At 38.5% G+C, this 144179-nt stretch overlaps 6 protein-coding genes across 12 annotated transcripts in view; 2 read left to right on the top strand and 4 right to left on the bottom strand.

The window, feature by feature from the left end:
* Positions 1 to 7548, bottom strand: part of cep89 (centrosomal protein 89) — a 33861-nt gene extending 26313 nt beyond the window's left edge. For all 3 annotated transcript variants that reach the window (XM_042340517.1, XM_042340518.1, XM_042340519.1), the window contains exons 1-8: positions 7466 to 7548; positions 5519 to 5625; positions 4466 to 4639; positions 3973 to 4177; positions 2818 to 2920; positions 1885 to 1910; positions 1324 to 1381; positions 669 to 773 (exon numbers count right to left, since the gene is read on the bottom strand). In XM_042340517.1, the coding sequence (XP_042196451.1) occupies positions 669 to 773; positions 1324 to 1381; positions 1885 to 1910; positions 2818 to 2920; positions 3973 to 4177; positions 4466 to 4639; positions 5519 to 5625; positions 7466 to 7504 (817 nt within the window). In that variant the 5' untranslated portion in view covers positions 7505 to 7548. The remainder of the gene's footprint in view (positions 1 to 668; positions 774 to 1323; positions 1382 to 1884; positions 1911 to 2817; positions 2921 to 3972; positions 4178 to 4465; positions 4640 to 5518; positions 5626 to 7465) is intronic.
* Positions 7549 to 9604: 2056 nt separating this feature from the next.
* Positions 9605 to 17374, top strand: LOC103176030 (MARVEL domain-containing protein 3). 2 transcript variants are annotated; one of them, XM_042340520.1, is made up of 4 exons: positions 9605 to 9871; positions 11312 to 11829; positions 12465 to 12601; positions 16733 to 17374. In XM_042340520.1, the coding sequence occupies exons 2-4, from the start codon at positions 11360 to 11362 to the stop codon at positions 17329 to 17331; spliced, it is 1206 nt and encodes a 401-aa protein (XP_042196454.1). In that variant the 5' UTR covers positions 9605 to 9871; positions 11312 to 11359; the 3' UTR covers positions 17332 to 17374. The 2 variants fall into 2 exon arrangements, with proteins under 2 accessions (XP_042196454.1, XP_007887563.2); XM_007889372.2 differs by lacking the exon at positions 16733 to 17374 and adding an exon at positions 14444 to 15651.
* An 8450-nt stretch (positions 17375 to 25824) lies between these two features.
* On the bottom strand, positions 25825 to 64248 carry LOC103176029 (PH domain leucine-rich repeat-containing protein phosphatase 2). The gene is made up of 19 exons (XM_007889371.2): positions 64157 to 64248; positions 61119 to 61420; positions 56695 to 56828; positions 38801 to 38991; positions 37937 to 38062; positions 37245 to 37393; positions 36540 to 36686; positions 35453 to 35683; positions 34367 to 34569; positions 33978 to 34038; positions 33477 to 33572; positions 33175 to 33330; positions 31979 to 32179; positions 30539 to 30701; positions 29622 to 29752; positions 28369 to 28482; positions 27745 to 27939; positions 27429 to 27660; positions 25825 to 27125 (listed from the first exon to the last, which is right to left on the bottom strand). Exons 2-19 carry the CDS (start codon positions 61412 to 61414, stop codon positions 25950 to 25952), a joined length of 4002 nt encoding a protein of 1333 aa, XP_007887562.2. The 5' UTR covers positions 61415 to 61420; positions 64157 to 64248; the 3' UTR covers positions 25825 to 25949.
* Positions 64249 to 75614: 11366 nt separating this feature from the next.
* ap1g1 (adaptor related protein complex 1 subunit gamma 1) lies at positions 75615 to 100269 on the bottom strand. Of its 3 annotated transcripts, none has more exons than XM_007889366.2 (24): positions 100149 to 100269; positions 95482 to 95685; positions 95080 to 95204; positions 93851 to 93992; positions 93155 to 93251; positions 92763 to 92839; positions 92340 to 92348; positions 91779 to 91874; positions 89131 to 89211; positions 88253 to 88351; positions 87675 to 87730; positions 87073 to 87186; positions 86471 to 86611; positions 85968 to 86022; positions 85683 to 85805; positions 84511 to 84600; positions 84083 to 84210; positions 83728 to 83832; positions 83315 to 83456; positions 82686 to 82812; positions 82450 to 82542; positions 81797 to 81957; positions 79564 to 79662; positions 75615 to 78191 (listed from the first exon to the last, which is right to left on the bottom strand). In XM_007889366.2, the coding sequence occupies exons 2-24, from the start codon at positions 95680 to 95682 to the stop codon at positions 78090 to 78092; spliced, it is 2463 nt and encodes an 820-aa protein (XP_007887557.1). In that variant the 5' UTR covers positions 95683 to 95685; positions 100149 to 100269; the 3' UTR covers positions 75615 to 78089. The 3 variants fall into 3 exon arrangements, with proteins under 3 accessions (XP_007887557.1, XP_007887558.1, XP_007887561.1); XM_007889367.2 differs by lacking the exon at positions 100149 to 100269 and adding an exon at positions 97008 to 97164; XM_007889370.2 differs by lacking the exon at positions 92340 to 92348.
* A 9572-nt stretch (positions 100270 to 109841) lies between these two features.
* On the bottom strand, positions 109842 to 129764 carry zcchc14 (zinc finger, CCHC domain containing 14). Of its 2 annotated transcripts, XR_487555.2 has the most exons (14): positions 129171 to 129764; positions 125812 to 125923; positions 121537 to 121610; positions 120995 to 121066; positions 120340 to 120452; positions 119947 to 120041; positions 119640 to 119700; positions 118403 to 118628; positions 117849 to 117940; positions 116416 to 116543; positions 114592 to 114735; positions 112682 to 114148; positions 112176 to 112282; positions 109842 to 110784 (listed from the first exon to the last, which is right to left on the bottom strand). XR_487555.2 is itself a non-coding variant. In XM_007889364.2 (13 exons), the coding sequence occupies exons 1-13, from the start codon at positions 129756 to 129758 to the stop codon at positions 112227 to 112229; spliced, it is 3228 nt and encodes a 1075-aa protein (XP_007887555.1). In that variant the 5' UTR covers positions 129759 to 129764; the 3' UTR covers positions 109842 to 112226. The 2 variants fall into 2 exon arrangements, 1 of the variants encoding a protein (XP_007887555.1); XM_007889364.2 differs by having other exon boundaries at positions 109842 to 112282.
* A 6617-nt stretch (positions 129765 to 136381) lies between these two features.
* On the top strand, positions 136382 to 143314 carry zgc:77439 (uncharacterized protein LOC378987 homolog). Its single transcript, XM_007889361.2, has 4 exons — positions 136382 to 136639; positions 139269 to 139407; positions 140451 to 140590; positions 141319 to 143314. The coding sequence occupies exons 1-4, from the start codon at positions 136428 to 136430 to the stop codon at positions 142130 to 142132; spliced, it is 1305 nt and encodes a 434-aa protein (XP_007887552.1). The 5' UTR covers positions 136382 to 136427; the 3' UTR covers positions 142133 to 143314.
* Positions 143315 to 144179: the final 865 nt, after the last annotated feature.

The following is a 144179-nucleotide window of genomic DNA, read 5'->3' as shown; positions in this document are numbered from 1 at the left end:
AACTTAAATATGTTCATTAGATCCAGGTGACCAGTTTTATGGAAACAGTTCAGGTAAGTTTGATGTTACAATTGATTAAAGGTACAGTTAATTTCATTCCACTTTTCCCCTGAGAATGGAAACTTATTTTTCCAGCAACTCTTGCCCTGAATTAGAGGGAGATGGAAAGAACTTCTAATGAAATTGGATTTCTCTCCTGTCATTTGTTTCTTCTTTCATATAGAATTTTATTTTAAGAAAGTGTGTTGTTTGCATATTAGAGTAGATTAACAAGAAGGTATTTGACTTGCTGAATATCAGATTAATAGTGCCACAAAATGTATTTGAAATTTCAACCATTCTTTACAGCACCAGCTTTAGGTGAAAAAGTGAAATGGTATCATTTATGAAAAAGTATACATAATTAAACAGAAACACAAATTTAGAATCAATTTGGCTGAAATTTGCCCATCAAAAATTGATCAGAGTATTTTGTATCTAAAAGCATTATTCATCACCGCATCCCACCAGAGATCATTCACCAAAGCAAAAAGATACAAAAATATTCCATTGATTCAATACTGGAAAGGCTTTTACTAACATTTTTTAGATTTACTGTAAGCAAGAGATTGCAGGCTCCCGAGTTTACGCTGTAATGAACAAAACACTTATTGAAATTATTCCCCAACCTGATTTACTTTCCGCTGTATTAACCTTCTTCCTCGCTTTTATCTTTTTCTGGGTCAAAGCAGATGATGTTCTGGGAGTTTCAACGCTCGCATTGTCGTTCACGTCTGGAGAGAAACACTCAAGTCTCATCAACAAATACAGTAATCCACTCACTGTTGTTCATTATTACATATGTTTTTAAGATGCAACATTGGACCTTCTCTTGCCAGAGTACACAAGACACACATATGCCAGGCAGCCATCAATTATGTCCTTCAGTAAATAGTAGCACTTGTTTTCCCATTAATTTTTCTATTGCAATTGAACTGTAGAGTTTTTAAAAAAATGCAGATAGCATGTTACATCTGTGATTTTACAGAAATATTTTAGTGCACATCAAGCAGAGCAAGCGGGGGGGTGGGGGGAAGAAATTATCATCGATCCAGTGTTTAATCACACTTCACTGTGGCAGTTGTTTTTTTTCAACCATTCATCCATTAAATGAAGAGACTATTATAATCTGTGCATCGACCATTTCAATCAGAGAATGGGTTCCTTTTGACACCCTTTCAGGGTACAAGAAAGGGAAGTACACCAGTACCTAGTCTAGCAATTTTTAAGAAATTATGCAGAAACATAACTGTAAGATACAAAAGCATCTCCTAATAATATTACCTGTAATTGGGCTATTCTCTGGGCTAGAGTGTACTTTTCCAACTTTCTCTTTTTGCACCTGGAACCAAAAGTAATAACATATTGGAACTAATATACGGTCAATTCACTTTACGGTCTCTTCTGTGAAGCGCTTTGAGACATCGAGAAGACGTGAAAAGCACTATATCAAATGCAAGGATTATTATTATTATTATACATGCTGAACACAGGTACATTACAATTTCTGCTTGTTCATGACCTTCTGAAGACCAGATTTCTAAACTGAAATATAGTAGAACCACATTACAAGGCACCCACTTATAACACTGGGTTGCTTATAAGGGTGTCCTTAATCGGTCACTGACATAACTTTAGCAGGCTTTCTGTACAGTACAACTGGCCTCATTATACAATGGGTTGGGACTTTATAGACCCCCAAATACCACTTTGTAATGATGTTCCAATGTTTATAATTCAAGAATGAAAAAGGTTTTGAATTTCTTTTCCCAAGTCATCTTTCCCTCTCCCATTTTGTAAATAAGTGTAAAAGTAATAAGTATTGGAACGATGCTGTTTTCTTACCTTACAAGTTTGAACTGGAGGTTTTTCTGTAAGAGGAAAAAGTGTTTAATACAGAAAAAAGTGTATGCTAAGAAACAATCCATGAGAACAATTTTATTCAGACACATTTCCAGTTTCTCTCAATTAAAGACCGAGCTACACGATCACCATCTTAACAAAGGGAATCATGTGGATTGCAAAGAGGACCAAAATCATCCTTAAGAGGATTCCAAATGGCAGCTTTATGGTTGCATAGCCAGAGAGAATAGAAGAGCACATAAAACATGAGCTAATGAAATATAAAGCATATTTGAGGTAAAATCAATGGGATTAAAATCTTCTCAAGGTCAATTTGCCTTGAGCTATTAAACTCAACTCACTAAAATTCATTTCACTGTAAAAGCCATTTGCAAGCAGCGTTGAAGTATAGCATCCTAAAATATACGGTTAACGAGCACAAGCCAGAGCACCGGTCACAAATGAATGAAATAAATGTTTATTCCTTAACAGATAGCCTCATCGATATTAATGTATATAAGTTAACGAGTAAATAATTGAGCAGTGTCAAGTTGATTTTTGAATATCATTTTTAGGGCTTTTAGTTTCCTGTATACTCAACAAGAAGGGCACTATATTTGTACTGTAATTTTGTGTTCAATTGTTAATAGGGGACGATGACATCTTAGGTGGTGAGGGTATTTCTTTTGGTATGGGAGAATCCCATTATAACACACTTTGTTATAATACGGGTTCGCTTGTAGTGTGGATGGGGTAGGGGCCCCAACATTCACTGTACCAGAAAATCCCAAACGCTACACAAATAGCTTCTGTTGCATTCCTTAACTAAGATAAGAATGCACTGGAATATTGCAATTTGTTTATCTCAGTGATCATACAATTACAATACAATATACAATATGATCATACATATTATAAGAAATGATTGTCATTCACCTGTAACATGCCCATGTTCTGGTTCGTCCAGCAGAATTGCAGATACCACATCACAGGAAGAAATCTCAGTCATTTCACTGCTCACAGACACTGGGATTTCCTCCTTAATACAAACAGAGGTTAAATATTTTACATTTCTTAAGTCTCAACTGTTTTAATAAAAATCCTTCTCAACTAATTGCTGTACCGTCTGATTGAGAAGTCGTCGTTTAAATGGATTATCTGTACATTTAATCAGGATGAACTGAGCCATTAACCCTCAATCTGCTACAAACAAGTTACGGTATCTCGACCTCACACAACCAGGCTACAGGAGCAACTAAGGAAATAACTTGCAAATAGGTATCAAGATTTCACATCCCAATCTTTATATTTTGGTTGGCTGAAAACAAAATGTTTGCAAGTTTCTTTGTTCCCATCTTCTCCATCCTCAGAGACGGAAGCCAGGAGGAAGAGAGCAGCTAAGTATGTTTTTAAGAAAAAAAGGTTAGAACTGATAAGTTAGAGTGGTAGATTAGAGAACAAATTAAGCAAATAACAAGGGAAAAGAATGGGGCAAGAGAAAGATGACCAAGTAGAGTTTAAAATCAATTTCTTTAACTCATTTCAAGATAAATTTTAGAGTTTAATCATCTGGATGTGAGAGTATAGCACCACCCAATGGCTATTAAACTTCATGTTCATAAATTTTTAGTTCTTCAATCAGATTTTACTAAAGTTTCAAAAATTACAAAAGGATAATGCTTTTAAATAAGTTGATGTTTGACATGTGGCTCTTAACTCTCTGATGAGCGGTTTGTGTTTCAGGTGTAGCTTTTCACCCCCTCAAAGGATAATGCTTTTAAATAAAATAAATTCAAGGTAGTATCCATTGATCACTTTTCCCTAATTCTGGCCTAACGTAGTAGGGGACTATGCAGAACTAAAGACAAAACTGAGTGGCAATAAGTAACTATTAAAAACAAGATTGTAGGTTTTCTCAAGTATGAAACATTATATTTCTACTGCAATCAAAATAGCTGTAAGTATGGCCTTGTAGGATAACTCCATTTCTGAGCTCAAAGCAGATTTATAATGCCCAATTGTAGCAGATTTATTTTCTAATCTCAAAAATATAAAATGTGGCCTCAGCTGAGATCCTATTCAGAAATTCACCTTTTTCTCCTTATGAGGAACAGCATACACAGGTTCCTGTTTGGGGGCTTCTTGATCTTTTTCTAGAACGTAGTAAAAGTGTTGGTCTTTATCAGATGATTGCTGTTCCAAATCTTGGTCTTCTTCTTCATCATCGTATTCTTCATCAGAATCAGAAGGCAGTGGGAACTGGGGCCTGCCTTTAACCGTACCTTGCCATTCATTCCTGTCCATGAAGAAAATCACTCATTGAAACGATTTGCATGAACTTGCACACGGTTTACTATTTATTGCAGGGTACTACATTTTTTTCAGGACCTCTTTTAGGATTAAACAAAAACCAGTGACGAACAATTAAATTAGTGTCTATAACGGCAAATGGAAAAAAAAATGCAACAAATGCAAGAGTACAAGTGTATTTTTTTTGAGGAGAAATTAAACTTCACAAAAGGTCAAATTAAAAAAGCAATTGCAACAACCACAGGCCAGAGCTGTGAGTTTTCTGTACGATTACCTTAATCCAAGTTCAGTCACACTGGCGTAAGGTTCCACAAGGCTTCTCTGTTCTGAACGGGCGCTGTCACTTTCTGAGTTTGACCTCGGACGCGGCCACGCCAAATTGGGTTGAGGAATAGCGACTGTACGACCAGTCAAACATGACGTTAATATGATTGCGGAAAGGGCCGACCTAAAACGGCAAATAAATGCTATTTGCAACAACAACAAGTTACACTCCTTTCACGTCGGGAGGACAACAGAGGCAACACACAATATAAAACAAAACAAATGCTGGAGGTGAAGAGCAGGTGAAATCAAATGACAGTTGATGTTTGACATGTGGCTCTTAACCCTCTGATGAGCAGTTTGTGTTTCAGGCGTAGCTTTTCACCCCCTCAAACAGTTATAATATCCTGGACTGTCAATCTCAGATTCCAAACGTGACCCACTGTGCATTTCCACCATTGTGATTTAGCAAACTTCTCTCACAATATTGTGGAAACCACGCGAGCACAATGCAGTCATTTTAAATTCAACCATTAGTCGAGACTCTTCAAATTGGTACAACATCTGCATTGCAGTAACAGTGTGCTCTGGTTAATCCTTAGTCGGCAAAGAGGCACCTTAGGCTTACAATTCTGCTCAATTTGGCTACTCTTAAACACGTCTGCTTCCATGTGTGTTAGAATCCCAGCTGACCCCCCAAAAAAAGACCTGTAAAATAGTTTTGTGAAAAGTTGCTTCATTTGTACAGATACGAAAAGTGCCAAAGGAACACATTGTTGAATTAGTTAATAATGTGTTGCTTTTTTTAAATCCCTTGTAACTAAACTTGGTAAGCATCAGGCAAAAACAAGGCAGGATAAATTGTGGTCCACACATTTGCTTGCAATACTACAAAATCAAACAACACGTCAAAGCATAATAGATTTTAGAAGTCATCGAAATGATTAATTAACTTACCTGAGATGAGATTGTGATATGGACAGAGCACATCAGATCAATATTGCTCTAACAACGAGGTAAACAAGCATGCACAAAATGACATGAAGATGGACATACAATATACCTTGGTCTTTCTGGAGAAGGATTGGGGCTGCGAGGGGGAGGGGTGCGGGGAACAGCAGGTCTAGGAGCTATTGTGGCAGCAGGGACCAAGCCATGAGCTATATGTTTCTGGACAAATGATGGAAAATGTTATTAGTCAAAATTAATTGGTGGGAAGGTATTCAAAGAAAAATCACACACAAGCTTCGTTAGGATGAAGAAGATCCCTCAGGTTGTTGGATCTTATTCCCCCTTCCAGAATACCCAACTTCATTAAATCATTAAATTAACATTTCCAAAATGCCTCTTCACAGACTTTCATACAATGAAGTTTGTAAAACAAATTAAAATCCAACATATCAGCTTAATCTCATCCACCAACACTGAAAATTTCAGTGTTGGTGGATGAGACGTGAAAAGCGCTATATCAAATGCAAGGATTATTATTATTATTACTTTACAGTATCCACTTCTGCAGCTTTTGGAAAAACAATCAGGTTGGACCAGGCATGAATAATAATAATAATAATAATCCTTGCATTTGATATAGCGCTTTTCACGTCGGGACGACGTCCCAAAGCGCTTCACAGAACACACTGTAAAGTGAATTGACGTATCCAGCAAAGCAAATGTTTTGGGGAATGAAAGTTTTGCAAGTTGTACTTCCACTTGTGGTTACACTTGGGCTATGTTTGCCACTCCACTATAATTGATTTTGGCAATAAAATTCATATTGAAGATTCACCAAACCATTCGCCTGGTTTGTTACGGTCATGAACCCTATAATGCAGAGCGAGTGCTCTGACCGCTGAGCTACAGGACTCCGGGCTCATTCAAAACATTTGTTCTTTGTATTCTTTCGGATAAACGGTGGTACATTTCAATTTGACGATGTCCACGTTTCTGCTTTGGTGTGTGACCCGAAGCTCGCAGTCAACTGCAAGGCTGGTGGGAGTCCTGTAGCTCAGTGGTTAGAGCACTCGCTTTGCAAGCGAGAGACCCGAGTTCAATTCCAGGCAGAGGGTGAAACCTTGGGCAAGTTTCCTTACTCCACACAGAGCCTAATAATAATCCCTCCAAAAAAAAACAATAATAAATTGGTCATTTTCAATCCACGACTGTTTGTGGGACATTGCTGCGCGCAATCGGCCGCCGCGTTCGCCCACAAATATATATACAGTCAAATTCACTTTACAGTGTGTTCTGTGAAGCGCTTTGGGACGTTCCTCCCGACGTGAAAAGCGCTGTATCAAACGCGATTATTATTATTATTATTATTATTATTATTATTATTATAACTCCATGTTTTACAGCAGAGGACAACCAAGTTGACACCGCACTCCCAAGTCATTCCTCGAGACTGATTTGGTTGGATTTCCAAGTAGCAATTCACAGTAATAATAATAATAATAATTCACAGTAATAATAATAATAATAATTCACAGTAATAATAATAATAATCAGTGATGTCAGTCCAGAGGGTGAGATCTGCAGCTCCACCTCTGGAGATTAATTAACACTCACACAACCTCAACTCAACTCAAAGGCCATTTTTTACAAGAAATACCCACAAACAGCCCCAAAACTTCTTCTTCTTATTATTATTATTATTTTTATCTTCACCCTCTTGTTGTTTCGGGAAACTTCCTGAGTGTTGCGAGAGTGAGTGTGTGAGTGCGTGAGAGAGAGAGAGAGAGAGTGAGTGAGAGAGAGAGAGAGAGTGAGTGAGAGAGAGAGTGAGTGAGTGAGAGAGAGAGAGAGAGAGTGAGAGATTGGAAACCCTCTTATAACTCGTTGGGGGGAAAAAAAAAGACAACTCAATCCCTCTCTGGGCCTAAGGCGAGAGGGAGGGAGAGAGAGAGAGAGAAAGAGGGAGAGAGAGAAAGAAAGAGGGAGAGAAAGGGAGAGAGAGAAAGAGGGAGAGAGAGAGAGAGAGAGAGACAGAGAGAGAGTCAGTGGTCTCACTTACAAAGGGCATCTTATCCTTTCTTCTAAATCGGAAAGACATCTCCAACCGCAGCTCTGACTAATGGCGATCCTAAAGCCGAGGGGTTGGTGACAGCTAAACCCCCCCCTCCCCCTCTCTCCTCCTCTCCGCCCCCTCTCTCTCCTCTCCCCCTCTGCGCCCCCTCTCTCTCTCCCCCCACTCCTCCCCCTCTCCCTCTCTCTCTCCCCCTCTCCCTCTCTCCTCCTCTCCGCCCTCTCTCTCCGACACGTTTCCGTTAGTAACAGACAAACAACAACAGCCCTGAGCCCCAAACCACCGACAGCCGCACAACCGCCACTGCTCCGACTGCCACCGGGAATGGTCCACAGCACTTAGTGTCCCCCCCACCCCCCTACATACCCCCCCCCACCCCCCCTACATACCCCCCACCCCTACACCACCCCCCACCCCCCTACATACCACCCCCTACATACGCCCCCACACAACCTCCACACCCCCCTACATACCCCCCCACACAACCTCCACCCCCCCACACCCCCCCTACATACCCCCCCCACACAACCTCCACCCCCCCACCCCTACACCCCCCCTACATACCCTACACCCCTCCCACCCCCCCTACACCCCCCCCACCCCCCCTACATACCCTACACCCCCCCACCCCCCCTACACCCCCCCACACCCTACACCACCCCCACACCCCCCTCCCCACCACATACACCCCCACTCCCCTCCACCCCCTCCCCCCACACACTCCCCCCTCCCCCCATACACCCCCACTCCCCTCCCCCCCACACCCCCTCCGCCTCCTACACATCCCCCCACCACATACACCCCACTCCCCCTACACCCTCACTCCCCTACACCCCTCCGCCCCCCCCACACACACACTTCTACACCCCCTCCCCCCTACACCCCCTCCGCCCACACACCCCCACTCCCCCCTACACCACCTCCCCCCCCACAGCCCCCTCCGCCCACACACCCCCTATACCCCCACATGCACCCCCACTCCCCCCTACACGCCTCCCATACACCCCCTCCCCACCACATACACCCCCTCTCACCCCTACACCCCCCCCATACACCCCCTCCCCACCACATACACCCCCTCCCACCCCCACTCCCCCCATTTACCTAACCCTAGTGTGGGCCGGTGGGGGGGGGGGGAGATGGAGGTGATGGGTGAAGGCACGGTCAAAGAGCAAGGTCTTCAAGCGGACCTTCGAGGAGACCTTCGAGGAGGCGAAGGGACTCGGTCTGGGATGGAATTCCAGGGGGGAGTGTGGGGGGGGACTTGTCGTAAACCCAACCACTGCTGGGGTGGAGGGGGGCGGGGTGGGTGGGAGTGTGTACCGGGCAGCCTGCTGAGCGGAGGGAGCTGCCAGGTAGAGATGGAGGAGGTCGCAGGGACAGGAATGGGGGCAAGACCTTGGCTTGAAAAGGTTTAAACACCTGCACCCACTTTGCCGGTTGTGCTGTCGGAGTAACCCCCGGACTTTGGATCAGAAGTTAAACCAAGGTCCTGTCTCCCTGTTCAGGTGGTTCTCAAAGATCCCATTCAAAGGGAAAAGGGAGTTTCTCCCCAGTGACGAGGCTCGCCATCCTCATTCGCATCACGGCCGCTTGTAGGACATTGCTGGGTGAAATGTACCTACAACGCTTACCAGCAAAATACACAGTCACTCAACTTTTCAGAAACTTCGGGAAGCACTTTTGAGACAGAAAAAAAATATGCGCCTGCGCCCTCGTGTTAATCGTGAGAACGTAAAACAGGTTTGCGCTTTATAATTGTTCCGAGGTCTTTTCTGCACATCACCGTTCACCAGGAAGAGCCCAATATAAGGTCACTTAAGTGGATCCAAGAGCGACCCATCAATCAACACAGTCAATCCATTTGACAGTATATTTCTGTGAAGCGCTTTGAGACGTCTCAACGACGCGATAGGGCGCTACATCAAATGCAAGCAGTCTGATTATTATTATTATTATTGCACACTAAGCCTCATAGACCAGAAGTTTACAGACTTTTACCAACCCACCTGGAGTGATGCCATGAGTTGCAGAATGAACCACTTTGAAACCTGCACCAACAAAAGTCCCACCAAACAGCAATGAGATGAATTGCCATTGCTGCTCCTTTTTTTGGGAGGGGGGTGGGTGTGGTTTGCTGTCTCTACGCCTAGATTTTTCTTTGGAGGCTGGGTTCAAAGAGAACATTCCCTTTTGCTGGCCTCTCTGCTCGCTGGTTGCGTTGTGTGAATGAACCACTAGACCTGACCCACGACGCAGTGATGTGCTCTGGAGAGGAGGAGCGACTGGGGACAAGGTTAAGCTGCCAGACAGGAGCCAAACAGCGGCCACTGGAGACACAAGGGGATCAGAAAAACACATCAGGAACAAAACTCCCAGCCTCCACTCTCACAGGTACTGCAAAATCTAGTCAATCCCAGGTGTCCACTTTAGGAAAGAGATACAGGTATACACACACACACACAAGAGTTGTCCAAAACACTGGTGAAGTTTAGAAACTAATAGCAGGTGGTTTGGGACATGTTTTTTTTTCTTTGTTTCGGGTGTTTCTCCTCTGTTCTTTTGGGGGCGGTAGGTTTTTTTTCTTAAAAGAAAGCCGTACTGTTCCAGTGTTGTAAGGTGTTGCTCACCTGCCCTGGACCCACAATAACAGGGTCCTGGGGGTCAGGGAAATGTGTGTGTGGGGGGTGGGAGGGGGAGTGGGTGGTCTCTCTTGCAGTCACTGGGTTTGAGGAGTTTCGGCTGAGCGCTGGATTTCTCCAAAGTAAGTTTCGGTCAGGTGCTGAGGTGTCGGGTTTCCAAGGGTTTGATCATTCTGTGCGATCAACATGTCGTTGGAGACGATAGTAAGTGAGGTAGACCACTGTTGAGAAGTTGTTTCGATTAGGAGGACAGCCATAGATTGATTGATTGATTGCACGAAATCATCGGATAAATGTTATATCCTATTCAAGAGGATGATAGTAAATTTTAACTACTATTTCAGTACAACACCCAAAAGCACTTGACTGATCGCTTCCTGTGTATCTGTTCATTTTGTTTTGCTCCTGGTAGAAATCTTGAGTTGGAACGAACAGGTATCTCACTTTTCAACCTGGTTCAAACACCTCCCTCCCTCCCCCCCACCACCAAAAAAGAAAACCTTAGTTGATGTATGTAAATCAACTAATGTTCATTTCAATATTGTAAATCGATCACTTTCCAACGGTCTTAATCCGAGGAAAAACACTAGAGACAGCAGGAAGCCTTCAATCTTTCAAACAATGCTAAATAATATATGCACCGAACAGCAATGGATTTTTTGAACTTAAGCCTTTTAGGGACAGAAATTCAAATATAGGGTTAAACATAGAACCGTAGAAATATATCTCTCCCTGGACTAAAGTAAATGACAACAAATGGATTTGTAGTTAGAATCTAACGACTGGCCTGAGACCTTCTATGTGTGTACTTCTCAGCTCCTTGCTGGATAAACTCTGAACCATCATGTGGGGTGGGGGGGGGGGTGTTGTGGGGTGGGTGGAAGAGGCAATTGCGAGCATTCCTAAATGTAAATATTATTAAGTTGCGAATGACTAATATTCCCAGTTATTCTACAGTTTTCCCGATAATGACCTATCTGTCGTCAATTGCACATGAGAGGACAGATCACAACTATTTCCTGTGCTGGTACATCTCTCTCAAATTGGCTGGAACATGCACTGAGGTCAACCATTGGCCTCATCTCTACAATCATAATATCAAAGCCTTGTAAATCATTAAAAATATTTACATGAAGTCAATTCCAACTGTGATCCTTGCTGCTTGTATTCTAACACTTGGGTCTCTTTTAAGGAACCTCTGCATCTCCAAGTCCCTCTTTGGTTGAAATTCCAATAGAAGATGGCTCAATCAACAAGACACCCAGAACACAGCAGTGATAAGTATTCAGTAAAAGATGAAAAAGATCATTATCCCAAAGAGCGGCACCGTGATCACCGTCATCGTGATGATCGTTCCCGTCCCAGTAGGGAACACAGAAAGTATCCGGATCATGACAGCAGAAGCACTCAAGATGGGGATCATTCTAAACCAAAACATAATAGAGACCGCGAGAAGAGGAGAGAGCGAGAGAAAAGACATGATGATAGAAACGCTCATCCAAGGGAAGACCGACATAGGAGTGAGAGGGATTATCGTGAGAGGGAACATCGTGAGCGGGAACACCATAGAAGGGATGATCACTACAACAAACCAGAGAGAGAGCATCATTCTCAAACTTACAGTCGTTCAGCAGATGATAATCATCAGCATTACAAAAATGAAAAAAGAGTTCCTTTCCCAGATGATCATGTTTCTCATAGAAATGACAGGTAAGACCACATAAAATTATCAGCCGTCTATTCAAATGTCAAATTATCTCGTCCATAAACCAGTTATTATGGAACGTTAATAATAATCCTTGCATTTGATATAGCGTTTTTCACGTCGGGAGGACTTCCCAAAGCGCTTCACAGAATAGACTGTGAAGTGAATTGACTGTATATTTGTGGGCAAAATGCGGCAGCCAATTGCGCATAGCAGTGTCCCACAAGCAGTCGTGGATTGAAATGACCGATTTATTATTTTTTTTGAGGGATCATTATATTATCAGGCGTGTGGAGTAAGGAAACTTGCCCAAGGTTTCACCCTGCCGGGAATCAAACTCTTTTACAGTACTTAAATCCATTTAATTGGAGATTTTTGAACATAGAATTAATTTTGCAGGTAAGATTCCATTCAAAACGTTTTTATTTTAATTGGCATTCCAATGGGTAAAGGCAGCAGACGGTCAAACAGAACAGAATGGTATAGTTTTCAATCAACATTTACCATCGAATCATCAGGAACCCNTTTTGCATTAAGTCAATATCTGACAACCTCTCCTGAACTGGAATGGGGGCTAAAATGTTTTCCAAAAATGTTTGCATGGAATATACATTCTAATTGTGTAGCCACTCTTTTATAGATCTATTGCAACTGTACCAGTGGAATACATAGAGGCTGAAGACCACACGACACCATCTGAAATGCACTACTTTGAGCCTGACTATTCAGAAGGGATCTTGAATTTCTTCAAATGTCGATACCTTTGCACAAGTCGAGGTAAGATGGCAGCATCAGATTTATGTTCGGGTCAGCAAAAGTTTGTAGATTCATATAGGACTTGTCTGGCTGGTTTTTCTGTCCCTTACTCTTATTTGGAAGGTAGCTGAAGCTCCTGAAATCTCTTGCCTCCTGTGCTGCAGAGCAGTTTTGGCATTGGGATGCAAAATAAGAGTGAAAGCAACAAGAAAACATAATCTCTGCTTCAGTTCCACTTGCCTGTCACGAGCGCTCTGTCAAATGGTTACAAAAGGAGCAGACTAAAACTGTAGACTGGGTAAAGGAAGACAATCATTCGTAAGTTTGCTGCATGTAGTAAGATGAAAACAGTTGTGCAATTGGCAGCTTTTCGTTTGAACAGAGAAGGCTCCCTAAATAGCCTGTTGAGTAAAAGTGATCATAGAGAATCAGAAAAGCCCTCGTGTTCAATTCCTGCTCTGTGCAGTTTGCTGGGCTGGGGCAACAGTTAGGCACTACAATTAGCCTGAGGAAGGAACAAGGGGAGAGGGGAAGAAACTAATTAGACAGGATTTTTGGTCATGATTGCTATGCAGAGTGAACATTGGAATGAGAATGTAATCAGACAGGACGATGTTGCCCCCTCCACAATGAGCCAACACTCATTGATTTCAACTTGAGCCACTATCAATTGGATTCAAGTGCTATATCTATAAAGCTGTGTCTCAGCAAGATTCTGTGCCTTAAAGTCTTCCGAAAGATGGAAAATTGTTTCTTAAAAAAGTTTGTTTTTGTTTAATGGCTCCTGGGGGCAGGCGGACTGCCAATTATTAACGCACTACACCGATCAATATGCAGGGCATACCACTTAAATGACAGGAACTCCACACAGTCAGAACAATCTCAGAGTTAACAATGAATCACTTCACCATCATCCTTGCATTTGATATAGCGCTTTTCATGTCTTCTAGAAATCTCAAAGCACTTCACAGAATATACTGTAGAGTGAATTGACCGCATATTTGTGGGCGAAATGCAGCAGCCAATTGCGCACAGCGGTGTCCCACAAACAGTCGTGGATTGAAAATGACCAATTTATTATTGTTTTGTTTTGGAGGGATTATTATTAGGCTCTGTGTGGAGTAAGGAAACTTGCCCAAGTTTTCACCCTGCCTGGAATTGAACCCAGGTGTCTCGCTTGCAAGGCGAGTGCTCTAACCACTGAGCTACAGGACACTTATTTCACTCATCGATTTTGAGTTCTGCTCCGTGACAAACAAGGTGTTGGCACTGCATTTTTCACATACTGCAAATCGCAGCTTGTGATGAGTTACATTGATAATACCAGGTAATGTTTAAGATGTAAGCATCATGTCAAACAGCACAAAAAATGTTGTATTGTACGTTTAGACGGGAAAGTCAGCTTTTCACATCAGCAGTATAGTATAAATGTAGTTCCTTATTGTTTAGGATTGGAAATATCAAGCGCGGGGTATGCAAAGCTATGGATAATGTGCATTGGGATTAGTGAAATTGATTTGTTTGCCAGCAGTCCATAGAAACTATCCTGAGTTTAGTCAGAGCAAAGCAAGAGGAGTGGACAGAATGTAGCATTTCTGGTTTAACAGGTTGGTGCAAGTCATATGACTTCATGTTCCAGTATGATTCCTTTCACTAGTTATTCTTAAACTGCCAAAGATCAGGAACAGTGCGACAGCATGGTGATGCAATCATAGCAACGAAGTCACTGGCTTGATTTCTCCCCACATCTCACTCACTTTCCTGATCTCCACTCTGCTACTATGCGATGAATGGCTGAGTGAATGCCATTAACATATTTGAATATTCAGGTGTCAATGGTTGGTTGTGTTTTGGTTGTTGCAGGTCTTTGTCAGTTGGTGGAGGTGCTGCTGAATCTCTTAATTCTGGTGTGTGGGGCAATCTCCTACGCTGGCACTGGGGGCTACACGGACCTGTCCAGTCTGGGAAGCCTTTACTACTACTCTTTTGGATCAGCGTATAGTGGATTTCAAGGAGCAGAGGCTGAAAAAGTAAACCAACTGGATGCTGAATTTTACCGGCTGAAGTTGCCGACAGTCACGGCCACAATGGCATACAGTGGAGCCCTGATGACTTTTGCGTGCCTTCTATTGGTTCTAGGTGTGGCACGGATACCTTGGCGATTTCCAATCTTACTGATTATTGAATGTGGACTGGACATCGTGATAGGTTTTGCCTACATACCTGCGCTGTATTTTTATTTCCAACACCTAATAGAAGGCTACAATTCAGCAGTGTGCAAGGAAAGGATGAGCATGTACAAAAGCAAAGGATACGATGGATTTAACTGTAGTCTGCATGGTGCTGACATTGCTGCTGGTTTGTGTGCTGCCCTAGCAGTTATAGTATATGAACTCAATGCATTTGCGGATATTTTAGCATTTAGGACAGTTAAAAAGCTAAAGGGGGAAAATAAGGAAAATTATGGTGTGTAGATAATTTAAAGATCATGTTTTGGTAAACCTATTACAGTTTTTGAAGAATACGCAGCAGTCTTTCAGTCAAGTTTTAGGTAACAAGTCCTATTTTAAGTAAGGAATCATTTTAACAATATAAATGCGCTCATGTGTCACTTTGGGACAGTGTGTAAAATGTTAAGCATTTATGTCAAAACCAGTTTATCTAAAAGAAACACTCAGTGAAAGTGTACCAATTACTCAACCATAACATCATCCATCAAAATTCTAAACAGCAAATGCAAAGTTCACGAGTCAAGATCCAAAACACTGCATTGTTCTATTTATTCCATTGAATGCAACTGGGAAAATAACTTAACAATTATTTTCTGGGTGTATAATCAACATCTTTGTATGTTTAAATTTTTCTATTGACAATTGGTGTTCTCTTTGTGTCCCGTAAATTGTACGGTGCTATAGTTCTGAAAGAAATGTAACCTGTTGATTGTTTCAGTTTGGAAACTTTTAACATTGTATAAAGTTTCAATTACATTAAAAGATACAATGTCCAATTTGTAATTTTTCCTCCCCAAATCAGTATTATCAATCATCAATTAGAGTAAAAATGTAGCAACTGCTTACAGAATAAAAACATGCCTTTTTCAATAAACAATTCCAAAGTATGATCACTCATTCAATTTCTCCCTCCTCTAAATAATAATATTTATAATGCCTGCGTTTGATATAGAATTTGGCATTTGGCTCCTTTTCCCAGCTTCTCCCGCATCCTCCCAACCTACCCCACGTACACACACACACACCTCCTCTGCTCAGAGTCCAACCCCCTCATTGTAAAGTGCTCTGAAATGTTATTCTACATGAAGAGTCTTATATAAATCCAAGTTGTTGTTGATTTCACAGATACACTGCAACCGTGTGCCACTTCACCTTTTGCAACTCAGTATGCACTGTATTTGAGCACCAACCTGTGTCACAAGCACTTTGTACTAGTTTTATTGCCTAAAAACAAGGTTGAGAACCAGTTCCCTTAAGCTTCATTTGAAAATGACAGACGATGACAAGTGAAGAAAAATCCTACAACCAACACAGAAATACTAATTTCTTTGCTTTATGGGTGTTTACTTACCAGCACACTTTTTATATCAATGCTACTTCAGGTTTACAAGCATAATAGAACCACAGTGTTATTTTATTTCCTTCAGTCAGTGTTAATAAATGTGCTCTTAACACAACTGGGCCACTTTTGGAACTCATCAGAACACAGCATAGTAATGGGATTGGGGATGTATGGAGAAGTATATTTGGTATATCACATTTGAATGCAATCCTTGCATTGGTTGATTTCTGATAAAATTAGACAGAAATTATGACAAAAGGTTAACTTGACTCAAAGAGGTTTTGATCCAACTATTCCCCCCTCGTTTCTATTCGCATTTTCACTCCTCCAATAAAGCATTTAGTAACTCACAAAGAAATGGTAATGTAGATAACTGCATCTGAATATCAGTTAATGCTGGCTTTTAAATTTAGGATTAAATGTTTATTCTCATAAATGCTACTGGGATAAATGGTAAATCAAAAAGATCAAATACAAGTTGTGCTATGAAGACATTAGGTAATTGAAAATGACAGGGTGAATGAAGAGTATAGTACAAAATTCCTAAACCATCACTTACCCACTATTCCTGTCTTGCAGGCATAATTCAGTTGGTGGAGGTTTTATTGAATCTCCTGGTGTTGGTGTGTGTGGTGGCATCATACGTTGTAATCTCAGGATACAGCAGTAACTCGGGCCTGGCAACTAGCTTTTTCAGCATCAACAGCGACTTTTCTCCGATTGAAGGGGAGGAACTGAAGGAAATACAGAAACTTGACCAACAGTTTGCATTTCTCCGAGCACCCGTACTATACGGTGGCATTGCAGTGTCCATAGGCATGTTTGTAATCACCACTGGTGTCATGATTAGAGGAGCCCGACTTTTAAGGATTAGATCTTTAAAGTGGTTGATTTTTGAATTCCTATTCAATGTGTTAGCATCTGTGGGTTATGGAGTATCAGTTGGACTTTACTTGTATTTTGTCCTTCAAATTAACAGTACAGATCTCTGTAAGACCAGAGAACGTATATATGCAAGGCATGGCCTCAGCTGGATGAACTGCGATGTATCTGGGACGGACGGTGCAGTAGTATTCTTTGGAATACTGATTTCTGTATTTTATTGCGTTAGTGTAGTACTGGCGGTACTTTGCTACCGCAAGGCACGCCTACACAAAAACACTCAAACAGGCACTTAGAACAATTTGCTCCATACTCAGGTTGAAAAATTGTAATAAGTACAAAATACAATAGAGCTCAGTGGGTAAATGCTAAACATAGTGGGTACCAACTTTGACCATTGGTAAGTGTGTTAAATTTAGTTCAACCAATAACGGGGACGTCAGAATTAGCTTGAATCCCCTCCAAAAGACAGTATTTTTTAAAAATAAAATACTAAAATGCAATGGTTATCAAAAAAATATGGAATCTTAGCTCTCCTTCCTCCTCTTCGATTACTATAATTTTTTGGGTGGGGGAAGAGTTAGCAAGGGAGAAGATCCAGTGGCATGTTCCAGACCTCAGTAAGACGTGCTCTTGACCAAGCTACTGGAAGGTATAAAGAGGCACAGGTTTACTTCCAATTTGTTCTTGTGCGCATTGGCTCCCGTGATTCGTCCACAAAATATAGTCAGTATATTCTGTAAAGCGCTTTGAGACGTCTAGAAGATGTGATAAGGCGCCATATCAATGCAAGGATTATTATTATTATTGATGGTATGTTAATTAATATGTAAACTATAAATAAAAATCAGCAAGTAACTGATTTTTATAGTACCCCAATCGAATTTTCCATATGAAAAGCAACAAACCAGGAGCAGTGCACATTTCATCAGTCGGTGTGCAGAATATACTATAAATTTTGCAATTTCTATGGGAAAAAAGGTATCTGAATATCATAATCCATTTGATCTATGTATAAATCAATCACTTGTCACACAAAACTGCCCAAAAATGAAATATTTAAATTGGCCATCCAGGTTTTACACTGGGCAGTTTGAGTAAAATTAACCTTGTATATCTCAAAAACACTCAGAATAGTGGCTGCTCTACGGTTCTAATAAGCTACTTTACAATTTAATATGCATCTGAACATTTTACATACGGTATATAAACAGAAAATGCTGTACTCCACTGTATTTTTAAATGAATTAATTCCTGGGTGTAAAACACAAAGGCCTGGAGATGTGTAAGAATGAGGGATGACATGCAGGGCGGGTTGCGCTCAGTGAGTTCCAGATTGTAGCTGCCAATGGTGTAAGGAACAAAATGGCAGCAATTCTCATTGTTGTACATCGTCCCTGTCTAAAGTGTTGCAATGCAAGGTCTTGCAACAACGCACTTGGCCTCTAATTTGCCCCATGAAACTTGTACAAGGAGGAAAATGGAGCAATTTTGCTTAGGGACAAAAGTCGTCAACTGGGTTTAATATCAGGTGGCAACAAGGGAAAATGTATATGAATCAGTTCTAATTGACACGTCCATGTTTGAAGAAAGTATCTTATCCACATGTTGTATGCAGTATAAATCTTTATTGCTACTTTGGCTTGAACAGATAATCAAAAATACACATGGATCTTCCAGAATCTATAGCAGCATCTTTAAGAAACTTATTCTGGTAACAAAGGAAATCATTGATCCTCATAAACCCAGGCTTCGGTTCTCCAAAGTGCCCCAGACCTGTACAATTATGTGCACGGAGAAACAAAATACATTAAGTAATAACAGATCTTATTATTACATTTTATGCACAGTTTTGCATGCTAAAATACATATACATTAAAATATTTTATATCCTTCAGTCCTGATTAAACCATGTGCAATATAACCACTGCATGAAATAAAATTACACAAATTATAAGTTCACATTGTGATTAATTTCTTAACATTAAATACATGCCTCATTTGTGTAAGTTTCCAAGATATTATTCATGTCAAGGCAAGTTGTACTGAAGACATAATGAATGAAAGAAAATATTTGTCCTGAATTATACAGTGTTAGCTGTCTCCTGCAAAAAATCCTCCGCACAAACAAATACTTCACTATTCACTCTGGAAATAAGTAAATAAATCCAATGTAGAAAATAAATTCACTCCATGTTGCTAAAGAACACATTGTAAATTATAAAAAGAATGAATGTTGGTATCTGTTTTCAGTTTATACAGATTACTAGCATTCGTAGGAGTTAAATTACTGTCCTAAAAAGTAGAGATCAATAGGTAGTGGTCCTTACATTTTACTCAGTGCAGTGTAGCATTGATGACTCGTTTCATACAGATGAACTTTGTTGAATGTTTTAACCCGTAGCAGAATGTATTGAAAAGGGAGGTATTTCATAATCATGAATGATACAAATTACTTACATTTTAATAAAGAGCAGCAAAAATAACTACATAAAAAACATGATAATTCTGAAAGTGAGGATCCTATTCAATCCAAATACAAACATTTTGGCACTCCATTTAAAATCATGTATTTTAGACGCTAAACGACAAAAGAAAATCTTAGATTTAAATCTTTTACAATTACACAAAACTATATTTGTAAGGAAAAAAAATCTGGTTTGATGTACATAGATATACACAAGGGCTGCATATGACAAGATGACAAAATGAAGATGCTGTAGACTGTATAATTTGCATATGCAGGAGGTATGTGCCATTTTTTAGTGAACCGATGATCATTGTTATATTAAGCTATATTTCATAAATAAATCAAATATAAATCATAAATAATTCAGTTAGTGACAGAGTCTTGCACAGTAATGGACCAATGTCACAATGAATGATTTCCATCTTGATTCTCTCATATTTTAAAAGCAGTTCAACAGAAGGTCAGCTGTTCACTTATCAACTGAAGATCACAAATACATTTTAAAGCTTATTCTGTTACTGCATTGACCGGATCTGTAAGTGTTTTGGGGCCAAATATGTAGGGCATATTCCCACTATACTGACTGGCTTAAGTACCATTATTTAAACAGAGAAATTTAAACAAATTAAGTTGTCAGTCCCAATACTTTTAAATCTCCAAGATGTGTTCAGATGCATGGTTTAGATGTATCGGGCTGGCATTTTAACAGATCAAACCCAGCAATGGGTTTCAAGACAAACTAGATAAGATTTCAAATTTAAAATCTGAGTTATCAAGATCGTTTAAGTCTGCAAAGGGTTAGAGCACCTGATGTCAAAAAAAATTCAGTCAGCCTTCAACTGAGTTGGTAAGTATTTGTTCCCTGCTTGCAAAATAAAATGGGTCTCTTGCCACACAGTAAAAATGTTTCAACAGTCAAGTCACAGATGCATTAGTTGCAGAGGATGCTCTGGCTGGTTTGCTTGCTTAGTAATTGAAGAAGAAGTGAAGCAACAGTGAGGGGTAATGGCCAAAATAAAACTGCCTGACAAGAGGGTTTTGAAGTGTTTAAATATATAAAACAGCCATACGCCATAGACAGCAGTGCAGTTGAAAACAGGTCAGAAATAAAGCAGCACATTTTGTGCAATGAACGTTTCATTTTTTACTGGGCAAACATTGAAAAATAATTGTGAAAGTCAAGTTGTGTACACCATGTTAATATAATTTCTATTTGTTTTACAACATTTTTTCACAAAAACAACAAATTTCCCAATGACACTTCATTTCTGAAATTATTATTTATATTTCTGTTTTCATCACTTTTAAAGAGAACTGATTGGAAAATTGTCAGATTGTCTAGAGCCTTGATCTTTATTGGTAAGGTTTGTTCAGTGGAGTTATTAGTGTTGTAAAATGTTCAGGGTGGGGGAAAAGAGGAGACTTTTTATTCCCCAAAGTTAACCTGACTTGTTGGCACAAGAAATATACTTAATGGTTAACACTAAAACAAAACTATTTGTTTTTAATATACAAATTATTTTCTGCATACTGGCACATCTTTAACATTCCTAGCTATCGATATTTTTATTAAGATAGAAGAGAATTATTTTGTTCCATAGTTTTAGCAGCTTGAAAAATTTGTTATTTGAAAAAAATTGATTCAACAAAATATTTTAAAAAATCACAATTTTTTCCTCAATCTTTGCAAATAATAAACCTGAAAATATAAAAGGAAATGCTTTCCAGAACTTTTCAATTTCCTCCCCAATTGTTTATGGGTTTTAATTGGCTGCCACATTTCACCCATAAAACATAGTCAATTCACTTTACAGTATACTGTGAAGCGCTTTGAGATGTCTTGAAGACATGATAAGACGCTATATCAAATGCAAGGATTATTATTATTAACACGAGCCAAGGGAATTTTCTCCTTATCTTTTGGTCCTGGTCAGTCACTGCAGGTGCCCTAATCTATGTCCAAGAAAGTAACCTTCTGAATATTCAGAGTTTAATTAGGGACATTTCCAACATTTATGTTCAATATTTAATGCAACTCATTTTGGCCTCCAAAAACCAGGCTGAAATCACAATAATTTGCTAACTACATCATAAAAGATACAATATAATAAATATTTCTAAGTTATTTTACAGTGAAACATTTATTAAAGTTTAAAAGAATCTAAGCTTACTGGGCAATATCTTGAAAATTCTCATTAGTAAAGGTAGACCAAACCATTTCTCCAACTTGATTGTCTTAAATCTAAAACTTTACCTTCACCAAGGTAACATCAATTTCAGATCGTTTTTTTTAAAAATCAGAAATATAGACCAACAAAAAGAAGCTTCTCTTTAATGCAAACTTTTCTTAACAATGACGTGGTTAGGATCAAAGAAAGTAGTGCTATATTTACAATAAGCTGCTCTTGAATTGGCTACATTCTCTCAGAGAAGATTAGTAAATTTGAGTGACTATGTCACAAGTATTTTTACCACTCCTAGGAGTATTTTGTTTTTTCCTTTCACTTTATACAGAGCATTGAATCAAGCAGAACGGTGCAAATTTCATCACACAGTGAAAAATTGGGCAGGACAGAAAAGGGTGAAGGATGCTATTGAAACTAATATTGCTAAAGCTTCAAAAGGAATCACGATTTCTTTCAACCCATCAAATGTTCGCCAAATTAAAACACTTCAAAATTAGCAATTCCTCACTGAATTCCAGTCAAATGTTCCAGTCAGACTCACAGTAAAGCAACATCCGATTTTAAAATTATGATTAACAAAGTATAACTCATGCTGCCTCCCTGCTTTGTGAGGAGAAAAATATTTTACTTACATTATATATTTAATTGTGTATTTTTTTTAGAAATCAATAGATAATTAGATATCTTCAGTTCTGTCTACGAATCTGCTGCCATATCTATACATCAGGCTTCCCAGATACACTATGATTTGCTGCATAAAATCCAAAATTATATTTCATTTTTAAATTATTTACACTGAATTGTGGAGTTTGCTTCTCAATATACTCTATTTTTGGTTATCAATTTCATTTTACAAACCGGTGGTTAGCTTCCATCAACTAATAGGAATGGAACAATTCCTGAAAAGACGCTCAATCGATTGATGCTCTCCTTGCAAATGATGTCAAATACTGTACTTCAGGATGCATCACGGATGGCATTAACACGCTTAAAGGGAGTCAGGAAAAAACACAAAAGCTATGTAACGTAAGCACGTGGAAGTCATATTTATACTTGCACACTTTCTCCATTAGTTGCATTTACTACAAAAAGAGGGGTGAAATGTAGTTACAAGGAAGTTAAACTGAAAACTCCAGTGATGTTAAAAATATCAAAGCTTGAGTGGCCTGTAAACATCACATGTACCCCACATTAAAACCTTTCCTGTAACTCACTCCAACCCATTATGAAACACAATTTACCATCTCTGCATAGAATATTCAAATACTGTCGTGCAATACACTCCAATGTTAAAACTAACAGCAAATGCACAGCAGTGACAGGCTGATATCTTGTACAGCTAGGGATCATGCTACAGACACCACTTAGTATTACCAGGTCTGCATACATACAGTAGATTTTTTTAAAAAAGTGCTCACTTTAGCAGAAATGAAAATAAACATTACAAGGAAAGATTTTTTGAAACAAATATATAAAATGGGTGGCATTCACCTTTGCATTTACAAGATGTTGGATTAATACATGTGCACTCTGCCTGTAAAGTTCACACCAATACTGGAAAATATTCAGTTCTAAACCACATGACCACATCCACTGCACCATTTTACCCCAGGATGATTGCCAATGTTGATTAAGCCAAACAAATTACATGGTTTGGTGCCACGGTCTCTGAATTACTATTCATAAACATCTTGGAGACAGTCATCGATTGACAAATTGTGCAAATTTAAAACAATAAATAATGAAAATATGAGCACATACGAATTACAAAACATTGGATAAAATAGATGCAGTTACATAAGACTGAATGAATTGCTCATTACTGGAGGGCAGCACTGCTCTCAGACATGTACTGCAGCCTTGGCATACTCCATAGTTACCTAAAAGGCATTTGTGCCAGTAAAATATAGTTATTTGTCATAAGAAAAATAATTGATCTAGTAGAAACCTCCTATGCCCCATAATTATCACTCAAAGAAGCAGTGCATGAGATCACCATACAAATGGTTAAATGGCCAGAATCAAACGTCCTATTAAAATGACAGATGAATACCATGATCAGTCTTTGTAAACAGTTTCTTCCATTTTAATCACATTTATTAATGTGTTATATTGCCTCCCTGAACACTTTTTACCATTTTAAATTGCACATTACTCCAGAACCTTGCAGATTCCCTTCTACTTCTTATTTGGCTCCCTTCACAGGTCCACACCACGACTCTCAAATCACATGCTTTTGCCAGCCATGAAACACCCAAATTAGATACAAAATCCAGGCCTTAGTTGCGTCTCCTTGAGGGTACCACAGTAGCAAATGGTACCACTGTGCAGCATTCAGCTGCTTGCCACAATTTTCCCACATTATCACCAAAGCAGTCTGGGGAAGGAAGAACTAATAAGTGAACTCACATATACATGCTGTTATTGCAAGACTAGCATGCTAGCTATAACAGCAAGGAAGTGCAAACATTGTGCTCCTACTGAATATCCTATTTGGAAACTTTTTTTCAAAAAAAACATGAAAATGTGGACTAAACTGTTCTATTTACAATATTCTGAAAAAAATGTACCATAAATGATAACATTAAATTCAGAATGAAATATGAAACAAACATAGATAGAATAAAGCATTTTGCTAGATTAGGTAACCACAATTCAATTTAAATACTTTTGAAATACAGTGGAATATTACAGCCTTAGCTACGCAAATGTAATTTTATAGTTGTCAATTATTTTCAATTCGTCAAAATCATCAAGTAGTATTCACTTTGAAAATCTTGTTTCAGACAAAAACTTTTATGACTCACAAGCATTTTATTTAAAATAATTGCTTGCATTTGATACGCTTAATCATGCTGGAACATCTCAATGCTTTTAAATGTAGCAACCATTAGTTGGTTCAGAAATAGGGCAGCTAATTTACACCACCAATTTAATAACGAGATGAATGATCAGTTTTTTGCTGAATTGGGATGAGATGGATATTGGTCAAAACACTGAGAATCTTCTTTGAAATAGTAATACTTTCAGCATCTATCTGAACTACTAGAAATAAAAACAAGCTTGATTTGATGTCTCATCTAAACAATGGCACCTCTAACCTGGAGCATCAGCCTAGATTAGGAGTTTTGGTGTAGGAATCAAACCCGCAGCCTTCAGACTCATGAGGCAAGATGACACTTACATACTAGTAATGTACCAAGATTTAGTTATTAATTCCACCTTTCATACATAGAATGTACTGTATATTAATGGAATGTATGAAAATTATTAAATATTTTTAAATAGCCAAAATGCATCTAATCCTCTGAGTGAACCTAGAAACTTCCCTGATATGTTACCATGGAAAGTAAATTGCATAATAGATTTTTTTTACAATTATGCACGTTAATACAAAACAATTACCAAATAAAATCCAGGAGTGCTTTTTCCAGGCATTTTTGAGCACAAATTTTTAAAAAATCATATTGTCACATTCAAGTCGTTTCTTGTAAATACAATACCATTCAAAGATGAGCCTTGTTCAGAATCATCCTTGAAACCTGCAATTTGTTTTAAATTTAAAGCTGCAGCATTGCTTTGTAGCAACTCGAAATCTAATCTTATAAATCATCACAAACTTTCCATATCGTTTAAATCTTCCTAAAATGAGGGTGTCTGAAAACATAGTGCTGAAAAAACTGGAGCAAAACCACAAGATCATTAAAAACACAGCTACCAGCAGGGTTTTAGCATCAACGTTATGAACAGCTCACTGACTCGAGAGCTGATAGCTATGTGAACCTGTCCAACACTGCAGTTTAGTATATCAAAGAAGTTGGGATATTTTGTCCCTGTTCTTATTCCTTTGGAAGCACTGCAATAGCGCCNTTTTTTTTAAACTTCAATACAGTCAACCCAATTAAAGTTGTTTTTTTTAAGAGAGGCAGTATGTTAAACCAGAAATTAGATGGAATATAGTTTCGCTGATTTTTGAATACAAATTTTGGATGTGAAAAGATACCACAGCTTTAAATTAAAAGAAGAAATGTTGAAAAATCACATGGTAAATTGAAAGCAACAGTTCAATGCCAACACCGAACAATAGATTTGTTTCCAGCATATGCTGAAGCATCTTGAATCTACCGTAAGTTATATCATGTACAACTTAAATATTTTGACTTTTGTACAAGAGATATCCAATACAATAATATCCTAGCTCGTATCTTGTCTATGAATGAAGAGTAAATAATCCATTGATGCAGAAGATAAAGAAGTGCTACAGTGCTGTGTCATAAACTTCCTGTTGGGCACATCTGCTACTGTCTCTTTCAGATTCAGCCTCCGAAACTGGATCCTGATGTTGCTTCATTTGCTCCTTTACATCCTCTTCTAAGTCTGGTGGCACAATTAATTGATCCTCTGGGTCTGGCTGTGCAGGTGCTGCAAAATACCCACACTTTTTCTTTGGTGCCTCTGTGGCCACTTCAATAATATTGTGGCTTTTCTCAAGAGGGACCACAGACCCATTTGAAAACTTCTTGCCCTGTAGGTTCAAGGCAGACGGAGATTTCTTCAGATCATTTCCTTCTTTATTAACTGTTAACGGTGACCCAGCGTTTACACCATTTTGCCTCTGTACCTTTAAGTAGGCTCCTGGACTGTCATCCTCAGACATACTAACAAACAGCCCTTCGTCACCAACTTGTGAAGGGGAGGAAATCCCAGGAACTCTGAATTGGAAACAGTGAATGTCCGCTTCGACTTCTAGTTTGCTGCCATTAGAAATGACTCCTTCAACCGGTCGATCATCATCACTGTCAAGGCCATTGTCAGAGTGGTTACTGGAAAATGTAGCGCTAGAAAGCTGCCGCTGAAAGACACTGGTCGAAGTGCTCGGGTGCAGACTGCAGCGGCGTTCAGAGCGAGGGACCGCACCAGCCTCCAGGCTTGTGGCCGGCTGCTCGTCTGAAGCTGTAGATCCCACCTCACTGCTGACTTCTGAAGCAGACATCTCACTGTTGAATTCAGATGCTATACCGCTACTAGATGATGGGGTAACCGGAAACTGCGCGCTCTCTTTTACTAACATGTTAACAGGTGGAGCATACATGCCTGGACTTGGCATCGGAACTCCATGGACTTCGCATGTGCAGCTGTCCTCTCCAATACTCAAATTCACCACCACAACCCCAACGTTGTCGTGGCAACCGTAGCTCTGGGCAAGCGTGCAAAGTTTCTTGGCTGCTGCGAGAGGATCAGGCACATTCTGAACAGCTTCTATCGCCTCAGCATACGACACATTTTCCCAGAGTGTCCTGTTGCCTAAGATGAAGAATTCATCCTGAGCAGTAAGTGATATTGTGTGAACATTGGGTTTTGGAAGGACCCACGGGAACAGGTAGGTGCAGCCCAACAGACGTGTAAAACAAGTCACACCATTCACTTTGTTGTCCTAAGAAAGAGAAACAGTATTAATCACAGAATTCCACCAAATGAGATTCTTTTTTAGTACAATCAGTAGAAGTGACCAAGAGACAGAATATGCAACACAAACTACCAGTCTAATTCAGTCCTTTTAAAAGCATAAATTGCAGTAAGCCTATTGGTTATGTGCTAAACAGAATCATTGCATTAATTCTAAACAAACAAAAATAAAACATTTGTGGTCTTTACACGCCGTGACATCAGTACACAGTACTTATTTGAATAACATACATACGCCCAAGGAAAAGATTGGCAAAATACTGGTGCCTACCTCAGTTATAATAGCTTTTTGTTGTTTCACTCTTTCCAGCTCCTCATCACACTGCTCAAGACTGAACACTTTTGAGAGCAGCAATGGCTGCCCATCGCGACACACCACCACTTGACAACTGCCCACATTGGCCAGAGTGAGGGTGAAGTTGCTGTTATGGTCACTGGGATCATGTCGAATGTGACAAAGCACCGATGAGGAGCCTAACTTCTGTCCCACCATCCCCAGTTTTCTTTAAAACAAGAGTTATATGAAATAAGTATTTAGAATGTTCCTAACAATCTACTTTCATGATCTGTAATGGCAGCTTTCTCACCTGTGAGACACGAGGAACGTGTGGGTCATATAAACATTGTCCGTGTTGGATTGCTGCAATTCCTCTGCCAGCACATCTCCCACAGTGCATTGCAACAAACGTGGGATCTCCATATTCCTTTCTCCGTCAAATACACCATACAAGGCTTCCAAGTTATCTCCAAAGCTGTCTAGGGCAAGCACTGAGAGGCAGAGTCTAAAAACACAAAACAGTTTTATAGGATACACTGCAAAATGGTTTTGACTGTCTGTTTTGTTGGCAAAACGCGGCAACCAGTTTGCGCACAACAATGTCCCATAAACAGCCATGAAGTGAATGAATAATTTTATTTGGGGGATTTGTTGGCTAGGACACCGGGAGAAACTAACTCCGTCTCTTTCCGATTAGTGCCATTGAATCGTTAAGGTCTACCTGAACAGGTAGATGTGACCTCGGTTTAACATCTCATCCGAAGGATGCCACCTCGATTCCAAGTCCTGATGTGGGGCTTGAACCCACACCCTTCTGACTCAATAGGCGAGTGTGTTACCACTGAGCCAGGCTGACACCCCCAACATTTATGATGCACAAATCAGCCCATATTACCCAACCATTGAAACAATAAGCAACTAAATGTGTACTAACTTGTTCCTGTGTCCTGCCATTTCAGCGTAGCCATGACTCCAAAGCGTAGGACCTCCCATGGAATCATTTGTCAGAACTGGTGGTTTCTGATCAATTTTCAAAGTGGCAATATGACTGTAAGAAAAGGAGATGATTGACAATTGTTTTCATATCTATCTCACGTATAGAATATTCCTGAGGTTGAGAAAGCTGTTCAAATGGCAATTCTACAATTTCCAAACCTGCTGCTACCTATAATGCAGCCAAAAACAGGGGCTATTTCGGACAAGTTGGCATTTGAATGACACCAACAACGTAGCAATGGTGGCCAGCCAAAGTGAGATGACCTTAATCACAAATGTTTATGCACCAACAATTCATAAATGTTACATTAACTCATTTCTCAATCTTAGTGAAGGGAAACAAAAATACACATTGCGGAATATTATGTGCTATAGGTCTTCATGGCGTAAACATAGCTGAAGTGTTCAGATACTTCCAGCTGTAATGCTACAAGGATCAGCTAAGATCTAGAATTGTTCAGGGACTGGGAATATTAAAAAACATCTCTTAAATGCCATCCCATTATGTGAAATAACTTGGGTTTGTATCTTGCCTAGAGGAAGATGTAATCTACTCTTTGATGGTACTGTAGTTAATTATCAGAAGGAAATTAGTTAAACATGTTTTAGTTCAAAGATAAGGTAACAGCACAAAACTGTTCCAACTCGTAGCACTCTCGGTCTCGACCAAGTGCTAAACTTTTCAGTTGGACCAATTTTAAAATGGTCAGGGTTAATGTTTCGGTGAACAGAACCTTAAACATCAACAGAATGTGACTGGGTTACAAAATGAAGATAGAAAATAATACCCTGGCTCCCTGATGGCATAGTGGGTAAAGGCACTACCCCAGTGTAGCACAAAGCCATACAGACCAGAATGTCCCAGGTTCGATTCCTGGTCAGCGCTGAGTTAGCTGATCATCACCCCCATACAGCTCTTGTACAGCTCCTAGGGGCTGGTTAGAGAGTGATATTTGGAAGAGGCCTGGGAGCAGGTCATCTGGCTGCTTGCTGTGTTTGGGAATGGTGCATGACAAGCTGGAAAAGAGAACCAGAAAAAACACTGGCCCAAACTCCTACATTTTAAATATTTATTTAAACAGACACAAAAGTGTCAGCAAATGGCTCCATTAACTTCTTGTCACTGATGACAATCAGCATTTACCAAACATTATCTATCATCAGGCTAGATCTAAACAGGGCTGTATCTACCTGAATATTTCTAGGGTCTTGTGGTCAAGGACCAGGTTTGTGTTACCAGTCAAGTCCAGTTCCTGAAGGGTGGATGGGAGCGTCTCAGGCATCAAGATCTCTGTAAGCTCATTACAACTGAGGTCAACCAGCTAAAATGGGACCAGAACATTAGGAGGAAAAACAAAGGCATTAGTGTCAAACCCAAAACCAATGTATGAGTCAAACAATCTATGCAACCATTTGCTATTCAAACAAGAATTTGCAAAGGCTAAAAATTAACAGTTCCAAAACTCCATAAAATGTAGCTCAGACTATCTTCAGAGAAAGGAAGAAAGAAATTCAAGTCAATTTGACCTGGATTTTTGGAATTTCCACACTCTTGTGGCTATTGACTGTTTTAGAAAATACCACAGATAGATAAGACTTGCATGGAACTTTACCATTAGCAATCTGCACTTATTGATATAAACGGTGATATGTCCTGTATATCCTGACAAATAACTCTTTATTGATCAAATCACATTTTTGTAGAAAAGCAATAGACAGGCTGTTTCTCTCATATATTGAGGATGACCTCTGGCATACCACCTTCATCAAGTTCACTAACCTCCGCGGCTTTGGACTCTTAAGTCAAGGAACAAGATGGGTTTCGTTGGCAGTCTGCCAATCCCTTCACATTGCAATGGTTCAAAAGCAGCAATGTGCCTCTTAGCTAAAGCATCACTCACCAAGCAGATAACAAGATCTTACCACCAGAGAGCAAAATAGACTATTCAGCATACTTGTGAAGGAGTGGGGTGGAGTATAAAGTGACAGCATGCATTATAAATTGGAGAAGCGGGAGATGACTTGGTTAAGAAAAACAAGGTGTGAGAAAATTCCAATATCACAGGAAAAACAGTACACTACAGTTTGATTTAATCTATATGTTGTACCTTAATCTCGGGTAAGTGCAAGATCTCAGGGAAGACAGTGATGCTGTTGGAGTGGACGACGAGGGTATGCAGCCTCTTGCAGCTGGTGATAGTGGTAGGAACGGCCTTCAGTTTGTTCCCGCTTAAATTCAGCTCCTCTAATAGCTCCAACTTTGTCAGCTTGCTGAAGGGGAAACAGTGAAACTAAGCAATGGAACTGGATGGAATCAGAAACTTCAACTACTTTATATTGGATGTGACTTGCACTAAGGCAGATACTTAAAGGCATCTCTCACAATTGAACTCTAGGATAATTAGCACATTAATGTGCTAATGTCATGGAGACCTGTAGCACACTAATGTGCTAAAGTCGTGGAGACCTGTAGCTCAGCCTTGCAAGCGAGACACCTGGGTTCAATTCCAGGCAGGGCGAAACCTTGGGGAAGTTTCCTTACTCCACACGCCTAATAATAATCCCTCCAAAAACAGAAACAATAATAAATTGGTCATTTTCAATCCACGACTGTTTGTGGGACACTGCTGTGCGCAAATGGCTGCCGCATTTCGCCCACAAATATACGGTCAATTCACTTTCCAGTCTATTCTGTGAAGCACTTTGAGATGTCGAGAAGACATAAAAAGCGCTATATCAAATGCAAGGATTATTATTAATGCAGCAATGCTACAAACAGTTTGCAAGCACAAGATGCACCACTATTAAAATGAAGATGGCAGGTCTTAACTGAAGTAATGGAAAGTGGATTCACAGATGATCCTCCACATTAGGAGGTACTTGATTATTTCCTTAAAGGTTGGAAGCCTATTCTGTACCACATCACTGGTAGACCATGCTATTCCACAGATACAATTCACTTTAGAGTTTTATAACACATTTGGTAAAGCTATTCAAGTCAACCAGATCTTCTAAAATCCCTCTATTAGTCATCTGCCAATTTAACTGATGCAAGTTGACTTAGTCTATGAATGTAAAGCTTGCAGACATTGTCTTAAAATGAAGCTTTAAGCAAGACAAGAGACTGGAAAGAAATTTGAGCAGCAGCGGATGAGTGGAACAGATTTTCAAGAAAATAATAATAATCTGTGCATTTGTAATAGTGCCTATCAGGTCAATGTGATGTCTCAAAGCGCTTCATAGAACATATTGTAAAGTGGATTGACTATGCAAAACATAGTTGCTTTTTTCCTAAAAATAATTTTATTGTATGTGTGGATTGCACATATATTCCACATAACCTAAGGCACTTATCAAGGGGCTGAAAAAAATCATGGGCACCATTATGGGACTGAACTCTGAAACTCTAGCTGGGAATAACCATTCCTTCTACCCATCCAAAGCTTGAGTAATTTCCGCCTGGCTGTCAAATACAGGAATATTGGGTGGATGAGGACAAGTTGAGTGGTTGCTGAATCTTGGTATTATAGAGAAAAATTCTGCCTTACCTAGCTGGAAATGACTGTAGCTGGTTGTAAGCCATGTGAAGCACTCGAAGGCGTGGGTGTCCAGTCAACATTGGAACGCACTTATCAGTCAGGTTGTTCCCCGTTAAATAAAGTTCCTGAAGCACGCTAAGACTCTCCTCAGTATCACTGCTGGGAGGTAACGATTCCAGATTGTTTGCAGACACATTAAGAATTCTTAGGCTTAAAAAGAATACACACAAAATCATAAATTAATAAATTCTAGTGTAATTCACCTGAATTTGATTAAATTCTAACATGATAATCACTTGCATTTCCACTTACTTTGCTTGGTATGCTCAGTGGTTGTACCAAAATATCACAAGATAATGTATATTGAAAGCTGGCAACCAGAAATTGTTAAATGATGTTTGTATATTTGTGTATGCATACTTGTAGCAGTAAAATATTCCCTGCTAGAAACGGCAATATCTGCACAGATTCCTTGTAATCATAAATAGATTAGATTTAAAAATCATGACAGATAGATGTAAAATGCATGAACTAGATTTCCTTTTACTCATCATCAATAAAATAAATAGATACATCTGTTGTTCAAATCACATGGTTCACCCAATTACTTTTCAATCACATGGGATCAGAATGTAGCAAACAGTCCCGAACACACTGAAAACATCAGCAACAACAACAACTTGGATTTATATAGTGCCCTCCACGCCAGACGGCATCTCAACAAGCGCCTATTGACATGGCATTAGGCTATCAAAATAGGAACAGTAGTAGCAAAAATGTCTTTATAATACAGAAGTTCTTATACAAAATGCTGTAAGTGGACCTTTAGCTATTGGACCATTACAACTTTTGAAATAGTTTGTGATGACTCCCATTGCACCCTCTGGTGTATGTGTATTAATAGTCAAAAAGTTGTGCAGTAAATGTCTCTCCACTGGGCTAAGGTTCACAGGAGATGATCTGAATAGTCAAATGCTTTGCTAAATTACAGTCAATCCCAGGATTTACAAAAGTTATTCTCATTTAAATTTACAATTTTAGCTCATGAACTTGTGTTAAAATTTTCATTACTTGTACGTATACATATTCACGTCTACCTACTTTGAGAGATCAAGGTGGACCAACTGACCAGGAAGTGGGTAGACATTTAGTGTTGTCAGCTCTGAATAAGATATCCAATACAGGAATGCTTCAACTATACTTACTTCAAGGCCTTCAGGAACAAGCATTCTGGGAGCTCTGCTAGTTGGTTGTGTTGCACATCAAAAACATCCAGAGGGGTGTGTTCCACTTGGTTGGGGAGACTCTGAAGATGATTGTGTCCAACAAACAGCTTTTGTAGGCTCAAGCTAGAGAATAACCTGTGACAATCCATTGAAAGAAAGGGACCACAATGGGATTGAGAAGACAGGATTATATTTTTAAAATTAAGCAAAATCAAATCCTATATAAAGCTGCAAACAAGACCTAGACTATGGAGGATATATTCATATTTTGTGATACGTACCTCATAGGTAATTCTGTAATCAGGTTATGACTAACATCCAGCAGCTCTAGTTTCTTGGTATCACAGACCCAATCAGGTACAGATTCCAGTCTGTTCCTGTGAAGGTAAAATGCAATGATGTTTCAACTCATTGTGAAATCTGAAGATCTTTACAAATGTGTCCACGCCTTTCCCCATCTCCCAATACTATATCGCAGAGAATAAATCGCTCTGAACCCTGCACCTGCAATGTTCTGCACAGGTTACCATTGGATACACAAAACCACTTCAGGATTCTTCACTTCCACATGCTTGAATTTTAAAATAGTTAATCAGGAATTACTTTTTATAAAAATTGATGCTATTATTTATAAGGTGATTTAAATAGTCAAATGCTTTGTTACATTACAGTCGATTACCAGGATTTACAAAAGTTATTCTCATTTAAATTTACAATTTTAGCTCATGAACTTGCATTAAAATGTTCATTACTTATACATGTACATATACACGTCTACCTACCTTGAGAGATCAAGGTGGACCAGCTGACCAGGAAGTGGGTAGACACTTAGTGTTGTCAATTCTGAATAAGATATCCAAAACAAGGTTTCATTAAAAACAAAAATTGTACTGAACTTCAATAAGAATCTAAACTGAGCACAGTAATGCTGTTACTGCTGATTGGAGTAGCTGGGATTATTTATTTTGTAAAACACGCAATTTTATAGAAAATATTGAAACCTCTAACTTTTTTTTAAACACTGAACGCACAGAGCAATAATTCAAACCAAAGAAAATTCGCTGGATTAAAGAAATGACAATTAGCAACATTAATAGCTGAATCCATTCCAATAGCAAAGTTCTGTTATCTCCAAGGTGAAAATAGTTTTTTTTTTAAAATGTTGACTTACGGTTGGAGCCAGCATACAGTGCCCTCAGAGAGAAACCACTTAATGTGAGGGTGGTCAGATTGTTGCGTTCACAGTGCAGTTGTTCAATACCTCCAACTACACTTAAATCGAGCTCAGTCAACAGATTATCTCGCAGATCCAGGCAAGTTACGTGATTGATTGCCTCTAGGTTCTCCATCACTACTGAACAAATCGAATTCAGCCTAACAAGTGCAACAAAAAACAATTACAGATTAGAATCTATGGCTGCATCTTCCAAGGAATGGGGATATGGCATAATCAAATAGCCAGAAACACTCATTTCTAAACAGTGTTTGCTGATGCCATTTACAGCAAAGGATGAAGCCTGCTCAAAAATACAAATAAAGGCAAGTAAAAACAGATAATGCTGGAATTGCACAGCAGGTTGATGGCTAGCTAAAAGTGAACACTACGTTAATGCTTTGGACGTTAATTGATTTTTATTTTTTTATTACATAGTTACAGCAAGGAAACCGGCGATTCAGCCTAACTAGTTGCTGCCAATGTTTGTATGCCACAAGAGTCTCCAGCTGTTTCTGGAGATGTTGCAGTTTGGAAACAAACATTCCTCTCCTGTACAATGTGGGCTGCACACAAGAGGTATGGGAAGGAGTTCAAAAACCCATGAAACTGTGAGTAACAGACAGCTGGGAGAGTAGTCCTGACATCTGCTGGTTATTGAGAATATTTCATTCTGTTAATTGTTTACAAAGAGTTACCACGCTTGAGATTAATTATTTGTGCAAAACGTTGAGCCACCATAAGGCATTCTAAAAGTGCACAGTACTTCATGGCTTTTCTAATAAATGTGGAAAGTTACTCCAAAGTTTCAGGGCTCTGAGATACTACCCTGCATGAAGGGCACCATATAAATGTAAGTTGTTGTAGCTGTAGTAAATTTAGTGAGTCTGTTTCTCTTACAATTCTAATCTAAAACTAAATATGAAATATGCTACTTGAGTTTTGTTGGACACAACTACACACAAAACCTGAAAAATAACATGCAGATTGGTACTGGGCATTCATAGAGCTGGTGTTACAGTACCGTGTGCAAGGTTTCCTTACCTTAGGTCCAGGTGTTTGATTTGTGTCATTTCTCCCAGCGTTTCCAATGCCAATATCTGTAAGCGGTTTCCAGCCATACTAATCTTCTCCATGGCTACAAGTGTGACGCAGACGGCTGGGATTGCTGTGAAATCATTGAAGGACAAGCCAAGGTGTGTGAGCTGCTGCAAATTTCCCAGTTCAGAAGGCAAGTTCTGAAGGCAATTCCCATCCAAAATGAACGTTTGAAGGCTATGCACGAAAGGGGAAGAAAATGAACATTGCAAATCACAACACAATTCTCAAAACAGTCACTGCTGTATGTTCTTCGTACAAAAGCACCTTTGTTTATCAAGTCAAATCTTAAACTCAAATCGTCACACCTCGTTGGGTCACAAAAGGAAAATACCAAACTTATCCCAAGGTCTGTTGAGTGAGATCTTATATTAATAATAATCCTTGCATTTGATATTGTGCTTTTCACATCTTCTAGACGTCTCAAAGCACTTCACAGAATAGACTGTAAATTGAATTGACTGGGCGAAATGCGGCAGCCAATTGCGCACAGCAGTGTCCCACAAACAGTTGTGGATTGAAGTGACCAATTTATTATTCGGTTTTTTTCTTGAGGGATTAGTATCAGGCATATTGGCCATCTTGGGACAAAATAAATGTATAAAGAGGAATAAATACACAAAAATAGAACACAAACAAAATTAAAAAGAACATATTTTGTTAATGACCAAATGGTAGTGTGAAAGCTATTCACTTTTATCAATACATTTTCAATTTGTTATGATCTCATCGAGTCCCAACAGAAATAAAAAGAAACTGGCACCTTCGCTTAAGTGTTCGCTTACAAGGTTCTGCTGGAATCAGATTTATCCATAGCATTTAATTTTAATATTGTAGCCACAAGATGCAATAACATTAGCAAACCCATAATTACAATAATAAATTGGAACAAAGCTTAGCAATCACCAATTTTTATAGCTGACAAAGTGAGGCCAGAATATACTTTTCATTGTTATATCTATAGAAGTTGATGCTCAATGTAATACTTGTAAAAACAAAAACTGAACTACTTATCTTATGTTGCAGTACTTACTTCTGCAAGTTTCCAATCTCCACAGGAATGTTGTGTATCCTGTTGCATGATAGGTTGAGTTCACTCAGAGTGAACATTTCACACAAGGAAACGGGAAATTTTAGCAGTTTATTATTTGACAGATTCAGGCTCTTGAGCTGAGTAAATCTAAAATGAAACAAGTTGTGAAAGAACTCAAGGCAACTGCAAGAACTCAGTACATTGCTCTGCTTGTACTATATTTTAACTTTATTCCTAGCTAACTCCCACAGGCCTCTAATTACAAGTGCATCAATTGAACAAGGTAGGTTTGCTGCAATAGGTTTTGGAAGAGTTTATTATAGATTAAAATTCATAATAGATCCTGTTGAAACTTTACACCAGATGTTTACTGATCCTGAATCTCTGTTGTACCATTAGGGTTTGGAGCAAGTTTTTAATGTTAATTATATACCAGTAATTAATGTAGAAAGCACACATTGTAGACTTAATTCAGGAAAATCATAACAAAAATGATCTTTTACTTTGCAGGTCTACTTTGATAACGGAAGGGTCTTTTAAGCTTTTAAATGAAATTTACCTCGTAAAAGTGATGTCTACATATTAAAAAGAAAAACTCTCCTTTGAACGCAATTCAGTGGACTATGGGCTCTATCTGACTATTATCCTGCAATGATGTATAAAGTTTAAGAAGGGGAGAAAGAGGAAAAGAAATGAGTTAGGTACCTGTTTAGGCTGCTGAGTGCAATATCTGTTTGTATAAAATTCTGCCGAAGGTTAAGATTTGTGATATCTTGGCTAAAGAAGAGATATTCAGGAAGTTCCTCAAGGCTGAAGCATGATAGATCAACTGTGCCGATTCGCTGAGAGACCACCTACAAATAAACAGTTAAGAGTTAGCTGGCTCCTGTGGTTATATACTGGTAATGGAATCACACCCTGGCTTAACTTGTCACTCCCACTTAAGTCATCATGCTGTCAATATCCTGACCGCATTTATACGTATGCCTAACTCACCACTCCTGATAGCTCAACATTGATTTATTAGATTACTGTAATTAGCTTTAATTCCAGTGCCTTGGGACGTCCTCCCGACGTGAAAGACGCTATACAAATGTAATCTTGTTGTTATTAATTATTATAGCTCACATTGTAATATACTTTATATATTGTGATCAATGATAATGGCAGAATACACACTGTTTTCTATTTACATAAAATTGACTTTTCAATTTGAATGAGTTTTTTTTTCTAATACTGTATAGAAGTCTGGTTCCTTTCTTTTTGGTCTGATGATATGGCATACACATTAAAATCAATTTAGCAAGTTATAAAAATTAACTAAAAATAAGAGATATTTGCATCCTCCAAGTACACAAGGTTATTCAGGCCTGTGGTAATAACACACTACAATTCACCTTGGAAGCTTGTCTGAGCCACCGTAGGTACTCCGGATATGTATCAAACGCGACATAATAAGTTTGTCCCTGTGGCCCGGCAGAGCTGAACATGAGGCAGTGCTGTCGTCGTTTTACTTCATCCACCTGTACACGTCAAACATTTAAAAAAGGTCATTTTTACATTTATAAGCTTACATTTACAACAACAAGCAAACAAACAGGTGACTAGTCCAAACTTTTCCTTCTAAAAAAAGAGTCCCCCAAAAAAGTCCTATTTAGCGAGCAAAATATAATATATTGTTTCTAAATTGAGTGGAATGCAAGTAGAGCAAACTACAGTATGAGCAATAAGTGATGCAGATTTTGTATGCAAAGCACAGAATATTTAAGGTCTGTATGAGACAGATCTATAGTATAGTTACAAATCTATCAACAATACACAGTTCAATACTGGAATATAGTTATCAGAGAATACTGAATGTATTACTTTACAGAGCAGCATAAATATCTTGGAGTTAATTTACAAGCTGCTATTCATAAGAATGCCAATATTCCCAGTATGATGTCTAGTTCTGATAAATTCATGTTACACACTAAACTTGGACTCCAGTTCTTCTGGGGTCTCTGATCTAAGGTATTCAATATGTTATAATTTTGCTTCTGTACTGTAAGCAACATTTTCAATGGTTTTCTCCTTCCCAAATTTTAAACCTCAGCATATCCTTTGTGTGACAGCAACTTTTTTTAGTGTTCATCATAACAAAAATTCTGCTGCAAAGAAACCATTGCATACAATATGCCATACAATATGCTGGCGTAAAATGCATAAACATACTATACAATAATTACCAGCTCCTCCAAGAATGACTGTAGATTTCTTACCTTGCCTCCAGTAAGAGGAAGCACATGCATTTTTCCCATCTGGCATTCCTTCACTGAAGACACAATGAGGCAGGTCCCACAGAGAATGACCTGCCGTTCTGACCATTTGTGTAGCTGGGTTTTGCCTTTCCGAACACTAAACACACCAGAAAGATGAATCCGATCTAGTTGTTCTACGCTACTTGGTTTCCCTGAGGAAAAAAAAGCAAAATAATAATGGTTGCAGCATATTGCAGATTTATGCCAACAAAATATTTAAGAAAATGCGTATGAACAGAGAATTCACAGTAGCAAGTAGCTTAAATTTTATACCGCATGTCTACTCAATATGGATTAATTTAATACATTTTAAAACTCGCCACAACAAATGGGGTTACTTGCAGTCCCATGTTTGTAGGACAGGGTTGTTCAAGGACAATAGATATTGCATAAGTAGGTTAGAGAGATACAGTAATACATCATCTTTATAAATGCCCCGAATTCAAGAGGTCCTGGAATAGGTGCAGAAGTAATACTGGAACAAAAATAGGCCAACTTGCCTCATTCCACATCCTCAAAAACCATTGAAAATTGCAAGGGAAAAATCCAGCCCTGTCTAGCCATTTTCTAGCCACATCATTTTTGGATCTTTTCTTGTCGTAGATCAAAATTAATTTTTAATAACCACTTCAACCTCATGAGCACTAGCATCAATTCTGATATGTGAATTGTTTGCTTAATTATGCTTTGTTGGTAACTGTCAATACTCAGAATGTAAGTATTGCAATGAGGTGCCTGGATGAAGTGGAGGGTTGAATCCGCACAAAATGAAAGCTATTAGTCTACAACTTCAGCAGAACGTGCAAAGGGTTCAACGTGAATCCAGTCTGAGTGGTCTCAACAGAACTGTAATTAATAGATCGTGTCAGACAAAGATGGCTTATGTGAGAAATGTCATTCTTGCACAACAATTGATCACCTTCTGATAGTGAATTCAAGGCAAATTATTTGGGCCAAGTAAATGAACTTTTTCCTGCATCTGATAACTGCTACAACTGATTTGATGCGCTAGTGATCATCATGTAGTCAATCATTCTATTCCCCACCCCTCCCACTAGACAGCGATCTTTAAAATTGATAGATGATATAAAACTAAGTAGGATTTTCAGTGAGCATAAATAGTTTGACAAATATTCAAATTTATTCTCAATGATTTGTATTAAATTAGTGCCTTGACAAAACACAATCCCAAAATAAAACTTAATAGCAATTAAATTCACTTCCCCAGGATGTTACTTGGCTGACTGACTATATTTTGCCATTATATATCGTTTTGCCTCAAGGCTGAATATTCGAACTTCAGAAATAGTTTGGCTTTTAATTCCACAAAAAATAGATTCAAAGTTCTTAAATATACATATCCTCCAAATAACCAGTCATATTGGTCATTCACTGCATGGCTGTTTGTGGGATATTTGTGGCTACCAAGTTGATCTACAAAATACATAGTCACTGCAGTGTATCATGTGAAGTGTTTGAAATGTCCTCTCAATGTGAAAGGCACTATATCAAATGAAAGGATTATTATTTTTACACACCAAACCTACAAGGTGTATTTTTTCAGCCACTGGAGGGAGCAGTACTTTGCAGAGCCAAATGTCAGTCCAATCTAATGGAATGTTGCTTGGCAGAATATACAATCATTCGAGAAATTTCTCATCTATGAGCAAGGAGTGAGATCTGAAGCATTTGTTCCAAGCTTAGTACTAATCCCTGTAAAAATTGAAGTCAGATTAGCTTTGAAAATAAAATACTACACTGTTGGAAACTGCTAATCGGAATTTAACACACACACACCTCTAGAAATTGCAGTAATACGCTTTGGATCTGTGAGAAAATTACATTACTAGTTTAAGGGGCACTTAATAACATGCACTAAAGCCAATTCTAAGTTGCATCTATATCATTGGGCAATTTACTACAAATGCTCATTTGTACAAATGCAAAACAGTTTAAAGAAGTCAAACAAGACTATCATTGCACCAGTTTGTTTTATGACTGCAAGACAAAAACGTTTGAGGCTTCTTTGTACCTCAGTTACTCACTTAATTTATTAAAACGTTCCACAGGATAGACAGAATGTGGATGAATTAATGACTGTTAAAATCCACCAGTACATGCATTTAAGCAGTGATATTGTAGTTTGACATCATACAGTACCAGTTGCAGAAATATGCAAACTGGGCTATTTACATTTATTAGGTGAATTGCATAAAGCAGGCAGCAAGTACAGTTTACACATTAGCTACCTCAGTATTAACTTAAGCAAGTTGGATGCCTTATACTACTTGTCTCCTCAAAATGGCCAATAAATAAAAATGCAAGATAAAAATGTACACAAACACAAATTTTAAGTCTGGTTGTAAAAATTGCTACAATGCTAAATGCATGCAACACTTTGATAATGGAGCATTTTTTGCATTTAAAGCACCATCCATCTTGAGAATCTAATGTGCCTAACAGTACAATTACTGCCGCCATAAATACATTCTTTATGATTTAATTGTTTTATCTAAAGATCGTCCTTCCAATTCTGAAATAAGGTTAGAGACAGAAAAGGGAGAACAAGCATGATGAATGCTTACATATCTCACAGATACAGACAGTTCAAATTGAGAGCTCTATGCATTTTACTTAGGCAATTAAATCATGCAAGAATGTGAAACCAGGTGTCTTCCCTCCTTTAACCAAGCCAGATGTCATTGCAGTTGCCACACTACCCTCCTAAACTACAGATCCTAATGTTGAAAGAAATCTAAACAATCTTTGGTAACTTTACATACAATTGTTCCACACTGCTGACTTGCAGATCTCAATCAAGCTTATCTGCCTACAATTAACCTGCAATGTGGCTGCAAATCTCCTAACCTGCAAGATATAGGACTCCCATCTGTAGAGAGAAGCGTAGACAAGAATCAGAACCACCTTGACTGATGCTGANTTTTTCTACATAATTTCCATTACAGATAGAATGCACGATGCGCTGATCAGTTCACTCATCTTTAGAGTTACATACACAAAAGTGTAAATATTCTGAACAATTTCTTCTTCAACATCCTCAGCATTTCCTCATAGCTTAAATTCCTGATGCCTGAAATAATAGGAGCTCACCCCTTCACCTTCTCAAGGGCAATAAATTTCTTCCTATGAGTAAATGAATAGAACTTCACACAATTCTCAAGATGAGATCTTACACAAATATAATATAGCCTTTTGGGATTTTATATTATTTTCCTTTAATTTTCAGGGTTTTTTTACTTCACATTAGGAAGTCACACAAAAAAAATCACCTACAGGTTATACCTGCAATCATAGTGTTGCACTGAAAGTTTTTCTTAAAGATGAAAAGAAATCTTCACTGAATACTTATTTAATGAGACTTCAGCCTCTTCCCCCGAAAAGGAGACAAAGAAAACTCTCAGGATGTTGCACTTCGGTTAAAATTAGTACTAAGGTAACATGGATCACAGTTCTCCCTCCCACTTCTGAAAGGTCAGGAGTGTCCAGGCTGCTTTACAACCATGATTAGCGAGGCAAGAAATAGAAGTAAATGAGAGCAATATATTTGCTTCTAAAGCAGGTGCACTGCCACACAAGCCACTCTGAGGAAATAGTGTGGCGGGGCACCAGGAAACTATGAAATCTTCGGTTACGAATTGAACACTCAACTGAGGAAATACAGTACTTTGTGTTTCATTATGTGCAACTTACAATTTGGGAACAATGAAATGAATAGGGAATCCTGGTGCCACGTCGACACACCCATCAGAGAATCAGACGCAAACAAGAGAACAATAGAAGAATTGTACTGCATCCCAAACCAATATTTGAGAGAATAGGAAGGACAAGCTGGACACCCTTGCCAAAGCTGCTTTGAAACCCTCTTCACTTCTCTTATCCACTGAGGAAACTCTTCTCATCCAAAGTCACCCTTCTCCTCTGTCTGCCTCGGGCAGAGTACAGCCAAGAATCGCAGAACTTGCGTGTTACAAACTAATTCATTAACTAACCTGCCTCTAATGTTTCTTTACTGTGGATGCCACAAAAGGAAATTGGATTTTAAAATATTAAGAACCTACACCTACACCTGCTCACCTACAGTTTTGAGACAGTGGATAATAAAAAAACAGGAGAAATAGGAGGTACTCATGGCACTGTATACTGCCCCCAGGATGATTAAGTGCTTCTGACAGAAGCTAAGCTGGCAGGCAGGCTGGCAGGGCTCACTAACTTCCTGCTGCTGTGAATTCAGGCTGTCAGTGATGGATGTGCTGAGGTGCACACCCCAAGGACAGTCTTACAAAAAAAATTACACTTGTATAGCGTCTTTCATGTTGGGAGAATGTCCCAAGGCGCCGGGTCATCCCAAAAGCAGACACTAGCACAAATAAAATTAGAATACATTTGATATCAAGGCAAAACCAATTTGAAAAATCCAGTCATTCTGTGAAGTTCTGAATACTGTAACACAACTATTATTGTCTATGCCTTTTGAGCCTTGGAGTAAAACGTTTACATTTTACTGAATATGGGCTCACCAAGGCAAAGGACAACAGTAGTGGCAACAGAAGTAAAAACTCCACATCAAGCAGCCCCAGGTCATGTATGGCATAGATCATCTTTAAGTTATACATCTCCAATAGCTTTGCTAATGTTGAATTTTGAAATGTTCAGTTACACTGAACAGTCTTGGGCACTTAATCAGCTACATTCAACTTTCTAAAAAAGGAATTTCAAACTTTGGAAGAACAGATATTTTTCATTACACAAAATGCTGCCAAAATCCTTCAGATTAAAAAAATTCAGTGTACACAATAAAAAACAAACATTGCATTAAACACAAGTCTTAAGCAGCAGCTAGCAATCCTGAGCCAATGGTTCCATTTGTAAAATAATTTCTCTTGCCAAGTACATAAAAGGCCACAGGCATTGAAATATCTCTGAGCTATAAATATGTACTATCTCCTAAAAGGCATGATAATTGAAATTTCTTTGGATAGCATCAGCCAATATAAATACAAGTTGATGTTGTTTACTAGTCTTCATGTTATGACTTTATGTATTCTGTAACTGTTGATACTCGCTTTTTTAAAAAATAAATTCTCTATTTACAATGATTATCTGAGATTACAAAATAGATTCCAAGAAACAAAACTAAAAACCTGTTTTCTTTAGGGAGAAACAGTCATTCAACAAACTCACAAAGGTTGGTTTAATGGGATCTGGGGATTTAATCTAGAAGGTGCAAAGCAATTTAAATGTATTTCACTATCCGGAGAAGATCTTTCATGCCACAGGCGAGCACAAGCACATCGGGGTTCAGAAAGTTTTGTCCTATTTAATCATTGTCTGTGTAATCTAACCTAAATACATAGTTACCATAAGCCTCTTGTAACAAACTTTCCTGGTATTGGATGAAGTTCTATAGTTAGAATAGATAGGAATGGAAGCTTACTTAGTACAGTAATGTTAATCCTTGTGAAACTAAACCTGGATAAAGAGAATTAATTTTGCCAGTCCACCATTCATAACTCAGTTTGACGATGGGATTTTTGTGGGATTGTTGTCAGAATTTTTTTTAACACCATATTAAAGTAGTTATAACATGGGTTTAAAATTAAATTACTGATCTGATAAGTAGGGCTATGAAGATCCTATACATTATAAACCAAGAAAATGTTTAAAAAGCGAGTATTCAAAAGTTAAGGATACTTGAAGTCCTAACTTTGAGATTAATCAGTGCAATGAAACACTGAGGATCTTACAATATCAACAGGCCCCACAGCAGGTATACCTCTTTCTTCTGAAATCAAAGAACACAAACTCTGATGTTTTTTTTAATACATTATCCACAGCTCAGCAGTTTGTAAAATTGGCAATGAGCAAGATTCATGCTGATAGCTCAATGTTTCATCTGCCCACTGTGCAGTGTCACTCATTTCTCTGAGAACCTGCAGCATGTTCCCTGTCATCACAAGTCAGATCAATTAACAGCCATCTACAACACCTAAGGAAAGGCATAAAATCCAAGTTGTGAGCTGGATCAAAAATTCAATCTTTAAGAATTGCTCAGTAACAGAATCCTTAAATGTGTAAAATATTTGACAATTTGAACAAAACGTTATGGAAATCATCCATGGTGGTGCTCAACCATGTCCCACAAGCTTCAAAATAAATATTTTAAAACATTTCCAGGTAATCTAATCCCTCTAACTATATGAAACAGCACTTGCTCAGTTCAATCATGCTGATGGCCACGAGAATGTCAACAGATATTACATCTAGATTCCACGTAACACAAGTTTTACTATCTGTGTAGCTGAATTTCAGCATATTTAACGCATGCTGATTATTTCTGTGTATGTACCATATGGATATTTTAGCTTTACTCAAATCACTATTGCCTGAATTAGGGCATCTTTGGTCAGAATTCTTATTGTAAATACTGTGTCCCTGTTAAACATGTATATCATAATTTGCATCATCAGAATAACATGGAAATATTTGACAATGAACATAGACTTAATGTTTATCATAGACAGTTACATTACCAATTCTGAACAATGATGCCCAGGTTCAGGCAACAGTGACTCGAGGTAAGCTGAAATATACACATGGTACAAACACAGAAATAATCAGCACGCATTAAACATGCTGAGATAATAAGACTTGTGCTACATGGAACATGTCAATAATATCTATTGACATTCTCATGACTGGCACGATGGAACTGAGCAAGTGCTGCCTCAAATTGATTAATAATGGTTTGAATGGAAACCAGAGACTTCTGAGACATGCAGGTGCACTAATAACCACAGTACAATGTCCTAGCAACACAAAGAAGTGCACATTCCAGGAGGTGCACTGCCTGAAGTTGCATGTAATACCTTTGCCCATGCTAACCAGAATTTACCACTGATCTACATCAGGGATTTAATCTGAACATGGAAACCTCAGAAATCCACACAGAGAGAAAGAACACGTTGCAGGTGTCTGCCAGACTACAGTATGATTTCCCAAAGATTACAATAAAGCAGTTTTGCTTTCATAATTTTTTTCAGAAACTTAACAGGTGCAGTTTTTAGAAATTCAGCAGTGTTCTTGGACTTAACACTTACTGGAATATAGTACCAGAAACTAAGCTTTGTAACACTTTCTAGCCGATGTCACCTAAAAAATGCCTCTTGGGAATAGAACCTCATCTAACAACGATTTAACTAGAGACATTACAGCACAAATAAAGGTTCCTGGAAGTCTTTGACCCATCGACTTTAAAATAGTTTAAACCTTTTTTTTTGTGACACCTGCAACGAGGTCAAATTCATGGAATTGAGGTCCTGGTTACAATCACAAGGCGACATCACCTAATATACCAAATAAAAAGCCACTAATTTGAGGAAATAATTCTGCTCAGTTTTGATGTACACTACTGTACCACCCTTTGTGATACAGAAACATTTAAACATTTACAATTTGTACCTACAAGGTTCTAGTTACATCAAAATTCGGTCTCTTGATATACCAGACAGGAGAAATCCAGATTGGTTCTATTTACTGTATGCAACTGGCAAGAAAGTGATGTTTTGAGAAATGTAGGTAACAGCATGCTGTCTACATTACAAATATAACAATACAACAGGTTGTATTTGCAACCGCTCAAGAAACGGTTTCAGTAACATTCAACTTGTTTCAGTGAAGAGTAAACAAGTGGCCCACTCTTCACATGAAGTGATAGCAAACATTCGCAAGCTGTTTGACCATGGAAGGTAGAACAGCGAAGCCCCATCCTATCATCACCAAAAGTCCACACAGATAGATTGTCCTTCAGGGGGTCACACAATAGCCATTATATCAGTGGTGGCAAACCTTTTTGGTCAGCCAACAAAATGGCATAAATATTTATCCTACTCCTAAATCCATGCAAATGCCCTTTTCATTATGGATAACCTTTGCTGGTTATTTCTAATGCAGGGATTTGGACTCTTTCCTCGGGACGTTTTATTTTCAGTTTTAAAAATTAGTCCTGCACTGTTGGAATTTTCAAAACAGTCTGAAAAAAACAATATCATATCCACATGCTTCGGACACGGTCACCCTTTGCAAAAAAAAAAAAAGCACATTTCAAACACTGTACGAAGTCAGGAATGAAGAAAAGCTGCAGGCTCACCAAAACACATTCCTCCAATTGCCTGCAGTAAATCAAATACCATGAGTTAAATTAGACTTAAAGCACATGCATGCAAGACTTCACTGTTGAATGTTATAAAGCATGGTTACCTGAGTATACAAATTACAATGCATTTTTGCGATGTTTTTTAAAATAAGAAGTTTGTTCCTTCTCATGTATTTAACAAAGACTCTACAGATAAATTTTCCAACTGAAGACTGCGCTACTCTCGTGTGGAATTTGCAAGTAGGATTAGTTTCAGCAACCAGCTTCGTAAATCCGCCATTCTTCCACTTAAACTGGGGAAAAATAAAATCATGCAATAGCACTGTGATCCACAATCCAACATATTTAAGTTATTAAAGTGAGCTTGAGAAACACTGAAAGGTATCCATTAAATACATTAAATATGTGACTCAGTACCTCTTGGGGCTAGCGGCATGACACAATAATAGCATTCTTTTGATTATCTGGCACCATTCCACAGCCAGAGAAGCAAGCATCTAACAGAAAATGATTTAAACCATTTAAAATGGCCGAAGTGTTTAGGATTTGCAACAATAGGATCAAAATTACTAACTAGCCGACTATGGCATACCATTCACATTCCAAGATGTTAAGTTTCAGTGAGATTAGTTTAAAAGTGGTTAGCGGGGCCATTACGAATGAAGCTTGTTTGGAGAACCAATATCCAGATTAATATTCTGTGCACATAGTGTGCAATGGCATGGAAAGAATAACTTGCAAAAATGTTTACATAAACCATTCAAAAGAAGAAATCAGAGGCTTGAGAAATGGAATGTGAGAAATAAATAGGTTGCATCAAAGAAGAAGAAGAAAAGCAGTTTAAATGAGCTAACAAAAATCACAGGAGTTAAATTCATGCGATGGGAAACGGTCAATTTGGAAAATAGGTTGCAACACAGCCATTTTCAGATTATCAGGATCCTGTGGGTAATACAGGTGTGTGTGAAATCTCTGTTGCTGACTGCAAAGCTCATCATGGGTGGTGGGAGGTCTAACCTCTAGACTTGTCTGTAGGTTAATGCATAGCTGCAATACTAGTGAAATAAACCCTAAAATATTCAGAATGAAATGCAAAACCCCAAAAGGGAGCAATTCATATCTTAAATATATTATTAAAAATAATTGAACGCAAACTAACTTGAATAAAACCCTGAAATGAGATATCAAAGCTCTATATTTCCTAGAACTGGGGCAAAAGGGACAATCCAGACAGTCAATCAACAGAAAGAAAAATCTTTTTTTTGAGAGATAAACACAAAAAGATTGTTTTTAAATGGAAATGATCTAATTCCTGACAATGAGGCAGGCACCAATGGCTGAGCTATGTTGAATGGTGTATATCTATTACAGCTGAATTTCACCTTAGAAATTGTTATGCATGATGTGCGTTTAATTCAAATGATGGATACCATTCACCTGGGTTGCCATAGGTTTTGCGAGCTATACCATAACCAAACAAACGCATTTAAGGTTGATACTATTTAAAGTAAACAAATCTTAATTTAGGCTCTCCAGGCAGTACCAATTCTCTCAGCCAAAATTATGCCAAATATATTCTCATGCATAGAAAGATGATGATGGAACATTGCCCTCTTCGTGTCTCTGCTCAATGAGTCACCCAACTTAAAACAAACATAACAGTTCAAAATGCACTCAATGACACCTTCACCCGGTTAAAGTCCCACAAAATTGAAAAACAACCTTATCAGAAAATTTATGAGATTTGGAAACTTAAGTGCATCATCCATTTGTTATCAAATCAAAAGTTACGAAATCCTTCAGTAATATGAACATGCGTGTTCAATCATTCCGATTTTTAATAAACATTTACATATTTTGTACAGATAACACAGCCATTGGTACTGAGGATTGGACTTGTAGAATCTGAATTTTATGATATTTGTGGAACCAAATTTCTTATTGCCTTTGCAGAACCGCTTTTTTAAAAAAAATCCAATTGGAAATTTTTCAATCTGAATGTATCCAGTATAGCTGGTAAGAACAGAAAGTTAATAGGAAGGCAGGTAATAATAATTATAATCCTTGCACTTGATATAGCGCTTTTTCACGTCTTCTAGACGTCTCAAAGCACTTCACAGAATAACTTGTAAAGTGAATTGACTGTATATTTGTGGGCAAAACGTTGTGAGTAAAACCATTTTAGGAGGGCTGTCCTGATAGCGTGACCGGCAAATTTCAAACAACCTTCGGAAAAGAAAATGGTTGTCTTAAGAGCAGGTTAACTATATGGCTGCATTGAACAAACAACTTTTGTGCCTCATAAACGACTTGTTTTCAGCTAGCAATCCATTTAAAATTTGGGTCAGAACACATCACTACTCAAGAATATAGCTTTTAATTTTTCACAAGAAAAAGGGATGTTGGAAACTAGTTTCGCCTTACTAAACCAGAGAAAGCTGAACAGCTCATCATACTACACCATTTTACTGGAACTGCATGCAGCAGCTCTATCATAAAAATATACAGTGACCAAAAAAGTCAAGCTACTTTTAGAAAGGTCAGGTAATGTACTGAGTCACTTTCTCAAAGTCAATGCCTATAAAGCATAAAAGACAATAATTTGCCCCGTTGAACAAACAGTCATTTAGGCCACCAGCCAAATGTATCACTGCACTGAACAAATATTATTGGTTCAATCACAAACATATGCACATAAACAGGGCTTTCCTCAATGTTCTTGCATCGATGCAAATGGTATCTTAATTGCAAATAAAAAAAATTGTTATGTGGTCTAAAGGACAGCAATTCTTGGGTAGCTGTAAATGAATTAAGCCAAATTAATGAGTGTACAAAGTGCATCAAAGATATGATGTTTCCTCTAACTACAGCAGCAGTAATATCAAATTATGAGATAAAAGAATGAAATTACAGGATGAATGGCAGCACACAAGAACATTTTCAGGAGCATAAAGTTCAACAGAGATCAGCTTGGTTCTTTCATTCATTCTAAGTGGAAAACCATAGCAGTCATCCAATACTATAATGTCAAGGTTAAAACTGTCCTGGGTCCACTTAAACAGGCAGATGGGACCTCAGTTTAATGTCTCATATGAAAGACAGTACATCTGACAATTCAGCACTCCCCCAACCTTGCATAACAAGAACAATTTAGATTTATATAGCGCCCTCCACGCCGCACGGGAGCGCTTCACAGTAATCCTGGGGTATAGGAGTGTTGGCTTAGCCTGTGAGTTCAATGTCCTGATGTGGGGCTTGAACCCACAACCCTCTGAATCAGAGGTAAGAGTAATGACAACTGAAACAGTCTGATACCTTTTCAGAAAGAAAAAGGAGAAACAAATCAAGAAAAAGAAGAGTACATCAAAACAATTCAATAGACATTATCTCGAAATCCACCGTTTTAAAACTATTTTTTACTATAGACGCCAAAGGCTTATTAACTCAACCTCTATTGACATGCATCTTCATTGTCTTTTCATTCATTCAAGTCACACTACCTCCATCAACCTGTCGGATAACGGTCAAGAGTTCTTTAAAAAATTTAGTTATGAATTTTATAAACTACCTGGGACAGAGTTTAAGGCCATAATACAAATTTGCAGTTTGGTTGAGGTCCAAATAACCACTTGCCCTTTGATATCTTGGCTCAGACAGGCATCAAATTGAATTAATACCTTTTCACAAGCACTGATCATAGAATATCCAGGTAACCATCTGGAAGTTTTTTCTCTCAGAACTTGCTGCTATACCAGTCATTTTGTGGAGCAGTGGGAGCATCAACATCATGAAGTCCACTGAAAGACACTAAAGATGCAACTTTTTGTTTTGAACATCCAGGTGTCCAACACATGCGGAAACCCATCATCATGCTTAAGGGTATCCAAACCAAACAGTTACATGCTTCCCACCTATGTGTGGAAATTCCAGAAATATTTGTTGGGAGTGGAATGCGCACGCTCTCCCTGGAGGGATGCATGCTGCTTACCCAATTCCAGAAAGTATTAGGTGCTGCTTGGCAAAAAACAAATCATAACAGTATAAATCAATCAGCATAAAAATAAAGTAATACACATCATTGTAAACAGTAAATAACCGGGCTTTGCGTTACCTAAATGTAAATCAAACTTCTGGGGCAGAATTATGCATTACGCTGCCAGTCATTACAGTATCCTATAATATTCAAGAAAATTATTTTAAGCAACACTTAAAAATGTGCAAAATAACTATGATCAAATGAATTCCCTCAATTCATTCTGGTAAGATTTTTATCTGAAACTGACCGCATTCAGTTGTTTGCCAAGTTCTGATTTACAACAATATTCTGGCTGTGGACTTTTCTTTATTTCTTGGACGGGTCAACAATACTGCAACAACATTATTGGTCTATAGAGTTGGCAGGCCTGTGTGGGATGGTAGTTGGGGACAGATTGCTTCCCCACAGTCTCAGGTGCTATTCCTTCAAGAAAACGGTACAAAGGCCAACCTGGTCACAGAGGAGCATCTTCCTCCACAGCTAATACAGCTGCAATGACAACCTAATGTGAATTTAACTTTGTACATTCACACCAAATTTAAATGTTTTGACTGGGGCACTTATTTGCATTGATCTGCTGAACATATTACTGCGCGAATCCTTCTCGTCCAAGGAGAATGGAAGACTAACACTTAGATAATTAGGTAATTTCATTATATAGATGTTTGCGATAATTAAACTAACTAGAACAGTGATAACTGCTGCAGTGATTACTCAATTAACAGCAACATGTGTTGCATTTCAAAACCTGCAACTTTTACCCCCACCTCCACACAAAATTAGTGCCCATGATTCTTCCCATTCAGTTCCTATTAACCCTGCAAGCCAAAGTCCTAACGATGGCCCAAGATGGATATACAGCAAGAAGCTTGCCAGACAGGTCACAATGGCAAGCTATGTAATTTTAGCTGGTTAAAATCTAAACGTACAATCTGGAGTCCCCCAGCCGAGGCGCTCACCAACCTGCACCCAATATTTTCCTGAATTATGGAAACAAGATGTGTTCCATCAGGAACCAAGTACATATTGCATTCCAGACAAATTTCCATGCATTTCTGTCATGCATATGTGGAACTCTATTTGGTTTCAATACTCTTAAGCATGGCGCTGATTTTCTAAGCTTCAGACAACCAGCTAACCAAAAAAACAAATTAGTTTTCACGCATTATGACAAGATTAATTTTTTGAAGCACTAGGAAAAGTAAACTCATGATATAAATAGTCAACATTTCTGCCAAAGTCAATAAACAAAGAAAAACCTGATGTGGATTTTGCCCCAACCAACTTGTCTTTTTGCTCTTTTGGTATTTTAAAAAAATTTAAAAAATGATTTGGAATAAATTAATCTAAAAGTAAACGGTAGACAGTTCTGTCTACAATATTCCTATCATCAGTAAACTGGAGACCAGCAGGAACTCAGCACTTAACATTGAACTCTGAAGATTATTTTATTGATGGGACACTTGCATCTAAATAGAAACCATATTCATTGTGAGACAGTGCCCAGCATGACATTGTTGTTTCACTCAACAAGCCTTCAGTGTTCCCAAATAAGATACTCCAATAACAAATTAGGTTTTTTTCAATTTAGAATCCAACATACTAAATAATAAATTAGCTAGGATCTGGAACGTAGAGAAATAAAGCACCTCCGAACTGCAACACAGCTCACTTCACTGCAAGCTGCAACCTGACTTATTTCTAAATACAGTACCCACTGCTGCTAGTTGAAAAGATTCTTCTGACTGAGCCAAAATCCCACCTGCAACATGCAGATGGCTACAAAGACATCAGGGCCTCTAGAATATGGGAATCATTGTAAATTAATGTGAACATTAAGCTTTTCAGACACCAAATTCCACTGTTCATTGAATATAATGGCACTATGATGACAATAGTCACTGCAACATAAAATTAGGAAGTATGACTGTCAAGAGGACACAAGACTGATAGATGGCAAATTAAATTTAAGGCAGAAAAGTCTTGAGGTTGGTTCATTTGGGGAGGAAGAATCAGGAAAGGAAATACAATTTTAAAAAGTGGTAAAACTAACAAGAATGGAAGGGCAGAGACACGTAGTTTCATTTAAAAAAGTGAAATGGATCAAACTTTCAAAGAGTCAATGGAGTGCTAGGTATTATAAAAAATGGCACATAAAATAAAAACAGGGAGATAACAACAGGCTGTTTTTCTCGGAACAGAGAAGACAGAGTCTTTATGGGGGTTGTTAAAATTATGAAAGCTTTTGATTAAATAGATAAATTATTTCCATTGGTTAGTGAAGGTAAGTAGAAGACATACATTTACGGTAATCACCAAAAGAGCAAAAGGACAAGTTGGTTGGGGCAAAATCCACATCAGCTTTTGAGGTGGAATTTGATAAATACCTGAATTATAAAGGGGTACAGGGAAACATCTGGAAAAAAGGACCCTTTGAGATCCAGGACAGGCATGAAGCATCAAATGGCCTCCTTCTGTTCTGTGAATGTCTATGGTTCCATTACTTGGAATTGACTTAATTTGTACAGATTTTAAACTGATCCATTAAAACCACACACAAATTAAAGTATTACTGATTGCACGTTGCCACCAGTTCTCATTCATCACCGTTTCAATTGCTTCACTTGAAGTGGAAAAAACAGCAACAATGGGTTTTTCGGAATATTAACTTCATACATCTCTGTGGTGTCTCCACAGAACTGATTTATACAGCATAGTCCCATCAAACAAAGTCATTTGATTAAAACAAAGATTAAACATGGCACTATGTTTTCAATAGTAAATAGTGTGTTGTAAATCTCTACAAGCCTCCCACCAAACAAAGTCAGTCTGATTAAAAGAAAGATTAAACGTGGAGCAATGTTCCCAATAGTAAATAGTGCATTGCAAATCTCTACAATCCTCCCACACAGCCACAGCATTAACCTCAGGAAATTAAAAAAAACTTCACAATCCTACACAGTATGAATAAAGTTTCCCAGTAACTGACTGACTGAGCTTCAAATCAAACCTACAAAACATGTCCTTACCCAGGGTGTAATTAAATCCACAAAATGCTCCTCTCAGCATTTGTTGAGCCAACTGTATGTAGCTTATTTATTAAGGAAAGCATTTTTAGAAAAAACGTTAGTCAGCACATACACAATAACATCTTTCAATTTACCTCAGCCCTTTTCAGGCTTGTAAGAATTCCATAGCACATTTAATCTCTGCAGCCTTAATGAATCTTGTATTAGTCAATGTATTATGAAGTGGCGCTGAGGGGTGGAATCTCTACATTTGACTTCTGTATTCTGTAATGATAAATACTAGAGTTTAACCTAGTCTTTTGACCTCCACCAGCACAAATGCTAAATTTATGCACTGGAAGTATCACGGACATGAAAGGCCAAATGGCCTCCTTCTTGGCTAATAATAATAAACATAATCCTTGCATTTGACATAGCGCCTTATCACGTTGTTGAGATGCCTCAAAGTGCTTCACAGAATATACTGTAAAGTGGATCGACTATTTTGTAGGCGAAATATGGCAGCCAATTGCGCACAGCAGTTTCTGAAAACAGTTGAATGTACTGATAAAGATTTTTAAGATAAACAATTGGAAACCCCTTTTGATAATATAGGTAGTTTGGAGGTGAGGTAGAAAGACAGTTTGCCAAAGGGCTAGTACACACATCCTTCCTGTTTAAATCCTCCGGATTCAAAAGCTAGCCATTCATATCCAAGTATTAAGAGTTTCTAACCGTGGGTCCAAGTTACAGCTAACAAACCAAACGGTTATGAAGATACAAAAACAGAGTGATCAGAAAACAAACTGTAACCACCAGCCTCAGATCAAAAAGATCAATAGCTGCTTCAATTATGCTCCATGCTGAGAGTTTTATCTCTATCACAACAGTAGCTGCATGCTGCAACTGTGCTGAGCAGCCCTGCTCGCGGGGTCCCCACCTGAGCATTATACAACAATATCATCGGGAAAAGCTCATGACTTTGGATATCGCATGAAAACAGGATCAGGCTTGATTTTGATGCCCTCCATGGTCAAATAGACTAGTGACATTCCCCGTCTGGACTCACACGAAAATCAGCCTTTAGCAACACAATATTGAAGAACCATCAATGCCCAAGAAAATGTGCTGTATCAAGAATCATTGCTTCATCAGAGGGCAGAAAATCGACTAAGAAAAGCCCCACATAGCATAAAAAATTTAACAGCATCTCACAATTTAAAATTCACCTGCAACTGTTCTAGCAATGTCAAGATTATCAGATGCAGCGTTATATGGATCTATGACATCCAAGATATTGTGTGATGGGAGTAGAATTCAGCAATGCAAAATTACTCTATTTTGGAACAGTTCCATCCTTCAGTTATTGAATCATCTCCCTATAATAAATGAAATGATCCAGAAGCACTGATAAGGCACTTTCAACTGTACTGTCTGCTGAAAGTAAGATGGCCATCAGAGAATTATGACAAAAGGAAAAAGAAAATTAGAAGTATAGGAAAATACAAGTACAAGAAAATGGCGATCAATTTTATATTGGCATCTAAAACAGATGAAATTACCATTGGCCCTTCTCATGCTCACCCACTATATTATTATACAGTGAGAAGAACATACAATACAGCTGTCTTTCTTTCAATAATCATTTTACAACATTTCCATTCTGGTAATTGTGATGCATTTTCATTTTTGTAAAGAACCTATTTAACCACTGCCGCAAAATATTGGTTACCTAAGGGATTAACGATTGACACCAGAACATATTCATCCAGGGGTAACAAGAACATGTATTCCAACCATTAGATATTCATTTGGGAGGATCTGACTTTCTTGGCAACTGTACAGAATTGTACAGGGAAGTTGCATTTAAATATTAAAGTAGACCACACGTCAGCAGAGAAATGGATTCTACATCTGCTGTTGCATGATTTTTATCTACCCGTTCAGCTTTAGCTTCATCAACAAGCAGATGTCACCAAATTATCATCTGAAGATAAAGGAATGCAATTTCGTGAAATTGCCCATAAATGGAGTTTAGTCAGAAATAAACCTCCAGCAGTGACACATAAAACAATTCGATGAGCAAAAGTGGCTCATTTGATCAAAATAGTACTTACTCACACATAACCATATAGTGTGAAAAACACACAATATTTCACACCACTGGATTTGAATTATTCATGCTGTGAGAAGCAAAATTATGTCCCTCCAGCTACTACAATCATAGATCAAAACAGTACTTATTCAACATTTTGTCATGCCTTATCACTTTCCACACCCTAGGGTCAGCTTTTGCTACACACAGGCCATCTCAAACATCTTCTACTTCTGACACTGTATCTCAATACGAGAGAATAGAGAAACGTCTCCGCCAACTATCTCTCACTAGACATCAAGAAACAATGAGTTTCTGCTCTCCACCTCCCACAATCAAGATTGAACCATCAATGTATTGCAGAGTCTCATCACACAGACAGCATTGCTACCCTGGCAAACTATTGGAATTAAGTATTTCAATACATGATTGTATTGTGACAATGATCCAGTGGACTATTGAAACACTAAAAGTTATTTTAAATTACAACATCAAATGCCATCATTGATGAACAATTTAATAAACAAACGGGTTAAATCTTACCATGATAAAGTCTAATCATGCAGCTCAAGTCAGCCACGGCTGCTTCCTCTTGTATTCGTACTGGATCCTGGAATCCTAATCCAGACAGGTAATCATAAAGGATTTGCAGAGGCCTTTCATCAGGATCCATTCTTCTACAAACAAGAAAATGTCAACAGAATCAGAAAGACATTTTTTTTCAATAAAAATGCACAAAAAAAATACACAGGGGGAGAGACAGATAACCCACAATTTCAGTAATGTTAAAACAAGTGCTACCCACAACCAGAAAACATCTCATTTTCAGGAAACTCTATTGGAACACATTTTGTTCCCGGAATACAACAATCTGTATCCCTTAAACAGCTGAATCAGACGATTAGACTTCCAGTGATGTATTGAAGTCGTCCAGCCCTGTTGAATAAAAAGAACTGTTCTGTTTTGAAGGAAGTGCGAACAAAAATGCAATTAGATCAGATTCATGACAAAGCTGCAAGAGACAATTTGTTGATGTGACAACCAATAGAAAACAGCACTATTTCTCATCCAAAAATGAAGGCATCCAGAATACTACAGATATGTGCTAACTATTTTTTATAAAGGTTTGAAAGTTTTTCAAAATTTTCATTTACTTTCAAAATTCTTTTCAATCTCAACCCTTAGAATTATTATAAAACCTCTTTCCAGCATGGTAATATTTTTCCGAGATTCACATTTAAGTACAATGATGCACAGCAGAGCTTTTCATGCCTCTCCTGGACGACAGTAAAAGCAGCTTTCACCTGGGGATACTAACAATGCCACTTCCTCAATACTACAGCAAAACTTGCATTCTTAAAAGCAATAGTGATATGAAGTCTCCTTCTAGAATGGCAATGATGTGGTTAAACATTAGACATTATGGTAAATGTGTGCAATGCTGCCAAAGGCTCAAATGTTTAAAGGTTATACACCATTTTTTTCCAAAAGGCTAAATAAGGATTTTAAAATAGCTGTGCAAAACAAGGCTTCATAACTATTCTCTATGAAAACTAAGAACCCAATGGATTTGGTTTTATGTTGAACAATATTGAGTTCCATAATCCTCAATTATTTAACTTCTGAGTCTAGTTTCAGTTTATAGAAGAAATACAGAGGTATTTTAAAAGCATGGTCAATCATTCAAGTTACAGCAAGTATTGAATGCATACTCAATTAACGGCTTTAAGATTTTCTCTTCTAATCAATCCAAAACACTGAATATAATCAACCAATAGTACATACCACCCACAAACCAAGATTACCAGGAGTCATGCATCTTATATATTCCAATGAGAAATTAACCCCTCTCATAAGGATAATAAAGTAACATAAAAGGTTTCAGTAGAATAGCATTATAGATGGATGCTGACAGAACTTCATATGACAAACTAGTTATGCCTGGAGCAGGAATGTGAGAAAAAGGAAATTTAAAAAGTCAAAACAGGTTTAAAATTAGCCTATTATCTCCACAGATAATCAATGTAGTCACCATTAACAGGAAAGTGTGACTTTAAAATAAAACTGGGGACAAAAATATTATAATGCATGAATTACATCAATACTGTCCCTGCCATTCACGGTCATATTAGCCAGAAAAATCATAGGACTGCTTTTCATCCACTGACTGCTTACTCAAAATTGCTGTATAAAAAAATCAACCACAGCAGAAAACCGTGAAGTTATGATAAGTACAGAATTGCCACATTTACAAGGTAATAAACTTCTCATCCTAATAAATATATACATTTTCCAATACAACATTCCTCAATGCAGGAGAATTCTTTAATACTTCAAACTTAATAGTTAATTATTCTATACATATGCTGATTTGGTGTCATGATGGCAGGGAACATTTGTGCAGAGTGGTCAGATGCAGATCTGGGCCTTTTCAATGGCTTCCCTGGCAATGTCTGGAGCGAAATTGAGAAGATCCAGGTTCAATCCTCATCACGTTGTCGAGATGTCTCAAAGCGCTTCACAGAATAGATGGTAAAATGGATTGACTGTATTTTGTGGGCGAAACGTGGCAACACAGCAGTGTTCCACAAACAGTTCAGGATTGAGTGACTAAANTTTTTTTTGAAGGGATTATTACCCTGGAAAGCAAGCGTTCTTACTTACTTACTTAGAGGCGTGCACATAAATGTAAAATATAAAGTATGGGCAGATAATAACTGCACTGAGACCATGCACAAAACTATTGATTTTTTTGAAAAAGGTATTGAATTCCTGCAATTAAACCAGGATACCGATACAAGTCTGTGCAGTTAGCTCTGCTTCATAGAAGGACACCGAAATGCAATTTGAATTCTAAATTTGTGGCTTATGAAACGTACCTCAAGGTTTACTATACACTACAGGCCGACCGCAGAATGTGGGTGTCTTGCCTGGAACACTCTCCCTCAATCCCTCCGCCTTGCCCCCTTTTTTCAAGTCCCCCCTGAAGACCTTCCTCTTTGTCTGTGCTCACGGCCACCTCTGAGACGCTATCCTGCGTGGAGGGCACTATATAAGTGCAAGTTGTTGTTGTCTTTGGGGCCAGAACTGGGGAACTCGTCTTTGTTCTGGGGCAGGCTAGCCGGCTTCATATGCTGAAAACTGTCACCTTCCGGGTCAACAGGTCCCAGCCACAACTTCCTCCATCAAACAACTATTTCATTTTTTTTTAAAACACCAAAATAATCCTTGCATACAACTATAACAGTGCTTCTTGGGATTTTAAACTTCCATTTAAACAGGGAGACGGGATGTATTAGGCACAGGATGGCAAGAGGCAAGGCTTGGGGACCCCTTTATTGATAAGAGTTGTTCATGAGGGCATTATAAAAATTTAAAACTATGTTTCTAAGCAGTAAAGTATCACATGAATGAAGCTTTAAACATAAGAGCAAAGTTCAAGCATTTTGTACCTGTCATATAAACCCTAAAATAAGATTACAGTGTAGAATTTGTGCTCATGCAACAATTATTTTGTGCTTCAGAGATAGAAAGTTATTCTGTTCCATCTTGAATCTCAATTTGTGGTCAAGATAAGATACCAACAGACACTGATAACCAGAAGTATCTGTGCATTGATGTGCAAGTCCAAATCACCAAGGAACAGCGATTCAATTAATATAACGTTTAGGAGTGGCAATTTACAATTTACCACCAGAAAATAGCAGTCATCAATTAGGTTTTAGCCTATAGCTAATCCAATGGGTTAAGTGATCAATGTACTGTATTCAATTTCCCATTTAGCTAAATGGCATTGTGTATGGTGGTGGGGTGCAACCTATTTTGGTGCTGCCTGCCAGGACAGATAAATGGGAAATTTACATTCTACCCACCCATTGCTAATTAAACAATGAAAGGGAAAATACATTGTCAGAGGTGCAATCCTTCAGATGAAATGACAAACTGAGTTTCCATCTGCCCATTTGGATGGATGTTATCCCATGGCACGATTTAAAAAGAGAAGTGAATTTTAACCCAAAATAAAACTGACTACATGGTTGCTTGTGGGGCATTGGTAGGTGCAAATTACTTGCTGCATTCGCCCTCAACATACAGTCATTACATTTAACAGTAAAAATTCTGTGAAGTGCTTTTAAGATGTCCCCCAATATGAAAGGTACTATATCAAACAGAAGAATTATTATCAAATACAAATGAAGGATTTATAATGAAGGGAGCATGGTTTTGCTTCCAGACTAGATAGCGAAGCTCGGGCTGCCGTTACTGAGAGAGCAGTCAGCTAACTGAGTCATGTGTGAAATACACAAGTGAAACTGACCCCGTGCCCCCAGGTGAAAGGCGCTATATAAATTAAATCTGTTGTTGTTGTTAATGACCTTCTGCACAGATGTAAATTCAACTTCCTCACACACCATCAGGTACATTAACTTTATCTTCTAAGATCATTGTCTGTCTCTCAGATAAGTTAGAAGCAAGGCAACTACAGTTTTGTGCAAGTACAGCATAATGCATAATAAAAGTACGGCATTTATTTAAAAGGCAATACAAATTCTACAAGCTTTGAAACATTCCTTGTAAAAGAAACGTTCATCACTTCACAATTTCTGACCAGAACGATTTCCCTATTTTTGCAAATTGAGAACCTGGATGACAGGCAGTGGAGCAGGACTTAAAATAACTGAGTTAATATAACAAATCATAATAATAGTAAGTATTATTATAATAAACAGTTTTCTAACAAAGTTCTGTTTAATTTCTGTTGTTCCTCGAAATACTGAATATCCAGGCATAACCATTTTGAAGAGCTGTTCAGTTCAGCCTGGTCATCGACTGCCACAACTGAATTCCTAAAGTTCAATGACATGGACTGAGTGCTTAATATTGTATGATACTGTAAGTGATTAGAACAATCAATGAGTGAGTTCCTGACAAATAATTGTAGTATTTATTTTGGAGCTTGTTCCTACCTGATCAGATCTCCATGAAGTTGCAGGTAGACATTGTCCCCATCCTGAGTGCACAGCTCTGCAGCAGTGGTTTCAGTGCTGCAGAGTACCAGTTGCAGGTCTGGCCCAGAAGATGAGTTAGAACATGATGAAGATGACAATGATACAGTCGATGAAGAAGTGGAGGCTGAAGACATCATCTCCTTTCCGTGAATATATAAACACCCCCTTCGTACATCCCCTTTCAGCCATTCCCTCTCTCGTAAGCCCAGACTACTCTTCCTTCCTAGGCAGCTCCTGCTGGCATTTCGTTTCATATTTCTCTACAAAAGGAAAGATCAATAAATTACATCAGAATGAGACTGACCCTTCCTTATTCTCCCAAAGCTTAATGATGAGATGCCCAATCTATCCATAGGCTGAGACAAATAATGCACATGTGCAAAAAATAGATAAGTAATCAACGCCACAGAAATTCATTGTAGGCTGTTCTATATTCAGTCTGCCCCCCAAAAAAAACCTTCCTAAGCAGATGGCAATGTCTATTCAAATTAAAACCCTTGTCACAATGACCCATATTGAAATGAAGCATACTGATGGCACGCAAGACTCCACAAGGGCATTAAAAAAGGTGCAATTCTGAATGTTCAGCATCTTTTGCAGTAGTAGAAAGTTGTTGCAAGATAAATATAGAAGCCCTGAACATTACAGTGATCAAGGATGACCACCACTATGATACAAAATTGTTAAACAAACTCTGCCACCTTTTTCCTTGGTGAACCACATCCATAACCTGAACAATCCTGCAGTTCACCTGCAATGTTATCCTAGGAATTAATGAATTAGCCCATCTAAATCACTGTACTTAATTACAGTACCTGAAGATTCTCTCTTTACAACCCCACACATCTAAAAAATAAAGTTCTCAGCAAATTAATTGGAAAACTTCAAATAATCCAATACTATGTATTAAACATGTCAGACTAGCTGTTACGAAGCAACTCAGCCACAGAGAATCTAGTTTAAAAACAAAGAACTCAGAAGACCATAAGAGTGAATTTCATTTTTTTGGGTGACTCATCATCATTTTGGAAGGCCAGCCCCTTTCCTCTCACTAATGGAATTATATTAATGCTAATATTATTACAAACATATTTTCACAGCAGCATGCATGTATTGTATATCTATACCGTTTATTGGCTGCCACATTTCGCCCACAAAACGCACAGCTGATTCACTTGACAATGTATTCCGTGAAGCACTTTGAGACGTCTCAACGACGTGATAGGGCGCCGTACGTACCAAGTGCAAGGATTATTATGATTATTATTAATTAGAAAAACCAAAAGCATACAAAATCTCCACTGTTTGGCACTTTCTGTAAATTATCCAGGGGTTTAGCCAGTGGCAGATCCTGTAGGCTTTCAGATTCAGTAAGATTAGAGTCACAGGGAGGCTGAATCCCAGATAACAGCATGAAACGAACCAGACAGACCCACTGAATTTCACAAACTACTGTATAGACTGCATCTGGAGTCCTGTAGCTCAGTGGTTAGAGCACTCGCTTTCCAGGTGAGAGACCTGAGTTCAATTCCAGGCAGAGGGCGAAACCTTGGGCAAGTTTCCTTGCTCCACACAGAGCCTAATAATAATCCCTCCAAAAAAAAACAAATAATAAATTGGTCATTTTCAGTCCATGACTGTTTGTGGGACATTGCTGTGCACAATTGGCTGCCGCGTTCACCCACACATATACAGTCAATTCACTTTACAGTGTGTTCTGTGAAGCGCTTTGGGACGTCGAGAAGACGTGAAAAGTGCTATATCAAATGCAAGGATTATTATTATTATTATCTGCAACAACGTGGCCAATGGAATTGGTTGCAATGATTTATGGACCAAATATAAACAAAAAGGCACCATCTAAACATATTAGATTGGGACACTTGACTGCGGCGTCGCAGGTAGAACATTTGGGTTTTACTGACAACACAGGAATGGCACTCGAGCTAATTAATAACACGGACACTGAGGTTTTAAAACGAGAAGTAGCGTTGACTGTTAAAACACCTCAGTGCGCTTCGCTCATCGCTCTCTGTGAGAGAGAGAGAGAGAGAGAGACAGAGAGGAGGGGGAGAGAGCAAGAAAGAAAAGAAAGAGCTGATCGGGGTACAAGCCATCGCATCAAAACGATCGGATTGGATCAGAAGCTTCTTCCTCAAAATGAGAATTTTTTTAATCCTTAAAAAAAATCATCAATTTACCCAAATTAGAAAGAGAACTTTTGGTTTTTTTGGGGGGGAGGGGAGTAAGGGGGGGGGGGAAGAGGGGAGTAAAGGTGGGGGGAGGGGGGGGGAGTGAGAGGGGAGTAAAGGGGGGGGAGTGAGAGGGGAGTAAAGGGGGGGGGAGAGGGGAGTAGGGGGGGGGGGGGGAGTAAAGGGGGGAGGGAGAGGGGAGTAAAGGGGGGGAGGAGAGGGGAGTAAAGGGGGGGAGGGAGAGGGGAGTAAAGGGGGGAGGGAGAGGGGAGTAAAGGGGGGGAGGGAGAGGGGAGTAAAGGGGGGGGAGGGAGAGGGGAGTAAAGGGGGGAGGGAGAGGGGAGTAAAGGGGGGAGGGAGAGGGGAGTAAAGGGGGGGGAGGGAGAGGGGAGTAAAGGGGGGGAGAGGAGGGGTAGTGAGAGAGAGAGATATTACATCGTAGGAAGAACCGCCTCGCTTTTTATTTATTATTTTTTAAAAAATCACTTGAAACATTCCCGAAAAACGAAACGTTTGTTTTATATCTATACCCGTGTGCGCGCGCGCGCGCGCGTGTGAATACATATATAGATATATATATACATCTCGAAAAAAAAAGGAAATTCGAAAAGGTGAAGGCGCAAAAAAAATTTTTTTTTTCTAAAATAAAAGAACGACGTCTTTTCAAAATAAAAGAAAAACCAAAGAAAATAAAAAAACAGTAAAACACACAAACATATATAGATATATACATATATAGAGAGAGAGAGAGAGATAAGATACATATACAGATATATAAAATATATATAGATAAAAAGCGTTTACCTTTAACACACGCACTCCTTTGCCAACAGCCGTTGCCGAGCTCGAGCCGCACGCGGGGCTCGGCTGAGGCTGAGGCGACAGCGGCTCCACCATCACTGCGGCGCCGGCGGCCGGGGCCGAGGGGGCGGCGGCTGCTGCTGCTCCTCCTCCTCCTCCGCCGCTCCCCACCCGCCACTTGGGCTCCTCGCCATCGCTCAGCCCAACCGCACACGGCGCTCGTTTAGCCGCCTCCGCCGATGTGACTTTGGCCATTGCATTCAACCGCATTCAAATATATATATATATAAAATAAATACACACTCCCCTCCTCCACTCCTCACTTCACAACCCACCCCCTCCCTCCCTCCCTCCCTCCCTGCCCACAGGGGGCGAAGCGCGTGCTGCGGACACTCCTCGGCCGCCTTTCACCTCTCACTGGGCGCCATGATGACAGCGTTCTCTCTGCTGCTGCTGCGGTGGTGGTGATGGTGGTGGTGGCGATGGTGGCGGTGGCGGCGACGAGAGACGAGCAACTGCCGAGCTCCAACGGCCGCCCTCGCTCATTTGCATACCCAGCCCCGCCCCTCGTCCGACCCCGCCCTCTCATTAGCATAGCGACCCGCCCCCTCCCCCCTCACTCCTCATTAGCGTAGCGCCCCGCCCCCGCCTCATGCGTGAGCGACGTCACTGCGTCAACCAGGCTGCACCCACGTGGTGAATGTCCCATCGTGGCTGACAACTCTGTGCCACACACACATGCCCTGTAGTAATAATAATTATTATTATTATTATAATCCTTGCATTTGACACAGCGCGCCTTCGAGACGTCTCAAAGCGCTTCGCGGCATATTCTGCAAAGTGGATTGGCTGTATATTTTGCGGGCAAGAATATATGTACGCGCATATATGTATCTGCACACGACTACACTTTGTCGTGTCCTGGCCATTTACTGTGACGCAGTTCGAATACTGCTGTCCCAGCTGTCAAGCGCTCCGAGACTCCGTCTGGCGTGAAGGGCGCTATATAGATGCAAGTTGATTTTACTGATGTGTATTTGCTGAATGCAAACTAATCAACGTATTGCAGGAGCTGTGCCGGTAGTACACTGGGAACTCTCCCAACAAAGCCCTCTAAGCACTCAGTCTGGATACACAATGGTTGATAACAACAACAAATTACATCTTTCTCGGGCCTTTCATACCGAGAGGGCCGTAGCCTGAAGAATTGAGTACATTTGGGCTGGAAGCGCATCTTTTTACAAGTATCGTTTTTAGATTTTGAGTATTCATTTTAAAAATAGTGCGACTTTAATAGGTGTGATTTGCTCACAATTGGCTGCTGCATTTGGCCTACAAAATATACAGTCAAAACACTTTATAATATATCCTGTGAAGTGCTTTGAGACGTCTCGATGACATGATGAGGCACTACATCAAATGCAAGGATAATTGTACATTTCTTTTAAAATGCATTTTGTATCGAGTCTTTCCCCATTAAAAGGTCACAAAGGACTTCACACAATGAGTTACTTTGAAGTGTAGCAAAACCAGAAGTATATCAAGTCAACTCTGCTCTGATATAATCTATTTTTGGAGCCTAGGTCGGCATGATATGCACAACCTACTTCCACTTAACAAACGCAGTCCCCAATTGAGATTGCTCATTAAGAAATCCAGATAAAATAGCTATATATTAGGCCCTAGCATGTATCCCAACCAGCACAAGAACACATGACCTTGGTTTAATGTCTCATCTGAAGGAAGGTACCTCCGACCATATATTACTTTCTCAGAACTGCACTAGATTATCAGTCTAAAATGATGAACTGTGAGTTGATGACGTTATCACATCATCTGCATCATTCCTCCACAGCAAAAATGGTAAATTATTTTCCAAAATACACTACCCGGTGAGATAGCACCCTGTTAATCACATTGGAAATTCCCAATTGGCTGTGGAACATATGCTCATATTTCACATTAATTAATTTTACTTTGACAATTTGAAGATTAGCAGAATCCTTCTCTGCTTCTAATAGCAAAAATTGAGTCATGTAGCTCAGTGATTAAAGCACTTGCTTTGCAAGCAAGAGACTTAGGTTCGTTTCCCGGCAGGGTTAAACCTTGGGTAAGTTTCCTTACTCCACATGCCTGATAATAATCCCTCAAAAAAAATAATAAATTGGTTATTTCAATCCACGACTGTTTGTGGGACACTGCTGTGTGCAATTGGCTGCTGCATTTCGCCCACAAATATACAGTCAATTCACTTTACAGTCTATTCTGTGAAGCGCTTTGAGACATCTAGAAGACATGAAAAGTGATATCTCAAATGCAAGGATTATTATTATATAGGCGCAGATTTTTTAGGGGCTGGGCATAACAGCACTAAAGTCTGAACACATGTAAAACCATTTAAAAAAATATAAACCCCCTATCCTAAGTGTTCCTTTGGGCTTTCCACAAGCGGTCAAAGGTAGTTACTTTTTACGGTTTCCAATTACAAAGCATAATTACAAATATTACGATAGAGACTTATACTGAATTAGGCAATATTGTATTGTTTTAGAGCAATGAGTATCGCTGCAAATATCCTGACTCTGGCAGAACATTATGAAATTGTATGTATACTACATATTTGAATGATTGGAATTGTTTCCTCGTGGGGAGATAGGGTAAAGGTGAGTGTGAGATGTTTCGCCATAGAAAGGAAAAGAAAATTGGAGCAGACCTCCCCCCTGTGGACAGTTGCAGAAGTCATCGACAGTGCCAGCAGCTGACCTCTGCCTTCTTGTGACACTGCAGAATATGAGGAGAAAAGTACATTTTCTGAGAACATAATCATTCCTCATCATGCAAAAATGGCCTAACACCCTAACAATAGAAAGTACGGTCCAGATCCCTGTCCCGCATGTTCTTTGAAATGCCAAGCCACCTCAAAGTTTAACTTCGTAGATTTTAATTTGTAATCTGAAACATTTCTACACAGATCAAACACTGGCTCAGTTTAAATTACAGTGAAAGTGTGGAAACAACAAATATGCAACACAAACATAATGGAATAATCATCAATTTAGCTGCAACATTATGAATCAGCAGATTAGGCAATAATTTAAGAGTTTTCTTTTCTTTATGGATTTTTAACGGAATAAGGAACAGTGTGTACTTTTTATCCTTCCCTGAGAATTACCTTGACACGCTCATGGCAGCCTGAGCTACAGCTGGAATTCATAGACATATTGCTTAATGGTGCAGATTGCTGCATCACTTGGATAAACCAAATGTTGATGTTAATAGCCTCAATTTCTGTGATATTTTGGAGTTACAGAAATCTAAACAGACAGTTTCGTGTACTGTAAATAATTCAGCCATGTGTAAGAATAGGTGGTAGACAGACACAAACCATTTGGGTATGTGAAGATTTATGTTAGCTAACGTTTGATTAGTGTACCAGAAGTAATCCTTCTCAAATCACGAGTAGTGGAAATAATCAGCAGATGCAACTATAACCAACAAATTACATTGGTATAGTATCTTTCACATTGGGAGGACGTCCCAAGGCCTTGGACAGTTAGGGATTTGGAGGCATCAAGCAGATCTCAGGAGGGTTTATCAAATGGTCTACAAGTCAAGTTATCACGCTACATTGTAACCTAGTAGATATATAACTGGATGGATATTGTATTCAAGATATCTAGAAAGGTTCACTGAAGATATTATCTCACAAGGGATATGCACTACAGACCTGGCGTGCCAACACTAAATGGTATCCATGCATCTTATGAGCAGTGATTAGAGCCATAAACAGATTCCCACCTGACAATTTTATTATGGACTTGAAACAGCCAATTACAAGCAATTTCAGTCATAGATAAAGATTGCCATACTTCACTTGTGGAATCTTGTATCATTTAGAATAACATTGTTTCTAAATTTAAATGAAAGTGTTCATCACAAACTGTGTGGGTATAAATCAATAATTCCCATGTTCTTAATTGCCTACAGAGGAGCAACAATGCTGTGCTTGGACATATTCCAATTTTGAAGCACAGGCTTGTAACATTTTCCAAAATCAATTCATGACCTTCAAACATACATCGTCTTCAAAGAAACATAATCTGCCCAAAATAGAGCCAATACAATGGTTTTGTCTGGTTCATATAAATCGTATCGTTATCTTGTGCACAGTCAACAAATTCACCTTCTTTACATTTTGTATCTCCTTTTAATAAAAGGAGCTGGATAGATAGCTGGTCAGAATAAAACAGCCACTTTTCAGCAAAGAACCAAGGATGGCTTGTGACAGCAGAACTATACCTCTTTCCCACGCACGAGTACCCACTTTAACAAGGAGAGAAAATTAAAAAGATTGGCATATTAATTTCCATAATCTCCCAAGTTGAGGATCACAGTATTTGGTCATCTCCATTTGAATTTATCCAAATAATTCTTAATTCTGCTTCCAACCAGATATTCATCCAGCTCTGTTTCTAAATGGAGATGATCAATTCAAGATTAGTTGCTTTTGCTGCAGTCGTGTGTTATGGATCCGTTCCTCCATGGTGGAAGGTACAATTTTTTTTCCCAGTTGTAGTCACTTCTGTTGCCTGACCGAGTTCCTTCACTGCATCTTCTCAGTTAAGTGACTGAAATACTAGTCAATTTTTTCCCCACTCTGATTTTATGAGTGAAAACTACAATAAAATAAATTAAACAATGAGATAGATTTCAGTTTATAATTATTTATACAGTACATATATGAAGATAATTATGTTCTTGGAACATGTCTAGTCAAATATATTTGAACCACTCTTCAGGCATTTGGGGAGGGGACAGCAAGACATTTATTCTAAAATAAAACAACCATCTCATTCACAATTCAAAATCTTTTGCATAAAGATTATTTTTAGATGAGTTCTGTACCATGTGCCTCCATCATAGCCAAGAGGAACAGCATAGCAACCACAAGTAATTACTGTGTTAACCATATCACTCTTTATAACTGTAACTACTGAGATTTAGTGAGCACGTTTTCTAGTGGAAGAAATAATTAACATGTTATCTTGTGTTAATTCACACTGACAACGAATTGACCAACAGCAGTTAACATTGAAGTATTTATCTGGCACAGCACACCCTCAGATGTGCCTAAAAAGTTGTATGAAAAAATAAGCTTTTACTTCGAAATTAAGATGTGTTATAGCAAAAAATGTCTCTTTGTTTTGGGACATCGTAACAGAAATAATTGGGGCCACAAGAGAATTCATTTACGTGTTCTATATGGACACCTCAAGCTAACCTGCAACATTCCAGGTGTGACTGGTTATCAACGTATGAGTGTGAACCTGTATTTAGAGGCATCAATCTATTCAATGCATCTATTTGGGTAATTACATTTGGTCATAATGATAAGCAACAGTAAAATGATCTTCCAGCTTGGAAAGAAGAAATAAAATGCAGGTCTTGCTAACTGTTATAGCAATATGATTGACTTTTCACAATGTAAACTGAGTGTCCAGTCTGATGTGAAATTTTATTCAAAATTTTGCATTAATTTACCCAATGGAAAGGAAGATTTAAAAATTGTGAGTGCAAGCATTCCATTTTTTTTTCAAAAACATATCAGAAGAGCATCAAGGGTATCAGGATACCAAAAGTAAACTGGTAGGATCACCAACTGGAGACAGGCAAAATAGCAACGTAATATAACCTGGGAATTCAGGGAAGCTCTCGACACCCAAAGATGCTCTCACTGAAACACTTCCAGGAACTCATTATTTTGAAAAGTGATTCAGATACACTATAAAATGAAAATAGCTGAGAAAATATATTTGTGTATGGTGCTTAACCATTTCCTGCTCTCTAAAATGTGAGCTTTCTGTGTAGTAAAATGAAATTATTGCACTTGAAAGATTTTGTTCAGTTGGTTTAATTATAAAAAGGGTTGAAATTCCACATGTGACGAAAGTGCAGAAGACAACTCTATGCATTCAGCTGTACAATATTATCCAAAAGGTATTCAACTGAGAACCAAGGTATTCATAATTGTGTGCCATGTCTATTCAAATAATTTGTATCCAAGCCTAATGCAAACAAATCTTTACAAAGCTAAATTTGTTCCAGACTTTGATCTAGTAAATATGCAAATCTGGATTTCACACATCGACACAACGTATAAATTTAACTACAGTGGAATTCTGTGATAAATTGCTATATGAATAAATATTCGACATTTACGGGATACCAACAAGTCAAAAGTGATTATCTTCATGCAGGGTAATCATTTATCCTCAATGTGCTTAGACTCCAGCAGTGATCAGCTAACTCCGTGCATTTCTGTAAGCAAACCCAAGTATTGGGTCTTCTATCTACAGCGGGTGTCTCATTCAGCATTGATCATCCAATCATGAAGTCAACGATGAGGTCCACCTCCTTCTATGACAAAACTAACTTTGCTGAACACCTTAGTTTATTTTCTACCAGGCTTCATTTTGCTACAATTTAAGTAATGTGCTTTTTTTCTTAAAATTGGAACTTTTCCTCAACATGAATCATACAATTAAATTGAAGTATTTTATTGGCAGTCATGCTGCTTAGCCATCCAGAGTACATAAGAAATTGAACTCTGGCTTCTGCCAATAATATTCTACCTTCTGTGCCATAGAGTGACAGGAGTTTGGAACTGTTTATTCACATAATTTCAGTCTTGGCTGCACCGGAGGTGTTGAGCTCAGGTCAGGCATTTTCCCCACAGGACAGAGATTGCGAGTTCCACATTTCAACAATTTAATAAAATTGGTCTGAATTCACCAGCAAATTTAAGCCTTCACATGACTGCAAATTATCTTGGTTTCATGAAGCAGAAATCTTAAAATCCAACCATCAAAACATTGCCAAAATATTTATTGTACAATAATTTTTTTTTGCAATCTTAGTACTGTGAATAGAATCTTGTAACAGTAACTTGCAAATTTGTATAGGGCCTTTGATGCAGGGTAGCGTCTTGGACAACAGCGAAGAACTTGGTGCTGAGCTGGAGAGGGGGCTATGGTCAACCTTAAGTATGGGTTGGTGCAGAGTATTGCTTGACCTTCCCTACCACAATATACCTCAGTCCAAACCTCTGATGGGCACCACTGCTGCACCAAAGTGGGAATTTTAATTTCACATACCTGAAAATCTTGCCACCTAAGTCAAACTTAGTCGAAAACTAATGTAAATGAGAAAATGAAGCAAACCACTTATTGCCAAAAAGCAAACTATTAGCATCAATGCTTCTTCTAATGGTTTCTTGGTGTTAACTTTTATCATGGCTACAAAGAGTATAAATGTGAATAATTCTTGTATTTGATAGCATCTTTCATGTCAGAATTTATCGAAGTGGTTCACAGCATTTTTATTGTAAAGTTTAGTAATTGTATTTTTTAAGAGATGACGAGCATACAAAGTTTTATTTGGGTAAGGATGCAGGTGCCTGCGGAGGCTGACGAGCAGGGCATGTGGGAGCGAGATAAGGACATAAGTGGGCTTTGGGCCAAAGAAGCCAAAAAGCAATTTTAGTCAGGATTCAAATGGGAGGCATGGGACTGAACCAAACACCAAGGCTGTGAATTGGTTCAGTGAATTGAGAGAGAGGCTGGAAAGGTTAAGCAAGTCAGAGCCAGAAACAAAGGAGACATTGGCAGGAGCCAACAATGGCTTCTGTCTACTCCATGTTTCGCTTAAGGTTTAAGCTCAACCAGGTCTCGATATCCAGCAGGCAAGAGCCACAGTGGACCTAGAATCAAGGGTAGAGAAGTAGTACAGCAGACACCTGATAACTTGTCACTCAAAGGGAAAAGGGCTCAATGACAAGTTATCCAGAGCAGTGAGGTAGGCACATGTATATATAAATAAATGTGTCTATGCTATTGAAAGCATGATGACTGAAGTGGTAGTGACAATTTAAGTCAGGGTTGAGTTATCAGGAGTTTACTGTACTTTATTTTCTCAAGCTACTTTTATTGTTCATTCATGTACATTGATTTTCAGAAGAAAAAGCAAATTAATTGGTCATGGACTTTCCATTTTTTTTATTAGTCACTTATATTTTTCCAACCCCAAAACAATACACACAGAATTCCTAAAATATTCCCCCAAAGAGTTTACAACATTTTCTTCCCATTCACCTCAATCAATGGGCTTCTTTATTCTGTACAATATCTCAAAATAGGTTTGTAATAATAGTTTCATTTCCCATTGATATAAGTTTCCTTAAAATGTTCTGAAGATATGAAACAAAGTATGACAAATGAATGTTTATGAAATGGAAGAAAACAATGGAAAAAATGTCACACAACATAGAGTTTTAATTCCCCATCTCTTTCACAGTACAATGATGCACTGCAACAAAAAGTTCAATGCAGTTTTTCACTAAACTAAAATGGAATGATGCTTCATGAAAAACTACATTAATCGTTCCCTATTGTCAAAGCTGATTCTAAAGTATTTGGTAGTGGAATTTAGCAGAAAGGAGTTATTTACATAGGATTTTAATTCATGCAGCCTTAGCTCAGAGCTATAACCATTTTTCCCCAAAGGTGCAGATTAGCACCAGATTAATTCACACAAGACCCTGAAATTTAAAGACTCTTGCCTCCACTTTTCGCTCTCAGTCACAATAAAGCAATGCAATGTTTCACATCATCAATGCAGTCTTTCATCTTGAATCCAAATTTCCCTTTAGAAGCCTACTCATTTTAATGTGTTGCACCAATGAAAGTGAATGACAGCCTAAAGGTGATTAATAAACTCAATTCCCATTTGCTGTCCCTTGAAATGTCATTACTTGTGAATTGGACAAGATCTTAAAAAAAATGCTAGGCAGGGGCTGTGAGCAAAATGCGAGTATTCACTGCCAAGTGATCTTTTAAATAGAAGAAACTTCTGAATGAAAATAACTTTTTGGTGTCAAAATATCCAGATAAAACTGATCTGGCAGCGATTCAGGAGCAACAAATCGATTATACTCCATTATATCGCGATCCAGTTCAGAATTTCTGTACATGTGCCCAATTTACTGTTTAAAAAAAGGGCAACCTCACCAAAACACTGTACCAAAAAATACAATAAGATTGATAACCAATTAAAATGTAAATAAAACCAATAAGAATCAAAACTCAAATGAATGAAATATTAGATTTTCTCCTCATGACTTGGTGAAAGAATGGAGGCAGGAAGGGTGCAGAGTTTTGGAACTGTGTGATAGGAACTGCAAGTTTAAATAGTGAGCCCATATAGCATAGAAAACGTGCAAGTTCAGAAAAGGCTGTCTTACAGCTCTTGGCACAAAGAGAGAAGGCATTAAAAATATGAACTGAGGAAGTATAAACAGGCCAACACAGAATCTGAAAACAAGCTGATCCAGTTTTTCAAAGTTATTGCACAGCACATGAAAATAATTTGATCAGTAGTCAAAATGTCTGCTTCGTTTCTCTCCCACAATTTTGCCCTGTTGCTCCCCAAGTCCTCAATCCCATCAAAAGAAAAGCACTTTCACCTTCTGCAGACCCGAACGTAAACCATTAAAATCATTCACATTGCCTCCCTTCATATATTAGACATTATTTCTCTGCAATACATTTATACCCATGTCTCTATACAACAGAATGGGAGTGCTCGGATCCCTATGTGAATTAACAAATATTTACAAATAGCCATTAGTCTGCAATTCAAATAAATTAAAAACCAAAATTAGTGGGGAAACGTTGCCCATTAAAAACCATAATGAGAATTTCATATGCATCGGTTTATTTTGATTTCCTTCTAATATGCATCAAAGACGATACACTTTTTGCTGGTTTAGTCACAGGACACGGGTAGTTAATTAGTTTATAGTTTTCAAAACCAAATCCACACATTTAATTTCTTCATTTTGGAAAAGATATTGTTGGTAGGAAATAATTGTGTAAATACCCACCCCAACCCCACCAAATTTGGATCAATGCAAGACTGATTTGGTAATAAGCAATAGAGAACATGGAGGTCCCAGTTTTAATCCTGTGTCTGTTTATTCAGTCCATTTCTATCATTGTGCTACAACTCCCTTAGCTACATTCAGGCTGGGGATTTTTTTTAAAAAGCCACCAATCTTCTGACTGCCTCCAGCATCTCTTGCTGCCAACAAGTCTTTTATGGGTAAATAGCCTAACCAAACACACACAATAACAGCTCACAATTAATGGGCATTTAATGAATTATATCACAGGATATAGGGATGGGGGGGGGGGGGGGGGGAGAGAGAGAGAAATGTCATCGCCCAAGAGAGGACAGGTGTGGGAAAGATAATGGGAAATTTTAAAATATTTTAATCTGGCAGCTCTTTGGTTCCATTGCTTCAGGAAAGAGCTGTGCATTATTTTTTTAAAAAACTTTTATTTTGGGAGAAACCGCCATCAGTCAACCATTACTGTTTTGCATATTCTAGCAATCTACAGATCATTATTAACGGGGTTGTAGGACTGAAGAAGCGAATTGATAATATAAATTTTGCTAATCTTTTAATTGAGCTATAGTTGAATCAAGAGTGACAAAAAGTTGATGACTACTATCTGTAGTCATAATTCTTACTCTTTCCACACTCGAGCTTCTCATTAATCCACATAATAGTTGCGAGTTCCCACAATGTTACCAATTGAAAAATATTCACTTCACTCTAGCTTAGTAGTAATAGAACACAAAAAACTGCACAAAAGTTAAAAGCAAGAAGGTCTGACAATTAATTACTGCATTCCTTGTCTGGATTCTTACAACTAGCCAAGTAGTAACCACTGTACTAGTTGAATCAAAAGTTAAGTGAGAGCAATTAAACACAAAGCTGCCCTCTGAAATTAAAAAAAGCTAGACTTTAAAGATGCTCTGGATGATTATGCATACATACAGTCATAGCACCCCAGCAGTACAATAACATTTTTGAAGAGAGAAAAATTTCAGTATATATGACTATCAGGGTGCAATTAACCCACTTAAAGCAGGTAATGGACAGATTAACAGGTACCCCCTTTCTTAACTCAAGTTTTAACCAGCTACTGCATATCCAAATGAATAGTTGACCTACTCGGGACATATTTCACAAATATGATGCACTTAATCATTCTTCTAAACTTCACTGCCTAAATGCTTCTTGCTCAACATATTGCTTATTTGTTGCACTTTTGTTTTAATGGCTTTATGATCAATCAATTTTGAAGAAACTGAGTTTTTTTCCTCCAGGTAAATGCGGCAAAGAAATCCAATTTAAAAGACTTCTCACAATGAGGTTAAATTTACAGTACAGATGTACATATAGCTAGCAAAAGGTCAAGTATTTAATGCTCATTTTTATAAATACAAATTTAAACATCTAAATGACAGGAAAATCAATTACATTTGAATTATTTGAGTAGGTCTCTCAAACCAAAATTAAACTTACCCAACTGGGTTACTCTTCCTAAATGTTTCAGAATATTTTAAATGTACAAAATTGAACAGGCACAGTTAACCAGTACACTATTAACGTTGACTCACGTAGTTCACCATCACCAGTTCAAACAAAAGACAGTTAAGGTGAATGGAGCAATCCATCAATAACTCTCTTGCCAGCCCAATGGATTCATAAATCAAAAGCTTTGCATTCTACAGGAAAATGTACAGCAAATGAACACAATTTTCAGTAGTTTTTAAGAAAGCTTTTTTTTTTAAATTCAATCTCATAAATTTCTGTTATTCTTGAGAATGGACAGTCTAAACAGTCACTTTTCCTCAGCAAATCAATTGTAAGTTTGTTGGCTGACTCCAAAGTCCAAAACCCACATTAAACCAATATGAGTGATTTTATGCACTAAAAGCATTTTAGAATCCTGAAATGTACTTTCACTACAATGAATAAAACTGGAAATCCTCTCTTCTATTACGTCCTTGCTTGTTACTACATTCACCTGTAACTGGCTTGTTTTAAGATTTGTTTCTTAGATCTTGCAACACACCACAACCCATGCACACTAGAGAAATTCAGAACATAACTGACAAGGGTGCATCTGACCTCCCCTTCAAGAGACGAAAACCACTTGTAGTTTTACTTGTCACAAATAAACCTTAATTTCCACTCCACACATTTTACTGAATCAATACTCCACTTTACAGAAGCAGGCATTGAAAGTATTTTTTTGCTTTAAAAATCAAATGATTACACAATCAATTGCTCAATTAGATTGCAGACTTAAAAATGTTCACTGTGTTGTAACTATTTTCTTGTTGTAATATTTTCCTATAATGTTCGTCTCCCATCCCTAACAGTTGATATTCTTAAAGGGCAAGTGCCTAGGCCTTCCCCATCATCAAAGCGCACTGTAATAGTTTAAAAAAATAACATTCTAATGTTATAAGCCACTTTAAACTTCACACCAAAAGGCAGGTCATTGTTGACTGTTTATTAACCATTTTGCATTACTACTCAAGTTTTAGTGAGGGTAAATATATTTAAATTGCAGTATCCCTTTTCCTTCATCCATTTATAGAACCATTTTAAAATCTCTTAACAAATTGTTCAAAATTTCTGTAGTTATTTAATCCCAATTATTAAGACATTTAGAATTATTGCATTGATTTACCAACAGTACACCAAGAACAGTACTACAATTTTAAGTTCATGAAACTGAACAAATTACCATTTAAAAAAAGGAGATTTGAAAGATTCAAGGAGTTTTAATATTTGCTGGAAACTAACAATTAGTTAGTTGCTCTGATAGAATACTAATTGTCCAGCTCAAAAATGATCTTCAGCCAAACTTAAAGCAACTGCAAAAATCACCACTGCATAATTTTATAACTGTACAAATGCATATAATATACAAAGAAAGTTGCCAGAAAATAGATCCCATCAATTGACCGTTAACATATTAGACTTTAAGTAGGCTCAAGTGTTTCAAAGCTAACTTACTTGTTTCAGAAGGTTTGCCAATCTTGAATACAGAAAAGAACAGTTCTTATAACCCTTCCCAATCTAGAAAGCGTTCATACAACCCTTTCCAATCTAGAAAAGTGAACATGTGCTAATTAAACCAATGCAATTTAATCAAATTACCAGCTTCAGTTTCTGTGGGCTCCCCCAAAAAGATTTTGTGACCAAAACCTACCCATTTTATATTTTGAACATCAAGGCAGAAATCTGTATCAGGGAATATCCTTTACACATGCAAGATTCTTTGCCTGATCCTAATTCATACCGCCAGACATTTAGCGCTCATTAGATATACAGCAAAATGAACCCACAGGCACTGTTCTTCAGACTGGGCAAGCATTACCATTCCTTCCATATCAGAGATTTCAAAACCAAAAATGGTTACTGTGATCCACCATTCAAAAGTAATTTCTATAATTTATAGGCAATAGCTTGACTGGGTAAAATGCCTTTAAAGATTGAAGGATATTTTATTACAAGTAATTCTGTGATACATAATGAAAATTTTAAGTGAAGAACTGTCTACCACCAAGAACAAAGCGCTCTCAGATCCATAAACCCAAATAGTTGGTAGAAGAAAAAACAATGGTTTCTTGGTGTGCTGTGAACGTCTTGCAAATCTGCAGTGCAAAGACTGGCTCCTGTGAAGCATAAACTGGATCAGGTCTCATTGTGTATTTATTTCTATTTCCACAACAAAATCAATAGAGAGAAATAGTGTGTTTTAGTGCATGCCATGAGCAGACACTCCAGTGATGGACACGATGCTGATAGAGACAAATGGATATGTTTTCAAAAGTGATCATTAGCATTTGTAGGCATCTGAATCTTCAAGTTTGTTCATTTGATTTGCATCCCACCTTGAAAGCAGTTACACTTCAGGTGATGTCGTGCAAGAGGGCACTCTAGGGACACGAACTTCCTAGAAATTCGCCAACATCCATTGGTGGGAAAATGAAGAGGTCATCAGCCAGAGAATCACTGCCATGATGGAGGGGGGAAGTTATTTACTTCTGCTAAATCTTGCACTGGTGATCCATTCTGGTTATATGTGATCTTGATCCTCATGCGAAGCGGTTGCTGAATACAGAAAGAAACAATTGATCACATTAAAAAGAAAAAAATCTTTTAATATGAACTCATTTATTGGTTTGAAAATTGAGACCAGTTCAGCCTGGAAACAGGACACCATTGTGATAAATATCAGATTGAAAATTTTTGCCAATTTAATTTATGCAACCAGGGTTCCAAAACTTCCAATTCTAAATATAAATTATAGCATACAGAATGATACTTTGTAAATGGACAAAGCCTAACAAATTATGTCTTAAATCTGTTTCCTCTCCCGCCACTCAATTCACAAACCCCTCCTCCAATCAGGTTTCCATGCCTCCCATAGCACAAAAACAGCTTTGGTCCAAGTGACAAATAATATTTTGTCCACCTGCTACCAGGCTCCCTCTGCCTCCTCATCCTCCTTGATCTCTCTGTTGCCTTCGATATAGTTGACCACTCTATCCTCCTGAACCACCTTCTCCTCTCACCTCAACCTTCTGTCCTTGAATGGTTCAGATCCTATCTCTCACAACGTCTCCATTTCATCTCCACCAACGGTTTCTCCTCTAGCCCCCACACCATCTCATGCGGCGTTCCTCAGGGCTGTCCTTGGTCCCCTTCTCTTCAATATCTATATGCTCCCTCTTGGTGACATCATCTGTAGACATGGGGTCAACTGCCACATGTATGTGGACGACACCCAACTCTATCTCCCTGCCTCCATCCTCGACTCAAGACCACTGTTGACCTGACAGACATCAAGTCCTGCATGAGAGTTAACTTTCTACAGTTGACCGTCAACAAGACCGAGGCCCTCCTGGGTTCCCATCAGCACCTCCACCTCAGGCGCTGACAGCATCACCAACTAAGGATACACACTCCACCTCACTGAGCCAGTCCTGAACCTTGGCATCTTGTTTGACCCTCAACTATCCTTTATATCCCACATCCGGGCCATGACCAGCTCCGCCTTCATCCGCCTTCGCGACATTGCCCGGCTCCGCCACTGTCTCATCTCACACTGCAGGCCACCAAGACCCACATACATACATTCATAACATCCAGGCATGACCATGCAAACTCACCCCTTCATCCCGCAGTCCCTGCCTTCGATCACCCTCCTTCCCCCTTTGCCCTCCATCCTCCCCGATTCTGACCCCTAGCTTCGATCCGAAACACTGATTGTTCAGTGCCTTGGGACGTTCTACCGACGTGAAAGACGCTATAAAGATGTAATTTTTTTTGTTGTAAACACCCGATCTCTATGTTATCAATAATTCTTTTAATATGTTGTATGAAAATAAAAGGATGTTAACCCAACTGGCCGGGCACATACTTCCTGAAGAGATTTAAGGTTGATGAAACCAATCAATACACTTTTGAAAGTATAGCATACCTTCTGTGGATTGAGCACTTTAATGACCTGTGTGACAACGCCCGTGTTTCGTGCTGAAATGAGGTTACCGCTTGGAGAAAGAAGTTGCAGCTGAAATGTCTGCAGGAGGAAAAAAAAATGAATAAGCTACAGAAATATCCGAGTCTGGCTTGTCGTTGTTGAAGAATCTCTTGCCAATGACAGCACAACAGGTCAGAACAAAGAGAAGCATCACATCCTTTCCTCACTATAAGCGCGTTTGCACCTTTGCAAATAGAACGGAACAGAATCTTGGCATCACCAACCCCATACTGTTTGAGAACTGGCTCTTTTTCAACACTTTCTGAAATAACATTTAACATAACTAAGCATTAGAATATTCATATACAATTCCATCCACAATAATGTAAATAAATCTATATGTTTGCAGCACAGTCCAGTGGTCATAATTGAGTCCTGTGGCTCAGTGGTTAGAGCACTCGCTTTGCAAGCGAGAGACCTGAGTTCATTTCCAGGCAGAGGGCGAAACCTTGGGCAAGTTTCCTTACGCCTAATAATAATCCCTCCAAAACTAAAAGCAATAATAAATTGGTCATTTTCAATCTACGACTGTTTGTGGGACATTGCTGTGCGCAATTGGCTGCCGCGTTTGCCCACAAATATACAGTCAATTCACTTTTCAGTGTATTCTATGAAGCGCTTTGGGACGTCCTCCCGACGTGAAAAGCGCTATATCAAATGCAAGGACTATTATTATTATTATTATTGAAAATGAATGCTTCAAAAGATCCCAATTGCAGGAACCCTCCCAAATATCGTTAAAGACTTGTCGCACTTCTCTGAACTCTCAAATACAACATCCTTTCCAACAAAAGATATCCAATTTTACATATATTTCAGTTTTGTTTTAAATTACGGTATTCAATGTGCTTTACAGTAAATGGTTTGAAGCACTTTGAGAAGTTCTCTGATGTAAAAGGCGCTATATCAAAAGCAAGATTATAAAATTCCTGGAAAATTTGGAATAAGTAAAATAATTAGCATCTCATTTTGCCATAAGAATTTGTTTTGCAAATTACAATAGTATCACATATACGATTTGTTCTTTTAACAAATACCAATCTTTTAGCACAATCATAATTTTCCTGAATGAATAAAAATATCATTTTCAACTGGCAATTCATTCTGTTGATCGATACCAGAGTTATTCTAACATCTGCGTTCCATTATTAGCATTGGTTCATCTTCACAACAAGGAAAAACAGTCTTATTGCACGCTCAGAATTAGGTGAGGTTTAAGATTGAAGGATGAGACTGGAACATGGTTGGGGGGGGGGTGGCGGGAGAGGAGAAATGAAGAGCCTGTTTTTTCTTTAAGCACAAGCTGTCTTCAAACTCCTCCAAATTTACACCACCTAAAAGTAATTTGTGGGTCACTTTAAATGAAAAATATTCCACATATGTGCCTCTGCAGTAAATAATTGTATTGTATGTGTATTACAATGTTCCAAGCCAAATTCCACTATCCTTTCTGAGCAACAATTCACAACAAAACAGTAAGTAAAACAGTTACTACACTTTCAGACTTCATATAATAAATCTGCTCTCACCTACAGAATTGCTGTTACACAAACTCCCTGCTTGTCTGCCTTCCCAACTCCTCCCTCCATAGGTTGCAGATCATCCAGAAGTCTGCAACCCATGTCCTCTCCCGCACCAAGTTCTGTGACCCTATCACCCACTTCCTCACCTGACTCCACTGGCTTCCCATCACACAGAGGATACATTTCAAGATCCTGGTCCTCACTTTCAAAGCCCTCCATGGCTTTGCTCCCCCCTATCTCTGCAACATCCTAGCCCTCTACCAACCTGCCCGCTCCCTCTGCTTCAACCCCCCCACCTCGCACAGCCAACCATTGGCGATCGGGTCTTCTGCCACTCTGCCCCCACCTTCTAGAACTCCACCCCGCAGGCCCTCTGCCTCACCCCTTCCTTTATTTCCTTCAAGACCCTCCTCTTCGACTGTGCCTTTGGTCACCCCCCCATCCCCCACATTCTCCACCCTCCCTAAACTCTAGCTCGGTTCCTTGGGACGTCCTTCAAACGGGAAAAGGTGCTATATAAATATAATTTTGTTGTTGTTGAAAAGACCATTACCCTGCAATTTCAAAAAGCAATAATAATTTTCATACTGAGCCAAATGACATTTAGCATTTTACTTGAGGGATACAATATATTCAGTGCATTAAATTACCTTTGGTACTGCAGCTTGAAATACAAAATCTGTCATATCTCCTTCCGTAGAATTTGTGGCATTTATTGTAACAATGGTTAGATTAGGATTTGTATTAGACCGTTCAAAAGTAAATTCTATTTTCAAGCCACCTTTACTGTATGCGGTCATGGGAGGAATGCCTGCAAAAGACAAAGGTTATAAATCATTGTACAAATGGTTACGTTATTTCTCCTAAGCATCTGAGGAGATTTTGTAAGCATAGCTGAGCGACTAACAATTATGCTATTTTGCAGCAACTAGTGGTATAATTTTACAAATGTTGATAGTAATAGTCTTCAATTGTGTATTATTCCCCAATTGGAATTCTTTGGGAAATTGCATGGCTCAGTTTCACACTGTGCATGGACTTTACCAATCGTACCAGAAGAACCTTCATGCTTTATTTTAACTGAAATATTTACAAATTAGTTTACTTTTGTCTACAAAAACAGTAGGACACGTCACATCTATCTGTGAAATGCTTCATGTGGTTCAATGTGATAACACAATAGAAATCCAAGTTTTTCTTTCTCTCTTATCAAATGACCACATTTTAAAGTTAAATTAATAGAATTTAAACAATTTAACCAATAAATCTTTGAACAGTAGCTTAGATTCCAGAGAGCTTTTACCTGAACCTAGGTCATTGAAGAGTGGTTGTGATGTTAAACCATCTAACAGGAATGACGGTTGTGAAGCCTGGGCATTTATTGGTGGTGTACCTCCTGCAGATGAGAAAGCTTTGCTTATTAATCCTATCCACAATATTTATTGAAGTATCAGAGTTTGGGCCTCTTGTTGAGTTTCCTCACACAGTAATTTTCTATGATTCTTTTGGAAACCCAGAGAAAGTTTGAAACAAACTGACCTGACAGATCTAAACCTCCGAGCAGATCCAGAAGCTCTCCACCAGCTGAGCTTGGTTTATTGGGTGGTGTTGTTGGAATCACTGGTGCTACATCACTACCTCCAAGCAAGTCCAACAAGTCATTAGCCTAGAGAGCAAAACATTTTATTTTTGAGGTTCTCCTCAAACTACAAGCAACATTTAAGTTAAAACTGGTTGGAAACCACTTTAAAATATTTGTTTTAACTGTTCATGTAATAGCAAATCAGTTATCCTATTGCTTATTTACAAAATTAAACTGACAAGACTGCCTGCTTCCAGAATCACCTCAGTTAAAATCCAAAATCAGTCCACAAATTAGACTTCGCTAATATTTTTGTTTATATATGTTTGTGTATATATATATTAGTATTAATACTTTTACATTTCAAATTATCATCCAGTTAAGTTATGGAAACTAGGTTATACAATTTTAAAGCTCTAATATACAAATGTAATATTTCTTGGGAGAATAAAATGGATAAGTGAGGTTAAAATCTCAATACAATTTGTGAAATCTACCAAAGGTCTAAAAGCTCTTTAGCACTTGCTTTACATTTGGGAATCTGGAATGGAAACAAACATAAGTTTAGCATGCATGCATTCCATACCTGGTTGGAAGGTGGAAGGACACTAGGCGCTAGTTTTGTCTCCAATATTATGGGCTCAGCTTCACCATTTGTCTGTGCGACTTGTGTAGGTCCATTGATAGTGGTCTTTTCCATGATAGGCATACGTTCCAGCAGTGCAGACCTATTGTTAAAATGCAACAACTGTAAAGCACCCCACACAAAAACATTGTGAATCGTACATTTGCAAAAAAATTAAAAACTACACTTACAGCAAGAACTCAATTTCTTTGCATGTGCCAGTTTATGATGGGACAGATCAATGCTAAAGAGAATTCATTTGTGTGTAGATGGATGAGAAGCTAATTAATCTTAATAAACCCAAAACATGCTTAAAAATGTTCATGGCAACATTATAAATTACATTTTTGTTACTTCAAATGGTTTGACCTTACCTCATGTGATCATATTTTTTGAAAAGTGCATTGTATTCAATAGCCCTCTGCTGAAGTTCAACATCTATGCTGCTTCCATATATGGACACTATCTTCTTGATTCGACTAAAGGAAAACAAATTGTCATTACATTTTTCCTATATATATATATATATATATATATTATATACACAGACACAAGTTTGTTTACCTAACTTTCAGATTTTTGAAGAAACCCAAATCTTATAACAGCAATATTCAGAAGGGGAACAGTGAAAAGTTAACAAAGAGCAGCAACAAGAAAGTAAATAGATTTGAGGCAAACACTAGACTTTGACAAGCCTGGCCCATTATTTCAACAAGGTAATTGACTTACTTAATAGTGATAGAAAACCTTGTGCTTAATTTCATGATTGCAGTAAGAGCATAACCTCTGGTTACTGAAACAGACAAGCTAGACTGCAGTAAGTGTTCTAACACATCCATAACTTCATCTTCGGTCACCTATTGAGAAAGGAGGAAATAACAATTGAACTAGCCATTTTGGACAGCTAATTAGTAAAAACACACCACCTTAATTTGCCTCTGAGATGGGTAGACTAGATGGACCAATCGCCTGATTCTCCCTAAAACTTGTTATTAAGATTCTAAGATAATTATATGTATGAACATTTGGAGCATTACCACTACATGTTAACCTTGAATTTGGTTGATTTTTTAAAATTAAAACTGGAGGTGGCTCTATAGCAACACAATGTTAAAGGACCATTCAAATGCTTGTATTCAAAAATTATTTTTTTTTACCTGAATCGGTTCCTCTTCTTCACATTGACCAGAAACTAAAAGGTCTCCATACTCCCCAATACACCAAGCGGACACCTGCACAAAAGGTTGCTGTAGATACAAAAGCAATCAGAATGAATTCCATGAATCTAGAAGCAAAAATAGGTGGAAATTTCAGTAAGCTGTTAAATAATCCTCTCCATTATTTTACAATTTGACTACCATACATTATGTAGAGAGGAACAAACAAACATGTCAAAATATATTTTGCTTGATATTGACAGAGTAGCCATTCACCACATAAGGTTCCCTCTCTTCTCCTTGGGGGTACTAGGAACTGTATTATTATGTGGATATGTAAATTAATTCCATCAACATGGGCTTTTGTTCCAATCATGATCAAAACAAATACAGAACCAAATCTTGCATACAGTATATAAAGCACAACTCCTGGCATTTTAAAACTAACTCAACTATTTATGATAATAATAATCCTTGCATTTGATATAGCACTTTTCACGTCGGGAGGACATCCCAAAGCGCTTCACAGAACACACTGTAAAGTGAATTGACTGTATATTTGTGGGCGAACGCGGCAGCCAATTGCGCACAGCAATGTCCCACAAACAGTCGTAGATTGAAAATGACCAATTTATTATTGTTTTTGGAGGGATTATTATTAGGTGTGTGGAGTAAGGAAACTTGCCCAAGGTTTCGCCCTCTGCCTGGAATTGAACTCAGGTCTCTCGCTTGCAAAGCGAGTGCTCTAACCACTGAGCTACAGGACTCCAGGACTTTATTTTGCTCAAGAAAATTAGCAATGTACAGTTGCAGGCAATGGATGCACCTTCCAAGTTCCTACTTTCTGTAACTTGGGACAAAATAAAACTAAAAGTTCAATTGATTTATGTTTTCTCAAAGAAACTTAGAAGGACTGGTACCAAGATTCTTAGTTTGTGTTAGTAGTTAGCTAACGTTCACTCCACTTTACAGCAAATCCCGTTAAATGCTTGGGAGACATCCTCTTGAAGTGAAAGGCACTATATCACATGTAAGGATTACTGTTATTATTAAAGTTGTGCTAGGGATACAATTAATCTTCAGCACTTCATATCAAGAAGAAAACAAGGTTGTTGCTCCTGACCTATAGCCATTGAGCTCTGCTGTAGGCATAATTGTGTTATTTCCAATACCTGAGAAATATCTTCCAGGATGGCTTTGAAAAGCTTCTGCACTGTGTAACCGTGCATTTCAACACTGTTTGTGATCAACTGGATCAGGTTGGGTACTGCATCATCTCGAACATAACTACCAGCCTAAAATTGAACAGAAAATGTTAAGTCCTTCATAGCCCTGAGAATCATTAAGAGCAAATATCATATAGTAAAACTTCAAGGATAATGAACAAAGCAAATTACATTATTAAAGAGAAAATTAAGAACAAAGGAAGCTTTAATAACTAATTAGAGCCCACTTACCGTTGTTAATACTCTCATTATGGTGTCTATATGCCATCTCTTGGACGGTGCATACCTGATGAGAAAAATTAAAATAGTTTGTAGGCAACTAAGTTTCAAGACACTTAAAGTTGATCATAGTTAATTTCTACCCAAATTATGGAAACATTAACGGGGTTGAACTTCAAACCAAATCATTCATCCGATTTGCTAGGAAAATAATACATGAAAGCAACACTGATAAGCAAAAATGAAGTAAAAGCAACTCGCAACACAACAGCAGCAAGAAAATCAGATGCAAGTAAGTAAGGCAAAAAGTGCTCTGACAAAAATTCAGGCTGAGAAGGTGGCAAGTTAGCATCAGAAGCGCAGCTATTCCAGTATAATGTAGATCCACTATACACTCACGGCACAACCAAATTAGCGCTCAACTGAGAAGGAAGCAGGATTGGCAGACTTGTTTATTTTTGCAGACCCATGCTCTTGGACTATATTCTGTAGACACTAGTTAAAAAAAGTCTTACTTTTCTGCTGCAAGGAAGATACCAGAGGCACAGTCTGATTTAAATTCAGGATCACACAAGTCAAGGAAGTAAAGCAATTCTTTCATCATTCCTCTTACGTTATTTCCATTCACCAGAGCAAAACTCAGTTCCATTGCACGTCTAAATCAGAAAAAGAATAATAGGTAAATTCTGCGGTATTGTATTGCTAAAGACAACAGAAGGTTGCATTTGCGTAATTGCGATTTGGAGGATCTCATTAAAAAAGATTTTTATTAGCTCAAAATCAACCCTTTGACTTGCTTCATATTCAATGAAAACCCAAAGACCACATCTTAGAAGTGACCAAGTACATATCCAAACCCACATTTATGAAAATGAAAGTGAACCCAGAAACAAATTTGGCCAACATTCAGTAGTGTATTTTTCCATAGTGGCCTAAGGGTTCAATATTTTATTCACATTAAAGTAATTTCAAGTTTATAATTACAAGCTATTGCATAAATTATTAGAAACCTCTAAGGATGTGTAGTTTAGGATAGCTGATCACCTGAAAGAAATTACAACTCAAAATATTTTCAAATATTCTGCAATCTCTTTAATTTTCTCAACATTTTGCTCACCTTTTAATAGATACATCCAAGTCCTTCAAACAATCCACTATTGTACTTCTGTGTCTTTGCACTGCATTATGATCCGTTTGGACAGTTTTGAGCAATGACGTCAATGCCACATACCTTAGAATTGTGAACAAAAGTGTAAAACTGTTTACATAAGTAGTAAGCTCACTCAAGTGAAATATTTCATACAAATTAAATCACATTTAACAACAGAAATGAAGAGATCCAGCAATAAAAGCACATTATTGAATTAAAATGTCCAATGGATTAAAGCGATGCATTACATATAACGCAATATACAGCTGAATCAGCTGGGCCTGGTCTGCTTAAGGCTAAATGCTTACCAACCAGCATTAATGATACATTTCATAAAAGATTAATAACAAATAGTACACAGCTTGTTGTGACAATGACATTGTTTTTAGAAGCATGTTTAAAATGCAAGAGTTCATGCTTAACTATGCAGTATGCACTGTACTTAATGAGGGATGATGTAACCATTAATGGAGACTCAGGTACGCTATTAGTGAAAAGGGAGTTTTGTGTTTAATCCATTTTAATTTGCTCATCTCCATGATAAGACTTCTCAAAACAAATGAGCATACCTAATATTTTTGTCGTTATTTAGCAGGAAGCGTCCCAAGATATTAATGGCTAAAACCTGCAATACACAAAAAGATTCACATTAAATTAGATAAGAAGCAAATGAAAATTATGAACAAGACAGCATGTCACAAAGTGTGTAAAAGTTGCTTAGTAACTACTCTTCAACTCTACCACCCAGTGGAAAGTCAACTCGCTTCCATTCGGCACCAAGCCCACAGCAACTAAGATCAGACTTTCAGCTCCATGTGGAACAGGGGCAACAGCAAGGCAACACAACACATAAAATATATGTAATATTCTATATAAGTTCAGGACCTGAACTTTAAAAAAAGGAACACATCCATAATAGCAGTTTTTTCATGCAATTATGATAAATTAATCAACTACTGCCACCAAAGTTTTGAAGGTATAGGTGATCCAAGTAACATTAAAAGCACTTTTTGAATTGCACATGTTAATGAATGATGAACTCTCACTTCATGCGTTCTTCCTAACTTCCAAAGTCCATTTTGTCAGCAATACAAGGCTTGATTTTGACTACACATATTGCATATAAAAAATTATGCGCAACACATACCCTTAAACCACTTTCTGATTTGATGTCCATAATAGTCAGAACAGTTTCATATAGAATTGCATTGCCCACATTTTTGCTAGTTTCTGTGTTTGTTGCAACCTAAAATATAAAAAAAAGTTAACATAAAAACAAGCTTCATTTGGGTTTATGTATTTTGTTCTTTATTTCCTCCTCACACTGATCAAGATGTACGATTTGAATTTGGGAAGTGGCATAAGAGATTCTGAAACCATGGACCAGAACTGCAATCCATTCAAGGTCCATACAATTGTACTGAGTTTGAAGTATTTAATAGGTGGCAAGAGTCATAAAGATCAAGTTATCCTGCAAGTTTCTGAAGCAATTACATACATATATCACAACTGAATGTTTTAGACTTGAGGAAATCCCTACATGCGATAGAGGTTTCCAGAGCTTGGTGGCTACTTTGATTGTTAGAGGTATGTGTCTGGGAAAATAGGCAGGAGGATAATGGCAACATTCTCACAAGTTTTCGTGGATGTGTGCTGCTCACCGGGGACTCAAGAAGTTTCTAGTTCCTGCTGCTAAGGGCTTAAACCTGCACTTGTCAAGTGACCAACTAGTGACGAACAAAAAGAGGAGAGAAGACAGCAAGAGAGGTCAGCAGGGGAATACGTGGAACTCTATGTGGTTTGAATACTCTTAATCATGACAATGGGGTCATGACAATGGGGCTTCACATCTATCAGGACACCTGGCTTGTCAACAATTTTTTTTGAATACGGTAGCCAAGAAAAAATTGGAATGCAGTTAACATTAAAACCAATTAAATATACAATAAAGCTGCAAATGCATTAACAGCAGATTGTAAACAGTGGAATAGGTTAAGAATGCTGTAAACGCGTATGACATCTCACCTGTGCAAGAATGTCATTCATAGCCTCACTCGAGTCATCGTCGTGTCTACCCAGGATTCGCAGTAGCCGCAGTATTCGAACCTGGAATAAAATTTTGGAAAAAAAATCTAATGCCATTCTTCCATGAATGCCATTTATTCAATAGTTTGTGTATTTTTAATACAAGACAATTCACATTTATCTAACACCTGTCACAACAGTGTTTAGTAATGCTGGATGGGTGGGGAGAGAGGAGAGGGAGAAGAGAATAGAAAGTGTGGTTAAATAGGTCCGTTTTGAGTGCCCTTGAAAGAGAGGGTAAATGATTTGAATACTGTGGAAACCAAGATTCAGTTCCAGCACCTAGGGAGGGAGTCCAGTGATTTGACTGGATTGGGTGCAGGCCCAAAATCTGCTGTCATACACTCCAACCAACTATTGTTTTGATGCTCTTGAAATTGCTTTAACATTAAGTCATTCAAGAACCTGGTTCTCACCTTTAAATCCCTCCACATCCTCATCCCATCCTACCTCTGTGATCTCCTAATATCGGTCTGATCTAACCAATCCCTTCACTTGACAAACAGTGGCCTGCTTTAACAACATTTTGGATTTACATAGCGCCCTCCACGCCGGACGGTGTCTCAGAGCATTTCACAGTAACGGATCCCGGGGCTGAGCCAGGGGGAGGGGGAGAAAGGTGACCAAAGGCGCGGTCGAAAAGAAAGCTTTTCAACATAGACCTGAAAATAGGAAGAGAGGGGGCAAGGCAGAGAGAGTGAGGAAGGGAGTTCCATAGCCTCGGGGCGTAGTGGTTGAAGGCACGGATGCCGAGGGTGGAGCGGAGGACTCGGGGGACAAGGAGGAGACCAGACCCGGAGGAACGAAGGCAACGGGCACTGTTTTGAGCGAGGTAGGGGAAGGATTTGAAGACAAGGGTGAGGATCTTGAAATCGATTCTCTCTGTCTCTGGGACAGGGAGCCAGTGCAGTCTGGCAAGGACTGGGGTAATGGGGGAGCAGAGTTTGGTGCGGGTGAGAATGCAGGTGGCAGAGTTTTGAATAATCTGGATTTTATGGATTGTAGTGGAGGGGAGGTCGACGAGGAGGGCGTTTGAATAGTCCAGCCAAGAGGTGACAAAGGCATGGACCAGAGTTTCAATGGCTTTCGGAGAAAGGTATTGGCAAAGACGGGCAATGCGTCAGAGGTGGAAGAAAGTGATGCTGGTGAGGGACCAGATGTGGGGGAGGAAGGATAATTGGGGGTCAAACCTGACGCCTAGGTTGCGCACGGGTTCGGAGAGTTTTAGGGGGAGGTCGGTTAGGTGGAGGAGGTGAGAACCGTGAGATTTTAGATGTTGACGAGAGCCAAAGAGTATGGCTTCCGTCTTGTCAACGTTCAGCTGAAGGAAATTTAAGCTCCTCCAGCCCATGAGGTCTGACAGGCAGGCTGGGTCGCAAAGAAAGGTGGAAAAATAGACTTGGGTGTCATCCGCGTACATGTGGAAATGTGCCCCATGTCTGCGGATGACATCCCCAAGAGGGAGCATGTAGATTAGAAAGGGGAGGGGGCCAAGGATGGATCCTTGAGGTACTCCACAGGTAACCGGATGAGAGCAGGAGAGAAGCCATTCGTGCAGATGTACCGCTGGTGGTTTGTGAGGTAGGACTCGAACCAGGTGAGTGCGGTCCCACTGAGGTGGATGACAGAGGAAAAACAGTGGAGAAGGATGGCGTGATCGACTGTATCGATCGCGGCAGAGAGGTCCAAGAGGAGAGGTGTGCGCAAAGTTGATTGGCAACAATGGTTCTAGGATTTTTGAGAGGAACTGCAGGCTAGAAATAAGATGGTAGTGGCTGCGGTTTGAGGAATCTAGGGAAGGTTTTTTAAGAAGGGGGCTGATGACAGCAGTTTTGAGGGGGCAGGGACTGATCCGGAGGAGAGGGACTGGTTGATGACGTCAGCCAGCAGTGGGCAGAGGAGGGGGAGCTGGGTGACCAGCAAGTTGGTGGGGAGAGGGTCAAGGCAGCAGGTGGTGGGTTTCATGGAAGTGATGGTGGGTGAGCGGGAGGAAGGAGAGATGGGGAGGAAGGAATGAAGGATGGGTGTGGTGGTAGGAGCAGATGATGGGGAGGGTGAGGCGGACAGAGAGGGCATGGTGGTGGGTGACAAGAGGCAGGTGGATGAGGCTGCCTGGCGGATGTTGTGTATTTTAGATGAAGACGTCCATGACCTCCTCGCACTTGGCATTTGATATGAAGATCGAGGAGGCCTGAGGGGGGGGGGGCACAGAGGAGGTAGTGGGTGATAGAAAAAAGCATTTTACGGTTGTGTTTAGCCTCCAAGATGATGTTGGGAGTAGAAGGCCGTTTTTGAGCGTGTCAAAGAACGGAAGTAGCTGTGGAGATGCTCGAGCCACAGTTGGCGGTGAACTGTCAGGCCAGTTTTCTGCCACCTGCGCTCAAGCAGCCTTTATATCTGTCTTCCTATCCGCCCCACCAATGGTAGACAAGCTTTCAGCCATTCTCCCCCAGCTCTCTCAACTCCATTCTGTCTTTCCCTCCCCACGTTCAATTCTTGTTTCGAGACTTACTATTTAACTATTCTTTCAGTCACCTTTCCATCTTGTATAGTAATTAAATGGTAGAGCTCCATTACAGAGACCTTACCTGAAGGAAAGGATCACTGATGCCGGAAACATCATGCTCTGGTGAATAACCAGACATGATAAGATTCTTTAGAATTCGAACAAGCTGAGGCACAAGCTGAAACAAACCATACAATTAAGAACTTAATATTAAGATGTTTATAGATATAAGCTTGTGAACAATGGGATGTGAATGATGGAATGGAAGCTCATCAAATAAACCACGATACCTGTTTTTTTAATTTTTAAAATAAAAAAAATTATTCTGAGTAAGTTAGCATAATACAAAGCGGCAAATTTGAATCTTTCAAAATGGAGAAAATGCATATTAAATTGTACTTAATATTCTATTTCCCATATTTCCAGCTGCAGATCATTCAATAAATCAAAATTGTGCACAAGATCGTAAAATTTTTGAGATTTTTCTTTTAGAAAGACTCTTAATTCTGTCATTTTGAGCATCTAAAAATTCTGATGTGATTTTCCTTAAAACCATCTAAACAAATCAGGAAAAATGGAAGATGAAAAGAAACTTCCAACCAGCATGCAATGTGCAATTGTTAAATGCAGAATTTTATCTTACCTTTTCATTCTAAAATCAAGCAGGGTTTGTATTGAGATAAATAAAAAAAATGAAGTATTTTGTTAGAATATCAGGAAGCCACATTTGGAGAAAGTGAATGCAGTCTGGCAATCAGTAGTCTAGACTTCATATTTGTGAAGAGTACACATACTTCTTAGAGGTAACAGCAAGTAAATAAATTTCATAATTCATCAGTTCAATTTAGCAGCTTCTTCTCCCCATTAAAAAATATCTTCACGCCTTTCAAATGAAAAATTTTATCCATACGTAATGCAGCCTCTGGTCCCAAATTGGCTATAGGGAATGAAGTCACTGAAGGAGGTGAAAATAGTTACTACTTACACAATTACGGTTACAAACACTTTAACAATAATCCCCATTGCAAACGATATTTGAGAGTTGACATAAAACACAGCTACTTACTTTCCTGAAGTGTGCTAACATGTCAGGACTTCGTTCACACATTTCTGTGAGAAGGACAACAGACGTGTGAAGAACACCTGGGAAGAAAAACACAGTATTAAACAACAGAATTTAAAAACCCTGCATCCTTGGTTAAAGTTAGCATCCATTTAGAATACAAAGAACATTAATACATCTCCATTACTTTTAAAAGTTACAGCTCAATGTAGGTCAAAATTTGCACAGCAGTTTCTGGATTATATACAAAAGAGCCCAGTGTACAACACTCAACCCCAAAACCTTCAGGAAGCAAAAGATTGAAGCTAGACAGGGTGCAACACTTATTTGTGTTTCCTTGCAAACCCAAATGGTACAATTAAAATGAAGTGAAAAAAAACATGCAATGAAATTACCGTGGTTTTTTTCATTCAGCAGGTTTTTAGTAGCCGGCAAGAACATTTCCATGAGGTCAGGCACTTTCCTGATTACATGGACTGCACATAATGCTGCCTGATAAAAATAATTAGATTTTAACACAGACAAGCAATATGATTAATAACCACAAAGTGAAAACATTGCAGATATTTTATACAGAAAATGGATCACCATTAAACTAGTCCTGAAAAAGTCCAAGAATGCAAACTTGCTGAAATTTAATACATTTGGATACACAACTATATTGACTGCACCTAAATAGAAGATATATTGGAGAAAGACTTGCCCAATAACTTTTGTTTTGATTACAGCGAACATTTAAAAAAAATCTGAGCACTTCATATTTATTTGCAAATTTATGAAATGTCCATCAATTCTAAACATGCTATAAAAATGTGTACCCCATTTACGATCAAATCCATTTGTACCCCTGGGTTAGGGTTATGCAGAATTTCAGATCCCATACTCTTTACACCTCAAGCTACCACTAACGTTATTCATGCTGAAGGGGCTGCAGTCCTTACAGCTTGTTCAGATCAGACGGTCAGTTCAAAACAATGGCACAAACTTTAGTTATAACATAAACTATATTGTATAGCATTTAATTAAACTCCCCAGTAAATCAGTTCTGAGTATAAATTTGAAAAAAGTCTATGTATATGTTAAAAAAGTACCTTCTTTCTTAGATAAGAATTGGATGTTTTTAGGAGTTTTTCCACTTCACCCGCAAGATCTCTGCACATCTCTGCTGATCCCATGCAGCCAAGTGTGCAGAGTGCCAACCCCTGCACATACTGAGTACTGTGGTTCAAGTCACTGCAGGAAAACATTTTAAAAATCCCATTACAGAACAAATGCAGGTTTACTAATTATGGTAAATATTATTGCTGTTCCTCTTCAAATAAAGGTTCCAGTGTATATCTGACATCAACTTTAAATTGTACACAATTTTTTTGCTGAAACATTTCTGATATCATGAAAATTACACAAATATTTTTTAAAAAGGCACCCTTCCTCTTTATTTACTCCCAACCATCCCCAATAAGACTAACTTCTGCTCTCGACTTGAATAATCAGGCCAAGTTATACAAGATATCCTAAACAATCTATAATCCTACTGTTATTTCAACAAGGCAATCCACAGAAGTTTGACAAGACACACTTATCACCCCTTCTGCCAGAAATAGATTGGCTCGTGGGAAAATGATAAGTCACAACTGTGAAACACTACCAGGAAACTAAAATACTACAGTCCACTCACCAAGCAAGAGAATAGTGGCACAAACAAATTATCATTCCACGTTACACCAATGTGGTGCACCACTAAGTGGAAGTTAATAACAAGTGCCACTAACTGTTCTCAAAACACTGAAGAAGCAAACACTGCCCCAGTTTACGTTATATGGAAACACTAAAAAAATGGCCAGTGAATGAGGTCACTGTTGATGTCCCTTCAAGTAATTGCCAGACACCTCTAGATTCCGGGAGATCTTCAGTGCCTGTACATCAGAAAGAAGTAGGCCAGTCAGCTCTGGAAGCTTACTATATTTCCAAAATATACCATTGGTCCACAGTGCAATTGCAGTATAAGCAGAATCACACTATACCAGATACATTACAACCACGGTTGACTGGTATTTGGTGCAATAAGATTTCTCTGTCTATAACTGGTCATGAGTTTCTTGGAAGTTAAAGGCACAAACAAGTATACATTTTCCCCTGGAGTGGCAGCTTCATTGGGATATAAGAAAGTAGCAAGGCTATCACAGTGAGCAGCAAACTGAAGAACCACGAGAAATTAAGAAAAACAAACTGCATTGAGTAAGAGGCAACTTCTAACTGACTACCCTGTATCTTCTTTGCTGCTTAACATTTCATCACATAATGATATTGCTGTACTTACTTCTTAATACAATTAGTCATGAGCAAGTGGACATCTTGCCGTTCATCAAGCAATAGCATAGCTCCTAGGTAACCAATCCGTTTGTCCGTGAACTTCTGAGAAGCAATTAGCTTCAGGCACTCCAGCTACAGTAAATAAGTAAAAAATAATGAAACACTTTACAAATAGAAAACATTGCTGGAATCAAACAGAGTATTACAACCTTGCAAATGTTTGTCCTTACAATGTCCCTGATGTACAAAATGGCCACCTCTATATTAACCTTTGGGATTGGATTGTGTGCTGATAATGAAATCTATGGGAAGGTGGGTCATTGTTACCTAAGAAGCTGTTTTTTGACAATGAAAGCAAATCTGTGACCAATCAAAATTACGCAAGTTTTAACAAGTACAATCTTGTTACCTGGCCAAAGTGTGCAGGATATCCCAGCATATGCATGTACAGCAGTTTAGCAACATTTCTACAGCGGTATGAATTATCCTCTTCTCTAAATGACGACCTAATTGAAGCACATTCCTTCTGGATCATCTCTCGTTCCTCTGCTTGGGTCCGGGCTGTCCGGATAGTCCGGATCAGCTCCCTCAGTCTGATAGGGGCTGGCATCCTCTGGATTTAAAAACAAAATTATTTCAAATAGATTCAACAAAATATTACATTTTACATCTTTTCTGTGAAGAACAAAAAAGTCAGTTGAAGATAAAACAGGAAATGAGGTTTGGTTATTCATTAATTCTGCTCCAAATAGAGAAGCGTTATGAAAAACAAAGAAAGGCTTTTTAACAGCATTTGCATAGCTTTTGCCCCTTTGCGCTTCAGTCTTCAAACAAATTTTGTGCCCATGTGTCAAATGCAACTCATTTTTGTATAAAATTAATATGTAATTATTACTAAGTTATATACACAAATTAGCTTGGGAATACAAAATGATTACTTTGGCTACCACTACACAATTGAGTCCTACGATGCTCAGGTGAAGCATCAATTTCAATTACTCTGACCACACGGTACTTTTTCTTCTCAATACGACAAAAACAACTTGCGATTATATAGCACCCCTTACGGTGGTTAACAACTCATAGCACTTGAAATATATATATATTATATAAAGTACAATGCAGGTTCATACTTCCTGACACACCTTCTTGCCTGCTTGCACTTTACAATATCTTTAAATATGCCAAACAACTATGGATGAATAATAGTTTGACAAAAAATGAATTCTAGTTTTATTACCCTCTATAAAAGGCTGAAATTTTGAAACCAACTGAATGTAGAGAAGTTTTCAGAGTGAAATGTACCCATATTGGATGGCCTCATAACATTTGCACACATTTGTATGAGAACAATCAGCTTGCTTAAACTATTTCTCAAAACACTAATATAACAATTTTGTTCAAATCTATTCACCCACCAAATCTGTGGTAAAAGCACGTAAACTAGCACATTCGCCAATACCTATTTAAGAAAGCTTGGGTTTGAAATAATTTCTGAAGATTGAGCAACTATAAGCAGTTATCAATGCACCCATCAGCCAAGTCCAAAGCATCCACATTTATTGAACCAAATCGCCCTACAATGCAAAAGCAACCATATTTTTTCAAAAAGTACTGCTAAAAATATTACACTACACAGGCAGGAGTAAAGAACAGGGCCATCGGCACGAGACAAATACGTGCTTCAAGGGATGTTAATTCCAAGCTACTTCAGATGGACCTTGGTCTTCTTTCGCCTACCAAATTCCCATGTTCTTAAGCCTGCAAAATGAACAGCTTCACAATATCTAAGAAGGCAGAAGAACCACCAATCTGTGCATCTTAGTTAGAAATATATGGTGTTTCAGCATGCAGGTTTATTGATTTCAATGTCATTGTCTTTCTACTGTTCATGAGAAAGAGAGGAACAGTTGTCTTAAGCTCTATAAACTTAACTCTTCATCCCTTCCCAGCCTCTGACCCGCGATATTACTACTTGGCAAGATTTTTTTTCGATGAAGATCTAATCATGTTACTCCCTGAAAAAAATACAGACCACATTGTTTAATTTAAAAAAACATTCATACTTGTGTTTTGACATTTGTGTGTCAACCTGTCTTGGTTGGTAGCATTCTCGCCTCTGACTCAGAAGGTTTCTGCGCAAACTCCATCCCAGGATTTTGAACTCATAATATAAGACAATCATCAATGTAGTGCTGAGGATGTGCTGCATTGTTGGAGGTGTTGCATTTAAGATTAGACGTTAAACCAGTTCAGGTGGACGTTAAAGATCTCATTGTACTATTCAAAAAGAGAGATGGGAGTTTCCAATGTCATCCAGGCTAAAAATCCCTGAAAAAAAACTGGTCATTCACTCTTCAGGGCTGTATGTGGGTCAATGGTGTATGAAAATTGGCTGCCGCATTGGTCTACAAAATATACAGTCACTGTGTTTTACAATATACACTGGGAAGTGCTTTAAGACATCCTCCCAGTATGAAAGGAGCTACATCAAATTTAAGGATTATTATTTGACGACGAGATTAATTTCACACAAAATTTCAAAAAAGAGAAAACCTCAGTAAACGTCACTGAATCTACTAGTTCTATCCTTTGTGCATGATGACATACAAGTCCTTTTACATTTTTATTTATTGTCCATCGTCCAAATGGGCTGGATAATGTTGTCTAAACATGCCCAGCAACTTGTGTCCAATAATTGCCTAGAAATCTAGTTGTGAACAGAATGCAATGTAGTGCTGAAGCTCCCGAGTGTGTATTGGGTAATGCTGGATACAACTAAAACCATCATTTCCCATTGAGACTGCTGCCTGGCAAACTTCCAGCTGGTTGTCCAGCTAACAGCACTCTACTAGAAAAAATGTATTGCAAAAAATGTACAGCACGGAAAGCAGCCGCTTTGCCCAACCAGTCTGTCCCATTGTTTATACTCCACACAAGTCTTTACCCATTCCTGTACTCCTTCCCATAAACTTCTGTTCCCCTCTCCCTCACACGAAGGTCCAGCTTCCTCTTGAATGCATCTACACTGCTTCAACGCCACCTCAGACAGCGGATCTCACAACCTCTCTGCACTCTGCTTGAGGTAGTTCTTCCTAAATACTCTTTTAGATCCCCTTGTTGCTATCTTATATTTGTGTATTCTGGTTTACGAACTCCCTAACCAGTGGGCACACTATTTATGTTAAGCTTATCAACCCTTTAATAATGCTAAACACTTCGATTAGGTCCCCCCTTAAATGTCACTTCTCTAGCGAAAAAAACCTAACCTATGCAGTCTATCCTAATAGCAATAACCCACCAGCAATTGGCTACCGAGTTTTGCTCACAAAATATACAGTCAATTCACTTTACAGTATATTCTGTGAAGCACTTTGAGACATCTCGAAGATGTGATAAAGCACTATATCAAATGCAAGGATTATTATTATTATTATTACCTAAGTGTTGGCTTGCAAGATTAACAGGAGCCAAGTGGGAAGAATTCCTGCCTCTCCAAGGCCTGCCACCAAGGCATGCGAACTGATCTGTCACCAGGAGAACCACAGGCTACTGTGAACCTAGGATCTCCAAGCCCATCTAGAACTACCCAAAGAAGAGCCACTGAAATTCTGCAGCTGATTTCACTGTTACTGGGATCACCCTTGCTGTCAATGGACACACTTGCACTTCACAGTTTCCTTCATTGATGAATAGCTGAAGGTTTGCATAAAACTCAACTGCAGAAACAATAGTGTTCAACTGCATCATCATACGTCCCTAGTTGTGAGGCCAAGACTATGATTTGTATTCAGTAATAATACTGCGTCAAATGATACAATCAACACAGATTCTGTGTTGGTAATAACAATCTGGATGTTTGCCTTTACCTTTTCAAGAAAATCTTCATTTCAAACTCAAAATAATCATGGTTAGCTTTTTAAGAATCGTATTTACTTTGTGGGTCAGTCAAATTACAACAATAATTATAATCCTCGCATTTGATATAGCGCTTTTCACGTCTTCTAGACGTCTCAAAGCGCTTCACAGAAATATGCTGCAAAGTGAATTGACTGTGTATTTGTGGGCGAAAATTGTGCAAGGATCACTCACCACTATACCCGATTACACAAACACAGTTGAGCAGAACCGGACTAAAAAGGCACCGTCTAACAATTTCACACAAGCGCCAATTGAGAGATTAATGAATAGTGGATTAAGACGCGCGGGTGGCCAGTTATTCGCAAATATTCAAAACGATAGCGAAACGAGAAAGCACAGAAAAGTGGAAGGCGAGAACGAAACGGCCCGGGCGGGAGAAGACCCGAAGGTTAATATTTTCTCGCACCGCTGAGGAAAGTTAGTGCGTGCTTCACATGACTTGAGACCTCAACAAGTCCTCCAGAACTAACGCCCAATACCATTCGATGCAACAACCCCCAAAAAAAAACAACCACTTTTTAACCTTTATATGTCAGCGACCAGAGAGCCCCCCCCACCCCCTCCCCCCACCACCCCAACCCCAGGTAACTCGACACAAAACCATCCTCTCGTTTGAATGGAACAAACAGCAGCATTGCTCCCCTCTCCCTCCCCCCACAGTTGCCTGGACTGAACCCCATTAGGGGCTTCGGGCCCGAGAGTGAAACGGGTCATCGTTAACTGGGGGGGGGGGGGCGGACACCCGAGCGAGAGGAGGAGGTCCGAATTCGGGCCGCAAACAGCGGCGGAAAACACACACACACACACGACGGACAGGCCTCGGGGGGGGGGGGGGGGGGCCTTGTTCTCCGGGGCCTCAGCCTCTCAGGTGAGAAAACAACTTCCAGAGCGAGAGCCTCACTTGCGCGGAGAGGGAGAGAGAGAGAGGGGAAAAAAAACCTTAAACACTCACACCACACACACACACACACGAGTATATATTACATACAACCGCTCTCGCCCACCCAGAGCGTTTTGGACTGCGGCCTTGTTGGGAGGGAAGAAACAAACGCGCTCCCCGACGGGTTGGGGTGGGGTTTGGGGCGGGGGCGGCCGGCGTGGGGGGTGGTTTCGGCCGCTCGGAAGAGGGGGCAGAGGCCTTGGGCGGTCACTCACCGGCCGAAACGCTGCTTCGTGTCGCGGGCGCTGCTCGAACCGAGAACCCGGCGCTTCTCGCGTTCAAAATGGCGGCGCCTCCAACCTCATCACCCGCCGCCCGCGGAGCGTTACACGTTGTGGACGGACTCCACCGGAAACCCCGCCCCCCCCCAACGGCCTCGCGCCCGACAGCGCCCGCAGCCCGGACCGGGGTTCCCAATGTAAACACGTCACAAAACCCCCAGCCCACCCTGGTTTAAAAACGCGGACCCGATATATATATACATATATATTAAAAAAATAAAAGAAAGGGGCAGTTCACAAGCAAATGAATTCGTCTGTAAGGGTCGGCCTTCTTTTTTGGGGGGCGGAGGGGTCTTAAAAATGAAGAGGGGAGAAGCCCAACGCGCGGATGGTCACACGCGGAGGGTGAGCGCTGAGGATTCAGTCGTGGCAGTCGTTGATGACGTCACCGCCCCGCCGAGTCACGTGGCCCCGGGGGGGGGGGGAGGGGGCGACTGGTGAAGGTCGAAAAAAAAGAGAGGAGAGAAGAGGAGAGAGATAGAGAAGAGAGATAGAGAGCTTCTCAAGTCACAAACCCCTCATTTGCCGACCTGGGAGTCGATCCCATCGAGTCGTTTGTCTGTTTCCCCACCGGTCCTCTTTTTTTTGTGTAAAAAAAAATAAAAAATAAAATAATGTGAAAAATATATTTTTAAAAAAATTTCTTTTTTTTTAAAAAAAAATAGGACAAAACGGTGAAGTTATTTTCCGTCCGTGTGGCGCGAGGGAGAGGGAGAGGGGCCCCGAGCCCGGCTCCCGGCTCGGTCGGGCTCTCGAGTCGCCGCCGCCCTCCTGTCCGGACGGCGAGTTCCAAGCCCCCACCTCAGCGGGTTCTTCGGCGTCGCTGAGTCTTCAGGAGAGCGTTGCGTTACCCGAAGAGCCTTCGTTCGGTCACAACCCAAGCAAAGGCGATCCTCGCGGTGTCCTGCCAGACCGCGCCCCGGGTAGAATTGGTCCTTCGCTTCGTGACTCGTTTGCGGGACATCGCGGTGCGCAAGTTAGCTGCGGCACTCGTCAACAACAGAATTAAGTCACTGACCTTTACAGTAAATGAAGAGCTTCCTCCCGCCATGAAAGACGTCATACAAATGTAATCTTCTTGTTGTTTTGTCAGGGACAGGGGAATAGAGGATATGGGACAGAAGTTCAGGAGGACTGGAGGCTCATTTATAAACACTGCACAGAATAGTTTGGTCAAGTGATCCAGTTTTGAGCTGTGATGTTTATTGTAATTCTGTGGTCAATGGATTGTCTTTTATCAATGTTAACAAATTAAACTATTTGTTTTTTTTTGAAGTCCAATATGTGTTTATAAACTTAGATATTTACCAAATTCACAATGATTAGAATTTTAAGATGAACAAATGGAACTTATTCTGACCCCAGTACAAGATGTTCTAATCGGAAGAGTGTGTGAGGATGACGCTTGATGTGAGCTGGTAATTACCATTGGTGATTTCTCACACGCTAAGTTATTTCGGTATTGTAGCTCCAAAGGAAAATGTAGAGATAAAATCATTTTAAAATCATTTCTCACGAAAATCCAACTTGTTCAATTTCAGCCAGAAGGTTTGCTGTGGGGGTACAAAATTGTTTCTTCTTGGAAACTTCACCCTCAATGGTTTTACGCCCAATTTCACCAATTGTAGATTACGACAGCAGTTTTGTAATCAGCTGTAATATAATCTGAAGACATAGCAGCAACCTGGATTCACGTTGTCGGACGGCTTGTGTTGAGAACAACGTATGGTTCAGGGAGACGCAAGAAAGCAAACGGAAGGAATAAAGAAAACACCATGTTTCCCCAGTGGTTCACATTCACACCACTTTTGGAAATATTTTAATGCACAATGCAAAATAGAGACCTATGGTATTCAATCTTTAATATATTGTTGCACTAAAAAGCAGTTTGGTGATAATAGGTGATAATCTGTAAATATCTGACACAATTAGTGATCTGAACCAATTTAGTTATGAAAAAATAGTTGATACAGTAATGTGAAAACAAAATTACGTGGATGCATATAGTTATGAAAGAAAGTATTCCTTTTTATAAAAAAAATCCTAGGGACACCAAGCAGTTAACTTGAATAAGGAAGATGGATGATATTCAAAGGAATCTGTACACATTTAGTGGATGAGCAAATAATGGCATATTAATAATGGCACACTATAGTCTTAACAGCTTTGTGGCTATGTACTCAGCAGAAAATAAAAAAGGAATATATAGGATGAATTAGAAATCCTTACTCATTGTGTTTTTAATTATTAATTATGTTTTTTTAGACAACAATCAGACAGCATACAGCTATTACTAATTATCATTTTGCTCATGAACATTTTTGTCACCGAGTTCATAGGTGTATTTTTAGGCATGCAGTTTGAACATATCAAATAGACTATGAATAAGGACTTTTGATTCACCATGTATAAATGAAATAGATATCAAATGAAATAGATATCAAAGGTCAAAAAGAAAAAGAATTTGGGTGTGTCGGTTAGCTATTCAAAATCTCTAAGCACTGTGCAAAGTATCTCAAACCCATTTGATCTTAAGACAAAACAGGTAAATTATACCCTTCTACAAAATTACATATTTAGATTATTTATATGCTTGTTATGCATTCTACTTTTTCTCAAGTTTGGAGAAAAGGAACATTTATTTTTATTCTCTCAACATGCAGTGCCTGTTCCTAGTTTGGTTCAACAGCAGAAATAAGGCCTGGATAGGGGAATTTATGACAAGGCCAGAGAGAAAATTATCAAATGGCATATTCCAAGGTACTTATGATTATCAGCTCAAAATGTTATCAGAGATTTTCAGAATGGACAGGCTATCTGCCAACAGAGGCCACATTAACAGGTTAACTGATGTATCCACAAAATAGTTGCATTTTTAAATTTAAAACAAATTACAGGCAAATTTCTCTAGGGTCATGGTGCCAGTTTTGAAGTATGGATGCTTCTAAGGGTAAACATTTTAATCCAGTGCTATTTCTGGAAAATGGAGAAGTCTACATTTAATGCAGCTTTTTCTTCCTACCAAATAAAGCGCAAATCATGTCTAAACTTAAGAGGATATTGAAGAGCAAATCAAAATAATCCCAGAAATCCTTTGATCACAATGCAGGGCTGATACATCCTGTTACAGGCCTCCTTCAGTTAAAATTTTAGTTAGCCACAACAATTTTAAGTATTGGATTTATTCCGTACAAGCTTTTTTATACAAAAAATACAAATTTAAATTAAAAATATGAATTGCAATTTATTTTCTGTAAAACAAAATTTTAAAATTCTGTTTATATACTGGAGCTACCAATCAACACATTTCTATTCAGTTTGCGTGGGAGTCACAAAAGATTAACCTGTGCTGATTGAATACTCATGTCTTCAAACCCACTCATTTCATTAACACCAGAGTACAATAATGTTGTACAGTTCAATAAAATTAATCATCAAGAGTTATAATTATAATATTTGGGTCATTGCAGCATTTAGATGGTAGAGTACCTTCAGTGCTAGAATGCAATACATTTGCCTCTTCTCCTCTGGCTCTGACTGTATCAACCGACCTCTTGCTCAATCCTTGTACTTTGCATTTAATATTGCAGCTTTTATGCCAGGAGGTTGATCCAAAGCTTCACAGAATTTATTGTGAAGTAGAGTGACTGTATTTGTGGCCAAGCGCAGCAGCCAATTTATGCACAGCAATGTCCCACGAACAGCCATGAAATAAATAATCAATTTTATTTGAGTGATTGTTGGCCACATTTAGCTCAATCCTTCCCTAATCTGGGGACAGAATCTTGTTGTCGTTAAGTTGGCAGGGTTCTGACGAAGCGTGCTAAACCAGTATAAATCGAGAATCAAAACAGCAGAGTGTGCATTTAGCCTGAGGGAAACAAGATGATAATTCATAAAAAGTGGCCATTTTCCACATGTATAAAAACATAAGGTGTATCACAAAGAATTTTAGTGAAAAATATCAACTTCTTTAGTCTACCAATAAAAACTGGCCATTACTGCACGTTTAATGCAAAATACTCTGGGTGTTGATGGCTATCTGATTAAGTCATACAAGTCATTCTTTCCAACCTGATTTGGTTCTCATTACATATAACGATCTCTCCCATTTGACAATACTCCACTCCCCAAAAATATAAAGTGTTCCAAGACTTTTCCAACAGTTTGTTTACAGTATTAAAATAAGTTACCATTATGCTAAATCTAGATAGTTATCACTGAACCATTAGAATATTTATACTCCAGGAGTCATACAAAAGACAAGCAAACAGGATGATTGTGTGTATAAGTTACAATGAAGAATTATAAAGATAATTGACAAAATTCATTTTCAGAAAGTGTTCACTGTTCGAAAAGCAGGATACGAGGTAAAATTTAAAAAGGTAGAAGTCATGAGGGAAATCATGTGGATTTTCATTTGTTACAAAATGAAGTGCTAATATAAACTGGTTAGAATTCAGAGAATTAAATGAGAGACTTTTGAAAGAACAGGCAACAGAAACAATTTCATAAAGGATGTATTGCTCTTCTTTAGAAAGGAGACTGAGGTACATTGTGAGAAGGCAGGATTCAAACCTTAATAAAATCAAATTACATTTTGCGGTTCTTAAACGTGTTTACCGTTAGATGGTCATAGAATTAAGATATGGTTCATTACATCCAGGTTTGTAATGTAGCAATCTCTTCCAATGATACAGTCTTAAAGCTTCGCTGCATTACTGCTCCTTTATCTGGGTGTACTTACTGTGGAACCAATTAAGAATTTTGGAAGAAGCGTTGATGAATTACATCAGTGATTGAGTCTCTTCTCCTCCTCCCTCCCCACATACACATTTTGAAACGAATTCTGTGCCGGGTTGTAATTCCACACCCAATGGCTTCTTTGTTTCCTGCCATAGTAGGGTACTAACTAATTTGTGCTGCTCAGTTGAGAATGTTAAACAATCTCTCGTAAACAATTTTGTGCATCAGGGAATCTTGGAACACAATGCCTTGGGACCAAACTACTGTTGGTCCCCAAATAAACAAGTTCAGACAGATTCACTTAGAACAAGAGGGATAATATTCCAAAATTATTAATTTCACTGATACAATAATTCTTGCATTTGATATCGTCAAAACAACAAAACGCTGAAAAGGTAATTTGAAGTGTAATGACCATTTGTAGGCAAGTCATTTTTAGTGATCTTAAGTATAATATAAATTGACGATTAACATTGGGAGTTAGCTTTCAAACATCTGCTGTTACTTCTGCTGTTCCATATCTTATAAAATCCCTATTCATTTTGTTTAAAACCTGCATGGTGGACTGCTATTGTTGATTAATGCTGACCAAAAAGCAGTAGAGTGAGTAACAACAACCATGAGAACACCTCATCAATTTCAGAGTATGCATTAATAATAATAATAATAATCCTTGCATTTGATATAGCGCTTTTCACGTCGGGAGGACGTCCCAAAGCGCTTCACAGAATATACTGTAAAGTGAATTGACTGTATATTTGTGGGCGAACGCGGCAGCCAATTGCGCACAACAATGTCCCACAAACAGTCGTAGATTGATAATGACCAATTTATTATTGTTTTGTTTTGGAGGGATTATTATTAGGCTCTGTGTGGAGTAAGGAAACTTGCCCAAGGTTTCGCCCTCTGCCTGGAGGGCGCCATTAGTCCGCCATTAGTCCCCCATTGGGATAGATTATCTGCTAGATACCATTATCCACCTGTAATAAAGGCTCAGCTTACTCAGGAAGCTCTAAGAAGTTGACGTACACGCCACAAGCAGACGTGAAAGGTTTGTATGGGACTTTCAGGGGCACCTCCAAAGTCCTCCATTTCTATGCAAATTGCTCATTCCAGGCAGAGAACATAACTGCTGCAAGCCATGTCACCTGCTTTTAATATTCTTTGCATTTGATGTAGCCTCTGATTGCATCAATAAAGTTTCAATGCAGTTCACAACAGTTACTGAAGTGTAGTGCTGTATAAGCAAATCCAGCATACAATTTGCACAAGGTAATGTCCTACAAACAGCCATGAAATAAATGATTCATTTTACCTGGGGAATTGTTGGCTAAGATATTAGAAATATTCCACTTAAACCTATAGCTGATGATTAGAAAGACTATAATAACCAAGGTGGAAAGTATATGTCTTGAATAATAAAATGACGTTTTGAAAGGGAAGGATGGGTATGAGGGTTTGCAGTGTTATCCTAGCTTAATATCCTCACACCTTAACAGAAACAAGACACACAAGGTGATATGAGGATCAGTTTGCAATGAGAATTGAAACTGGAAACCATAATTTCCCACTCAAATTGATTTTGCATTGAGAAGTGTTGGAATACGAGCAATAGAAAAATGAAAATCAGATGGATTACTCCCTCTAAGCACTGCATCTAAAGGATATTGATCAATGAATTTAAGGCTGTAGTAATAAACTTAATTTCAGTGCAAGTAACAATACAAGATTACAATATTTTCTTTAATTCTCAGCATCCTACTAAATGAGTGATATTTATGTATTTTTAAGATTATAGATTGACATTCATCACTTGAGTTAGAGAAAAACATTTTAACAGTCATCGAGTGCAACCTATTTGAAGTTTAAAAGGCCAGGGATATTTTGTTCATCACTGTATCAAGACCCTTAATACAATAAACTTTCTAAGTTATTTGCTCATACATTCTAATATTTAGTATTAAAGATCCTTATGGGTTTCCCATACAGGCAAACTGACCAAAGAATACCCAATATATAAATTCAAACTGGTGTAACAGGCAATTCGAAGACTCAAACAGTCTTAAGTTGGCAGATCTTGGAACAGTATACAACATTTAGCTTTTATAGAAAAAATGCATTTTAAAAACATTGATGAGCTATGGGCTCTTTCATAGCTCTGAGGATTAACCAAATATTTATCTACAGTGGGTAAAATTGAGTAAAACAGTTATTTCCCCCTCCATGTGAAACCCCAAATGTTTGGCTATAAAAGACAAAGGGGAGAAAAGTAGTAGCATTTCTACATTTTTATTGCTTTTTTGTTCTGACATTTACAATTCGGCTCCAAAGATAAAAATGTATTTTCATTCTACAAATGTACATTTTTGCATCAGTCATAAAATATAAAAAATTCAAAATAACATATGAAACAGCCACAATTTTTTTTTTACAGGTTCAATTAAAATCAGTTGCATAATAGCTTCTAATATTTACAAAATTGCAAGTTTCCAAAACATTAATGATGTCACATGCACAATGGTTAAAAAAAGTCAACAGCTTGAAGACACGCAATGACTTAAAGAACATGTTTCACTTCATTTCCAGCCTCAAATATTTTCAAATTGGATGCTGCTGCAAGGGGGAGGGGGTGGGGAGGAATTCTTAGATCAGCATGAACTACAGGGATTGCAAAATTAATCTTACCTAGCTAGCTTTGGTAGAATCATCAGTCTGTCATCTAGAAACACAGCATCATGCATTCCCTAGGTGGGAGAAAACAATTCAGTGGTATTTGCAGATACGGCAGCTAAAACTACACATGACCAACCAACCGTAACCTTATATGCAAAGAATAATTGATGGTATTACTATCAATGACCTAATAGTTTCAGAGGTGACTGCTAGCAGGCTGTTTTGCATGAAAGGAATTGTTGTACACTCAAATAATGTAACTAGACAGGAAATATTAAGACTCAGTAAAATTAGTTTGGAAATTCCTTTCAGTCACTGTAATTTCTTATGTTTCCTTCAAAATTGAAGAATCACGTTTGCTAGAGAGTTTACTGGGCAATTATTACTTGCACTTGATTAGACATCATCTTGAGCTCTATGTGTTGCAATTGTATTTTAGCTCAATATTTGAACCACTTGCACATGCTGAAGATTTAGAAAGAAAAATTTCTCATTTAATAGCCCTAGGAATGCAATACACATTGTAACTGCATTTTTGCATAGGTGGGATGGTGGTGGTGGGGTGGGGGGAAACCACACCATTTCCAGAATATACAACAAGCTAAATATCTCAACTTTTAATGCAACTAATAAATGGCAGTACTGCCATCAGGAGTAACTGGCCATGTTACATACTTAGGTGTCATACATTTTGACGACAAGGCCCTGCACGAACCCCCGATAAAAGAATTGGAAGAATTACTATCAATTCAGCGTGTTGATATATCAACTATCACGCTACAATAATATCAGGAAAGCAAGTTTGATCCACAACATTGCTATGTGCAGATGCTGCATGAAGTGCAATAACATACAATCTATACAGGTCCTGAAAATATATATTTAAAGCCAACTGCAACATTTTGAACAGATAAAGTAAATAAGTGGAATGTTAAAATATCCCATTATTTTCATGTAATGGACTTGTGTCAAGTCATTAATTGAGAAATTCTTGAGGGAATGACATTTTAAAATCACAACATGGCCAAGTCGATCAATTCAGGAAGACGTAATCTGATATTAAAAAAAGTAAGGCCATGCTCAGGGTATAAAATGTATGTAGTCTTCTACCTCAACACTTTAGTATTCTTTGCATACTTGATTACGCTTCTGTCCTTCCAATACATACTTTAGCTACAGTGGAATGCAATCACATTGGAGCAGAATACAAAAAGTGCTTCAGACTGAAATTACTGACAGCACTAATGGCTTAACCAATACTGACTAATTCAAAAATAAAGTTTGAAGTTTGATTAAAAATCACTGATGCATGACAAGATCATTTCTGCCAATTAAGGCTACAAGTGTGTAGTGTAATACAAAACTTAAATAGATTCCAGAAGGTCTCAATACAAGAGTAGTACAAAATCAAATCCTCTATATATTCATTCAAAATTTAGTCCCTTAGTTTTGAAATCCTTTAGTTGTTGAAATAACAGAAAACATCTAACAAAATAATTTGATAGTCAGTGGGCATGGTTTGAAGTAATTATTGAAGTTCTTTGAATAATTATTTTATACGAGGCGGAGTAACCATGCCATTGGCATGTACTACATGTACAGTTTGATGCTAACTGCTTTTATGTCACTGAGAAGCACTAACTGCATAAATTATGGCAAGTCATGTGAGGATACTTGTACTTTGAGGCCATTAGATCAAAATTAATGAAAAGAGGGGGGGGGGGGGGGGAGAAGAGAAAAAAAAGTGTCTCATGACATCTAACTGTCACATGTTTTCAGGAAAATGTTCACAGCAAACACTGCCATGCAGGCAGAATTATCTGTGAAATAAGAGGGCTGAATTTCCACAAACATTTAGAACTGAAAAAGCTAGATGCCAGAAAGTATAAAAACTATTTTAAATATTGATACAATTTTAATTGCTCGACACCTTTATTGAGCTATGCAATAAAAAAAACTAAAATTGGAAACTGCATTTCCTTTGCAACTGAAAATCATGTGAGCAAAGTTGGACTACGCAAAAAAAAGTTCAGAAAACTCAATAAGTATGATAATCTGATATAAGATGAAGTTAAACAATACATGTCTGATCAGACACAAGGGTTGGATATCCTTTGAAACGTTGAGGAAAAATGTTATCCATCTGAAAAGATTTTAATTAAATGGTTTCCATTCAACTTAGCAATGGAGCAATTTATTTTCCTCAAACGTTAGCATGAATAAACAGATAATTCAATAAACAAATCTGTGTTTTGTTCCCAACTTGGGAATTTTCGGTCCTATTTTATACTTAGTAAATCGTCGTTTGTAAATGCCCCATGAAAAGCTTCTCAAATTCACAAACTCAATTCCAACAGTTTGTAATGGAGCAGTCTAAAATGATTTACTAACATTAAATTGAGATTAATTTTGTTGAGATTCAATTTCCAAGAAGTCCCAGAGTTTGTCAGTCTTGTCTCTGTTGTCCCCCATTGTCCCCCATTAGGTTTTCAAACTTGTTATTAAGCACAGCTCTGGATAAGACATTTCTTACAGAGCTATCTCAGCTATATGCTCGTGCTAACCTGCAAGCAGTTTATCAGTACATTATTTGGAGATGGTGTTTTGAAGTTTTAATTCTAAAGTTATGTATCATATGAATAGTATTTAAGTTTGTTTTCATTGTAAGCACAGTTCTCGAAAGCAAAAATTTAAATACCTGATGATCCACAATTAATGCAAATGTTTTGAAGTGGAAAACACTCCCTTGAAAGATGAATATATATATATATTGTTCTTTCCCTCCCCCTACACCTCCTACCCATAATCTTAAAACCTGGGTTTTAATATATGAAATTGTCACTAAGAAAGAACGAAAACCCAGGAAGACAATCTTCAGTTTTCTTTAAAGTACTAGGGATTGTTACATATTCTCTGTACACAATCCACAAGAGTAGTCATTGACTCTCTATAGCTCTCACACCAAGTTTCATGCTGTAGAAGTTAATAAACGTTATAGATTAAACAGAAGGAATCACCAAAATAAATACAACAGCTTTTTTATTTACCCAACACTTGCATTGCTGTGGATGTGAACATCATCCTTTAAGTAAATTCCTCTTTATTGAGCTTCAAAATTCGTTCTCTTCACTTGCACGAGAGGTGTGGGCCGCTAAAAAAAAATTGTCTAATCAGAAGCCTTCCATCGAAAACTATATACTCAAAAGGAGCAAATCGCAATTCTATAATATGACATATATTTGTAAAATTGGCTCCGATTTCAAGTTCATTAAGGCAGGTAGAAATGATGCATTGGCCACTTTCTTCCCATTTCACTCTAAAATGACATGTGGTAATCCCAGTCAATAAAATTGCAAGCAACAAAGCCAACTTCAAATGGCAATTCTATAATATCCTCAGTGAAGTAAAAATATTGTTACAGCAAACATTTCAACAAACTGCATATTCAAAATACAATACATAACAAAAGGAATAATACTGCATTGCATGTTCAGTTCTGTGGAACACTTCCAGCTTCCACCTTGCATAGAAATAAGATGAATCACTGTAAACAGCTTCCACATCCAACTCCAGATTCTGCAAATCTGAGGCTGAAAAGCATAAAGCGATGGATTCTTCATGACTAAAGCAAAACGGTTCTCAACTGCCACTTTAGTGAATCAAGGCATCCTTCATCTGGATGAAGAGCTAAACCATCAACTAAAGAAAAAAATGGTTTACTTTTCCAAACTGAAGATGGTCTTCTACAATATTACCAATGTTGCAGGTTGAAAGATCCAATTCAATATTCTCTTTAAGTAGAGATCGGTGTGAATATTTTCCAATGGCAGCTTTTGTCATAACTGTGCATCAAATTCTTTTAACTGTGGTCTGATCTAATTTCAGCTCCAACATATAATAGGCTTGTAAATGACACAGATTCTATCAGGTTCGCTTTCAGAGAACTTGATAGCATCTTTCTACAGACAATAGCCCACACTAACTTTACAAAAATACTGGTTGACAACTTAACATACAAGGGCTCTCTCATATAACATGTACAACTTGGAACCTTACAAGAACAGATAGGTTTTCCCCCCCCAAGTCAGTACTTTCTCCATTCTGGTGGTCAGAATTAGCACCTTGGTCACCCATTGAGCTCCACCAAAGTCGCATAAACGTACCAGCTCTTTCTTCAACTCTGGCTTTGCCCGATTTCCTCAACTGTTGTAAAAGCTGTACAGTACAGACTATCCAAATATGAACACTTTGTTTGGAAGCTTTCTGCTGCAGCACGAGTGCTCAGAACATCAATAGTACAGTTATAGTATGGATAAATTCCTCTTTCCTTGTGCAAAATCAATGCACAATTTAACAAACAATGATTCTGTTTTAACCATTACTTTTTAAAACTGTCTGTGTAAACTCACATCCAGTGCGTGCGTAATCACTTTATCTCCCCGTATAAGATTGTCTTTTTAAAAAAAAAAAGCACCTTTGGATAAAAACAGCAGAAAATTAATCTAGCAGCAGTGGACATCCATTGGACATCTTTCTTTGTACCTGCCATTGGGTTACTCAGTGGCACGTAGTGATTCATACTAAGCCCAAATATTAGTCTGCCGAGTCCATGCTTTCAGACGGAGGTGCATACTTCAACCTAAAAGTACCTGAAAGGCAAAGTTTAAAAAAAGTTATTTTCTTCTTATATTTATAAATATTTTAATAATATAATATTCTGCATACCCTGCTGAAAAAAAATTGAAACTTAGTTTGCGGAAAATACTAATAGCTTCTTCAACCAAGAAGTATGATGGATTGTCCTATGCTATGTGTTCTTTTCTTCTGATAATATTATTACAAGAGTAAAAAAGAAACATTAATTTGAAAGATACATCTGTAACCTTCCATAAACATCAAAGGGGTAACCAGATATTATGCAGCATTGGTAAATATAGAATAGTTTGTAAAGCAAGAGCTTCAAGTCTTAGCAACATAGAATAAAAGCAGGCTATTTGTTACACAGCGTATTGTTGATCAGGTATTCACCTAAAGCACAAGTTGCTCACCTTGCTGATTGGAGTCCATGGCTGGCTGCTTGCAATCCTGGGCTCGGTGTCCATTTGCTCCACAATTGTAACATGATATATTCCCATTCTTTTTATGTCCTGATCCATTTGTGCTTCCTACCACGCTCTGTGTTTGATATAACGTAGTTGTGCCTCCCAGGAAATTTTGCATGGGGGGCAGGACAAAACCTGATTGCCCACTTATAAGAGTGTCTGGAGACAATCCATTGTTGTGAACAGGAGGTGGTACTACTGGATAGGGAAAGGCAGTACTATTATTGTATTGTTGGGTGCTAATGTAACCATTGTTACATAACGGACTAATTGGAAAGAGAGGAAAAGTCAACACTGAAGGGCCTGAAAATGGGTTTTGGAAATAGCTGGCGTAATTAATAGTCACAGGATTTGAACCACAGTTTCCACTGCAACCACAAGAACTACACACATTGCATCCGGTTTGCTGTTGCACAGGGATACTCACTCCTGAGCCACTACCACCATTATTGCTGTTAATGTAACCGTTGTCCACTACAGAGGAGAGACTGGGACTAGAGCTGGGGGCAGGGCAGTTTGGCACATTCATAATGTTTGCGAAGGACACAGAAGTGTGATTGTTTGCAGGTGCGTTGTTACTCCCACAAAAAGTTCCAGGGATAGAAGTTACAGGTGAACACTGAACTGTTGAAAAGGCAACTTTGGTGTTTGGTGAATAAGGAACTGTCCTTGAGCTTATTACTGCAGGTGGGATACTTTTTACTTGTACAACACTACTATAGGCTGTCTGACCCATCAGCATAGATTCTGAAGGAATGGAGGAGGAGACAAGGATTTTCATAGGCGGGTGAGAGAGGTGATATGAAGAGTTAGTGGTGGAAGTACTTGTCTCCACTCTCAATACTGGCAATGGAGTTGTTTTGGGAACATCTGTGCAAGGAGGTCCAACTTTAGCTCTTATCCCAAAGTTTCCCAGGTTAGGTTGAAAGCTACTGTTCTCTGAAGCACCTGCTGCTATTTTGGAAGGTTGCAGTGAAGTTGGCATTACATCTACAACCATGGTACCAAGAGGGCCAAACTTTTTTTCTACTTTGATGCTGCTGCCAGGTCCTGGAGGTGCTTCGTAAAGCTTTGTTCCAAGCTCAGATGGATTTGCATGAGTTGAAGAAATGCCAGTTATAAGCTTAGTTTCCAAGCTGCCTCTTTCGGACTTACGTGCAGAATTCAGCATTCGGCTGGGAGCAATGTTTGAAGAAATTACTGGCATAAACTGTACTGTAGAGATGGCTGCTGAAGATGCATGGCTGGTATGGGCCAATCCAGAAGCTACGTGGCTGGGATGTGCTAATCCAGTCTCATTTTGCACTGGTAAGACCTGTGCTGTGGGTCTCCACGACCCAGTGCTTAAGTTGTTCAGGTGAGTTAACATTGCTGGTTTCTCCTTTATTGGAATGTCCAATACAGTTTCCACATCTACAATATAAAAAAAAATTATATTGCCCCGACAAGTTAGAAAATGGTCAACTTAATTCAATACAACGTATTTGGTTGTACCATAATTAGTGCCAATACCACATTTTAGTTACAAAGTACAATATATAGACTGAACAAGTGAATTAGCTACAAATTAACAGTAATTGAACAAACTAGTTCAGAGTAGATTTCAGATTTTCTATCGTTAATCCTCGAATACCTATGTTAATTTAAAACCCACACACGAGGCCTTCAATAAGCCAACAATTAAGAGAAAAGCCAGTAGTTTTGAGGGCTTTATATATTTTTTAATACCAGGTATTAAAACCCTGTGTATAGCATTTTCACATTTCAGTACACTCTGGATCTCAAGGTGTGTGTTCAATTTAAAGTAAAGCATTTCTACAGATATTCTTTATCCCAGCCAAGCTCCAGAAACTTACGTTTTTCATTTTCATCTGCACTGTCCGAGCTCTCTTCCCTTCCCTGAATTCCCATTGGACTCGATGGTGAACTGGAATAGTCAGAGGAAGATCCGCTATCCCTGTTTATTGTGCGACTTTGCTGATCCACCTCCACTCGGAGTTCTGTTAGAAAAATGCAACGAATATGTGAAACATAACCATAATTTGAATTGAAAATGTAGGAATTGAAAGCTTCGTCTCTTCCCCTCCCTATGTTCCACCTTCGATAGATTACAGTTTTATGGGTGCTGGTGACCCTCTGATACTTTATACACAGACCATTCTTCACGTGTGAGCTTAGGTTGCATACTTCATTATGGTATTTTACCAAGTACAGCAAGAGTCTCTGATGAACCTTGATCCTCCTTATGTAAAACACACATTCCAGCAAGGGTCACTGAATCACAATCAAGAAAAGAAACCTTGTATACTGTACTTCCCCTCTCTAACCCAAAGTGCAAAGGCCAACTGAGCTGAAACACATCTTGGTGGCAATATAACTGAGCTCTGGACTAAATGGTGCATCGTTTCCCACTGGACCACATTTCATCCAAAGAATACCCCGGTGCTCGTCCTGGAGTGTCTATTGATTTTAATGCAAAATACGGGCATTGGATAGGCTGTATAATACAGTACAACTCTATTATAACATGATTGCAAATTTCTGCATTTGCTGCACAAAAACAATCCAAAACCACAGGATACCAGCCTTTTATGTGAACCAGTATTAGAACGAGATACTTTGCAGACTTGAGAGGTTTCATACTATTCCAAACCAAACAATGTCTATGACTGAAACTCTGCAGTGCAGATTAGACTCAACCTTGAAGGTTTACATGTCAAATCGAAATAGCTCATAAATTGATGCCAAAACTACAACTATGAAACACAACTGGTGCAAAGGAGAGCCTCAACCTTCAAAGGTTACAATGCCAAATGGAAACAGCACATCAATTGGTACCGAGACCATAACCAACAACCACCACCACTATAAATGGTTTGGCAAGTACAGTACTATGTTTTGTTCAAGCAGAACATTAAAGCTCAAAAGATGAAGTAATGCTTCCTTTTTATTGAGTGAGGCGACAGAAATACAGTAGCACAAAATTGAGGCAAGCGAAACAATTTTTTGGCAAGAATGAAATAGTCCATCAAGCTGGGCAACAAACAAGCTTCATTGTGTGTTATTGAAGCATGCAGTTCACTGATCTTCTTTTGCCAACATAAGTGTTAGCAAAATAAATTTTAACCTGAGTTTACACTGACCAAATTCAAATCGCACGTGGGAATACATTCTTGCAGAGGAGTGGCTTAACCTTCTCGGACCATTTTATCAATTTAGACACCACATAACTCTTAGTGCTGGACACCAATTCCCAAATATCTTTCACGCATAAGGTACCTGCTCACAGACTCCTTTCAAGCTCGGTCAATGCTTCTAGTGCAACAATTTTTTTTTTGGGGGGGGGTCAGCCACCTGTGGAAACCCATCACCAAACTGAGATTTCCATGCATCTTACCTATACATGGAAATATTCCAGAGATAGATTGTTGGAATGGAATGCATACTCTCTCTCCCTGGTAGGATAGAGTGCGCATTCCATTAGTAGATAATCCAACAACATTAGTAGACACAAGATATTTTACCTGAGTAAATGAGTTGTCAGCAATTAATGAGGTGATGTGTAATGTGGTGCTTTAAGCATTGTTCTGCACAGAGATTGGTATGCTTAAGGTTATTCTGACATGTTCCAGGGATAATGGAATTCTGTCACGTGTGATCAAGATTGTTTTAGAAAATACCTGCAGTAGGGTTGCAACGGATCGAGTGAATAGGTCCAAAATGACTTGTTGGTGTAACTCGTGCAATTCCACTGTTGGAAATAGATGACTGACCCAAGCTGTTGAGATTTCGTTTCTCGCATTTCCCTCTGTAAATCAACACAAAAATGCTTAGAAAATGGGAAAGAAAATATATTAAAGGGATAATATACATTATAGAAATTTATATTTCCCCCTTCCTTGTTAATTAGACAGACTTCCATGAAGGTGGAAAAAGCCTATTTTTGGACAACTGTCCAGGTGGAATGTCATCAGCATTTAATATGTCAGACAGCAGACCTACAAAGTGATTGTTCTGTTCTTTACTCTCGGGATACATCCAACATTTACAGTAATATAAAATTGCCTTTGAAGCCAAGTTAGATCAGCAAATCATTTTACATAGAACTTTAGTTCCCGCTACTCTACATTACGTTTTTCAGCCAATTGTTAGTATAGTAGTTTCAGATTTCTATTTGTTTCTGGGATGGTGGCATCATGATAGTTGAACTGAAGCTATAAACTGATGCATAGCATAAAACACAGGTGTCTTGCCACTAGGCAAAACTGAATTGCATTATGGGTGTTCACCTACAAAATACAGTCACTTTATAGTGAATCCTGCAAGCACTTTGAGATATTGTCCAAATGAGAGAAATGCTATATTAATGCAAGGATTTATTTCTTTAATTGTAATACTACATTGATAGCACAGATAGATAATGCCTCAAGTTGTAAAATAATTACTTTCTGTAGAACAATATTAATTACAAATTGTAGGACTCCTACTGATTAAAAATCTAAAATTTCAAAAGATATTTTGTGATCCTTATTCTACCAGGTAATGTGCAATTTTATTGAACATTTTTCAATGTTTTACCACCTTAGGAAAGCAGTCACTGTTGCCTTAATTTCTCCATTAGAACATGGAAAGAAAGGAGTGTTATGACGATTTTGATTTCTCATTTAATAGAATTTATGGGGTCTACCATAAATTCTTTCATCTGATGCCTTTTATTCAATAAAGTATTGCATTCTAAACAGCTTCCTGATAAGACTCGACCATTGAAAAGGTGAGATGCATAATTTTCTTCAAATATGTGAGAAATATGGTGCTGCAATGTAAGTTGACATACAATTATCAAATACTGTATTGATAAATTTTCAAGGAAATACCGAACTGTTCTTACTAGCATATAAAAAGCTTAATTACGTAATTGAAACTAAATGCAATACAATGTTGTACCAAGAGAGGGAGCAAGTGTAAAGATTTTGAATTGAGACTAAACTTTACCAATGTGAAAACTTCAATAACAACACTCAATCTCAACTCTGAGAAACTGTAGACATACACCAAGAACCATTTTATTTCATAATCATTCACAATAACTACATTTTTATTAAAAAAAACTTACTTTTCAAGTTCCAATTGGGTTTTCAGCTTTTTCTTTGCTCCTAATGTGAGTGTTTCAAATTTGTTCAGATCCTCTTCAGTTAGGCTCAGGAACTGCAAAATATAAATGTTAGGCTACAGTTGTGAGTGTTATGTATTTTTGGACAATGCCACTATAAGATGGATATAAAACTAATAGAAAAAGATGCAAAGTGGATTCATTAGTATTTTACCAGGTACGACTGTTTCCTGTTATGAAGAGACTTGAAGATTGGCTTTTGGCTTTTTTCCAACCATAGTTGAAACAAATTAACATCTTTATTTTACAAATATTTGGCCTGTACTGTCTTGGTTCTTTGACAGTTTGATACCGTGATGAGGAGATGTAAAGATCTATAGTGCTTGTGATGGAGCAATAGTTAATTCTCAAGCATGCAATTCTGCAAAGGCAGAATAATAAGGTACCAATTCTAGGTCATGAGGAAGAAAACGTGTTCTTGCAGTAACTACTGATATATGATCAATATACTCAAATTTTGCCTCCCAAACAAAAACATTAACACAAAAGAATTATACCTTATCCATTGTGAGTTGCTGAAATACAGGATAATATTTGTGCAGTCGTAATTTTTTAAGCCAATCTAGAATACCAATTTGTTCCACATTATGTGGACTCAAGTTCTCAGTCTGTGGCCAACTGCCTGAAGAGCTTCCAGCAACTGGATGAGAGCACAGAGTGGGAGGCAGTGAAGGTTGTAGTGAGTTGTGAGAACATTGGATGCCAGCTACGCCACATATTGGTCTGCAAGAAAATATTCAGAATATTAAAAGCCGTCCAAGGCTCTCAAAATGTACAACGCAAGACCAATACGGCAGTCAAACATATATACCTTATAAATATATATATATACACATATAAACAGTTATACCTCTTAACTATTAGTCTGCTCATACTGGAAGATAGGTTATAGAGTACATATTGCCTTATTTTATACATGCCACAGTACAAGCCAGTTAAAACAATTAGTTGGGGTGCATAAAATCCCAGTGTTATAAAGTGTGATTTCTCACCAGTGCTTCCAGATTCAAAGCGCATTTGGAATTTTTAGTTTTTTAAGCAAACTCATATTATAATGAAACACATTAAGAGGATCTTAGTGTATTAGAGAAGGAAAAAGGGAGAGCCCAAAACAAAACAATAAATGCAGTTATCTTCATCTCACAATGTAATCAGCTGGTGCTATTTCAGTTTATAGTTGAGAATTACATATTGTTAAACAAGAAAAGAAAATCTAAGTCCAATAACCATTGGGAGATAAAGTAATTACCTTTGTCATATTACATTGCAGTGTGAACTGAATGGTAATTAAACATTATCAGTTATCTTAATCATTAAAGGGATGCCTACCAGGTGCTATAACATAACTTGGTGAGGAGGAACTGTTAAAACGGAAATCTAGAAAATATCAGATAACCAAAAACCCAATATATACCAAAAATGTTTTTTTTTAATTTGACTGATAACAGGATCTAATATATGACATCTGAAAAAAAATTCCTTTTAGTCTATGAATGCATTCCATGAGAATGTAAGCCAATTTTAAAACATTGGTATTGATAAAAATGGAAGATGCACTTTGAATGGATTGTGCTGTAGTTTTATGGTTAATAAAGATGCTCTTGGCATTTGAGCAATTTTATCATTATTTGACCAAAGACAAAGTAAGATTTTTAAAGGTTTTAATATTTAACAATCCACTAAGGCGTTTCCACAAATCTGAGGCCCTAGCAGCCTGGAGAAAGCAGTACCTACCTTACAGCTGCACCGTTACTCGAGTTAGCTTTGTGTAGTGTCACTGGTAGTGAGTTGGTATCTGAGATGAGAAAAACAAATTCATATTATAAATAGCTTTCTCTACAGCTCTTAATTTCAAAGCAATAACTTTACAACAATTATAATATGCTTTTCACGAGTAAACTGTGGAGGATGCAGGATGGAGAATAGTATCCTCATTTGTTTTATCTGTTACATAATTAAATAGCAGACATTCATACTGAAAGAAAGCTTTATATACAAACCAAAATAGCCAAAGAATAAAAGGGATGAAGAGTTTACTTACACAAGTGCTGAGTGGGATGATTGACCTGGGCAGTGCAAAAGAATTTCTTTATGTGGTCATTTTTCAATATGTGCGATGGCAAGGACACCAAATATCTAAGAAAAAGGAAATAATTCCTCTTATTATACAATCAGGTTTAGAGAAAGGCAGTGTTTCTCAATGAAAAAGTACATCTTCCCAAATTCCTGCAACATGCTATGTCCAAGCCCCATTTTTTTCTTCTTTCTCCCCCCAAGAAAAAACACTTTTTAAAAAAATGTTAAAACAAAAGTTAAAAGCAAATTTCCATTCTATCAATCTACTAGTCTACATCAATTAATATACTTCCTTCTGCATTTTCATGACCCTTGGATCTGGATAACCACTTAATCATTTGTGAAATAGCTATTTTACCTGAGATATGGCTCCAGATCTGTATGGTTCCGCTCCTCCATATAGGAACAATCATGGTTGGTAGTGTCTGGAATGACATTTTCTAAATTCTCTTCTGGGAATACTTGAGGAAGCTAAAAAGTTAAGACGTTTTTAATTTTAAGACAATTCCTTCCCAAGAAACTATTAGTCAAAGATACAGCCAATTAAACAGAACCTTTCAGGACATATCCCCACGTTTGCTTCATCTGCAAGTGCTTCGCTGAGACTTTTACATATTTAAAAGTCCTGTTTGTAATTCAACAGGTGATTTTGTGGCTAGCCTCACAATCAGAGTCACTACCTTTATTGCTAACCTTGCAAATGAAGCCAAGATGAGAGCAAAGATAATGTGGTTGGTCACCGAGCTTCAATATAGTTTTAAGAAACTACAAGTCAAGCCAATTCTAACAAATTACATCAAGCCATGATTCTGGACTATCTCAGCAACTATAGCACTGGTTAAGATATTATATTGACAGACTCGTGACAATGTTATGTTCATACCTTAAGTACCATACATTTAAAAAAAATCAGTTTATTTAAATCATTTTAGTTTCTCTATGGCTTATTATCATATGAAAAACCTGCATCATAAATGCTTTGCAAATGTCAAAAGAAAACTGTGACACCTCACCTTTGAAAGAAATTCTTTAATTTCTCGAAGGGACTTCACTACAAAAGTTACTGAAGAATCTGACCATAAGACCTGAAACAGAAGAAAAATACGTCATTGTTTTCTATTCGAATGCCACATGTTCAAATTTGAATTGCATGCTAGACACTGAAAAACTTTCAAACAATCGTCAGTTCTGATTAAAACACTAATTGACCTTCCACACATTTCATATTTCTAGAATTTGCAATTCTAGACACTGAAAATGGGCAGGAAGGATCTCTTTTACGCTAATACCTTCTTTCTATTCCATGTATTGAAATAAAATCTGAGCAAGATTCATGATTAAAAAGACAAGGTTAATTACAAACTTGTCATAAAATAAATTAAGATAGATTATGTTTTAAACAAAATGAGTATGTTTTGATAGATCTGATGTTGGGCTCATTTTCAGACTAAAAATACACTCTCTAATTGAATCTTACATTTTTCAAAGTTAAGAGAAAATTGACAAATCCTTCATGTGGCACATAACAGCAAGAACACTGCAAAAGGCAAAATACCTCAAAAGAATATTCCGCAGTCCGGTCACTCTTCTTGTGTTGTAATCCTTTCACATCTATCCTCTCAATGCTGACTGCGGGACAAAAAACAGCTCGACAATTGAGAATACTGTTGCAGTTCTATATATAGAGTGTAAGTGGATAGGTTTCCAGTATGCAAAAGCTAGTGGTAAAGCACAACTATGGTAAAAACATCACTTGAATAAGTATTAGAATACAAATTGGTTGTTGACCATAATTTCATGGCCAAGTTTACAATACACCTCTAAAATGAAACCATCTGCAATTTCTATAGATATTTCTAATCTTACTAATAGTAATAATAATCCTTGCATTTGATATAGCGCTTTTCACGTCTTCTAGACATCTCAAAGCACTTAACAGAATATATTGTAAAGCGAATCGACTATTTTTTTGGTGGGTGAAACGTGGCAGCCAATTGCACAGAGCAGTGTCCCACAAACAGCCATGGATTGAAATAACCAATTTATTATTGGGTTTTTTTCTTGAGGGATTATTATTACAAGCAATGTAGAGGACACTTGGTGCTAAATTATTCCATCAGTACTTATGCAGAACTGAATCATCCGACAATAGTAATTTCCTCCAAATCAATGACGGGTAATATAGTCATGTCTAGAAGATTAACAGTATAAAACAAGCAACGTTTCCGAATCAATGACTATTCCCACAAGCACAACTACAACTGAACATATTAGGGACCAATGTACTATCCTATGGCAAAGAATATCAAAATGCTAAAACATTTTGGGTAATCAATGTACACCAGACTCCATTGTTCATTCTGCCAGCTACACAATGGTCCCAATGGTTCATCCCCATTTCCTTCAGATAAAAGCATCCTGAGAAAAGAGTTGCGCACTTGATTTGTCTATGTACATGAGAAAAAAAAAGCAATGATACATGTGACTCCTACTTATGTGTGAACCTCGACCATGAATGCTGGCATGTTAATAAATTGAAGGAGGCATTGCAGCCGAGCCTTAACCTCACCAAATATCTCCACTGATACATTTCAGCAGTCACCAAATAGCAGTTGGGACCGAGAATACCGGCTAGCTTTCAATTCCTAATGCAGGGGTACTGAAGTCAATTGTAGCATCCCCAACTGCTGCTTCAGCACAGAATGAGATTTGAAACTGCAACCTTCTGTTTGATTGCTTTAATGTGGTTAACAGGTGATTAATCATAAATTATTATCCATTATCCAAACAGCACCACAACTATTTCCATGACAGAGTACTACCTACTGTACCAGAGAATACACCATTGTGCTCCATGATATTTATTATAGGCTCCCCTACAGTCTGGGATATCGTGCTTCGACTATCCCACTACAAATTTTCAGTGCAACACTGAGAAGCAGCTGTTCATTTCATATGCTTGAACAGATGATCCTGCAAGGAATGTCAAGCAGCAAGCGTCCGATTACCTATTAGTTCTTCCTTAGTTGAGTCATCTGACATTTTTAGACAGTGACCCTAAACCACCATATACTTGAATTTACACACTCTTATGACCAAATTAGTATCTAAAGGTCAGAGAAAAACAGCTTTCTGCTGAAATATTTTAACAAATAAAACAGGGCCAAAATAAGGAACCTGGAAAGCCAGTCACTTTCATCATGAGACATAAGACTTTTTCTTTTTAAAAAAATACAAGCATCAATAAAGTAAGAGATACAGTTTTAGATTTTAGCTGAAACAAATTGTCCACGATGCATTCAATCACATAAGAGATATTTTAAGTCCACTATGCAATGGTAAGTATTGTGAAATAATTATTGTATCATTTGCAGTTCTTGAGTAACCATTTATGTTTAGTTCTACTGAAACTGAAATTAAGGGGCAATAGGAAAAATAAATGGGAGCTTCTTTTAAAAAGTCTTAAAGGGGCCAAATAATGCTGAAATTCTCCCTTTCTGTACCATTAGTTCATACTTCTAACAATGGGAAATATCTTTACTGCTCTCTTCTACATTGACTCTAGCTTTTGGATAACCCTCATGTCACGGAAGTAGAATTATACACCAGTGCACTGCAGGTGCAGCTTGCCTGGAGCAGTGTAAAGGTTGAGCTTGACTGCAACGATTTAAACTTAACCAGTTTGGCTAAATACCCTAAGTATTCAGATGCATTGCATTTATTACAGTCTCACACGTTTTGGATATTGTGAGCAAGAAGTCAAATAATCACAGGCTTGAAAATAACATGTGAGTAGGACATCTCAGAGTAGAGCTTCATAGAAATTTAGAATATGTTGAATGCGATGGGGAAAATAAGTAATACTTTCAAAACACCAAGACAGTAGAACAAGAATGAACTGTTTGTCTATCTAGATGGATGTTAAAGATCCCAAGGCACTATTTGAAGGGAGTTACTCCTTGTGTCCTGGCCAATAATTCCCCCAAATAAATTCACTCTGGGGCCGTTTGTGGGATATTGCCGTGTGCAAATTAGCTGCTGCGTTCACCCACAAAACACAATTATCATTCCTGTGGATCCTGTGTACCACAAGTCTCAGCAAAATGATAGTTGTATCAAGGGCAAGGATTATTAAATTATTGAAGAATACAAGATTGGGTGAAAGCTCAGGTAAAAAAAAAAGGATGCCGTGAGACACAATGGCCTCTGTGATGTACAGGCCAAATTAGGACAGAAAATATTGTGGGGAGGGGGAAGATAAAGTAGAGGCAACAGTTTAACAGTGGTGCCATGTTCACAGTGTGAAGCAGGAATAAACAAATCAAACAGGATGCTAAACTACAGTGCCACATCAGCTGAGTTCAAATCATCAGAAGTCATGCTAGGCACGTACAGTTCTCGCAAGCTGCATCTGAAAAACTACATATAGTTCTGGTCACCGCAACACAAGTGGGTGCTGAAGGGAACACTTCCAAACTCATGTGTATTCAGAAATGAAGTTAGAATCCAAAAAAATCATTGCTTGTTAAATATACAGAACAGATTCTCCAACATCCAACACAGTTCCATCGGGGGAAAGTGGAAATTTTTTTATAAAGCATTTTAGACTTGGCATGATTACATTTTTTCCCAAAGCTTCACTTACAAGGGCAGAATGTAGACAAATTAACCAAAAGCTAGTAATACATAACCTTGTTTAAACTGTTACTACTGTATATAAAAACTGTCCAAGCATGAACTTATACATGTACAATAGTTCTCAACACACAAGCTTTTTCTTCTGCCTTTTGAAACTTTCCCCCCAATCTCCAGTAAAGTGTGGACAGGCCAGCAGCAATGAAACTGCAGCCTTTTGAGGAAAGCTCAACACATCCAGCCAAAGGGAGCATGTTCCATCTTATTGTACATGGCCAGAGATGATCCTTCAATTAAGAATGAAACACACTCAACCAAATTTGATGATAACCTATTAAATTTTGTGCAGGTCCAATAAATAAGGGTGAATTTCCATTCAATTTAATTTGAGGAGTTTATTGTTCTGTTTATACATCTGGACGTGAAGCGATAGCTTACAGTGATAAAGCAAATAGAAATGAGGAAGTCATGTATCGTTCCTGCTCCTGGCCAGGAATGAGAAGAGTTCTGTGCATGCATAAACCTTAGTTAATAATTGTTAGCTTTTAAAGAGCTATTAAAGAGCTGCAAGTGCAGCTGCAAAGGTTTGTGAAAAATCCACTGAATTTATATTTATGCTGAGGTAGTTTGCAAATCAGTGCGAGTCAGTGCCACCTTCTCAAGGTATTCTCTGCAGCCAAACTCCAGTTAGTTCCAGACCTCATTGTTCTCACAATTTATTCAAGGCAACCCACCATGAAAAGCACAGAATAAACTGGGCATGTCTTTGGAACTTACTCAAAGTTCAATGTCTGCCACACGCTTCGATTCACACCTATTTTAATTTTCCCAATAATCAGAAGGTTTTGTGCAAGTGACGGAAAATGTCACTGACCTGCCCGGGAGACCCAAGCACTCAAAGTAAATGGGACATAAATAAGTAACCTCACGTTCTCTAGACTGAAACAAGCATAAACTGATCATTCCTTAATTTTGTTATTATTAATGGCATTGAAGTTACACCTAGGATAATTATAAACTTGGTAAAATTACTATCAAAACGTTCAGGGGCAAATGTATCCTTTTTAAAAAAAAACCAAGCCTACATATCATTTACAGAATACATAGAATGCTCTATGTTTACCATAATTACAGCTCAATCTACACAAAACACAGGTTCACACAACAAGAACAATTTTAGCATGTTGCGACTTACTTTTTGAATGCTTGCCTGGAGGCCGTTTTTGAAAAGACTCCTTGTAGGAATGTGCTGATGCTTGCAATTCATTCTCTAAACAATTCACACCACTTTCAGTTTTATGCGAAACCTTCGAAAACAGAGGTGAGAACATTTTGTTATTGATATTAATTTATAGTTTGTGATCTTATCTACTACAGGGAGTTGCACAATTTTCACAAAATATGTTTTTCCTCACAACACGTGAGTATAATCAATTTAGACATCTTTTGAACAAAATAATGCTTCCTATTTGCATAACAGTTCTCAAAAATGACTATGCAACCAACCATTAATTAAAAATATTGCACCCACCTTCAACAAAATTCTTGATACTAACTAGTTAACTACTAATCAGGGTACCTAATGAAACAGAAATGTCAGTCCTTCAGTAAAAATAATTAAGAAGCTAAAGAAAGTCGTTCAACCTAAAATAGTTTAAAGCAGGATTATCCACATCCCAATATTTATTTTTCATCCTTTCCACTACCTGAACCTACAATTTTTTTGTACTTATAGTGTCAACTGAGCCGGTATTTACTGCAGGGCATAACAATCTATTCCGTAATTCAATAGTTAAGCATTAGGATGAACAGAATATGGACATCACGCTGAAATTGTCAATTAGCAATGCAGCAATGACTAAATTCTGATGAAGTACTGTGCTTTTCCAGTTTCCTTACTACTGATTATTAAACCAAACAATGACTCATTTGGATTAATAATAGTGTACTGTGATTCCTAAACAAAGTAAGAATCATGTCCTTCAATTTTCCAAATGTCATTCTACACATTTTACACTAGTCTTAATCCCCTTCTCCCTTCCTAAATGTATTTTCTTGTGGGAATCAGTTAAACTTCCTGCATTCTAAAATCTATCTTTCCATTGTCCCATTGCCCCTAAACTTCAACATTTTCAAAAAATGAATCATGAGCGAGAAGGTACAACTTTAAATAGTAATTTGTTTTATTTTCTCAAAATGTAAAAAGATTTGCAAGCTAATTTACTCTATGAGCCCAGGTAGATTGACAGATGCAATAAGTCTACTCTGTCTGTCAACATAAAGCAACAGCCAGACAACTGGGATTTAACTACAAATGGGCCAAGACTGTACAACAGTAACCATTAGTCTTAGTAGAAGACAGATTTCTGATATACACATTTTTTATTTGGCAGAACAAACATATACACGCAGTGAAATTACCTCGGACGTCTTTCCGACATGAAGGGCACTACACAGGTGTAATTTGTTGGGTGTTGAATTGTTGCAATAAAACAATTGTGCAAAAGCTACGTATCAAAATAATCTACTATCATCTTGAATGGTTGTAAGAATTGGTTTTAATTGGACACCTATTTAAATTGCAACTATTATTCACAAAAACTTGTTGGCGAAGATTATAGCGCCTTATCACGTCTTTGAGATGTCTCAAAGTGCTTCACAGAACATAGTGTAAAGTGAATTGACTTTTATCATATTAACATTTCAGCAACTCCATTTCTGTACTGAACACTCATTCCCCACAATACAAAATTTACAAAGTCTACAGTATGGAAACAGGCCACTCGGCCCAACCAGTCCATGCCAGTGTGTATATTCCACAAGTCTCCACCCCTTCCTTACTCAAATTTGATTCTAAGTAAGCAAAGCCAGCACCAGTCTTTCTTTTAAAAAAATACCTACATTTAATGCTGGAAATAGAAATTGTCTTCCTTGGTGTCTATCATTTTGTATTTTGAATAAGAGAAAACTAAGTATTTAATAAAAGTCTGTATTAAACATATTCTTAATTCAAAAACTGTGAACAAGACTTTAAATATTTAAATCAATAAAACTTAATTTTGAACTTTAGTTGTAAACAAAACATTTAGGAGATGATCATACATTCATATACATCCAAACGCAAATAACCAAAAATGGTCATTTTGGCCCTACAGACAGACAAAGACCTACAATAAAGATGAGTGAGCTGCTGAATTCAGTTAATGAAGCAAATCACCAGTTCTTTAATATAAATACTGTATATCAAAAGCTCCCATTAACCTTTTAAAACAAGTTTAGCTCCCAATCCCATTCAAATTAGATAATAAAGATCCCATTCTGAATTGGCTGCTGCGTTTACTGACAAGATAGTCACTAAAATTTACAGGATATCCTATAAAGCACTTTGAGGCATCCTGATGTGAAAGACACTGTATCAAATGCAAGAATTATTATTAATAAAAAAACTGAGACAGGTGAACAGGCTTGATGGGCCTCTGTCTCGCAGTCTGTGTAATATAATCAAAAGCAACATTTATAATGTACAGGAATCTGTTCTGTTATTAAGCCTAAATAACTTTTGTGCGGTCGCTATATACAAATATAAATTATTCATTGTTAGGTTAATTCAATACAAAAACCTAAGTAACTAATAAAAGTTTGTCAAAATAGTATTCAAACTTTAAACCAAAGAGCAATATAGATGTAAGAGAGCGGTGCACCAACTGTATCCTAACACTGCAGTTGTGATAACACATCTAAACATTTCCAAAAGGTTACAAGTTTCAGGGTTACAAAGTTTCTGTAAAGATCACTTTTAAAGTGCAATCAATAAATAAGTCAAGGTTCAAGGGGCACAAATACCAAAATTTTATTCCACCTATTTGCAAAAAGCACTTGTTTTAATAAACTCTCCCGGAATCTCAATCAAACACACTTCAACGTGTTCCACAGTACTTCTGTGATAAACATATTGAAGGAGCAAGTTCTCACTGCGTTGCTAGACTGGCATCCTGCAAGAGTCATAAAACTCCTCAAAACAAATGCAGGACTGCATTTGTTGGACCATGCGAGCTAGAATTTGGGCAGTGTTCTCTGATTTACATAAAATTTGTTTCCAACGCTTTGAAACTTAAAACTTTAAATATGCTCAGTCAAGCTGTTAAAATAAAACTTGTGATATGATAATCAAGATTTAAACAATCATTTTCTTAAATGAGTTAAACAAAAATCAAAAAGTGACAGCAATTATTTACTTAGTCTGGAAATTGTAGATCAAGGCAGTTCAAGGAAACGACAAATATACTCTCAAAAACAAGCTTCTATAAAATTTCTAAGCGATTCATGCACATACATAAAAATTACCGTTTTTCTTTCGAATGGGAACAACATTCTTTGATTGTGTACAATGCATTGTACACGACTTAGCAGCGGCTGCAAAAATCGCAAGTTTTTCTAAAAAAAATAATTCAAGGTTACGAATATTATAGTGGGGTCATACCACATCCCTGAAAGATGAAGAAAATGTCATTCAATTGAATTTCCTAAATATCAGTTCAAAGCGTACAATCCCACCTTGCAAACAGTCGAGGTGTTATCCCTGCCGGCTGGAGCGGGAGTTGTTGGTGTTGTGACCGAAGCGGCGATGCCAGGACCGGTGTTCGTGTTGGAAGTGCTATCGATAATCCTCTGGATCTCCAGTAACTCCTGCCTGAAGACTTGTTTCTGGTGAAAGGTGAAGGCGGGGTGGTTGGATGCCATGGTAAACAGCAGCAGGAATTCGTCGCCCGTCCTGTCGTGCAGCTGAAGGCCGTAGTTGTTGATGATAGAGTCGATGTGTGTGAGGGTGCGGTAGAGGACCCCGGATGCCTCCCTGTTGTCGGAGCAGAGCAGGGCCAAGGAGACGATGAGTTTGCTGCGGACCACTTCATCGGTCATGTTGGTCAAACTGGCCAAATCGGCCACGTTATTGGCTTTAATCTCGGAGTCCCTGAGGGAGTGGTAATCCTTCCTGGCCAAGTCCTCGAGGCAGGAGCCCAAAAACCGTAGCTCCAGGGGGATGCAGAGGTCGAGGAGCCCGCAAATGAAATCCACTCGCTGCGAGGAATTCAACTCGCTGAACCAACGGTAAACCTCATCCCTCTGCAGCTGCTTCTGCATCATCTTCGAGCCACGCAATCCCGTCGGGAGGAAGGGGGAGGTGGTGGTGGTGGTGGGGGGGGGGAGGTGGGGGCGGCTCGGCAAACCCCCTTCAAGGAAAAAAAATAAAAACAAATACAACTTTCAGTTCCGCCACATCCTGCACATTAACCTCTCCCCCCCCCCTCCTCCTCCTCCACACCCGCACCAAAAAAAAACAATCCACTCTTCTTTCTCCTTCTTGGAAGGAGGGAAAATGTCGGTGTTTTTCCTTTGCCTTCGAGGAAGGGGGGTGAGGGGTGGGGAGGGGGAGAGGGCAGAAAGAGAGTGAGTGTGAGGGGTGGGGGGACGGACACGCAGCTGTTTGTCGGCTCGGCTCTCTCAGCGTCTGTTTTTCTTTCTCATTCCATCGCGTTCACCGCCTCCTCCTCCTCCTCCTCTTTCCTTCCTTCCTTCTTTCTTTTCTCTTTCCCTTTCTCCTCCGCCGCCGCCGCCTCCGGGGATGAAAAAAATCCTGTGGCGGCTGAAACGAAGCACTGACGTTCCTGAACGTGACGCGCCGCCCCGCTCCTGACAGCGAGTGGTTGTTGCTGTCGTTGTTTTTTTGTGTGGTGGAGGGGGAGGGGGTGGGGGCCCTCAGGCTTCGCTCTGTTGTTGTTGTTGTTGTGGTGGTGGTGTGTATATGGCTGTCTCTGAGTTTCCGCTCCGTCTCCCCTCAGAGTCAGTCCGTCCGTCCGTCTGTCTGTCTGACGCTCTCGTTCGGCCGCCGCGCGCACTGACTTTTTTTTTCTCTCGCGCGCGCTCTCTCTCCACCACCAACCGTCCAAACCGACCGTTGCTCACTTGGTTCGCTTTAAATCCTCAGGTCGCTCGCGTGCCCACCCCTCCCTCCCTCCCACCGGCGCGACCGGAAGTCCCTCCCTCCCTCCCTCCCTCCCTCTCGCGCGCGCGCCCAATTGGCGGACAAGCCCCTGAGGCTGTCAATCAATCGGCCGTTTGGTTTCCCCCCCCCTCTCCCCGAGGTTTCTTCGCTCCTTCTCTTTCCTTTCACTCACTCACTCACTCATTCTCTCTCTCTTTTTCTTTCTTTCTCTTTTTCTTTCTGTCTGTCTGTCTTCACCCCGGCTCCCCTCCCCCCCCCCCCACCACCCCTTGTCGTTCGCAACCGCATCCATCCATCCATCCGTTGTGGTTTGATCTCATTGGAAAGGAGAGGGTGAGGAAAAAAAATCCCTCCCCCCCCCCTCCCCCTCACACACACACACACACACACTCCTCCCACACCTCCGCCCCACGCAAATCCGACCCCCGTTGTTTCTCGTTTCCTCTCCTCGAATGACTCCACTTTCAATTCCCTCCCCGACGTGTACTCACACACACACTCACTCACTCACTCACACTCTCCCACACACACTCACCCACACTCTCCCACACCCCCACTCACCCACACCCTCACTCACGCACACACTCACCCACACACACTCACCCACACACACACTCACACCCCCCACTCACACTCACACACACTCACACACACACACACTCACCCACACACACACCCACTCACCCACACACACACCCACTCACCCATACACACACTCACCCCCACACACACATTCACCCACAAACACACACACACTCACCCACACCCTCACTCACACACACACTCACCCACACCCTCACACACACACTCACCCACACCCCCACTCACCCACACCCCCACACAGACACTCACCCACACCCCCACTCACCCACACCCCCCACACACACTCACCCACATACACACTCACCCATACACATACTCACATACACCCACACACAATCACATACACACACTCACCCACACACATATTCACATACACTCATACATATACACACACACACACGCTCCCCCACACACAATCACATACACACACTCACCCACACACACACTCTCACACACATACACTCACACACTCACTCACATACACTCACCCACTCACATACACTCACATACATACACTCACCCACACACACACACACACTCATTCACCCACACACACTCAACAACAACAACAACAATCATCTTTGCCATCAGTGAGGAGCGAGTGGGTTCGAACTGTCTATCATTGGGCCCGGGTCGGTCCTGAGTTCGTGGAGTTTGCGAGATTCGCTGGCAGTAGGCCCACTGCATTACGTCACGCAATGTAAATAGAGCCTTGGTCACTGCAACATGTTAAAAAATAAGGCGATTCTTTCAACATGTTGCGGTGAAATATTATCCCCCACCCAAAACAACATACAAGGAAACTGTTTTCTTCTGGGTTCTTTGAACACCAACACTGGATGGTTCGGAATATGTAATAGAATTGCAGCACGTTTCGAAACGTTTTGAGCCTTTAAATTGTACAATATAATAATCCTTGCATTTGATATAGCGTCTTATCATCGTCGAAACATGGGCGTCCAAAGCCCTTCACAAGATCTTACTATAAAGCGCAACCACTGTGTATGTGTCGGCAAACATGACAGGAAATTTGCACATGGTAATGCCCACATTCGCTGGTTTGCCATCAATAGTGGATGCCTTGGATACTGGAGACCCATCTAACTCATGAACCAGACTATCGAGACCGCCATAAGTGATCGATTCAATTCTGATACCTATCTTCTCGAAGAAAGGAGACCTTTCTTTTCGACCGTGTTTTTTGGTTACCTTCCCACCCCTCCCACTGGCTCGGTCCCGGGATCCTAAACTGTAAAGCGCTCCGAAATGCCGTCCGGTGTGGAGGGCGCTAAATAAATCCAAGTTGTTGTTGTTGATATTCCATTGACCTCCCCCCTAAGAAAATATGATAATGACTAGTGTGTCATTATTACACATCCAGTAAAAGAAATTCAAAATTTTACAAAGCTACCGTCTTGTGGTTACAAAATAAATTATTTAAAAAACAGATACCCTGGAGAAAGTTCAAGAAAGTAATTTAATCTCACAGTTTCAGATATTAATCATAAACTACGAGAATGAAACTCCTGGCATTTAGGAAGCCTTTTGAATAGCTTGCATAAATTATTGCCTTATAACCACCTCTAACATTTATTCAGTATATAAATCATCTGAACACCAATATCAGAGTAATGATTTATAATCAATTCCTCATGTCCATTAATCTTTAGGTAACGTATATAAGCTACTGATAAAAACTTACATTTTATTGCTGCCTTTGGCTCATGGAAGCAATCGTGCCATATGATTAACTGTTTACTGTTCTAATTTATTTGATTCAGTTCCAGAAAAAAGTCCAAAACCCTTTGAAAACCTACTTTAAATTATATTGTATTACCAATTTTAAAATGAGTGGGACTTTTTCTATGGTGTATCAGAAGTTTACTTCCTAGGTCATGGAAAGTGGAATTAAGGCTCTATTTTAGACAATATCCTGTATATATGTAGTTATTTAATGAGTATCATGAAAAATATATTACCAAATGTATTTTGTACAGCGTATACCATGATATTAAATAAAAGTCTTGTGAAATATTAAGGAAATATGGTCTCAATAAGATAAAAGTGTTATCTTGATGTAACATGTGCCAATGTGTGTTTTCTCCAGAAGGTTCACTAGCAAAACAGTGGCCCATCAAATGAGCCAAACTTTCAGAGTTCATCTTATAGTTTCTCAAACAGAGAGCATGAGTTTCGCCAGTCCGTATTACGTTTTGGGCCTCTTTTATTATCCATTGCATAAATTCTTTAGCAAAGGCCAATAGTTTCATTTAAACTAAGAATTATGGGATTTTAAGGTACTAATAATGGACGCATCCTCTTTAGTTCTTGTCAGATTATTTAATCCAATTTACAGAGTCTGTAATGCTTTGCATATGCTTTGAAGAATGGTTAAAAAATAACTATGTTGACAGAGGGGATTCGTTGTACAACAACATTTAGATTGCACCCTTCATGCAGGGCAGTGCCTCAGAGCACTGGACAGTAGCAGGGTTGAAGGTGATCATAGGCGCAAACAAAGAAGTTGATCTTCAGGTTACATTTAAAGACAGATAACAAGGGAGCGAGGTGGAGGAATTGAGAAAGCGAGTTCCAGAGATTTGGGTGTAGTGGCTGAGTATGTGGCTGAAATTCCATACAAATGGAAAATATCCATGCCCATGTGGAACTCTCGGCCTGGTTTGGATTCTGTTAAGCATGGTGATGGATTTCCACACATGTCAAACACCAGGTTGACAAAAACGATCGTACTGTTAGCTTAGAAGCTGAGAGTCTGTGCCTTTCTACAAAAAATGAAGATTATGCTTTACCACCTTATCAAGAAACAATTTCAGCAAATTTGTATGGCCAGTATAGGTTATACAATCCCATATTTTCTATGTCTATAATTGTCCTAAACTGGTATACTGCTAAGGGCATCTGGCTATTATTAGCCCTTAATCTTCTTGTCTGACTACACTAGCCAAAAGATTAAAATAGCAACCCTGGCCACCTACTCTAATTAGTGGATTTACTGTTCCTTAAATTAACTTTCTGAAAAAAACTAAATAAAGACAAAAATTTAGATGAATGTTATTTTAAGTTACGGAATGCAATACTTAAACGGGCGCTAATTTTTCAGCATCCATCTAATATTAACACATTTGGAAAAGAAAGGTGACTTTTAGTCCATATTCCTTGAAATTTTGCCTATGAATCGCAGGAACTACGCTGTACAGTAAATCCAGTGAAGCCGGATGTTTTGAAAACTTAATCAGGCCCTATAACACATGCAAGAATTATTAGTAGTAGTAGCAGTATTAATTTTGATCCTTCTTCAAATTTACTTGGAAAAGTGTTTTCTGCCTTCCTGTTCCATTTCTAGAAAAGGGGGAGAATGAACATATTCACAAGAGGAAAGGTTTTATGCTGTCGTGCGTCCACTGGGTGGTGCCAACCACACCAAGTACTGGAGTGTGTCTGTAACCAGTTCAGTGCTCAACATGCTGAGCAGGACACTTTAATGCAGCACCATTTTATTCACAAATTGCTCAATTTCCTTATGCCACAGGAATCCTGCTGGTTTTTGTGTCAGAGCAGGTCAGTCCTTTGCATTGTTTTGACAAAAGATGCACAAGACGAGCCGACTCCCTTTCGTTACAAAGGAGTGCTAATGCTTAAATATTGAAGTCTGTCCTTTGCGGAAGCAACACGAGCTGTTGGAGCTATATCTCAATGTCTGTTTCAATTTCAACGTGTCTCCGTGAAAATACCTGCAGCGGTGTTCCACACATTAATGTTCTGCCCGTGAGGTTCGTTCAATGTTGTCATCTTAAATTCAAACACAGAGCCATCATCATCTCCTGAAGCAGGATCATTAAACCCTTACATCAGGCTATGGGAAGGCTATGATATAGCCCAAGGTCTTTATCAATCGAGCACAAATTCCTACATATTGATGTAATGGAAACAATACTGAAAAGCTTTCCCAACAGCTTCAGGGGTTGGAAAACCCATAGAAAACGCATTCAGTGGCAGACAGATTAATCCGCATAAACTGTTGCAAAACTGAACGCTGGAGCAGTTCTGGTTGGGAGGCCATCCACAGGTAAGAGCCTAACCCTTTCGAGATAAGCCTCACGTAAACCTATGGTAATACCATTCATCATTCCTCGAACTGCAGCAAATGTCCACAGACATAAATAACCCTGAAATGGGAACACAACAAAAACCTCCATTCTCACAAAACTGCGCCGTTTAAACTGCAGAACAATCTTAAGAGATGAAGAAATCGTTTGGGAAGTATGTTCACTGTCTCGCATGAAATAATATCTCTTCTTTTTTAAAAAAAAGTCATTTATACCTACCAGTTTCGAACAAAAGATTGACTTAGTTTAAATAAAAGCGGCTGTCAACGTTATCAGACGAGATTATTAGGCTATTATTATATTATTGGGTTATTTATATTATTAGGTTATTATATTATTAGGTTATTACATTATTAGGTTATTGTATTATTAGGTTATTAGGTTATTATTAAATTATTAGGTTATTAAATTATTAGGTGATTATTAGGTTATTAAATTGTTGGGTTATTATTAGATTATTAGAGCGGAATTTTTTTTTTTTTTTAAAAAAAATACTTTTTCTAACTTTTCCAATTTTGCAAAGTCTTTCTTTTCGGGGGGGGGGGGGAATAAATCATCACAAGAGAGAAAAAAAAACGCGTGCAAAAAAAAAAAAAAAAAAAATCCTCCTTGGACGTTCAGCACCAATCAGTTGTGTGGGACCCAGAGCTGCCACTCTTCCAGTTGCCCCCACAGCTGCCACTTTCCCTCTGTCAGAGCCGAGGTGCAGCTCCAGGGAAGCCTCCTGTTGCCGTTTGATACCAAACCCAACACCTTATTTATGCCGTTAATTACACCGAATGAAACCCCCTCCCCCTCCAGCTGCGTCCTCCTCAACCGTGGGCTGTAAGCACAGGCGGCGATTGGATGCACAGCAGCAAGTTGACAGGGGGGTGGACCTGGAAGAAAGTCCAAAGATCGCCTTTCTTGTTGTTTTTTTGTGTGTTTGTGCGTTTTTTTTCCCCCAAAAGAGAGAGAGAGAGAAAGATTTATTTTCTGGTCTCGGTGGGTTTTTTTGTTGTTGCATTTTTGCATTTTTTTTTTGGTGGTAGGGGGGAAGGAGGTGTGGTGGGGGGGGAGGTTTTTTGCAAAAAAAATAATATGAGCTACCACAAGTTTAAAGTAGCTGTAATAGGAGCTGGAGCAGCCGGACTCTGTGCTGCCAGTCATGTCCTGAGCAGGTCGGAGAATTTCCATCCTCCAGTGGTTTACGAGATGTCCGACTGTGTGGGAGGCACTTGGGTTTACACCGACAACGTGGGACGCAATGACTATGGTTTACCAGTACATTCCAGCATGTACAAGAATTTGAGGTAACACAGACAGACACTTAACCACACGTCCAGATAATGTTGGATTGTGATTTTCAAGGATGCACTTCAAAGAGACTTTGCAAATGGGTATCACATCCCAAGAGCCTGAGAGCAATGTCCTGCTTATTTTTTTTGGGGGGGTGGGGGTGCACGTTATTTTCTTTTTCACCAATGCAAGAATTGCATTCGTGTTCAGCTTCGCTGTCTGAACTATCCCACAGTAACTGCAGCGCAGTACTTACAGAACAGAGGCGCTTTCTTTTGTGTTAATTAGACAAGAACTGATTAAACAGAGCCGTTCCCGAATTCACTGGAGAAATGATCGGGGAATACGGTACACTGTGCGAATGCGTGGCTTTGGGAATGACTGGGAAGCTGAGGGCCAGTGTTGGCTGGAAAAACCCGATGGCTGAAGATCACCAGGAAAGGCAGAGAGGACGTGCTCAGATGATGGGGTGAAATGGTGCATTCGGGGCCAGTCCGATCCACCTATTTAGGTGCAGAGTCGCACTGGTCGCAAAATCTCCAGTCTACAGTAATAAATGATAATGCAACAATATGACGATGCACGAGCAAAACTTAGGGCTGGATTGAACACATGATTATTTCAAAGAATACATTTCCTAAGTCGGATAGTTGCGAAAACGGGCTTTAATAATACAAATGGAAGCAATTTGGCTGAAATGTCCCGGAGGAAACGGTAGACTGGTGGGAAACGTGGGATAACAGTTCACATTTGTGTGTTACCTATTGCACAACGTTTTATGAATACAGAGTTAAGTCCTGGGCTTGGAGTTCATTTGTTGTTGGTCTGAGAGAGCTGCCCTCGAGCACCTCTGTGGTTTGGACTTTGTCCTGGACAAAACTTGTCCTGCATTTCAGACCTTGGGATGATCTTTGTTATCTTAACCAACAGAGGATGATCCAGTTACAATGGGAATGGATTAAACTGCTCCATCCAGTGGTGAAGATTTAAATAGTATCAAAGAAATGCAAGTACAGTACTGTACAGCATTTTAATCCAACAATTTAATAGTAATCCTTGCATTTGATATGATACCTTATCAGGTCGGCGAGATATCTCAAAGCATTACACATGATTTCTTGTCAAGTGCGATGACTGTGTATTTAGTAGGAGAAAGTGATAGCCAAATTGGTCGCGAGGCACGATGAGACATCGAACCCAGGTCCTACCTGCCAGTTCAGGTGGAAGTTAAAAATCCCATGGCACTATTCAAAAGAAAAGGGAGTTTTCACCCGGTATCTTGGCCAACAATCCCCCAAGTAAAATTGGTCGGTCACTTCACTGACAGACATTGCTGTGTGCAAATTGAAAGCCAGTCAAGATTTCACAAAGAACTCTGACCTCAGGTGTGACTCTCAATATTGTAGCTGTCTGGCTGTTAGTTTTATTTTTTTAATGAAAGAGAGATATTCCCCATTCGACCATTTAAACTGAAATTAGCAAAAGTCATGCAAATTTCTGGACAGGATTATCTGAAATCTATTTACCTGAAACACAACAATGCACTTTGCATCTCTTTGTATCTGCATCCTTTACTATTCTAACTATTGTCATGATGTCAGAGCAGGCAAAAATACGGCTGAGGTGTTTGGTATTAGAAAAAAATTGTAGCGCTGTTATTCGAACCCTGAGTTCCTGCAGGCTCAGCATTGGCCTTGGTAGATATGAAATAACCTAGCTAGATGTAAACAGGTACAATATCAGCTTTGATTTCAAAACAAACTGTGCAGCTGATATGGCGTTATTATTATTTACTTTTGAACTTTGTTTTATGTGGTTAACTATATTGCACTGTGGTGCAAATATACCTTTTCCCGAACTAATATCTTAAGATGGCCCAATACCCCCAAATAAAATTGGTCACTAACTCCATGGCTGTTTGAGGGACATTGCTGTGCAAAGTTGGCTGCCGCATTTACCTGCAAGTACATAGTCATTTAATTTCACAGTAAATCCTGTGATCCCTTTGGGACGTCCTTCTGACCTGATAATACCAAATGCAAGGATTATTATTATTATTATTAATACTACACATCACTATTTATCGGCACTCATTCTATTCAAGGAACAGAAGTTTGGTGTGTTAATCACATTTAATTAACCCTTGTGGCAACACCAACTTGTCAAGTACTGTTTTACTGACTCTGGTTGCAGTTGGCTATTGTGGAGAGTCAGTAATTTATATCCCTGATCCCTTAGCTTGCGAGTAGACGTAAGCTAGAATGCTTAATTAAATAAAATTGAAAGACCAGACAAAGATAGCAGTGAGAAGTAAAGCCGGTTCAGGTTAATCTTGTGGTAAGAATCAAAATATAAAATGGAACAAATATGAGAATAATCAAAACTAAAACTCTGTTTTATAGAATAAATAAATGTTACTGGTGTACATGCAGTTTTTAAAGCTTATGAAATAATGATGTTAAAAGTATGTCTGAAGCCAAAGTTTCAAAATTGAAGAATTTAATATAAAAAAATTCCAGCATCACAGTATAAACAAGTGCAATGATTATTACCAATAAATAATATAAGCATATTATGCATATTGTGTAATTTATTACGGATAGTTTGAATGTTAAGGTATAAGTAAAAAATCTTTTCTTTCAGGTCAAACCTTCCGAAAGAAATAATGGGTTTCCCAGATTTTCCATTCGATACTCAGCTTCCTTCCTTTGTTAGTCACAACGACGTGAGGTCATATCTGGAGCAGTACACCGATCAGTTTGGAATTCGATCTCACATAAAAGTACAGTATTTGGTGCTTAATTGCACCTCGGTGTTTTCACCAAAGTGTTTTCACAGAAAGAAAGCGTAAAGCAGCTGAAAGCAAAGGTGCAGAGAGGGGGCGGGGGCCGGGAGGGAAGGGAGGGAATCAGTCAACCCTGCATTACAATACATTGCTGAAAACTCCTCCACCTCTACGGTCATTAACTTGAGCCTGGTAGTTTTGTCAATTGTTACAATTCAAAATGCTTTCAGAAAATTTTCTTAGATTAAGGTGTGTACAACCCTTGCTTCCTACTTCTTTCCAGCCAAAGAAAATATCTTTAAATCTTTCCTAATCATTCTATAATCCATTCTTTAACTACCTCTTCCATAATTCCACATGTCCATATTATTAGTTATGAGCATCTCATGTGGCACTTTATCAAAGGCTTTCTGGAAATCCAGATACACTACTTCTACTGCAATTCCCTTTTTTTTGCTTTATTGGTTACACCTTCAAAAAAGTTTATAAGGTTGATCAAGCATGACCTTCTTTTCATAAATCCATGCTGGTTGTTCTTAATTATATTCTCCTTCTCCAGATAACAAGTTACTTCATCTTTTATTGTGGATTCTAATATCTTGGCTAGAACCAATGTTGAGCTGACTAGCCTGTAGCTTTCTGGATAAGCTCTATCACCCTTTTTTTAGAAATAGGTGTGACATTGGCCATTCTCCAAGAATATTTGCTTTCCTCAAAATTAGATCAACTGATTAAGATTAATGACAGCTCTTTGAATGCTTTGGGACTCTGTCCCACAATGATTGTGATCAACATTTTGATTTTTATGATGCCTCAAACTTGCTTCTGGGAAAGTGCCTAGTTTCCACTTAGTTAATTTGTCCGTCCCAAAAATGAGTAAATTTGACAAATTTAAAGTAATATTCCTCACCCTACCAATCCCTGTGCATCAATGAAAAGACCTCACATGAAGAAAGATAGGAAGTAGTAACTCAGTAAAGGGAAAAGAGAAGGATTTTGACAAAAAATGTTAATGCACTACTGAGTCACTTTTTCCTTAGTTTTGCACAAATGTTGAGCTGGTGAATCCGATTTCTGGAGCCAATGGAGATACTAAGAATCTGTGGGAAATAATATCCAAAGATCTGAGAAGAGGGACCCATTGCACAGAGAGATTTGATTCGGTTCTGGTTTGTACTGGGTAGGTTTATTTATTTGCTAATGTAATTTTAACACAGAATCTGTGATAAACTTTTCATCCAAAAATAATCAATTCACAGTAATTTGACAAAAGTCAATTAACTTTACAGTATATTCTGTGAAGCACTTGGCGACATCTTAATAATGTGATAAGGCACTATTATCAAATGCAAGGATTATTATTATAATTCCTTCCTCCCAACCCATTTTCCAATAACTGGGTGGGGGATATTCTGAGATATTGCACAACCAATCTGGCATGAAACATTGTTGCCTTGGAGCAGAACTGATAATAACAGCTCTCTGTTACTGGGGTGAATGCCCTGCTGCATTTTGTCTGGGAGTTCAAATAAAAATCAAAGAAATTAATCATAGTTGAGGCAAGTGGGATCACGCAGCCTTTGACTCTCAAATGAGTGTTGTTAACTCTGCCTCAACTAAACACACAGGTGCTCAGCATTCCCCCCTCACACACACACACAATTCCCAGTAATGTCATCATCATCAATTTAGTCAGTAATAGCATAAGTTGAACAGGTCACAATTTTAGAAATCACGTTCATTAAACATAAATTTACAATTTTCGCTTGGAATGTCTTGACATTTATTTCAGAGCTTTTATATATATTGTAGTTATGAAACAGCAAACTTGTTATGTCATTTATGCAACTTATAAAACACACTACAGCCTGCATGTCAACATGTTCTTTATTCATTCTGTATTTTCAGCCACTATTCTGACCCTTACATCCCACATATCCCTGGCATCGAGCATTTCAAAGGGCAAACGATGCACAGTCACGAGTTCAGAATAACTGAACCTTTCACTGGAAAGAACGTGATTCTTCTGGGATGTGGACCATCTGGGATTGATATGGCACTGGAACTGTGCTCAGTCGCAAAACAGGTTGTTTTAAGTCATGCAAATTCACTACTAACAGCACCTCTGCCTCCAAATATCCTCCAAGCAAAAGCTGTGGAGAGATTTTCAGAGACTGGAGTCATCTGCGGAGATAAAACCGAATATCCTGCAGACATATTCATATTCTGCACTGGTTATAATTATTCTTTTCCTTTTCTCTCAAGAGAAGTGGGTTTAGAAGTCAGAGATCACAGGGTTACCCCACTTTACAAACACATTGTTCACACCACTTTTCCAACACTCTTCTTCATTGGGTTATGTAAGACAATCTGTCCCTTTCCTTTTTTCCACATTCAGATCTCATTTGCTTTAGCAGCTCTGGATGGCACACACAAGCTGCCATCAAAAGCAGAAATGGATGCAGCAACAGAGGATCAATATCAGACCTCTTTACAAATTGGGATCCCTCACAGACACTTTCATAAATTAGACAGTCTTCAATGGAGTTACAGTGCTGAGCTGGCCCAGTTAGCTAAAGTTGATCCATTGCCACCAACCATAAGAAAATTGTATGAAGAAAACAAAGTAATAAGAAGGCAAGATGTGTGTAATTATAAAAATTATAAATATGAAGTAATAGACCATGAGAAATGGAGAATAGTGAAACCAAAATCATTATAAAATCAATGATAACAGTGATTAGGATTCCATTTGTGAGGCTGCACCTTATTTTGCTTGGAATGTATTTTTAAAACTCTGTTACTTCCAAAACAATTTAATGTATAGAATAATTTTCAAATAGGAACAGGATAAGAACAGTACAGTTGATTTACATGTTTGCTTTCTGCAAACCAAGATTTAGCATTGATAGTTTATGAATTATACAGTGAGTACTTCTGTAATCAATATTTTTAGAAGCCTTTTTCCACTAGATATATTCACAATTTGCCCAACAAAATACATTTACATTACAATGTCAACCTCAACCACTAGTGATTAATATTATATACAATATATAAATACCCACCCACCCACCTACCCAAATACCCACCCACCTACCTATCTCATTAGCATTGTTTCTCCACTTGCCTTTTATTGTGGTATCTAAATGTCTGCAATCAGTGTTATAGTTACAATACCAAATGTGTTAATATGGTATTTCTTGTATGTACTCTTGCATTTCTATTATGTAACCGGTTAATCTCATATAAAGTACCATAGTTGTACTGAACATTATAAAATACTATTGGAGTGAAGCCTTCAGCCATTTTGCCACAACCCTCTGGAACTCCATCCTGAAGTCCTCTGTCTTGTGTCTTCCATTTCCTCTCTCAAGGCCTGTCTCAAGACCTTCCTCTTTGACCGTGCCTTTGGTCATCTTCCCACCTCCACCCCACTTTGCCCCCTCTTGATTCCAACCCCTACCTTTGATGCAAATCCTTAATTGCCCAGTGCCTAGGAATCTCCTATATAAATGCAATTTGTTGTTGTTATTGTTGTATAAGCTTAATGGACCACATACCTCTATGATTTAATTTCTATAATTTCATAAATAAACGGAAAAACACATTACTATGATGTATGTATTTCTCAAATGTGCAAAAAGATAACATCATTTTAAAGGATTTTCCCTGGAGGTCAAAGACAGACTAAAGTCAGAGAGAGAAAACGAGGAGAATGGAAGTGGAAAGTAATTCGGGTCAGGATCATGGTTACAGATCACTGATATTTGACTAAATAAAAACTTGACACAAAATGTTGTATAATAATAAGGGAAAGGAACAGGGAATTGGAAATCTCTGGAGCCACCTATTCTAATTCACCGTTTGTGAAATTGTATGAATAAATATGTTTACTGCTCTGCTTTCGAATGCACTGATGTTCCAATGCTCTGCATTAGTTCTGATAGTCCATAAAATCAATGAATTCTGAAAGAAATAACCTAAAAAATATTCATGGTCATTACTTTATGTTATTCTCAATACTTCTGCAATTAAATACAGTAATCTGAACCTTTGAGCTTTTGAGATTCAGCTTTCACAAATCACCCTTCAGGTTTGCTGAACTGAAAGAACAAAATCAAGTTGCTGCAAAGATCTGGTCAGATCAGGGTGTTTATTCCTCCAGCTCCATTCCTCATTGATTTCTTCTGCTTCCTTATTCATTTGACATTTGTGGTTTGTTGCAGCTCTTCTCTATAAAACTGAATGTCTTTGGAAAAGGAGCACTTTATTATTTTTAGGATGTATATCCTCTTCTTAAAATCCAAGCATCACTTTTTGGAAAATAAATTAATTTAAGCCAATCTGAAATTGTCCCTATTGCAAGGCGAGTAGTCATTTTATAAAGCACTGTATGCATATATTTCCAATCTTGCTGTAATATATGATCAATTTTTGGTAACATATACTCATTGCATGCCATTTGGATCAACAAGTATCAATACAATTCTCATACATGATATTTATTCTGCACTACAATGATCATATATGGCTATGGGTCGGTATTGACCTCAATTATATTATCAATGCAGTGTCTAACTCCCTCCTGCTGATTCACTGGAATGATGTTGGACTTCTGTATGGAATTAAATTTCATTTATAAGGTAGGAGGAACTCCTTCCTGGTCTTGGGTAAAAGTACATTCAACTGCTGTCTCCTTGGAGTAGGGGTTAAATTCACTTTATTAAAGTTATCTATCTTTGATTGAAGTTCTTGACCTACGATTG

The sequence above is a fragment of the Callorhinchus milii genome, unplaced genomic scaffold (genome assembly GCF_018977255.1).
Source record: "Callorhinchus milii isolate IMCB2004 unplaced genomic scaffold, IMCB_Cmil_1.0 Scaffold14, whole genome shotgun sequence".
In the NCBI taxonomy this organism is placed as follows: Eukaryota; Metazoa; Chordata; class Chondrichthyes; order Chimaeriformes; family Callorhinchidae; genus Callorhinchus; species Callorhinchus milii.
The sequence above is the reverse complement of the archived record's forward strand: the minus strand, read 5'-3'. Positions and strand labels throughout refer to the sequence as shown.

What these genes read in the sequence shown, in the direction of transcription:
- ap1g1 (XM_007889366.2), bottom strand. Translation starts at nt 95,682, where the DNA reads ATGCCAGCCCCTATCAGACTGAGGGAGCTGATCCGGACTATCCGGACA. An exon ending in AATCAGAAAGTGGTTTAAGG is followed by an intron (nt 87,731 to 88,252) that starts GTATGTGTTGCG and finishes TGTGTATTGCAG; the next exon opens with GTTTTAGCCATTAATATCTT. An exon ending in AGGTTTTCTATCACTATTAA is followed by an intron (nt 83,833 to 84,082) that starts GTAAGTCAATTA and finishes GTTTTCCTTTAG; the next exon opens with TCGAATCAAGAAGATAGTGT.
- zgc:77439 (XM_007889361.2), top strand. Translation starts at nt 136,428, where the DNA reads ATGAGCTACCACAAGTTTAAAGTAGCTGTAATAGGAGCTGGAGCAGCC. An exon ending in AGCATGTACAAGAATTTGAG is followed by an intron (nt 136,640 to 139,268) that starts GTAACACAGACA and finishes CTTTTCTTTCAG; the next exon opens with GTCAAACCTTCCGAAAGAAA. An exon ending in GAATTCGATCTCACATAAAA is followed by an intron (nt 139,408 to 140,450) that starts GTACAGTATTTG and finishes CTTTTTCCTTAG; the next exon opens with TTTTGCACAAATGTTGAGCT.
- zcchc14 (XM_007889364.2), bottom strand. Translation starts at nt 129,758, where the DNA reads ATGATGCAGAAGCAGCTGCAGAGGGATGAGGTTTACCGTTGGTTCAGC. An exon ending in TCCAGGCAAGCATTCAAAAA is followed by an intron (nt 121,611 to 125,811) that starts GTAAGTCGCAAC and finishes TTTGTCCCGCAG; the next exon opens with TCAGCATTGAGAGGATAGAT. An exon ending in GATCTGGAGCCATATCTCAG is followed by an intron (nt 120,042 to 120,339) that starts GTAAAATAGCTA and finishes CCTTTTTCTTAG; the next exon opens with ATATTTGGTGTCCTTGCCAT.
- LOC103176029 (XM_007889371.2), bottom strand. Translation starts at nt 61,414, where the DNA reads ATGAAACGAAATGCCAGCAGGAGCTGCCTAGGAAGGAAGAGTAGTCTG. An exon ending in CTTCATGGAGATCTGATCAG is followed by an intron (nt 56,829 to 61,118) that starts GTAGGAACAAGC and finishes TCTTGTTTGTAG; the next exon opens with AAGAATGGATCCTGATGAAA. An exon ending in ATTACAGAATTACCTATGAG is followed by an intron (nt 33,331 to 33,476) that starts GTACGTATCACA and finishes GGATTGTCACAG; the next exon opens with GTTATTCTCTAGCTTGAGCC.
- LOC103176030 (XM_007889372.2), top strand. Translation starts at nt 11,360, where the DNA reads ATGGCTCAATCAACAAGACACCCAGAACACAGCAGTGATAAGTATTCA. An exon ending in GTTTCTCATAGAAATGACAG is followed by an intron (nt 11,830 to 12,464) that starts GTAAGACCACAT and finishes ACTCTTTTATAG; the next exon opens with ATCTATTGCAACTGTACCAG. An exon ending in ATACCTTTGCACAAGTCGAG is followed by an intron (nt 12,602 to 14,443) that starts GTAAGATGGCAG and finishes TGGTTGTTGCAG; the next exon opens with GTCTTTGTCAGTTGGTGGAG.